Consider the following 144179-nt stretch of genomic DNA (forward strand, 5'->3'; position numbering starts at 1 on the left):
CTCTGCAAACGGGACAAGAGCATGGCATAAGCTAATTGACTAGGTACTGTCATGGAAAGACAACACTTTCCAACGTTATATGCTAATATGGTTTGTATCCGCAATTGGTGCATGCTTATAACCAAGATCGTGTTAGGTTCTAATGCTCGACACAAACATCTCGAATACAATCTTCAGGCCAGAGAGAATGAAACAATCTGGGAGAAGGTGACTGATCACTCATTGCTCAATCGTGCCCCATCCACCAACGTAACCCAAAAGGAGACGGTGCCAAAATTAGATTTAAAAAAGGCTGCAGGTTCCAAGCCCTGTCCAGATCTAAGCAGGGAATCTATGCAAGAATAACCAGTTTACTTTCAATCCGAGAGATTTACATATTATGTCGATCATTACAATGTAAAAACTATTTAATACTTACTCTTGCATCAAGGCTGTTCCAGCGCTTGCAGCACTGGTCTGATCCCCTGGTCTCGTGGGACACCAACGAGATGACATTGGCGATCTCGCCCTATATTTTAAGGTATGCCCAGGGAGGAGGTTTCCCACAACTACCCCGGGTTAATTGACCCCACCCTCGAGTGGACCTCGCTGACCAGTGCTTCGTTTGCTTCATCTGAGAATGGCTTGGCTCTCCTCCTCCCCTCCACATCATGGATACTGTGATCTGAGTCTATTTCAGACATCTTTGTAATATTGTATTATTATTGTAATATTAATCTTTTTCTCTCTCTCTCTCTCTCTCTTTCTTTCTCTCTCCTCTCTGACTCTCCTCTCCTCTCTCTCTCTTTCTCTCTCTCTCTCCCCCCCCCCTTACCTTCTGCACTTGCTCAGATGACCCCTGAACTCCCGAATCGCGGAAAACATTTTTTGCATGCACAGAAAGGCCGTTGCTAGGGACGCTTTGCCTTCCACATCGCTGGGGCCCATTTTGCATCGTTAAGGCCCAATCCACATCGTTGAGCTATCACCGGAAAAAAAAAATGCCGAAAGTTGCGATCGGAAAAATGGGCAATCTTCCGGCGATCCTGAGAGCTGAGGCTTGAACATCGCCCATTTTTTGGGCCCTAGTGATCTAAGTGGAAAGTCTAGCCCTATGACTCTTATACCCTTGAAAAGGCACAGAAATCCCCTAATAAGAAATCAGTGCAATTGTAAAAACTTTTAAAATCCTACAGAAACAAGTTTCTTCCCCAGCCCTACTCCCATCCCAAGCTCTCTACTCCCAGCTCACATGGGATTCGTGTCTAGTCTGCTGCATAATATGCAGATGAGCTGACACTGCAAATTCCGGCAAGGTCAGTGATGCACATCAAGGCAGCTGGAAGTCCTGCCCCTCTACTGGAGCCATGAAATCTACATAAAATAGACATGTTGTTACGTGAATTTTTCACTTCACAGACTTATTTTTAACTAAGGGTGAATTTTTGACGTTTAACAGCTGCTCCAAAGGCTGGGCAACTCAAGTCTACATCCTTGTCTCAACTGACATTTGCACTTTAGCTTTCCCTAGATGGTAATCTGTGAATCATCAGTCATAGCACCAACAGAGGTGCCTAGCCAACAGCAGGTAGGTCATCTTGGCAGAAGTTGCATCTGAGATATCACTTTAGGTGCACCACCTGGTAGCAAATATTTACAGTCATCTCCCCATCTTTGTAGTTGGAACAGGCTATTAAGAGAGTGGAGATAAAAATACTTGCACAATTTGTTTAGATTTGGCTGCTGTCCGGATGTTTTCTCTTGCACCCAACACAAAGGAACACATAATTAGGCAAGCCCATGCTTCCTATCAACCTGAAACATGATCTTAAGTACGAAGTAATCTGGGAGTTAGCATGCCTACTAAACTCTTCATGTTACTGATAACCTTATTAGAAATTAGCAAGAGATGCCTTGCCTCACTGGAAATTAGCAAGACTCTCTGTCTCTGGTCTCTGTGATTGATGGACTAATAACACTTTGGCAGACCACATACCCGAGACTATAAACTGCAAATCAGGTTTATTAAGAAGTAAAATTAAACAGAAGCAAAAGCAAACTGAACAGATTTCACTAGATCATAATACCTCACATAATCCCAGGTATCCCTTTTAAAACAATAAAAGTCAATAAAATTTTAGTAGTTCTCTGTATCTATTTAAACAACTTACAGTCTTGATGAAACACTTTTATGTGAGAAAGACAAATTTGTAAAGTCCGAAGTATGCTTCACACAAGCAAAAGTAGGGGAAAAAAGGGAACGAGTTTATATCTCTCTGACATGCCCTCTCTAATCTTATCTTATCCATGAGACCCATCTCCTGCTCTCTCAACCCTATTCCCACTAAACTGGTGACGACTCAATTTCCCTTCCTGGCCCCCATGCTAGCTGACATTGCAAACAGTTTCCTCTCCTCGGGTACTTTCCTTCATATCTTTCAAAACTGCCATTATCACCCCCTTCTCAAAAAACTCACCTGTTTGTATGAATAAAGAGTCTGACTGGATACTGTGAGCTCAAAGTAAAGTGTGACCTTAATCTTTTATTGGTGGTTTCCAGAGTGGCGCTCCAGCCTGTGAGGCCTCCTTAAGTACTTGTGCTCCCAAAGGATTGTGGGATCCCTTGGGACTCCAGGGGATGAGCTCTCTGGTGGCTGTACAAGGTATATACAAGTTTACATATATAATAACACTCCCCTTCAAAGTCAACAGTGTAACTATTTACAAGGTGAGTCAATCTGGGGCCTTTCTTACCCTGGTTGATCGTCTCGGTGCAAATGCTGGTTTTGGTGAATCGTTTGTTAGGCTCTTGCTGGGCTGCTGTGCAGCTGGACTTGCTGGGTTGCCTGATGTGGTGAGTCCGGCTGGGCTGCTGCGGGTGATGGGTTCTGCTTTGTGACCAACCGCGGTGTCGGTTACCACTGGTGTGTATGTTGGGGGGTCAAAGAAGATAGGGTCCAAAGTGGGTTGCTCTGGATAGCCCGTGAATCTGAGTTTGATTTGGTCCAAGTGTTTCCGGTGATTGAGTCCATTTGAAAGTTTGACCCAAAACACCCTGCTCCTCTCTTTGGCCACGACAGTGCCGGGAAGCCACTTGGGGCCTTGTCCATAATTCAATGCAAATACAGTATCATTGATTTCAATTTCGCGTGACACATTTACGCTATCATGATATGCACTTTGTTGAAGCCGCCTGATCTCTACCTGTTCATGTAGATCAGGGTGAACTAACAAGAGCCTTGTCTTAAGTGCCCTTTTCATGAGCAGTTCAGTAGGTGGAATCCCAGTGAGTGAGTGGGGTCTCGTGTGGTAGCTAAGCAGGACTCGGGACAGGCAAGTCTGCAGTGAACCTTCAGTTACCCTCTTCAAATCCTGCTTGACGGTTTGCACTGCTCTCTCTGCCTGACCATTGGATGCTGGTTTGAACGGGGCAGATGTAACATGTTTAATCCCATTGCAGGTCATGAACTCTTTGAACTCGATACTGGTAAAACATGGCCCGTTGTCGCTCACAAGGACATCAGGTAGTCCGTGCGAGGCAAACATCGCTTTCAGTGGTGGCAGCGGACATGCTTGCCGACATTATCTCACATTCAATTCATTTGGAGTACGCATTTACAACCACAGGAACATTTTACCCAAAAACGGGCCTGCATAGTCGACATGGACCCTGTACCATGGTTTGAAGGGCCAAGATCATAAACTTAGTGGCGCCTTCCTGGGTGCATTGCTTAACTGCGAGCATGTGTTACATATGTACATGCAGGACTCTACCGGGCCACCACATGTGGGATCTGGCTATCGCTTTCATCATTACGATGCCTGGGTGGGTACTGTGGTGGTCACTGATGAAACCACTACCCGATTGTCCCACAGAAGGCAGTCTGCCTATATAGACATTTCATCTTTGCGCCGCTGGTACAGCTTTATCTCTTCCTGCCTTTCCACTGGGACACTGGACCAGCTCCCGTGAAGCATACAATTTTTTATTGGGACAGTAAGGGGTCCTGGCTCATCCAGGTTTTAATATGTCGGGCTGTGACGGGTGATTGCTCACTCTCGAATGCTTCCATGACCATGACTAAATCTGCGGGCTACACCATTTCCACTCCCGTGGTGGGCAACAGTAGCCTACTGAGAGCATCGGCACAGTTTTCTGTGCCTGGTTTGTGGTGGATGGCGTAGTTGTATGTGGACAATGTGAGCGCCCATCTCTGGATGCGGGCCAATACATTCGTATTGATCCCCTTACTTTCGGAAAAGAGGGATATTAGTGGCTTATGGTCAGTTTCCAATTCAAATTTTAGCCCAAACAGATATTGATGCATTTTCTTTACCCCATAGACACACGCTAACGCTTCTTTTTCAATCATACTGTAGGCTCTTTCAGCCTTAGACAGACTTCTGGATGCATAAGCAACCAGTTGCAATTTCCCAGAATCATTAGCTTGTTGTAATACACACCCGACGCCATATGACGACACATCACATGTTGGTATCAAATGCTTATATGGATCATACAACACAAGCAATTTCTTTGAGCATAACAATTTTCGAGCTTGTACAAAGGCATTTTCTTGGCTTTTGCCCCATACCCATTCATCTCCTTTATGCAGTAAGGTGTGCAGTGGTTCTAACAGTGTGCTGAGACCCGGTAAGAAGTTACCAAAGTAGTTCAGGAGTCCTAGAAATGACCGGAGCTCCGTCATGTTCTGTAGCCTTGGTGCATTCTCAATTGCCTCCATCTTCGAATCGGTGGGCCTGATGCCAACCGCCGCGATTCTTCTCCCCAGGAGCTCCACTTCAGGCACCAGGAAAATGCACTTCGACCGTTTTAACCTGAGCCCCATGTGGTTGAGTCGACTAAGAACCTCCTCCAGGTTCTGCAGATGCTCGACTGTGTCCCGACCTGTAACCAAGATGTAGTCCTGGAAGACCACCGTGCGCGGGACCGACTTCAATAAGCTTTCCATGTTTCCCTGGAATATCGCCACGGCTGATCGATTTCCAAACAGGCATCTGTTATAAATGAAGAGACCTTTGTGCGTGTTGATGCAGGTGAGGCCCTTCGATGATTCCTCCAGCTCCTGTGTCATGTAGGCCATGGTCAAGTCTAGCTTCGCGAACGGCTTTCCTCCCGCCAGCGTAGCAAAAAGGTCGTCAGCCTTTGGTAGTGGGCATCGATCATGCAGGGAGAAATGATTGATAGTTACTTTGTAATCACCACAGATTCTGACAATGCTGTCTCCCTTGAAACATAGAAACATAGAAAATAGGTGCAGGAGGAGGCCATTCGGCCCTTCGAGCCTGCACCGCCATTCAATGAGTTCATGGCTGAACATGCAAATTCAGTACTTCGTTCCTGCTTTCTCGCCATACCCCTTGATCCCCCGAGTAGTAAGGACTACATCTAACTCCTTTTTGAATATATTTAGTGAATTGGCCTCAACTACTTTCTGTGGTAGAGAATTCCACAGGTTCACCACTCTCAGGGTGAAGAAGTTTCTCCTCATCTCGGTCCTAAATGGCTTACCCCTTATCCTTAGACTCTGACCCCTGGTTCTGGACTTTCCCCAACATTGGGAACATTCTTCCTGCACCTAAACCCATCAGAATTTTAAATGTTTCTATGAGATCCCCTCTCATTCTTCTGAACTCCAGTGAATACAAGCCCAGTCGATCCAGTCTTTCTTGATATGTCAGTCCCGCCGTCCCGGGAATCAGTCTGGTGAACCTTCGTTGCACTCCCTCAATAGCGAGAATGTTCTTCCTCAAGTTAGGAGACCAAAACTGTACACAATACTCCAGGTGTGGCCTCACCAAGGCCCTGTACAACTGTAGTAACACCTCCCTGTCCCTGTACTCAAATCCCCTCGCTATGAAGGCCAACATGCCATTTGCTTTCTTAACCGCCTGCTGTACCTGCTTGCCAACCTTCAATGACTGATGTACCATGACACCCAGGTCTCATTGCACCTCCCCTTTTCCTAATTTGTCACCATTCAGATAATAGTCTGTCTCTGTTTTTACCACCAAAGTGGATAACCTCACATTTATCCACGTTATACTTCATCTGCCATGCATTTGCCCACTCACCTAACCTATCCAAGTCACTCTGCAGCCTCATAGCATCCTCCTCGCAGCTCACACTGCCACCCAACTTAGTGTCATCCGCAAATTTGGAGATACTACATTTAATCCCATTGTCTAAATCATTAATGTACAATGTAAACAGCTGGGGCCCCAGCACAGAACCTTGCGGTACCCCACTAGTCACTGCCTGCCATTCTGAAAAGTATCCATTTACTCCTACTCTTTGCTTCCTGTCTGCCAACCAGTTCTCAAGCCACGTCAGCACACTACCCCCAATCCCATGTGCTTTAACTTTGCACGTTAATATCTTGTGTGGGACCTTGTCAAAAGCCTTCTCAAAGTCCAAATACACCACATCAACTGGTTCTCCCTTGTCCACTCTACTTGAAACATCCTCAAAAAATTCCAGAAGATTTGTCAAGCATGATTTTCCTTTCACAAATCCATGCTGACTTGGACCTATCATGTCATCTCTTTCCAAATGCGCTGCTATGACATCCTTAATAATTGATTCCATCATTTTACCCACTACCGAGGTCAGGCTGACCGGTCTATAATTCCCTGTTTTCTCTCTCACTCCTTTTAATAAAGTGGGGTTACATTGGCTACCCTCCACTCCATAGGAACTGATCCAGAGTCTATAGAATGTTGGAAAATAACTGTCAATGCATCCGCTATTTCCAAGGCCACCTCCTTAAGTACTCTGGGATGCAGTCCATCAGGCCCTGGGGATTTATCGGCCTTCAATCCCATCAATTTCCCCAACGCAATTTCCTGACTAATAAGGATTTCCCTCAGTTCCTCCTTCTTACTAGACCCTCTGACCCCTTTTATATCCAGAAGGTTGTTTGTGTCCTCCTTAGTGAATATCGAACCAAAGTACTTGTTCAATTGGTCTGCCATTTCTTTGTTCTCTGTTATGACTTCCCCTGATTCTGACTGCAGAGGACCTACGTTTGTCTTTACTAACCATTTTCTCTTTACATATCTATATAAACTTTTGCATGTCCGTCTTAATGTTCCCTGCAAGCTTCCTCTCGTACTCTATTTTCCCTGCCCTAATCAAACCCATTGTCCTCTTCTGCAGAGTTCTAAATTTCTCCCAGTCCTCGGGTTCACTGCTATTTCTGGCCAATTTGTATGCCACTTCCTTGGCTTTAATACTATCCCTGATTTCCCTTGATAGTCACGGTTGAGCCACCTTCCCTTTTTTACTGTCAACCCCTTAAGTATCATTCGCCAATCTATCCTAGCCAATTCACGCCTCATACCTTGAGGACTGGAAGAATCGGACTGGCCCACTTGTTGAATTCGATCAGCGAAATTATGCCCTCTCTTTGCAGCCAGTCCAGTTCGATCTCTACCCTTTCTCTCATCATGTACGGTACAGCTCTCGCCTTGTGATGGATGGGTCACGCCCTCGGAATTAGGTGGATCTGCACTTTTGCTCCTTGGAACTTCCCAATGCCTGGTTCAAACAGTGAAGAGAGCTTGTTTAAGACCTGGGCACACGAAGTGTCGTCACCGGATGAGAGCGCTCAGACATCGTCCCAGTTCCAGCATATCTTTCCCAGCCAGCTCCTGCCGAGCAGCGTGGGACCATCGCCCAGTACCACCCAGAGTGGTAGCTTGTGCACTGCTCCATCGTAAGAGACCTTTTCAGTAGCACTGCCGATGGGAGTCAAGACTGGCCTTGAGGCCTTGAGGCCTTGCTGCACTACAATTTTTCAAAAGTCTTTTTGCTCATAATGGACTGGCTCGTGCCCGTGTCCAGCTCCATTGACACCGGGAGTGTCATTTAGTTCAACCTTCAGCATTATCGGGGGACACTTTGAGGTAAATGTGTGCATCCCATATATTTCTGCTTCCTCGGTCTGAGGCTCTGGTTCGTTGTGATCCGCCGTGGATCTGTCCTCCTCTGTAACATGGTGGTTTGCAGGATTAACAGGGTTTGCAGCTCGCCTGCACATACGTTGGAGGTGTCCCATTGTTCCACAGCCCTTACAAACGTACCCTTTGAAATGGCATGAATGGAAACGATGATCACCCCCCGCAGCGCCAACAAGGTGTTAATGGCCTTGCAGACATCTGCGTACGTGCAGCTACAGGCATGTGGGGCCTGCCCCGTATGTTTTGATTTGAAAGCAACATCACTTGTAGCAGCACTCGTATGCTGAGAGATTTGCTTAGTATTGTCACTGGTGGCAATGAACACGTGGGCTATCGCTATGGCCTTACTCAAAGTTGGGGTCTTTACAGTCAAAGGTTTGTGAAGTATCACTTCACAAGTATGAAAAAGTCTCTGAGCATGTGCTCTAAATGTCCTTCAAATTCACAATGTCCTGCAAGGCACCTTAGCTCGGCGACATAACTCACCACTTCCTGGCCTTCAGACCTTTTGTAGGTGTAGAACCGGTACCTCGCCATCAGAACGCTTTCCTTCGGGTTCAGATGCTTCTGGACCAGTGTGCACAAATCATCGTATGAGTTCTTTGTGGGTTTCGCTGGAGCAAGCAGAGTTTTCATGAGGCCATACATTGGTTCCCCGCATACAGTGAGGAGAATCGCCCTTTGTTTGGCAGCGTTTGCTTCTCCTTCCAGCTCGTTGGCCACGAAGTATTAGTTGAGTCACTCCACGAAGGTTTCCCAATCATCTCCCTCCGCGAATTTCTCCAGGATGCCCACTGTTCTCTGCATCATTGGGGTCGTCATCTGTATCTCGTCGCCAATTGTTATGTATGACTAAAGAGTCTGACTGGATACTGTGAGCTCAAAGTAAAGTGTGACCTTAGGCTTTTATTGCAGGTCTCCAGAGCACCTCTCCAGCCTGTGAGGCCTCCTTAAGAACCTGTGCTGCCAAGGGATTGTGGGATCCCTCGGGCCTCCAGGGAATGAGCCCTCTGATGGCTGTACAAGGTATATACAAGTTTACATATATAACATCACCCTTGCGAACTACTGCCTCATCTCCAAACTCCCTTTCTTCTCCAAGGTTCTTGAATGTGCTATTGCCTCCCAAATCAGTTCCATTTTTCCCACAACTTCATGTTTGAAAGTCACTAACCAGGTTTCTACCCCTGCCACAGCACTGATACAGCCCCAATCAAAGTCACAAATGACATCCTCTGTGACTGTGACCATGGTGCACGATCCACCCTTGAATCATAGAATCATAGAAATTTACAGCACAGAAGGAAGCCATTTTGGCCCATCATGTCTGTGCCGGCTGACATCGAGCTATCCAGCCTCATCCCACTTTGCAGTTCTTGGTCCATAACATTGTAGGTTATGGCACTTCAAGTGCATATCCAAGTACTTTTTAAATACTATGAGGATTTCTGCCTCTACCACCCTTTCAGGCAGTGAGTTGCAGACCCCCACCATCCTCTGGGAGAAAAGATTGCTCTTCAAATCCCTTCTAAACCTCCTACCACTTACTTTAAATCTATGCTCCCTGGTTATTGATGCTTCTGCTAAGGGAAATAGGTCCTTCCTATCCACTCTATCTAGGCACCTCATCATTTTATACACCTCAATTAGGTCTCCCCTCAGCCTCCTCCATTCCAAAAAAAATAACTCAGCCTATCCAAACTTTGCTCATAGTTTAAATTCTCCACTCCATGCAACATCCATGTAAATCTCCTCTGCACCCGCTCTAGTGCAATCACATCCTTCCTGTAAAGTGATGACCAGAACCGCATGCAGAACTCTAGCTGTGGCCTAACTAGTGTTTTATACAATTCAAGCATAACCATCCTGCTCTTGGATTCTATGCTTCGGCTAATAAAAGTAAGTATCCCATATGCCTTCTTAACCACCTTATCTACATGTCCTGCTACCTTCAGGGATCTGTGGACATACACTTCTAGGTCCTTCTGTTCCTCCACACTTCTCAGTGTCCTGTCATTTATTCTGTATTCCCTTGCTTTGTTCGCCTTCCCCAAATGCATTACCTCACACTTCTCCAGACTGAATTTCATTTGCCACTGTTCTGCCCACCTGACCAGTCCATTGCTATCTTCCTGCAGTCTACAGCTTTCTTCTTCATTATCAACCACACGGCCAATTTTTGTATCATCTGCAAACTTCTTAATCATACCCCAGACATTCAAGTTCAAATCATTGATATGTACCACAAAAAGCAAGGGACCTAGTACTGAGCCCTGTGGATCCCCACTGCAAATAGCCTTCCAGTCACAAAAATACCCATAAACTATTCCCATTTGTTTCCTGCCTCGAGCCAATTTTGGGTCCAACTTGTCACTTTGCCTAGGATCCCATGGGCTTTTACTTTCGTGAACAATTTGCCATGCAGAATCTTATCAAAAGCCTTGCTAAAATCCATACACACTGCATTAAATTCAATATTCAGGAAAGATAGACTGAAAAGAAAAGGAGGTGGAGTTGCGTTGCTGGTTAAAGAGGAGATTAACGCAATAGTAAGAAAGGACATTAGTATGGATGAGGTGGAATCTCTATGGGTAGAGCTGCGGAACATCGCAGGGCAGAAAACACTAGTGGGAGTTGTGTACAGACCACCAAACAGTCATAGTGAAATTGGGGATGGCATCAAACAGGAAACTAGGGATGCGTGCAATAAAGGTACAGCTGTTATCATAGGTGACATTAATCTACGTATAGATTGGGCTAAACAAACTGGTAGCAATATGGTGGAGGAGGATTTCTTGGAGTGTATTAGGGATGGTTTTCCAGACCAATATGTCGAGGAACCAACTAGAAGGCTGGCCACCATAGACTCGATCTTGTATAATGAGAGAGGATTCATTAGCAATCTTGTTGTGCGAGGCCCCTTGGGGAAGAGTGACCATAATATGATAGAATTCTTCATTAAGATGGAGAATTCAGCGACTAGGGTCCTGAACTTAAAGAAAGGTAACTTCGATGGTATGAGACGTGAATTGGCTAGGATAGACTGGCGAATAATACTTCAAGGGTTGACGGTGGATAGGCAATGGCAGAAATTTAACGATCACATGAATGAACTTCAACAATTGTACATCCCTGTCTGGTGTAAAAATAAAACGGGGAAGGTGGCTCAACCGTGGCTTACAAGGGAAATTAGAGATGGTGTTAAATCCAAGGAAGAGGCATATAAAGTGGCCAAAAAAGCAGCAAACCTGAGGACTGGGAGAAATTTAGAATTCAGCAGAGGAAGACAAAGGGTTTAATTAGGAAGGGGAAAATAGGATATGAGAGTAAGCTTGCAGGGAACATAAAAATTGACTGCAAAAGCTTCTACAGGTATGTGAAGAGAAAAAGATTAGTGAAGACATTGTGGGTGCCTTACAGTTTGAATCAGGCAAATTTATAAGGGGGAACAAAGAAATGGCGGACCAATTGAACAAATACTTTGGTTCTGTCTTCACTGAGGTTAAATTTAAGCAAGAGAGAAATAGCTCATCCTTCTTGACTTCTCTGCAGCTTTTGATATGGTCAACCACACCATCCTCCTCCAATGCCTCTCCTTTATTGTTCAGCTGTGTGTGACTGACCCTGCTTGGTTTCAGTCTTGCTTAAGCAATTGTAGTCAGAAGTAACTGAAAGGATAGAAGAGGGTCGTGCGGTTGATGTTGTGTATATGGACTTTCTAAAGGCATTTGACAAACTACCAAATAATAGACTTGTAAGCAAAATTAAAACTGGTGGCATCGTGGATATGAAATTGGCTAAGGGACAGAAAGCAGAGGGTAGTGATTACTGGTTGTTTTTCAGACTGGACAGAAGTATACAGTGGTGTCCCCTATTAGGACCACTGCTTTTTTTGATATATCTTAATGACCTGGACTTGGATATACAGGACATAATTTCAAAGTTTGCAAATGACTCCAAATTTGGAAATGTGGTAAATAATAAGGATAGTAACAGATTTGTGGAATGGGCAGATACATGGCAGATGAAATTTAATGCAGAGAAGTGGTACATTTTAATTGCAAGAATGGGAGAGGCTATATAAGCTGAATGTTACAATTTTAAAGGGGGATACAGAACACGGAGACCTGTATATACACAAATCTTTGAAGGTGTCAGGATATGTTGAGAAAGTAGTTAAAGAAGCATATGGTATCCTTGGTTTTATTAATAGAGGCATAGAGTACAAAAGCAAATAAGTTATGCTGAACCTTTATAATGCACTGGTTAGGCCTTACTTGGAGTATAATGTGTAATTCTCGACACCACACTTTCGGAAGGATGTCATGGATTTAGAGAGTGTGTAGAAGAGATTTCCTAGAATGGTACCAGGGATGAAGGATTTTAGGTATGAGGAGAGACTGGAGAAGCTGGGCGCATTCTCCTTAGAACAGAAGGTTAAGAGAAGATTTGATAAAGGTGTTCAAAATCATGAAGGGTTTTAATAGAGTAAATAAGGAATAAGTGTTTCCAGTGGCAGAAGGGTCAGTAATCAAATGCCACATATTTAAGGTGATAGGCAAAAGAACCAGAGACAATATGAGGAATTTTTATTTTACATAGCGAGTTGTTGTGATCCGGAATGCACGGAATTAGATATTCACTTGAAGGGAACTTTTTTTTCACAGGGCTATGGGGAAAGCGCAGGGTAGTAGGATTAATTGGATAGCTCTTTCAAAGAGCCAGCACATGCATGATAGGCCAAATGGCCTCCTTCTGTGGTGTATCATTCTATGATTCTAACCTCCTATAATGGCTTCTCTTTCCACCACTGCATCGTTACCTCTGGAGTATCTCAAGTATCTACTGTTGGTCCCCTCCTATTGCTCATGTACATGCTGGCCCTCGGCAACATCATCCAAAGACATGTGAGGTTCCACATGTACACTGACAACACCTAGCTATATCTCAGCATTGCCTCTCTCAATCCCTCCACTACCTTTGTGTTGACAGCTTGCTTGTCCAACTTCTGGTCCTGGTTGAGCCGCAATTGTCCCCAATTAAAGATTGGGAAGACTGAAGGGATTGTCTTTGACCTCCCATCTAAAGTATCTATTTCCTAGCCACCATTTCCATCCCTCTCCCCATCACTGTCCCAGACTGAACCAGACTATTCACAACCCTGGCATCCTATTTGATCTCAAGCCGAGCTTCCGACCATATACTCTTCATCTCAAAGATCGCTTATTTCCACCACCGTAACTGTGCCTGTCTCTGCCCCTGCCTCAGCCCGTCTGTTACTGAAACCCTCATCCGTGCATTTTCTTACCGCTGAGCTTGACTATTCTAATGCTGTCCTGGCAGGCTTCCACCCTGCATAAAATTGAGCTCATCCAAAACTCTGCTGCCCATATCCTAACCAGCACCAAGTCCTGCTCACCTCATCCATCACCCCTGTGCTCGCTGACCTGCATCAGCTCTTCGTCCACCAATGCTTCAAATTTAAAATTCTCATTGACAAATCCCTCCATGGCCTCACCCCTCCTTACTTCTGTAACCTCCTACAGCTCTACAACCTTCCAAAAACTTTGCAATCCTCCAACTCTGGTCTCTTATCCATCCCCACTCCCTTCACTGCACCATTGTGGCTGTGCCTTCAGCCGTCTAGGATCTAAGTTCTGGAATTCCTTTCCTCAAACTATAGCCTCTCCACCTCTCTTTACGGCTATCAGTAAAACCAAGCTTTTGGTCACCCGCTCGGTATATTTCCTTCTTTAGCTTGATGTCACTCATTGCGTTTCTATGATGCACCATGGGATGTTTTCCTCCGTCAAAGGCACTATATAAATGCAAATTGTTGTTGTAGTTAGACCATGAGTAGGGAGCTGTCAATCAGCATCCTGGATGAAATGCCTGTTGTAATAAATTTAGAAGTTACTAATCTCAAGAAATATCAATATTTCCTTCTACTAGTTTGGTAATAAGTCTTTTAAACAATTACATCTTTATAGACAGAGAGACCATGGAAGGCTACGTGTTAATATTTTATCCCTTGACTAATTAATTACCAGATGAAACAGACCGTTTTAGCCAACCCTACTGTAATAATAACCGATGAAAGCATCCTTCTCCTATCTAAGCTACAGCCATGCATAGTTTCCACAAATTAAAGAGATCGGTGAAGAAAAAGAACTCAAAGTCATCCTAGTTACATAGGGGCCAAGTTTCGACAGGAGTTGCTCCTATTTTTTTGGAGCAACTAGTTTTTTTTGGAGTATCCTAAAAATGGCAATTCTCTACATTTATTTTGCTCCAGTTTCAGTCAGTTATTTCAGCTTCTTTATAGTTCCGTTTTCTTTTTCAAAAGGGGGCGTTACCAGCCACTTATGTCTATTTTGGCCATTTAAGCAAGTTTAGACAGTGAAAAGTTGCTCCAAACTAACTTAGGCAAGAGTAAGTATCCACTTGTGTATGCTCATAAAAACCTTGCGGACACTTTAGAGATAAGGCGCAGGTAGCCAGAGATGGCGGGGCGGAAGGGAAGTTAGAGGGAAGTTAGATGATTTTTCAAAGCATTAAACACCACTTTTAAAAATAAAGAACCATCATCAATAATAAATGATAAACAAATCAATAAATTAATAAATAAATCAGTAAAAAATATAAAAATTAAAATAAAAAATCAATCAATAAAAAATTAAAAGTTCCTACCTCACCTACTGCAGCTTACTTAGTCGTGTAAAATGCTGCTAATCCAAGAACAAAGGGTCCTGCCTCCTGAAAAGAGTGCTAGGTAAATATGTCATATATGAATGCTCAAAGTAATTAAGTTTATGTACTGGAGTATATTATATAGACTGCCAACATTATTTCCTTAGCACTGCAAACAAAGTAGCCTAAATCTTCCTGTGCACATGCTCCATACTGCCATGTTGCCATGGGAACTGTTCAGGGAGCACGGGAAGGCAGCGGCTGGCCTGTGTGGCAGGCCACTCGGCCTGGGATAGGGGAGATGAACATCGCATCATCCCTTCGGTCAGGGATAGGGTCGTCCGGAGAAAGGACGCGCTGGGAGGGCCAAGAGCTACTGCGCACGCGTGCAGACTCCACTGCGCATGCACGCAGCTGCCGGCACTTTTCAGTGCAGGGCTGTAGTTCCGTCCCCCGCTGCTTCTGCTGCGCTGCACCGAGTCCAAAGCAGGCCTGATCATCGTGGAGAATATCGAGGTAAATTTTAGTTCTAGAAAGTCGGCGGGCCTCTCGGAGTCGGTCAAAACTTGGGCCCATAGTTATGAGCCAGAGAATGTGTATAATCCTCCTGCCAAGCCTGTAAAGAAAGAAAGATTATATAGCACGACCACCGGATGTCTCAAAGAGCTTTACAACCAATGATGTACTTTTGGAGTGTAGTCACTGTTGTAATGTAGGAAACGCGGCAGCCAATTTGTGCACAAGCTCCCACAAACAGCAAAGTGATAATGACCAGATAATCTGAGTTTTTTTGTTATGTTGATTGAGGGATAAATATTGGCTAGGACACCAGTGATAATTTCCCTGCTCCATGGGATCTTTTATGTCCACTTGAGAGAGCAGACAGGGCCTCGGTTTAACGCCTCATCCGAAAAACGGCACCTCCGACAGTGCAATGCTCCCTCAACACTACATTAGAGTGTCAGCCTAGATTTTTTTGTGCTCAAGTCCCTGGAGTGGGAATTGAACCCACAACCATCTGACTCAGAGGCAAGAGTGCTACCATCAAAGCAGTAACAAAATTGATGTGATCACAGAGACCAGCTCTCATGAAGAAATATTAGGCTGGAAATTCATCAAAAACCGCTAACACTGTTTTTTCGGCGGTACGGATGTGACGTCCAAAATCTGGAGTTCCGGAATCCAGAATGATCCGTAATCCAGATACCGGGCCGATTCGTGGCGGGGTCATCCGGAAACTGGAAAATGTTCTACAATCTGAACTCCCCCACTTCGGCCCCTCTGCTAGGGCCGCCTGACCTTGACCCTACCTCCGGCCGCCCGACCTCCCCCGGCCTTGGCCCGACCTCCCTCGGCCTCGGCCTGACCTCCAAAAGCTTCTGGCCGCCCAACCTCCCCGCGCCTCAGCCCGACCTCTGGCTCCCCCGATCCAACCTCCGGCTGCCCGAACTCCCCCGGCCTTGACCCGCCTCCCCCCGGCCTCGGCCTGACCACACCCGGCCCAACCTCCCACCTGGCCTCAGCCCGACAGACTTCCAACCCCGCCAGCCCCGGCCTCAGCCTGACTGGTCACTTCCCCCGGCCTCGGCCTGACTGACCCCCCCCGAGTTCTGGCGGCCCGACCAGTTTCAACCCAACCGACCGACCCCACTAGCCTCGGCCCGTCCGACCTCCCTGCTGGCCTCGGCCCAAGCGACCGACCTCACCCCCGGCCTCGGCCTGACCAACCACCCACCCCACCCCCCCGCACCTCAGCCCGACCGACACCCCCCCCCCCGACCTCTGCCAGCCCGACCTCCGGCAGCCCGACCAATTTTCCGCCCCCAACCCCGGCCTCGGCCCGACCTCCCCTCCCGGCCTCGGCCCGCGCCCCCCGTCCCCCCCCCCCTCGGCCGCTGGCAGCACAACCAACCCCGCCTCCTGGCCTCAGCCCGACCAACTCCCACCAGCCTTGGTCCGACCGATTCCCCCAGCCTCGGTCCGACCGCACCCCTCCCGCTGCCACACTACCTACCTACCTCGGCCCAGGCAAAGACGTTACAAAATCCGGAAATATCCGGAACGGCCTCGGTCCCGAGGTTTCCGGATTTCGGATGTCACACCTGTATTTGCGGATTGAGTTTTTTTTTACCTCCGAAATACCGCTATGACTGAAGGCCGCTAGTTTGGCAAACGTTGACCGGCGGTAGCGGTAGTGTTTTTTTTAGCCTTACATGATTCGTTTTTTGTCACTGAAAACAAACAGACCTTCTGTGCTTGCGCAATTTTCTATTTCTGATTTACTTTTTCCCGCAATTCTGGTCAGGGTTAGAGTGCACCCGCGCATGCGCAGAAGGTCCGTTTATTTGTCATCCACTTTTGAAATAATTTTAAAAGGAGAAGATGCAGCAGGTAGAGCTCGCAGCGCAGAGGGCCAGCAAGTTAATTTGGATGCCCAAGCGGCACTTGTGGCAGCCATAGAAAAGTAGATGGAGGCAGTTTAGTAGGCGTGGTCAAGGTAAACCTCCCCCAGCCATTGCAAGAAGGTTATGGACTGCTGTTGCTGAGACGTTGTCCTCAGCAGGCGATATCCACAGGGACTTCCAGCAATGTAGGAAGAGGTGGAATGACTTTTGCACGTCTGCAAGAGTAAGTAATATTTTTATTCATGCACTCCTTGATTACTTGCATTGTAAATCTGACACATGTTGCTGTAGGTAGACTTAGTGTTGCACCTTATTTGCCATGAATGACCTTTACATGTTATTACGATGGTTTTCTGAGATCTTAAAAGATGTTTCTGCACTTAGATGTCTTCCTCATTAACCACGTGCAGCTTAATGGGGCATTAAACATATGACTGTATTAAATGCACACAGTATGTTATAACTGCTTTGATGGCTATCTGTGTGTCCCACAAGTGCAGAAGGGCAATTCGGTTAACTATTGCTATTGTCATTTTTGCAGAAAAAGCTGTCGAAAAGTACACAACTGACTGGTGGTGGTCCAGCTAACACGTTGCCGCTGACTGATGTGGAGGAACGCGTGGCAGCCATGGTTTTACCCACAGAAGATCAACTACCCGTGCGGGTGCTGATCCCATGACTGGAACTGAGGGTAAGTCCTGCAAAATCCCCGGGCTGGGTTGAGGTCATGTAGTGTCTGTGGACTCGGGTTCGGCTAATTTCATATAGTGTCGCTCAACGACATATAATGCATTAGTGGTGATCCATCAAATAAGCCTGCACTATGTAACCGAACTCATGTCACCCTGCCCCTCCCCTGCTACTAACCATTCATCTGTTGTTTTCTATTTTGCAGGTGAGGAGTCGCATATGCCTCATCGCCAGATGCAAGCCTCCACCTCATTCCAGCATACGTGGGTCCAAGAGGAAGATGAAGATGAGGATGATGGGTGCCTAGAGGACCCATTAGAGGGACAATATGGTCAAGCTGTTGCGGGGGGCGGGGGGGGGGGGTTGTTGTCAGTGGAGGGGGAGGTGGAGGTGGAGGAGGAGTTGGAGGTGGAGGAGGGGCTGGAGAGGATGGAGGAGTCAGCACCTGTTTTAGCTGCGGCCACAACTTCCTCAGAGGAAGCCACATTTCGAGGCTTCACTGCTTTCGAGGCAGCGGGACCAAGTGGTGTGCAGCAACTCACCCCCAGGGTAGAACCCCATATGCCATGTCTACAGAGGTTGAGTCGGCAATGCCAGTCTGCAGAAAGACAGGCAGACGCAAACCTGGACATGGTGGGACTGTCATTTGAGAGCATCGAACTAGGTTGAGAGCTCCTCCAAGCCCTGGGTGGCATTTCCGGCAACATCGCCACACAATCTGAGAGACAAGCTACGGACATGTCACAGATGGTTGCTGCGATCCGGGAGAACACCGAGGCTGTCAATGCCCTGTGTAATTGATGGTCTTGACTTTTGACACTGCAGCCCCCAGTGTCATACCACCCAGACCGACAGCATCTGTGAGTGGAGAGGCGGAACAAGAGCCTTCCAACTCAGAGGCCGGGCCTTCCATACCCCGAGCTTTTCCAGTGGACCACACATGGCATCTCCATCGTCTATCCCCCGACAACAGCAGCGCTCTGTACGCCTTGCTGCACAACATCATGGTTCCAATGCAGGTAGGGGGAGAGGGAAGAACCAAGGGGGTGAGGTTAAGACCAGTGGGGTGAGGGGGTGGGAGAGGTGGTTGCAATTCTAAAGAAATTTGATGCAGGGGGTGGGGGGGGGGGTTGTTGTTGTTTTGTTGTTTGTTATGGTTATTTGATAAAAAGTTAAACATTATTCGAAGAACAAAATTTATTTATTTCACTATCAAAAGTAAAGTTTCAACAATATTCAAATGTTTAAATGTTTCAAAAATGTAACGATGTTTTATAAATCCTTTTGTTCAACTTAACCATTCTTGTGCACTGACTCATTTTTAGAATAAGAGGGGTAATATTGAACATGGTGGGATAGAGTGGGCAGGTAAAGGTGAAACGTAACTTTCACTGTTCAAGCAAAGCATTGATTAATGAGCTGCTGATGTAAGACTTTTGCAGTGGCAAAAACTCCACGAGGCCTCCCCTGTCGTGGTGGGGGGGGTGGTGGCATGAGTTCATCGCCAGGCTCCTCGTCCTCCTTATCTCTCTCCTCAGGTGGTCCTGCAGTCCCCAGTGGTAATTCCTGTCCCCTCATGATGGCTAAGTTGTGTAGCATGCAGCACACCACAATGAACTTAGCGACCTGATGAGGGTGGTATTGCAGGCTGCCTCCAGAGTGGTCCAGGCATCGGAAGTGTTGCTTGGCACTCCAATTGTCTTTTTGATGATATTGCGTGTGGCTGTTATTGTAGCGATGTCCGAGGGTCATGAGCCAGGTGGTGAGGCCATAACATTTGTCCCCCAGTATCCAGCTGTGGTCTTGTGGCTGATGCTCAAACAGGTCAGAGACAGTGCTCTCACGCAAGATGACAGCATCATGGATGCTCCCTGGAAACTCTGCATTGACTGCCATGATGCACTGCGTATAGTTGCAGACGATCTGTACGTTGAGGGAGTGGAATCCCTTCCGGTTCGGTAAACCTCTGGCTCCTGTAAAGGTGCTCGCAGGGCGATGTGCGTACATCAATGGCACCCTGAACCTTGGGGTAGCCAGAATTCGTGTAAAACCCACAGCTATCTCATTCTGTGCCTCCTGGTCATTGGGAAGTTTATAAAGCCCATCCTGCGTGCGTACAGTGCAGTAGTTACCTGATGAATGCAGCGATGTGTAGCGTGCTGCGAGATGCAGCATATGTCCCGTGCTGATGCCTGAAAGGAGCCGGAGAAATAGAAGGCAAGTGCCACAGTCACCTTCACGTTGACGGGCAGTGCAGTCCTGTTGGTGGTGGGCTGTAGGTCTGGCATATCTCTGTGACCACCTCTTTTCAAAAGCACAGCCTTCTAATGCACTGTACCTCAGACGGGTGCAGGTATGAGCGCTGTTCCCTAAAAGCTCATTGGAGGCAAGGCCTCCTCCCCATAAGTCTACGAGCTCTTTGATTACGCTCACATAATGCTCTTGAATAAACCTTCTTCCAGCTCTATTCTGCAAAGAAAAAGTAGCCAGCATTATTGGCAGAGATATTATAGGTGTCATTCTTTTAAATGTCCTCAAATTTCCTCCAACATGCTCAAATAGCCTTTAAAACAAACTATAAACTCACATAAAGCTCAATGTGTAAAACTCAGCCCTCTCTCAAAATCCTTTAATGCACTGAACTTCTGCTCTGTTTTTTAAAATGGCGTTGTGGGTCCGAGCAGGTAAGACTTCAGTTTACACGCCGGTTTTTTAGGCTGGCGACGAAATTACCACCGGCAGTTATTTTTGGGCATTGCACATCTATTTACGTCATAAAAACGGTGAACAAAAAGGGCCGGCAGTATTTTGTACCGCTGGCAGATAACCAATGACGAATTTACCACCGGCAGTTTTTGGCGGTAAATTATTATATCCGCATTCCGGCAATTCCACGTTTCCTTGCTCCCAGCAGAAAAGTTGTGCTCGAATGGGAGCGTGGGTCGGAGATAATGTTACAACATTGTAGTCCTAATTCTCTGACCCAATGTTTTTTTTTAGAAGTTTGATTCTTCACTGGAACTCCGGGATTGCAGGTTTAGCCTATAGAGTTTTTTACAAAATGAAATAAAATAGATCTCTGATTCATCACAAAGATACCTTTAAAAAATATTAGATGAAATACTCTATCTGATAAAATATCTACAATATATACCAAAATAATTGCCTTATACAAAAGTAAATCATGATAATACATAGTATTTCAATAACCAGAGAATGCCTGTAAAATCTGCCTTTTAGTAAATACAATACCACCATCTCTTGGTCATTGTGTTGATTGCAGCTATTGCAGTTTAATAAAGAAAAGCTTACATTTATATAGCACCTCTCAAAATTGTCATAAAATGTTTCATATACAATGAATTATTTTGAAATCCAGTGTCTGTCATGTTATCAAAAACAGCACACATTTTGCATATAGTAAGACCATCATAAATAGCAATGAGATGAATGACCAGTTAATCTGTTGTGGTTGAGGGTGGAATGTTAGCCTCGTTACTGGGGGGGCAGTAATTTAGACTTTGATATAGTGTAAAATGGGCGACAACAAATTGGGCTGCCGATTTGCTATCACTCAATTTACCCTACCGCACAAAGTCAAAATTACTTCCTAGGAATTTTCTTTGAGTAGTGCTATGGAATCTTTAATATTTGAATAACTGGCACAGACAGAGGGTTAGTATCTAAAGGATAGCATCCCTGAATACTGCAATTGAATATCAGCCTAATCCATGTATTCAAGTACTGGAATTCACAATCTTCAGACTCAAAAGGTGACAGTTGTACCAGCTGAGCTAAGTTTATACTTTTCCAAACAAACACTATAATTAAAGCACCACTGACATATTGTGCTGTATTTATTACAGAAAAAAATACACAGGCATACTTTTTCTAAAAATAATTAATTTTAATTTGTGTGTTGGATCTGTCTCTGCAAATATGTTCCAGTATTTCCTCAATGGGGTCAAATGATTAGAGCATATGACTGCATAAAAGGTACCAAATGTAAAATTCCCAAGATTCCTTTGTTCAAATATGTACATCTATAAAGCAAGCATAATCAGCACTAGAAATTAGCAGATATGAATCAACTACTTTATGCAACATTTCTTCCCTTATATTTTTGTTCTATTTTCTATATAATTAAGTGTTCTATCGAGGGCGCATCAGAAAAATGGCACACTTCAAAAGTGTCACACATAATTAGGGCAACATGTCATGATTAGCTCAACTGGACAATATATGCTAAGTCACTCATGCTGATTAGCCTAAAAATTCCATTGACTAAATGTAAATCTAACCAAAGACAAGTTCAATTTGCTCCTTAGATAAGAAAAGCTATGATTCACAAATCAGCAAGTACCACAAAAATCAAACAACCAATTTCCTCAATCAGTTTTCTTTAAACAGTTTTTTTTCAAATACCAGGTACATTACATAAAAGTTAAATTTATACTACAATAAATGCAAATTACATAATTCAGAAAAGGGCATTATTCATTGTAATATTAGAAATGCTTCCAAGAAGTTTCTCCCATACAGGACTGTCTCTTTCTAGGGACTGAGTTCTACTCTCTCGTGAGACCTTCAATTCTTCAATTGGAACAAGGAGCTATAGCTACTGTTGAAAAATCTAGTGGGGCTATTTTTCAACTTTGGCAGAGGCGGAAAACAGTTGGTGGCCGATAAGCTATCAGTAATATTCGCTGCCCGATTTTGGGAAGTTACGCCTGATTTTACACCCATTTGTTTGCCAATTTACCAATGTCAATTTACGCCGATTGAGGTTGTTCGCCGAGCTTCAATGAAGCCACCTCTTGGCTGAACACCAAAACGACTTCCTTGCTTAATTACCCATGAGACAGAAAGACAGAGAGGGGAAAGGAAGAAAGAATGAGAGAGAGAGCGAGAGAGCTACGTTTGTGTACTCAAAAGAAAAAGTAATTAAACAGCTGCAGAACCACAATGCAGAATGTCAATGTGGAAATGCCCAGTTTTATAGAGGACAGTGTAAATGCCTTCTGCACCCCCTCCCCCATGATACCAATACAAAATCATTTAAGCATTTAAGAGAAATAGTAGATTTGGCATTACATGTCACAAACAAACCACATATAAAAAGAGAAAACATCATTACAAAATAAGCTGACAACGTTCACCATGGTTTGAATTAATAATAATTAATAATTAAAAATGAGATCACACATTTTGATCACATTATCGAATAAGACCTTTATGTTCTTATCTGTAAACAAGCACTGCAACATTTTGGGCCAATTTGCATACATACCAATCTACAAAACTCAGAAAAGCTGACAGATAGCTTCAAAAAGGTTGAGACAGACCCCAAAAAGCTGATAACTCGAAAATCAATATAAAACTGAAAGACAGCCCTGAACAAAGCCCTGTGACCAAACCACTGCTTCAAGGTAACCAAATAAGTTAAATTCCTTTTTTATTCCATTGGATTTCAAGATTTTTATTAATGTTTTATGATCACATTCCATAATTCAATTTGTTTCTGTGTGAAAATAAAAACCCAATGGCCTGAAGTATGAAACATCAAAACAAGTATGACAATGGGAGTGCAATAGGACTTGAATTTGTTGTGGATTACACTTCAGCGATGCCCAACATTTCATTAGCAGTATTCCATACAGAAAAAACTAGTACATAAAAGTGTAATTTTTACAGTAGTGAATTTAGAAATTTTTGAAGAGGAAATAATCTTTGCTGATGCAAAATCTATTTCTGGGAGGAAGGTGGAGCATACATATTGGCCAGAACACTAGGAAAGCACCATTGCTCTTCTTTGAAACATTTGCGTCTCTATGAGAATGAAGAGGTTGCATCTATTTTAATGCTTCATGTAAAAGGCAGCACTTTCAACATTGCAGCATCCTAGATTATGTGGTCGTCTCTGAAGTGGGGCTTGAACGCACTGCCTTCAGAGTGCTATTGTTGACCCAAGACTAATATGAGACATTCCAGCTCATTTCCCTGGCAACCCCAAGGATCAACTAATGCCCCCACAAAACATTGCACACTGTATATAGCTTGAAAACTTTTTAAACTCCAGAAAATCATGAACTGTGCAAAACTGCATATAACCCACGATAAATCAATATCCATTCAGAAAGTAGGTAGTTGGCTACTATGATTAAGCTTTGTACATTCCACAGCTGGATGATCAAAATATGTGACATTGCAAGTGGATGGCAATTTACATGGAATTTACAGGACAGAACAGCCCATTCGGTCCAACAGGTCTAAGCCAATGTTTATGTTCCACACCAGCCCCCAACCAACCATCCTACTTTATCGAACCCTATGAGCATATTCTTCAATTCCTTTCTCCCTCGTGTCCTTATCTAGCTGCTGCTCAAATGCTATTTACCTCGACTACTCCATTCAGTAGCAAGTTCGACATTCTAACAACTTTCTGGGTAAAGAAGTTTTTCCTGAATTCCTTACTGGATTTATCAGTGATTGTCTTATATTTGTGAATTGTGAAAGCAACAACAACAATAACTTGCATTCATATAGCGTCTTTAGGGGATTAAATTGGTTAGCTTCCCCCCCCCCTGAAAAACAAGCATGAGGATCCCACGCCAGTGTAATGCAAGCAGTTCACCAACTTCGTGCTCCCTGCGCATTATCATGATTGCTGCGTGCAGCCAGCACTCCTGTGCTGTTCATTGGCTGCATGCCTCAGCAGGGAACCCAATAGCATGAGCGCCTAACTGTACTTAAAGTTAGCCTGCAGTACTTAAAGCTAGCCTGTACCTCTTAAAGGGGGGTGGTGCATTGTGGCTGGAATAAGTGCTGGAAGTCAATGTACAAGTGAATCTGACCTGGGAAAGAGTGAAGAATGGCTGACCATGGGAGAGACCGGGAACCAAGGTTTTCAAACGTTGCACTGGAGGTCTTGGTTGAAGAGATGGAATGGAGGAGAAATATGTTGTATCCCCAGGAGGGGACAGGATGCCCTCTAGGCTCTTGCTCAGAAGGCAATGGTAAGGGATAACCGCGGGAGTCAATGCCATGAGTATAGCTCCAAGAACATGGATGCAGTGCAGGAAAAGTTTAAGATCTCACATGAGTGGTCAAGATCAGTGAATGCAGCTTCAAAAGTCATAACCTACCAATTACATCACTTGCCTCAGCCACTGCTCAATTCAATCATCATCATAGGCAGCCGTTTGAAATCGAGGAAGACTTGCTTCCACTCTAAAAGTGCATTCTCAGGTGGCTCTACAGTCCAATGCAGGAATTACAGTCTCTGTCACAAATGGGGCAGACAGTGGTTGAATGGAAGGGGTGGGTGGGGAGTCTGGTTTGCCGCATGCTCCTTCCGCTGTCTGTGCTTGATTTCTGCATGCTCTCGGCGACGAAACTCGAGGTGCTCAGTGTCCTCCCGGATGCTCTTCCTCCATTTTGGCCTGTCTTGGGCCAGGGATTTCCAATTTGCTGGTGGGGATTTTGCAATTTATCAAGGAGGCTTTGAGGGTGTCCTTCAAACATTTCCTCTGCACACCTGAGGCTCGCTTGCCGTGTAGGAGTCCCGAGTAGAGCGCTTGCTTTGGGAGTCTCGTGTCGGGCATGCAGACGATGTGGCCCGCCCAACGGAGCTGGTCAAGCGTGGTCAGTGCTTCGATGCTGGGGATTTTGACCTGAACGAGAACACTGACATTGGTGTGTCTATCCTCCAAGTGGATTTGCAGGATCTTGCAGAAGCAGCATTGGTGGTATTCTCCAGCGCTTTGCAATGTCTGCTGTACATGGTCCACGTCTCTGAGCCATATAGGAGGGCGGATATCACTATAAACTTGGTGCCAGATTTGAGATCCTGGTCTTCAAACACTCTCTTCCTCAGGCGACCAAAGGCACACTGGAGGCGATGTTGGACCTCGTCATCGATGTCTGCCCAACAATTCCTATCAATCAGGACTCATACCTAACATTCATAGGCTTCACCTCCCATTTCATACTTAGCACTGTTTCGAGCCTCAAAGCCACATCTCACAGCTTGCACACATTGGCAGCTATTGGATCTCCTGAATATTCTCATCAAACCAGTCCTGGTGTTTCCTGGTTGAGTGACCAAGCGTCTCTTCGCAGGCACAGGTTATGGAGGCCTGGAGGGCAGACCAAGCACTGTGGGCATTCTGCGTCTCGAGGTCATCAAGCGTCGCCAGGTTAGCAATGAGGCGCTGGCTGTATAGGGCTCTCCTAGCTGGGTCTTTGAGTGCCCCAGCACTGATTCTGCTGTCGTTGCTGCTTTGGGCTATATTGATGTTGATGATGGAATGGATTAGGCGGTGGTCCATCCAGCAGTCATCAGCTCCTGTCATGGTGCGGGTGATGCACACATCATTGCAAGCCCTGGCTCGAACAATAACATAGTCAAGCAGGTGCCAGTGTTTGGAGCGAGGGTCTTGCCACAATGCCTTGTACTCGTCCCTCTGGCAAAACAAGGTGCTAGTGATGACAAGGTCGTGTTCTAGGCATTTTGTCAGGAGCAAGGTACCGTTGGAGTTGTTTTTCCCTCCCTCCTCTCTGCCGATCACGCCTCCCCAGAAGTCTGTGTCCTTGCCGACCCTGGCATTGAAGTTGCCGAGAAGGATCAGATTGTCGTCCGTAGGGACGCGGGACAGGGATTGTTCGAGGCTGGAGTAAAAACCCTCTTTGGTCACATCTGTTGCATCGAGTGTTGGGGCGTACGCACTGATGACTGTGGCGTACTGGTTCCGGGATAGGGTGAGTCATGAGACTTTCGTTAATCACGCAGCGGGAGTCTCTGAGGCGGTCTATCAGCTCGTTCTTAGTAGCAAAACTGACTCTGTGGAGGCAGCGTTTTTCCTCTGGTTTGCCTTTGCAGAAGAAGGTGTAACCTCCACCTTGTTTCTTGAGCTGGCCTTCCCCTGCCTGCCTGGTCTTGCTTAAGGCGTCGATGTCGACATCGAAGCGTCTAAGTTCCCGGGCAACTATGGCAGAGGCAACTGTGGAGAAGATCCAAGAGCGAATAAATCGCAAGCGCAGGGCATTTCTGAACCTAAAACCCAACTGGGGCGCAGCAAAGCAGCATTACAGATGGCTTAAGGCCGAGGTCCAATAAAAAACCTATGACCTAAAGAATAGATTGTGGGTGGAGAAAGCACAGGCGATTCAGCAGCTGGCCGACAGCCATGATGTGTGAGGATTCTTCACCAGAGTCAAGGCCACCCACAGCCCAAACACCCAAGGTCCCACCCCACTGCTGGCCAAGAACGGGGAGACACTCATCAAGGACACCGAAGCAGTCAAGACCCGCTGGAAGGAGCACTTCGAAGATCTCCTTAACCGAGACTCTGCCTTTGACTTGAGTGTCCTCGACTCCATCCCGCAGCATGCTACCCGCCACCATCTCAGCAAAACCCCAGTCTTGCCCGAGGTAGTAAAGGTCATCAGCCAGCTCAAGAACAACAAGGCATCGGGAGCAGATGGAATCTCCGCTGAGGCACTAAAGTATGGCAGAGAGGCACTATTGGCACAAATGCATGACCTCATCTCTCTCATTTGGAAGGAGGAGAGCATGCCGGGAGATCTCAGAGATGCAGTGATCGTAACCATCTTTAAAAAAGGGGACAAGTCCGACTGCAGCAACTATAGAGGAATCTTCCTGTAATCAGTCACTGGGAAGATCATCGCTAGAGTCCTCCTCAACCGTCTTCTCCCTGTGGCGGAGGAGTTCCTCCCGGAGTCACAGTGTGAATTTCGTCCCTAACGGGGCACAACGGACATGATCTTTACGGCGCGACAACTGCAAGAAAAATGCAGGGAACAGCACCAACCCTTGTACATGGCCTTCTTTGACCTTACAAAGGCCTTTGACACTGTCAACTGCGAGGGACTATGGAGCGTCCTCCTCCGTTTCGGCTGCCCCCAAAGGTTTGTCACCATCCTCCGCCTGCTCCATGATGACATGCAAGCCGTGATCCTGACCAACGGATCCATCACAGACCCAATCCATGTCTGGACCGGGGCCAGGCAGGGATGCATCATCGCGCCAACCCTCTTCTCAATCTTCCTCGCTGCAATGTTCCACCTCACACTCAACAAACTCCCCGCTGGAGTGGAACTAAACTACAAAACCAGTGGAAACCTGATCAACCTTCGTCTTCTCCAGGCCAGGTCCAAGACCGTCCCAACCCCTATCATCGAACTACAGTACGCAGATGATGCTTGTGTCTGCGCACATTCAGAGGCTGATCTCCAAGTCATAGTCAACATCTTCACTGAGGCACACGAAAGCATGGTCCTTACACTAAACATCCGTAAGACAAAGGTCCTCCACCAACCTGACTCCGCCACACAGCACTGCCCCCCAGTCATCAAGATCCACGGCGTGGCCCTGGCCAACATGGACCACTTTCCATACCCCTGGAGCCTATTATCAGCAAGGGCAGACATCGATGACGAGGTTCAACACCGCCTCCAGTGCGCCAGCGCAGCCTTCGGCCGCCTGAGGCAGAGCATGTTCGAAGATCAGGCCCTCAAATCTGGCACTAAGCCCATGGTCTACAGGGCTGTAGTGATACGCGCCCTCCTGTATGGCTCAGAGACATGGACCATATACAGTAGACACGTCAAATCGCTGGAGAAATACTACTAATGATGTCTCCGCAAGATCCTGCAAATTCCCTGAGAGGACAGATGCACCAACGTTAGCGTCCTCGATCAGGTCAACATCCTCAGCATCGAAGCACTAGCCACACTCGACCAGCTCTGCTGGGTGGGCCACATTGTTCGCATGCCTGACACAAGACTCCCAAAGCAAGCGCTCTACTTGGAACTCCTACACGGCAAGCCCCCAAGCCCCAGGTGGGCAGAGGAAACTTTTCAAGGACACCCTCAAAGCCTCCTTGATAAAATCCACCGACACCTGGGAGTCCCTGGCCAAAGACTGCCCTAAGTGGAGGAAGAGCATCCAGGAGGGCGGATGAGAGCATGCAGAAAACAAGCGCAGGCAGCGGAAGGAGCATGCAGCAAATCAGTCCCATCCACCTTTTCCTTCAACGACTTTCTGTCCCACCTGTGACAAAGACTGTAATTCCCGTATTGGACTGTCCAGTCACCTAAGAACTCACTTTTAGAGTGGAAGCAAGTCTTCCTCAATCTCAAGGGACTGCCTATGATGATGATGACTGGCAGCTATTCACCCAGGACAGTCACATCACCTAAACAGGTGGCACAACACTCACTGACACACTTCCCTCTCTATTGCAGAAGTGATGCACAACCAGATGGAGTAGGAATGAACCAGAAGGGGAGAGACTCACCTGCATGTTCTAACCCCCATGAAGGAGACGGTGGTGGCCATTATGGGAAAGGGCATTGCTGAGGATGTGGCCACTGGTGGGGCTGAAGAGATTGAAGGTAAAGGTATTCCCAAACCTAATCCTCCTTCTCCCATCCCACTTTTTCCTCATTCCACAATCTCTTCTAAGAACTGATGATGATGTAAGCATGCACTTCTTACTTTCTTCTCTCCTCTCATCACAACCCTATCCTTGTCCCTTTTTCCTTTTAGATACCCACGTGATATCAAGAAATGGCTGAGCGTACTGAAAACAGCAAAGGCTATGGGACCTGACAACATCCTGCTGTAGAGCTGAAAACTTGTGCTCCAGAACTAGCCGCATTTCTAACCAAGCTGTTCCAGTACAGCTACAAGACTGACATATACCTGACAATGTGGAAAACTTCCCAGGTATGTCCTGTCCACAAAAAGCAGGCCAAATCCAATCCAACCAATTACCGCCCCATCAGTCTACTCTCAATCATTAGCAAAGTGATGGAAGGTGACATCAATAGTGCTATCAAGCAGCACTTACTCACGAATAACCTGGTCACCGATGCTTAGTTTGGGTTTCATCAGGACCACTCGGCTCCAGACCTCATTGGTCTTGGACAAACATGGACTAAAGAGCTGAATTCCAGAGGTGAGGTGAGAGTGACTGCCCTTGACATCAAGGCAGTGTTTGACTCCGTGTAGCATCAAGGAGCCCTAGTAAGACTGAAGTCAATGGGAATCAGGGGTAAACTCATTTCTGGCTGGAGTCATACATAGAAACATAGAAACATAGAAAATAGGTGCAGGAGCAGGCCATTCAGCCCTTCTAGCCTGCACCGCCATTCAATGAGTTCATGGCTGAACATGAAACTTCAGTACCCCCTTCCTGCTTTCTCGCCATAACCCTTGATCCCCCGAGTAGTAAGGACTTCATCTAACTCCCTTTTGAATATATTTAGTGAATTGGCCTTAACTACTTTCTGTGGTAGAGAATTCCACAGGTTCACCACTCTCTGGGTGAAGAAGTTTCTCCTCATCTCGGTCCTAAATGGCTTACCCCTTATCCTCAGACTGTGACCCCTGGTTCTGGACTTCCCCAACATTGGGAACATTCTTTCTGCATCTAACCTGTCTAAACCCGTCAGAATTTTAAACGTTTCTATGAGGTCCCCTCTCATTCTTCTGAACTCCAGTGAATACAAGCCCAGTTGATCCAATCTTTCTTGATAGGTCAGTCCCGCCATCCCGGGAATCAGTCTGGTGAACCTTCGCTGCACTCCCTCAATAGCAAGAATGTCCTTCCTCAAGTTAGGAGACCAAAACTGTACACAATACTCCAGGTGTGGCCTCACCAAGGCCCTGTACAACTGTAGCAACACCTCCCTGCCCCTGTATTCAAATCCCCTCGCTATGAAGGCCAACATGCCATTTGCTTTCTTAACCGCCTGCTGTACCTGCATGCTAACCTAGCACAAAGAAAGATGGTTGTGGTTGTTGGAAGTCAATCATCCCAGCTCTAGGTCATCATTGCAGGAGTACCTCAGGACAGTGTCCTTGGCCCAACCATCTTCAGTTGGATCATCAATGACCTTCCCTCCACCATAAGGTCAGAAGTGGGGATGTTTGCTGATGATCGCAATGTTCAGTTCCATTTGTAACTCCTCAGAAAATGAAGCAGTCCATGACCGCACGCAAGACCTGGACGACATCCAAGCTTGGGCTGAAATGTAGCAAGTAATATTCACACCACACAAGTACCAGGCAATGACCATCTCCAACAAGCGAGAGTCTAACCACCTCCCCTTGATATCTCGGAGGGTTGTAGGGCTGGAGATGACAGAGACAAGGAGTGGCGAGGCCATGGAGGGAAGATAATTTTAAAATTGAGGCGTTGCTGGACCGGGAGCCAATGGAGGTCAGTGAGCACAAGGGTGAACAGGACTTGGTGCGAGTTAGGATACGGGCAGCAAATATCAGATTAACTTAAGTTTATGTAGGGTGGAAGATGGGAGGCCGGCCAGAACTGCATTGGAATAGACAAGTCTAGAGGTAACAAAGGCATGAACGAGGATTTCAGCAGCAGATGAGCTGAGGCAGGAGTGGAGTCAGCCAATGTTACGGAGGTGTAAATAGACGGTCTTGGTGGTGGAGTGGGTATGTGGTTAGAAGCTCATCTCGGGGTCAAATACGACACCTAGGTTGCGAACAGTCAGGTTCAACTTTAGACAGTTGCCAGGGAGAGGGATGGAGTCGGTGGCTAGAGAATGGAGTTTGTGGCGGGGACCGAAGACAATGGCTTCGGTCTTCCCAAGATTTAGTTGGAGGAACTTTCTGCTCAACCAGTACAGGATGTTGGACAAGCAGTGTGACAAATTAGAGACAGTGGAGCAGTCGAGAGAGATGGTGGTGAGATAGAGCCAGGTGTTGTCAGCGTACATCTGGAACCTGATGACATGTTTTTGGATAATGTCGCCCAGGGGCAGTATGTAGATGAGAAATAGGAGGGGGCTAAGAAGAGATCCTTGGGGGACTCCAGAGGTAACAGTGAGGGAGCCGGAAGAAAAATCATTGCAGGTCTGTCTATGAAGAATGGAACCAGGCAAGGGTAGTCCCACCCAGTTCGAAGACGGACGAGAGGCATTGGAGGAGGATGATGTGGTCAACCGTGTCAAATCAGCAGACAGGTCGAGAAGGACAAGGAGGGATAGTTTACCAGTCACATAGGATGTCAAACAAAGCATAATTATTATGAGTCCTGTGGCCTCTTTCCTCTATTTAACAATTCATATTCCGCAGAGTGTTCACATGCAAAGTGCTTACGTTATAATTTGGGACCTTAAATTCTACAAAATAAAGCCAATTCATCCAATATTCGTGAAAAGCATAAAAGATAGCTAAAGACCTGTCAGAAGCAGACAGGCTAAGTGAGTGGGAAAAAATTGGCAGATGGAGTATAATGTTGGAAAGTGTGAGGTCATGCACTTTGACAGAAAAAAAATCAAAGAGCAAGTTATTATTTAAATGGAGAAAGATTGCAAAGTGCTGCAATACAGCAGGACCTGGGGGTACTTGTGCATGAAACATAAAATGTTAGTATGCAGGTACAGCAAGTGATCAGGAAGGCCAATGGAATCTTGGCCTTTATTGCAAAGGGGATGGAATATAAAAGCAGGGAAGTCTTGCTATAGTTGTACAGGGTATTGGTGAGGCCACACCTGGAATACGGCATGCAGTTTTTGTTATGCTGATAATAAAGTGATAAAACTAAGTACTGTGTGCAATGAGTAAGTGTGACCTTAGCTCCTTTAATTAAACTCCAGAGTGTTCGTACAGCATAGGATGCCTGCTTATATACAGTGCTCCCAAGGGATGCTGGGATCCTTTGGGATTCCAACAGGTGGGCCCTCTGGTGGTGGTATGATACAGGTTGCCAAGGATTACATACATAACATCACTCCCTCCCAAAGTCAATAGTACACTTATTTACAGGTTGTGCCGATCTGGGGCTTTTCGCTCCCTTGTCAATCGTCTCGGTACAAATGCAGGTGTGGGTGAGTTGGTTGGTTCTTCACTGGGCTGCTGGGCGGCTGGCCTTGCTGGGGATGGTGAGTTCAGCTTCGTGGTCAACCGTGATGTCGATTGCCACTTGTGTGTGTGTTGGAGGGTCGAAGTTGGTGGTGTTCTCTTCAGGTTGCTCGTGGCTGTTTGTGAATTGCAATTTGATTTGGTCCAAATGCTTTCTGTACGTTAGTCCATTGGCCAGTTTAACCTGAAACACCTTACTCCCTTCTTTGGCTATGCCAGCAAGCCATTTGGGACCATGTCCATAGTTGAGTACAAATAAAGGGTCATTGACTTTAATATCGCGTGACAAATTTGCACGATCATGGTACATGCTTTGTTGATGCCGCCTGCCCTCGACATGATCATAGAGATCAGGGTGGACAAGAGAGAGCCTTGTTTTGAGCGCCTTTTTCGTGAGCAGCTCGGCTGGGGGATCCCCAGTGAGCGAGTGGGGTTTGGTGCGGTAGCTGAGCAGGACTCGGGACAGGCGGGTCTGCAGGGAGCCTTCCGACACGTTTCAAGCTTTGCTTGATGGTTTCGACTGCTCGTTCTACCTGGCCGTTGGATGCGGGCTTGAACGGGGCAGTTGTGACGTGCTTGATCCCATTGCGGGTCATGAATTCCTTGAATTCAGCACTGGTAAAACATGACCCATTGTCGCTGACAAGAACATCAGGCAGGCCATGTGTGGCAAACATGGCTCTTAGGCTTTCGATGGTGGCAGTGGACGTGCTTCCCGACATTATTACAAATTCAATCCATTTTGAATAAGCATCCACAACAATAACATTTTTCCTAGGAATGGGCCCGCAAAGTCAACGTGGATCCTAGACCACGGTTTGGAGGGTCATGACCACAAACTTAGCGGTGCCTGTCTGGGTACATTGCTCAGTTAAGAGCAAGTCTTGCATTGACGCACGCATGACTCTAAGTCTGAGTCGATGCCGGGCCACCACACATGGGATCTGGCTATAGCTTTCATCATTACTAAGCCTGGGTGGGTACTGTGTAGGTCGCGTATGAACATTTCTCTGCCTTTCTTAGGCAAAACCACGCGATTACCCCACAAAAGACAGTCCGTCTGTATGGACATTTCGTCTCTGTGCCACTGGAACCGCTTGATCTCTTCATGCATCTCCGCTGGGACACTGGACCAGCTCCCATGGAGGACAGTTTTTTACCAGGGACAGCAAAGGATCCTTGCTGGCCCAGGTCCTGATCTGGCGGGCCATAGCGAGTGACTTTTCATTTTCGAATGCATCTATCACTAAGAGCAAGTCTGCAGGCTGTGCCATTTCCACCCCGACTGAGAGCATCAGCACAGTTCTCTGTGCCTGGTCTGTGGCGGATTACATAGTTGTATGCAGACAGCGTGAGCGCCCATCTTTGGATGTGGGCAGAAGCATTAGTATTAATCCCTTTGCTCTCTGAGAATAGCGATATGAGCGGCTTATGGTCAGTTTCTAGCTCAAACTTGAGACCAAACAGATACTGGTGCATTTTTTTCACCCCGTAAATGCATGCCGGAGCTTCTTTTTCAATCATGCTGTAAGCCCTTTTGGCCTTGGACAAACTCCTGGACGCATAGGCGATCGGTTGCAATGTTCCCGATTCGTTCGCCTGTTGTAACACACACCCGACCCCGTATGATGATGCATCGCCAGCTAGCACTAATCATTTACATGGGTTATACAGAACAAGCAGTTTGTTGGAACATAATAGATTTCTGGCTTTTTCAAAAGCAGCCTCTTGTGATTTCCCCCATACCCAATCATCCCCCTTGTGCAGTAGCACATGTAGGGGTTCTAGCAAGGTGCTTAACCCAGATAGGAAATTACCAAAATAGTTGAGGACTGCAGCTCCATCATGTTCTGTGGTCTTGGCGCGTTCTTGATGGCCTACATCTTGGCGTCGGTGGTCGAGTTCTTCCTAAGAACTTCGAGCATTTCAACCTGAGTCCCACACGATCTAGCCGACTTAGAAACTCTTCCAGGTTATTCAAGTGTTCGAAGGTGTCCCCACCTGTGACCAGTATGTCGTCCTGGAAGACCAAGGTGCACAGAACTGACTTTAGCAGACTCTCCACGTTGCGTTGGAAAATTGCTGCGGCCGAACAAATCCCAAACGGGCATCTGTTGTGGATGAACAGACCTTTGTGCGTGTTGATGCGGGTGAGGCCTTTCGAAGATTCCTCCAGCTCCTGCATCATGTAGGCTGAGGTCAGGTCCGCCTTGGTGAACGTCTTTCCTCCAGCCAGGGTCGCAAATAGGTCATCTGCCTTTGGTAGCGGGTACTGGTCCTGTAGCGAAAAACGGTTAATCGTTACTTTATAGTCCCCACAAATTCTGACCGTGCCGTCGCCTTTGAGAACCGGAACAATCGGACTGGTCCACTCGTTAAACTCCACCGGCGCAACTATGCCTTCTCACTGCAGCCTGTTCAGCTCAATTTCCACTTTCTCTCGCATCATATATGGCACCGCCCATCCCTTGTGGTGGATGGGCCATGTACCGGAAACCAAGTGGATCTGCACCTTTGCCCCCAAGAAACTTCCAATGCCTGGCTCACACAACGACTCAGAACCTGGGCACATGAGGCGTCGTCAATGGACGAAAGCGCTCGGATGTCGTCCCAGTTCCAGCAGATTTTTCCCAGCCAGGTTCTGCCGAACAGTGTGGGACCATCTCCTGGCACAATCCATAGTGGGATTTCGTGCACTGTTCCATCATAGGAGACTTTTACTTCTGCGCTGCCCATAACAGAGATCAGCTCTTTGGTGTAAGTTCTTAGCTTGGTGTGAATGGGGCTAAGCTTGGGCCTATGTGCCTTGTTGCACCACAGCCTGTCGAAGGTCTTTTTGCTCATGATAGACTGACTCACACCCGTGGCCAGTTCCATGGATACTGTAATTCCGTTCAGTTCAACTTTTAACATGATCGGTGGACATTTCGTGGTGAAGGTGTGTACCCCGTACACTTCTGCCTCCTCGGTTCGAGTCTCTAGTTCAGCCTGATCCACCATGGATCGATCTTCCTCTGCAACGTGGTGGTTTGCAGCTCGTCTGCGCATTCGCTGGAGGTGTCCCATTGTTCCACAGCCTTTGCACGCATAGTGTTTGAAGTGGCATTGATGGGCTCGATGATTACCTCCACCAGCGCCAACAAGGTGTTAATTACCTCGCATTAATGATTGATGGCGGACTCTGGGTCATCTGAGGTCGTGCAGCTGCCAGTGTGTACGTTCTGCCATATGCATTCCTGCCTGAAAATGACGTTACTTTGTGTACAGTTCTCGCCAAAACCTCTTTATGCTGCGAAATTTGTTTGTTGTTATTGCTGGTGGACATAAATGCCTGAGCTATCTGGGCTGTGCTCAGATTCGGTGTTTCAACAGTCAATAATTTGCGAAGGATGACCTCATGGCCAATGCCAAGCACAAAAATGTCTCTTAGCATTTGCTCAAGGAATCCATCGAATTCGCAATGTCCTGCAAGGCGCCTTAGTTCAGCGACGTAGCTCGCCACTTCCTGGCCTTCAGACCATTGACACGTGTAGAACTGATACCTTGCCATCAAAACGCTTTCCTTCGGATTTAGGTGCTCCCGGACAAACGTACACAGTTCTTCATAGGATTTGGTTGTTGGTTTCACCAGAGCTAGAAGATTCTTCATGAGGCCATAGGTTGTTGTCCCGCAGATGGTAAGGAGGATCGCCCTTCATTTGGCAGCATTCTCATCCCCTTCCAGCTCGTTGACCACGAAGTATTGGTCGAGTCACTCCACGAAGGCCTCCCAATCGTCCCCTTCTGAGAATTTCTCCAGGATACCAACAGTTCTTTGCATTTTCACGTGGTTGTTAATTTTCTCATCGCCAATTTTGCGCTCATAATAAAGTGATACAACTAAGTACTATGTGCAATGAGTAAGTGTGACCTTAGCTTCTTTAATTAAACTCCAGAGTGTTCATACAGCATGGGAGGCCTGCTTATATACAGTGCTCCCAAGGGATGCTGGGATCCCTTGGGACTCCAACAGGTCGGCCCTCTGGTGATGGTATGATACATAACAGTTTTGGTTTCCATATTTACGAAAGGATATATTTGCTTTGGAGGCAGTTCAGAGAAGGTTCACGAGGTTGATTCCGGAGATGAGGGGGTTGACTTCTGAGGAAAAGTTGAGTAGGTTGGACCTCTACTCATTGGAGTTCAGAAGAATGAGAGGTGATCTTATCGAAACGTATAAGATTATGAAGGGGCTTGACAAGGTGGCTGCAGAGAGGATGTTTCCATTGATGGAGAGACTAGAACTAGAGGGCACGATCTTAGAATAAGGGGCCGCCCATTTAAAATTGAGATGAGGAGAAATTTCTTCTCTCAGAGAGTTGTGGATCTGTGGAATTCACTACCTCAGAGAGCTGTGGAAGCTAGGACATTGAATAAATTTAAGATAGAAATAGACAGTTTCTTAAATGATAAGGGAATAAGGGGTTATGGTGAGCGGGCAGGGAAGTGGACCTGAGTCCATGATCAGATCAGCCATGATCGTATTAAATGCGGAGCAGGTTCATGGGGCCATATGGCCTACTCCTGCTCCTATTTCTTATGTTAAGCATTGGCCAGTCTGATTGAGAGCTATAACCTATTTTGCGGTATTTCACCACTGCAGTTGTTGATAAGGAGATTACAGTGAAAGATTGCATTCTTCTTGATCATGCCATACCAGCTATCACCCGCCCCTCTCCCCGGTCCCCCGCACGTGCTGGTGCGGTGGGCGCGCGCTTCAGTTGGCGGGGCCTGGGGTGTGGCGCGAGGCGGGTGCTATGGTAACGGGGCGACTGCTCACTGGCTGAGCGGGCGATCCATGGCGCAGGCTCGTCCCGGCTCCGACTGATCGGACAGGCTCCGGCCTCCGCTCCTCTCGCACCTTCTCCAGGGGCAGCCGTCATGTTCCAGGCCCGTGACCAGGAAACGCGAGCCAGGTAAAGACTGCCCTCACTGTGCCGCGGACCGGTCTCCGTCTACAGGAAAGTGCGAGGTTCCATGAAAAGGCCTTGAATCCCTCCTCCTGCTGCTGCTGCAGAGTAGGTCCGGGGGTTCGGGAACCTGCAAAAATAAATAAGCGCAATCGTTTGTTTACAAAAGGGGCGCAGTAATAGTGCCTAATATGGCAATAATTTGAAATCCCTACCCGGTTCCGGGGGTAATTTAGTGTCTCTGTTTCCGGCGCGGAGCCTCGCTCCTGAGGGCGCAAGTAAGAAATTTGGAAATGCAGTGCCCAGAATTTTCTGCCCGTTCATTTTAATAGCCAGAAATCGTGGGTGCAGGACTCCTCGATTTCCGATAATGGGCTTCCAATAAGCGAGGCGTCCCACTGGAAGCAGGGTCTGATGCTCGTGTAGTTATATCGTGAGACCATTCCTCCGTGAAGGGGGGCTAATATAGTTATAGTCTAGAGCAAGATCCAACAAATCCCCTGGGAGGACAGACTATTGGAATGTCCAGCCACCTAAACACTCATTTTAAGAGTGGAAGTAAGTCTTCCTCGATTCCTGAGGGACTGCCTATGATGATGAGTCTAAGACCTCTTCCTGAATGGGTCTGGTATAGTTATTGTCATCTCTTCCCCTGATTGTAATTATGACAGACATATATAATGTTGTTGTGAACCTTGAAAGGTGCAAGATGTTGCTATTATGGCCCGAATTTTGCAGTCACTATGGTAGTTGTACTTTCACCTCCTTTGAAATCATCATTTTCCAATCCTCCCAGGCTACAGGAGTGGTGCCAGAGGATTAGAGAACGTTGTACAATTGTTTAAAAAGAGAGGAAGGGATAAACTGAGTAATTACAGGCCGGTTAGTTTAACCTTGGTGGTGAGCAAATTATTGGAATCAATTCTGAGGGACAGTATAAATCTTCATTTAGAAAGACACAAGTGTCTGACTAACTTGATTGAATATTTTGAGGTAACAAGGAGGTTCGACGAAGGCAATGCATTTGATGTAGTCTACATGGATTTTAGAAAGGCTTTTGACAATGTCCCACGTAGCAGGCTGATCAAAAAAGTAAAAGCCCATGGGATCCAAATTGGATCCAAAATTGGCTCAGTGGCAGGAAGCAAAGGGTAATGGTTGACAGGTGTTTTTGTGACTGGAAGGCTGTTGCCAGTGGGGTTCCACAGGGCTCAGTATTCGGTCCCTTGCGTTTTGTAGTATATATTAATGATTTAGACTTAAATGTAGGGGGTATGATAAAGAAATTTGCAGATGATACAAAAATTGGCTGTGTGGTTGCGTGAGGAGAGGAGCTTTAGACTAGGAAAATATCGATGAACTGGTCAGTTGGGCAGAAAAGTGGAAAATAGAATTCAATCTGGAAAAGTGTGAGTTAATGCATTTGGGGAGGGGCAACAAGGCAAGGAAATACACAATAAATGGGAGGATTCTGAGAGGTGTGGAGGAACAAAGTGACCTTGGAGTGCATGTCCACAGATCCTTAAAGGTAGCAGGAGAGATCGATTTAAGATAGTTAAAAAGGCATACGGAATGCTTTCCTTTATTAGCCGAGGCATAGAATATAAGAGCAGGGAAGTTATGCTAGAACTGTATACAGCAGTAGTTAGGCCACAACTTGAGTACTGCGTGCAGTTCTGTCACCACATTACAGGAAGCGTGTGATTGCACTTGAACGGGTGCAGAGGAGATTTCCGAGGATGTGGCCTGGACTGGAAAATTTTAGCGATGAGAAAAGATTGCATAGGCTAGGGTTGTTTTCTTTGGAACAGAGGAGGCTGAGGGGAAATTTAATTGAAGTGTATAAAATGATGAGGGGCCTAGATAGTGGATTGGAAGGACCTGTTTCTTTTAGCAGAGAGGTCAATAACCAGGGGGCATAGATTTAAAGTAGTTGGTCGAAGGATTGGAGGGGAGATGAGGGAAAGAAATTTCACCCAGAAGGTGTTTCTGGGGAGCAGGGGGGTCTGGAACTCGCTGCCTGAAACGGTGGTAGAGGCAGAAACCATCATCACACTTAAAAAATATTTGAATGTGCACTTAAAGGGCTCAATTTTGGCCACTAGAGATTTCTGGTGTACTTACCAGAGGTGCGGCAGTTTTCCACATGTGGAAGTGCGCCAAAAAATCTTTAGGCCGATTTTGGCCACTGTCCTGGGTCTTCCAGCTGCTGGCGTGGCGTGGCGACTGGGTCTGTAGGCGGAGCCAGTGTCCTGCGCTGGAAACAGTGCCAGGACGCTGGACATGCACAGTAGGATTGGGATTGCCGTGATCGCGTATGCACAGTAGAATCGGGTCAGTGGGTGAGTGAGAGAGCTGCAGTTTCAACTGACCGGGCATGCGCAGTAGAATCGGGCTGCCGGTAGTAGAGAAGTTAGGAAAATTAATAAGCACAACACAATCGCTGCCACCCTGACCCCTGCCAGACAGAATCAAAAAGCAACATTGCAGCTTATTGTTTATCAGATCTAGCGGGTCTTCTGTTTTGTATCAGAGAATTGAGTCGTCCCCTTTCAGCCTCCCGATACTTTGCCGCGTTTCTGTCGAGCCCAGCCAGCCCAGCCTCTCCCTCCGCCCCCCACTCTTCTCTTCAACCTCCCGATAATTTGCCGAGCCCAGCCAAGCCTCTTTTTCCTCCCCCCTCCCCCCCAACCTGAACTAAAGTAAATCGTACATAACTGAGTTACTCTGGAGCAAGTTGATTGGGGAAAATGGCATTTTTTAACTTGCGCCAGAAAAACCAACTTACTCTTTAAAAAAAAAATTGGAGCAAGTCATGGCCAAAATTGGGCCCAAAGAGCTGTGACCTACAAGGCGACGGACCTAGTGCTGGAAGGTAGGATTAGGCTGGGGTAGCCCTATTTCGTCAGATACGATGGGCCACTGTTGTAATATTCTATGATTCTATGAAATCCACTGCAAGTTCGGGATTTCTAAATTCTTGAAATACGTAACTTGCGGTCTGTCAACGTAAGCGTTGACAGGCCATCGTGTGGGCCACGAAAAAGCAATTGCTGGCGCAGAATTACTGACTGGCAAACAATTTCGCACAGAAAGTTACGGTTGCTTGTTGCGACAGCGCAAGGGGATTTTTCAGGCATGGTTGGAACATTTTCATATCGGAAATAATACACACACACTATCAAATGAGTTTTCGCAAATATTCTGTATTAGAATTTTAATGATGTAGAAATTTATCAAAAAATTTAATTTTGTGAGGTTGGTGGAATAAAGCTAATTACAATTTAAATTCCAATTCTGTAAATTGTAATTAGATCAGATTTCGGGATTCCATTATATCTCATTACGGGATTCCCTTCGTAAATTATTAAGATTGAATTCTGCTTTGTGATTGGAGGACCAGGCCCACCTGATCTCGGGTACACTACTGTACCACCTGCATCCCTGGGATCCATGGGCCGTTGCACTGCCCTCCACCTCGTATCCTCAGACTGCAAGTTTTTGCAGCCTCACCACCATCAGGTGGGTGTGCAATTCGTTTGAGGGTCGGAGGTGTACTCCGGAGGTACGCCTCCGACTGCAATTCATGAACACTTTCCCCCAATGGTGTGTAGCGTAGCTTTAGGCCGAATGAATTTCTAGTGTCATTTTTAAAACTGCAAATAAGGCCAATTTTCTGATCTAAGGTGATGCAGTCAATGCATCTAATGTTGTACAAGATAAAAATGAAACCCTGGAATTTCTGTGGTGGTGCTCTAGTGGGAGATTGTGACATCCCTGGAGAAACAGTTATATCAACCATTTTTGCCATTTCTCTAGTTCTTCCAAAGTTAGAGCAAGAGATCGGGAGAACCCTGTGGAAATTCAGGCCAAAATGTCTTGGGCTGGCTTCCCTGATGACTCAATGCTAAATGGTGTGGTACAGAAAGTTGATCCCTGCTAAACTGACCATGGACGGAGTTGTGGAGGAGGGGGGAAAAATTAGCATGATTTGCTTTCTTCTAAATTTCCCCTCCCCCACTTCACTAATTTATAAGACTACAATTACATGGATTTGCACAGTAAGTACTGCAAGCAGTGACACAAAGTTGACAGATAGACATTACGGCTGGAATTTTGACAGCGCTCATAGGATGGGATCTGCGATGTGTCAGCTGTTAAATTTAAAATGATTGACAGTGTGTCGGCATCCCGCTGCCACACTACTTTCCCAGATGTCGGGTCTGTCAACGCTAACAGACTCAACGCGCAGTGGCGGGGGAGGCTATTTAGGTCATTATGACCTTGTTAAGAGCCCATTAAAAAGAATTTTGAGCTGAACTTACCATTTTACCAGGTTTTCCAAGAGGTTCCCGCTGCTCGGGGATCACTTTGGGTAAGGACATCGGGAGTTGTGTAACCGTGAATTCATTTCTTTACCTGACAGCTGCAATTGTGCTATAAAAGCTCCCATCTCACAGCTGTTCACTTTCCAAGATCAAAAGCTGTTGCTTACTGCCTTTGGAAGGCACATTGAGCTTTATGCAGGTTGCAAGTCTTTGGAGCAATCTATATCCAGTGTCACCTCATTGGAACAACCTCGCTCACCAATGACAGATTGCTTTTGTCATTTCAAGCATCATTGCACTTGAAACTAACTCACCTTGGTCCTCAGGATCCCACCATGATCAGCCCCAACACCAGGCACACCAGCATCGCCAACAACAACACCAACCTTCTCCGCAATCAACTGATGCTGCACAGTACAGCGGGCATCAGTATCCGGGACACCAGCAATGTCCTCACTATGGCCAGATTTACTTCACTTGATGCTGTACAACCTGGCTGCCACATGATGTGTCAGGTTGGCATCACCCCACACCAAAACCATAAAGCACCCCTACAACACCCAAGCCATTCCTTTCACACTCATCGCCATTTTAGGGGTACCATTATGTCTCATCATTCACTGCAACTCACTAAGTCACTTCCAAAGGTACTCACGAAGCCACTTCCAAAAGTGCACACAAATCTGTCCAACAATGTAAAGTGTTGAAAATAAAGATTTCAGTGTTTGATAGCACATTAACAAACTTTGCATGAACATTGGCTAAAACACGCAAGTGCCTACCCTTGTGTGTTGTTAGTTGGTATGATTGGACTAGGGTGAGTGTGAGGGGTGGCTAGTGAGATGGGGAAATGAAATTTTTTTTTTTAAATAGGTGCAGGAGCAGGCCATTCAGCCCTTCTAGCCTGCACCGCCATTCAATGAGTTCATGGCTGAACATGAAACTTCAGTACCCCCTTCCTGCTTTCTCGCCATACCCCTTGATCCCCCGAGTAGTAAGGACTTCATCTAACTCTCTTTTGAATATATTTAGTGAATTGGCCTCAACTACTTTCTGTGGTAGAGAATTCCACAGGTTCACCACTCTCTGGGTGAAGAAGTTTCTCCTCATCTCGGTCCTAAATGGCTTACCCCTTATCCTTAGACTCTGACCCCTGGTTCTGGACTTCCCCAACATTGGGAACATTCTTCCTGCATCTAACCTGTCTAAACCCGTCAGAATTTTAAACGTTTCTATGAGGTCTCCTCTCATTCTTCTGAACTCCAGTGAATACAAGCCCAGTTGATCCAGTCTTTCTTGATCGGTCAGTCCCACCATCCCGGGAATCAGTCTGGTGAATCTTCGCTGCACTCCCTCAATAGCAAGAATGTCCTTCCTCAAGTTAAGAGACCAAAACTGTACACAATACTCCAGGTGTGGCCTCACCAAGGCCCTGTACAACTGTAGCAACACCTCCCTGCCCCTGTACTCAAATCCCCTCGCTATGAAGGCCAACATGCCATTTGCTTTCTTAACCGCCTGCTGTACCTGCATGCCAACCTTCAATGACTGATGTACCATGACACCCAGGTCTCGTTGCACCTTCCCTTTTCCTAATCTGTCACCATTCAGATAATAGTCTGTCTCTCTGTTTTTAACCACCAAAGTGGATAACCTCACATTTATCCACATTATACTTCATCTGCCATTCATTTGCCCACTCACCTAACCTATCCAAGTCACTCTGCAGCCTCATAGCATCCTCCTTGCAGCTCACACTGCCACCCAACTTAGTGTCATCCGCAAATTTGGAGATACTACATTTAATCCCCTCGTCTAAATCATTAATGTACAATGTAAACAGCTGGGGCCCCAGCACAGAACCTTGCGGTACCCCACTAGTCACTGCCTGCCATTCTGAAAAGTACCCATTTACTCCTACTCTTTGCTTCCTGTCTGACAACCAGTTCTCAATCCACGTCAGCACACTACCCCCAATCCCATGTGCTTTAACTTTGCACATTAATCTCTTGTGTGGGACCTTGTCGAAAGCCTTCTGAAAGTCCAAATATACCACATCAACTGGTTCTCCTTTGTCCACTTTACTGGAAACATCCTCAAATTATAGATCGAGAGAGATGGGTGGAGGTGAAAGGTAATTGGGTGTGAGTAAGAATGTGCAGGATTAGGGTAGGAAAGGCAGAGTGATGGGGATGTGATGAGTGGCACAGCAGGATGAGTTTGAGTGTGGCTTTGCAGTGACGTTTTGTAATCCACTGAGATCATTGAAAGGTTTGTGCTGCTGCAGCCTGGTCCTCCTGACGACATCCCTACTAGTGTCCTCCTGTGCAATGTGCTGCGTTGATCTCCTGGGGAGGTCTCTTCCGCCTATTAGAAGGGAAGAGATCTCCCTGCGTGTTGTGACTCCCTCCATAAGCATCTGGGAGAACCTGAGTGCAGCCGAGCACCTTTGTGCAGTGCTTGTCAATGTTTGCAGAACCTCTGCTGTAGAACACTGATAGCACAATTGTGAAAATCAATTTAACATGGTTCCTTTAAGGAAACCGGCTGATGACGCGTCATCAAATGACGTCATCAGACTCGCTTCCTTCAGTTGGCCCGGGAAATGTGCTAGGCGGGCTTACCAAGCCCAATCAATGGAAAATCATTTCTATAGAATGGGCTGGAGCCAGCGGTGTGTCCAGCACCCGCCACCTACCCCGCCCGCACCGAACCCGCCGACATAGGCGAAATCGTGGCCTACAAGTGCGTATCACTCCACACCACACTGCAAACTACATTTTATTATTGTCATGAGATCCTCTATGACAAATTAATTCTCTAATTGCTTCATAATTTTCTTTGAATTCAAAATAAAATCACAATTTTTTTTTCAGGGACAGTCAAACCAAGTATATTCAGAACACTGTTGCAAATGTGGAAAAACACTTTGGTGTATTGTGCTGTTTATTTGCAGCCTATGCACGAAAAACCGCAAGACTACGCGATAAGTCTGACATCCTGGTTAAAGAACTCCGAGAGTATGCCAATACAGAAACTCCTAATTTAAAATATGGTCTGAATAGCTTTGCAGATCACTATGCTTTAGTTCAAGATTATCGACACGCAGAGGTGAGCAGCTGAAATTATTTGTTTAAATGCATTCTCAACATTGTTACATTTAGCAGTATATCATGTTACAACACTGTATTTTCACTTCTGAGATTTGAATTTGAATGAAGTCCACTATAATGGAATTAAAATTCTTAGTGGATGTAACTCTAAAGCAACAAACTGTTCGTGATTCAGCACCAACTGGCAGCCTCGCTCAGAGAAGCATAAGGATTGCAAAAGTGGGAACTGAAAATGGGACACTGGAGAGTGCTCTTCTGAAGTGGGAATGGTTAAGGCACTTTGGGCCAGTGTTGAGAGAATATTGTTCATCAGAATACCTATGCCATACCTCACCTAGAGTGATTAGGTGAAAAAAGTAGACTGTGTTCCATTTCTAGCCCTGATATTGCTAATCTTAAAGGCTTGAATGACCAGATGGCTTGTCTCTGAAAAATGTAATACCAATAATTGAAATATTCACAATTTAAATGTTCATATCTAGAGATGACTTAAGGATTCTAAATTTGAAGTACATACATAGAATTTGCAGCACAGAAACCGGCCATATAGCCCAACTGGTTTATGCTGGGCTTTATGCTCCACATGAGCCTCCTCCCACCCCTCTTCATCTCACCCTATCACCTATAGTGCAGTGAACCTCCAGAACTAGCTAGCCAAGGGGACCCTGGGTGCACATCCGCTTCTTTACATTGTTGTTAGTGTGATTGAATATCAGTTTAAACGGTAATTTTTTATCTATATATATATTATATATATATATAATTTTATTTATATAGTAATTAAACAAACCAATCACATTACATCAATGTTAGAAAGTAGACATGCTTCCCTCATCATCAGTTTCGAAAGTTGACTAGAAAAATGGTGATATGTTAAAGTATATTGAAAAGAAGTACCTAGGACGCAGAGAATGAGCCATCAGTTCCATGAACTTTAAAAAAAATTTTATTTTCATTTGCTATACTGAGTAGTGCATTGCGTTTAATTAACTTGTTAGTAGGTAGCAATGTGAATTTTGGAATGGTTATTGGTTCTGGACAGACTCAGCTTTGTTGACCTGTGAGTACAGTTAACTTAGTCAAATGAATCTCCAGGATGTATAGCCGAAAGTAATGAGTGATTGTTTTGTTTAATGATTAATTGGAGGTGAACTGCCCAAACTAATGATTTTGGGGGTTTAGAATAAAAATATATAATGGCTGTTTACAATTCATTACTACTTTCATGGAAAAATACTAGCAATATTCTGTAAATTACTTTTGCTAGTTGCTAATCTCTTATTTGTGAAATTGCCTACTGCCTCTAATAACTGCCATTTCACTTACTGTTTCTAGCAATTTACTATTTACTGTTTGGTTGTGTAGGTTGAAAGGCTAGAAGCTAAAATTGTAGAACCTTTGAAGAAATATGGTTCAATTACCAAGCTGAAAAAGGTAAGTCTAGCATGCATTGTAGCAAGAACAATCGGGAGTTAATTTTAAAATATGTACACACAAAATATTATAGTAACAGTATATTTCTAATATTGATTTTGTTTTCAACATGTAATACAAAGGTGGTTGTGTTGGAGCATAACAAGTTCTAATTACATATTCTGTAAGAAAACTTGATTAAATTCAGTTCCCTGCATTTAAGATTTTTTAACTCTCTTTGAAACTATCTGTTTGTATGAACAATAATGTCAACTTAGTAACTTGTAAGGACTAAATCAGATTCTTACCAGACTTCATAAGCATGCTCAGACAGTGTTTTATAGATATATATCACTAATCTTGGATTGCTTCGTGGCTCCTTCACATATCTGATGAAATGTCATTTCAATACTTTCAGAAACATGATTAAATGGCTTCGACCCCATCCTCTATGTTCCCTTTTCTAGCATATATGGAAAAAGTGTGCTAGTGATATCAAGTAGTAAATCCCTTTCATCATATCTGCTGCAGGTCTCTTTTAATGCGCAGATTTTTACAATCTTGAAAAAAAAAAGAAAGCCTATTAGTTCCACTGCGTCTTGCATCACAAATAATATTGGCTGAAGATATGCAGAAGAGGATTCGGCTATCTGTTATGGATACTTACGGGATTTCACAAACAAAAATGATTCAAAAAATAATGGTGATTAGTACTGCCAGAGAGCCACTTTACATAGGATTACATAGAATGTACAGCACAGAAACAGGATGTCCGTTCCAAGTAGTCCATGCCAGCTTTTATGCTTCACTCGAGCCGCCTCCCGTCTTTCCTCATCTAACTCTATCCGCATAATCCCCTAATCCTTTCTCCCTCATATGCTTATCTAGCCTCCCCTTAAATGTATCTAAACTATTTGTTTCAACCATTCCATGTGATAGCGAGTTCTACATTCTCACCACTCTCTAGGTAAAGAAGTTTCTTCTGAATTCCCTATTGGATATCTTATATTGATGGCCTCTTGTTATACTCTTCCCCACAAGTAAAAGCACTCTCTGTATCTATTCTATCAAACCTTTCATAATTTTAAAGACCTCTATTGGGTCACCCATCAGCATTTTTTTTTCAAGGGAAAAGAGACCCAGCCTGTTCATCCTTTCCTGATGGTTATACCCTTGCTTTTCTGGTATCATCCTTGTAAATCTTTTTTGCACTCTTTCCAGAGCCCCTCTATCCTTTTTTATAATATGGCAACCAGAATTGTATGCAGTACACCAAGTGTGGTCTAACCAAGGTTCGATACAAGTTTAGCATAACTTCCCTACTTTTCAATTTAATCCCTTGAGAAATAAACCCTAGTGCTTGGTTTGCTTTTTTTATGGCCTTAATAACCTGTTGTCACTACTTTTAGTGATTTAGATTCATATTTTCCAAATAATATGTGACTTCCCTATTTTTCTTGCCAAAATGTAATACCTCACATTTATCTGTGTTCAAATTCATTTTCCAATTATATGAAAATTTTGTAAGTTCATTAATGTCTTCTAATTTGACTATTCCACCGCCCCCACCCCCCACCCCCCCAATTTGGTGTCATCCGCAAATTTAGAAATTGTGTTTGATTCCAAAGTCTAAACCATTAATATAAATCGTTAACTTTCCACTAAAGTAAAAATGCATTAGGCACATTTTTCTGCAATTACCATGGTAACTTTGCATTTATGCGCAATTACTGACATTTTGTCATTGTAAAACTGAGCGCTAATATATCTCATATTTTAAAAATGGATTTTAGGAACTAAAATAGATATGCACCATTCAAATCTATTTGAGTTTGTACTACATTTTTTTTTAATTGGTATTTTTACTTCATAATTGCACAAGAGCTACAAATTACTTTGGTCCAATGTTGACAAGGTAATTCTTTTAGTCTTTGACCTGTAGAGAAAACTCTAATTCATACTGGACTGAACAACTGATCTTATTTACATGACAAATGAGTAAAAGCTGAACAGCTTCTAAAATGCTGACACAGCCCCAGAAATGCTGACATCGCAAAATTAGCTCTAAATATGACCGGCAAGTACAAGTTCGACCTCCCAAATCCGGAAACGTCGGGACCGAGGCCATTCCGGATTTCAGAATGTATTTCCGACGTCCCGAATCTGGAAACGGCTGGGCCAAGGTTCGGATGATGTTCCGAAATCCGGAAGCGCCTGGGCCTAGGTTCAGGTATTTTCTGAATAGTCCCATTATCTTACTGAGTACCACTCCTTAGTGATTGTGATTGTGTTAAGTTCCTCCCCCATTGACAAAGCGGTTGGCCTAGGATACTGCCCTGAGGAACTTCTGCAGCATGTCCTGGGGCTGGGATGATAGACCTCCAATCACCACAACCATCTTCCTTTGTGCGAAGTATGATTCCAGCCAGTGGAGAGTTTCCCCCTGACTCCCATTGACTTCAATTTTACTAGGCCTCCTTGATACCACACTCGGTCAAATGATAGCACTGATGTCAAGAGAAGTCACTCTCACCTCACCTCTGGAATTCAGCTCTTTTGTCAATGTTTCTACCAAGACCGTAATGAGGTCTGGTGCTGAGTGGTCCTGGCGGAACCCAAACTGGGCATCGGTGAGCAGGTTATTGGTGAGTAAGTGCCGTTTGATAGCACTGTCGACGACACCTTCCATTACTTTGCTGCTGATTGAGAATAGACTGATGGGGCGGTAATTGGCCAGATTTGGATTTGTCCTGCTTTTTGTGGACAGGACATACCTGGGCAGTTTCCCATATTGTTGGATAGATGCCAGTGCTGCAACTGTACTGGAACAGCTTGACTAGAGGTGCGGCTAGTTCTGGGGCATAAGTTTTCAGCACAACAGCTGGGATGTTGTCGGGGGCCATAGTCTTTGCTGTATCCAGTATGCTCAGCTGTTTCTTGATATTATGTGGAGTGAATTGAATTGGCTGAAGACTGGCTTCTGTGATGGTGGGGACCTCTGGAGGAGGGATCATGCACTCGGTACTTCTAGCTGAAAGTGGTTGCAAATGCTTCAGCCTCGTGTTTTTTTTGTGAAGTTTCTCCGCATAATTGACGCCCCTCGCATGACAAATTTTCATTTACTACAATAACTTTTTTTCACTGCGTTACATGTTAGTGAATTTATTACTACATTAAAATTTTGCGTCTTTAATTGCATTATAGCAAAATATATTTTAATCATCTATTATTGTTAGCAAGGGTGATAATGGCTCACAGTGACTAGCTATAGAAACATAGAAAATAGGTGCAGGGGTAGGCCATTCGGCCCTTCGAGCCTGCACCTCCATTCAATAAGATCATGGCTGAGCATTCCTTCAGTACCCCTTTCCTGCTTTCTCTCCATACCCCTTGATCCCTTTAGCCGTAAGGGCCATATCTAACTCCCTCTTGAATATATCCAATGAACTGGCCTCCACAACTCTCTGCGGTAGGGAATTCCACAGGTTAACAACTCTGAGTGAAGAAGTTTCTCCTCATCTCAGTCCTAAATCGTCTACCACTTATCCTAAGACTATGTCCCTTGGTTCTGGACTTCCCCAACATCGGGAACATTCTTCCCGCATCTAACCTGTCCAGTCCCGTCAGAATCTTATATGTTTCTATGAGATCCCCTCTCATCCTTCTAAACTCCAGTGAATAAAGGCCCAATTGATCCAGTCTCTCCTCATGACAGCCCAGCCATCCCTGGAATCAGTCTGGTGAACCTTCGCTGCACTCCCTCAATAGCAAGAATGTCCTTCCTCAGACTAGGAGACCAAAACTGAACACAATTTTCCAGGTGAGGCCTCACTAAGGCCCTGTACAACTGTATTAAGACCTCCCTGCTCCTATACTCCACTCCCCTAGCTATGAAGGCCAACATACCATTTGCCTTCTTTACCGCCTGCTGTATCTGTGTGCCCACTTTCAGTGACTGATGAGCCATGACACCCAGGTCTCGTTACACCTCCCCTTTTCCTAATCTGCTGCCATTCAGATAATCTGTCTTTGTGTTTTTGCCCCCAAAATGGGTAACCTCACATTTATCCACATTATACTGCATCTGCCATGCATTTGCCCACTCACCTAACCTGTCCAAGTCACCCTGCAGCCTCTTAGCGTCCTCCTCACAACTCACACCGCCACCCAGTTTAGTGTCATCCACAAACTTGGAGATATTACACTCTATTCCTTTATCTAAATCGTTAATGTATATTGTAAAGAGCTGGGGTCCCAGCACTGAGTCCTGCGGCACTCCACTAGTCACTGCCTGCCATTCTGAAAAGGACCCGTTTATCCCGAACCTCTGCTTCCTGTCTGCCAACCAGTTCTCTATCCACGCCAGCACATTACCCCCGATACCATGCACTTTGATTTTACACACCAATCTCTTGTGCGGGACCTTGTCAAAAGCCTTTTGAAAGTCCAAATATACCACATCCACTTGTTCTCCCTTGTCCATTCTGCTAGTTACATCCTCAAAAAAATTACAGAAGATTCGTCAAGCATGATTTCCCTTTCATAAATCCATGCTGACTTGGACCGATCCTGTCACTGCTTTCCGAATGCGCTGCTATTTCATCCTTAATGATTGATTCCAACATTTTCCCCACTACTGATGTCAGACTAACCGGTCTATAATTACCTGTTTTCTCTCTCCCTCCTTTTTTGAAAAGTGGTGTTACATTAGCTACCCTCCAATCCATAGGAACTGATCCAGAGTCGATAGACTGTTGGAAAATGATCACCAATGCATCCACTATTTCTAGGGCCACTTCCTTGAGTACTCTGGGATGCAGACTATCAGGCCCTGGGGATTTATCGGCCTTCAATCCCACCAATTTCCTTAACACAATTTCCCGCCTAATAAGGATATCCTTCAGTTCCTCCTTCTGACTAGACCCACTGTCCCCTAGTACCTTCGGAAGGTTATTTGTATCTTCCTTCGTGAAGATAGAACCGAAGTATTGGTTCAGTTGGTCTGCCATCTCTTTGTTCGCCATTATAAATTCACCTGAATCTGACTGCAAGGGACCTATGATTGTCTTTACTAATCTTTTTCTCTTCAATATTAATGGAAGCTTTTGCAGTCAGTGTTTATATTCCCTGCAAGCTTCCTCTTGTACTCTATTTTCCCCCTCCTAATTAAACCCTTAGTCCTCCTCTGTTGAATTCTAAATTTCTCCCAGTCCTCAGGTTTGTTGCTTTTTCTAGCCAATTTATATGCCTCTTCCTTGGCTTTAACACTAGCCTTAATTTCCTTTGCTGCTTGTTCCGCAGTGTGTGCCTCCTTTTTCATTCTCAAGAATGTTGCATGCGATGTCAGTGTTTAATGGATTATTGAAAATGTGGGTCTGATACTGGCTGCTGTCAGGTGTCAGTGTTTCCCCTGCCCTGGTGAGTGCACCAGTAGCAGAAAGGCAGTTTCAAGCCTGTGAATATGAAAGTGCAAACAAACTTAGGGAGTGGGGGGCTGGAGTGAGCTGGGAATGAGGTTTCTTAACTGGTAATTAAAGTATGTCCTGTGATACTTTTAACAACTCAATGCTTTTATCTCCCAGAAGCTTTGGTTGGAGCCCAGCAAAACTCCTGGAACTCTTTCTCTATAATAATCTTTTCTACTGAGGCCAATAGGGCATGCACAGAAGAACTGAACAATGTTGGCTCATGAACAACCATGAAAGAGCATGGGAAGTTTGTCAACTACAGACAAGTGGACACCGCGTTCGAAACATTGGCTGGAAAGTTCAGTGCAAAGCTGCTGCACGGAGTGCTGCTTTGGCATCTACAAGTGGAGAGCAGTTGACAGTCTGTGATCTCTGTATTTGAAATGAGCACCAGTGAAGCAGATTTTTAGAAATACTGTGAATATCTAATTTATCAAACACGTTGGGCTGGATTTTCCGTTGTCTATAGCCTCAATTAGCGGCCGGGGGGGGGGGGGTTTAATATGAGCGTTGGAGCTTAGTAACCGGGCACGCAGCTTTTAGCGCCCCGACGGAAAATTCATTGGAGGGTCACTGGGAGCGCAAACCATTAGCGTCTGGCTGCTGGCGATCACTCTGATCATGACATATTCCTGGTGCAACACGCACGCTTGTGCCCTGGTCAGTAAATTCGGTGCGTACACTTGATTGAGTGCCCGCCAATAACAATGTCTGGAAAAACAGTCGGTACAGGCTTGCAGAGTCGTTAACTGGTGGCCACTTAGAAAGGATGAGGAAGCGCTTCCCTCGGAGGTCAGTCAGTGTAACGTTTATACAGAGCACAGTGCGTGAGCCTCCGAGTTGCAGTGGCAGACAGACATATCAATACAGGTTGAAAACAAGCGATTTTGAAAACCTTAATGGGTGCATTACTATGCCGCGCCTTTTAAGACTTGGCTTATCCTGGGATCTGATTCGGAGTTCCGCGCATGTGCAGTAGGTCTGCAAAATGTACCGACCAAACTTTTGTTAACGTGTTTTCTTCCCCCCCCCCCCCACAGCCCAATTTATTGTCCCTGTCAGCTCTTCAACTGATTCTGATGAATTTCTGGGTGGGAGGCGCAAACTTTTTCAAGTCGCTAAAAGTACCGCTCCGCCTGGATTAACGCCGCAACCGAATTTCTCCCCCTTAGTACTTCAGTAATGGCATCCCATGAACAGGAGCTTTTACTGATTTAAGGACGGCGCAATGTTATTTTCAAATGCAGTGCCCCAACTAAGAAGGCATTCATAACTTGTAAGAATGGAAGACCCAACTGAAAACATTTTCATTTCGAACTGCTTTGCGGGAAATATCCTTTTTTGTATTTACAACATCATTAGGGGTATTGACACCTCTCTGACCTTACCACCTTGCGTGGCTGCTGGGGGCTAATTTTTCCTATCTCCTTTCCGTACCACTCGCCCCTCCCAATGCTGACCCTGTGGACATCTCCTTCCAACCCTACTTTTGTGTCTGTCCCTAGAAAAAAAAACTCTCCCAATTCACTTACAACTGCATTTTCAAAATCCCAAGTGTCTAGCTTTGGCCCTCCATTCACCACAACATTTCTACAACTACCAATCTGCTCAACAACACCCTAACCTCCACCTTTGATGTACTACCAATCTGCTCAACAACAACCTAACCTCCACCTTTGATGTCCTCTTCCCCATTAAAACCTTTACTCTCAATCTGGTCGTTCCTCCGATATGTCCCTCATCTTTGGTCCCTTAAGTCCAGGGGACCCAGAGTTGAACGTATATAGCAGGCAAATGGTTTAGCCATTCATCGCCAATCTAGATTGACCATATAAAGCACTATCTGGTCCTGCTGTTGTCTGCCAAAGCTGTTCACTTTTCTAGGATATTCCTAGAATACAAAGATAACCCCCAGCTTCTTTTTCCTACTGCAAACCATCTTCTTAAACCCCTCTCCCCGGCCTCCTACACACTCGCCTCCAACAAGTGTGAGGATCTCATGGACTTCTTTGCCATGAAGATTGAGATCATCCGCTCAGCTGCCTCTGCTGGTTCCCTTTCCCTGAGCTTCATGCTTGAATCCCTCCAATCAGATTTCTGCCCTGCCACAGTACCGAAATGCTCTTATCAAAATCACAATAGGGTGACTGTAACCGTGTTAAACTATCCCTTCTCAACCTATCTGCACCCTTTGACACGGGTGATCATCCCATGCTCCTCTATCACCTCTGCTCAGTCGTCTAGCTGGATGGGGCTACACTCGCCTGGTTCCATTATCTATCTAGTCATAGCCAGAGAATCACCTTCAATGGCTTCTCTTCCTGCTCCCGCATCGTTACCTCTGGTGTCCCCCCAATGATCTGTTCTTGGTTTCCCCTTCTATTTGTTATTTACATACTACATCTGGGTGACACCATCTGAAAACATGTCAGGTTTCACATATACACTGATGACATGCAGCTCTACCTCACCACCATCTCTCTCGACCCCTCCCCTACCTCTAAATTGGCATGCTGCTTGTCCGACATCTAGTACTGGATGAGCAGAAATTTCCTCCGACTAGATATTCGGAAGACCAAAGCCATTGTCTTTGGTCCCCCGCACAAAATTCGTTCCCTAGTCACTGACTCCATCCCTCTCCCTAGCAACAGTCTGGGGCTGAACCACACTGTTCAGGGTTTGATTAGGGCAGGGAAAATGGAGTACGAGAAGAAGCTTGCAGGGAACATTAAGACGGATTGCAAAAGTTTCCATAGATATGTAAAGAGCAAAAGGTTAGTAAAGACAAACGTAGGTCCCCTGCAGTCAGAATCAGGGGAAGTCATAACGGGGAACAAAGAAATGGCAGACCAATTGAACAAGTACTTTGGTTCGGTATTCACTGAGGAGGACACAAACAACCTTCCGGGTATAAAAGGGGTCGGAGGGTCTAGTAAGGAGGAGGAACTGAGGAAAATCCTTTTTAGTCGAGAAACTGATGGGATTGAAGGCCGATAAATCCCCAGGGCCTGATGGACTGCATCCCAGAGTACTTAAGGAAGTGGCCTTGGAAATAGTGGATGCATTGACAGTCATTTTCCAACATTCCATTGACTCTGGATCAGTTCCTATGGAGTGGAGGGTAGCCAATGTAACCCCACTTTTTAAAAAAGGAGGGAGAGAGAAAACGGAATTATAGACCGGTCAGCCTGACCGGTAGTGGGTAAAATGATGGAATCAATTATTAAGGATGTCATAGCAGTGCATTTGGAAAGAGGTGATATGATAGGTCCAAGTCAGCATGGATTTGAGAAAAGGAAATCATGCTTGACAAATCTTCTGGAATTTTTTGAGGATGTTTCCAGTAGAGTGGACAAGGGAGAACCAGTTGATGTGGTATATTTGGACTTTCAGAAGGCTTTCGACAAGGTCCCACACAAGAGATTAATGTGCAAAGTTAAAGCACATGGGATTGGGGGTAATGTGCTGACATGGATTGAGAACTGGTTGTCAGACAGGAAGCAAAGAGTAGGAGTAAATGGGGACTTTTCAGAATGGCAGGCAGTGACTAGTGGGGTACCGCAAGGTTCTGTGCTGGGGCCCCAGCTGTTTACTCTGTACATTAATGATTTAGACGAGGGGACTAAATGTAGTATCTCCAAATTTGCGGATGACACTAAGTTGGGTGGCAGTGTGAGCTGCGAGGCGGATGCTATGAGGCTGCAGAGCGACTTGGATAGGTTAGGTGTGTGGGCAAATGCATGGCAGATGAAGTATAATGTGGATAAATGTGAGGTTATCCACTTTGGTCGTAAAAACAGAGAAACAGACTATTATCTGAATGGTGACAGATTAGGAAAAGGGGAGATGCAAAGAGACCTGGGTGTCATGGTACATCAGTCATTGAAGGTTGGCATGCAGGTACAGCAGGCGGTTAAGAAAGCAAATGGCATGTTGACCTTCATAGCGAGGGGATTTGATTACAGGGGCAGGGAGGTGTTGCTACAGTTGTGCAGGGCCTTGGTGAGGCCACACCTGGAGTATTGTGTACAGTTTTGGTCTCCTAACCTGAGGAAGGACATTCTTGCTATTGAGGGAGTGCAGCGAAGGTTCACCAGACTGATTCCCGGGATGGCGGGACTGACCTATCAAGAAAGACTGGATCAACTGGGCTTGTATTCACTGGAGTTCAGAAGAATGAGAGGAGACCTCATAGAAACGTTTAAAATTCTGATGGGGTTAGACAGGTTAGATGCAGGAAGAATGTTCCCAATGTTGGGGAAGTCCAGAACCAGGGGACACAGTCTAAGGATAAGGGGTAAGCCATTTAGGACCGAGATGAGGAGGAATTTCTTCACCCAGAGAGTGGTGAACCTGTGGAATTCTCTGCCACAGAAAGTTGTTGAGGCCAGTTCACTGAATATATTCAAAAAGGAGTTAGATGAAGTCCTTACTAATAGGGGAATCAAGGGGTATGGTGAGAAAGCAGGAATGGGGTACTGAAGTTGCATGTTCAGCCATGAACTCATTGAATGGCGGTGCAGGCTAGAAGGGCCGAATGGCCTACTCCTGCACCTATTTTCTATGTTTCTATGTTCGCAACCTTGGTGTTGAACTTGACCCCAAGATGTGCTTCCGACCACATATCCATGCCATCACTAAGGCCGCCTATTTCTACCTCTCTAACATTGCCTGACATCGCCTCAGCTTATCTGCTGCTGAAATCTTCATCTATGCGTTTGTTACATATACATTAGACACCTCAAGTCGTTGGAGAAATACCACCAACGATGTTGCCGCAAGATCCTACAAATCCCCTGGGAGGACAGACACACCAACATTAGCATCCTTGACCAGGCCAACATCCCCAGCATTGAAGCACTGGCCACACTTGATCAGCTCCGCTGGGCAGGCCACATGTCCACATGCCAGACACGAGACTCCCAAAGCAAGCGTTCTACTCGGAACTCCTTCACGGCAAAGGTGGGCAGAGGAAACGTTACAAGGACACCCTCAAAGCCTCTCTGATAAAGTGCAACATCCCCACTGACACCTGGGAGTCCCTGGCCAAAGACCGCCCTAAGTGGAGGAAGTGCATCCGGGAGGGCGCTGAGCACCTCGAATCTCATCGCCGAGAGCATGCAGAAATCAAGCGCAGGCAGCGGAAAGAGCGTGCAGCAAACCTGTCCCACCCATCCTTCCGCTCAATGACTATCTGTCCCACCTGTGACAGCGACTGTGATTCTCGTATTGGACTGGTTAGCCATCTAAGGACTCATATTAAAAATGGAAGCAAGTCTTCCTCGATTCCAAGGGACTGGCTATGATCTCTAGACCTGTCCAGCCCAATGCACACCTGGCCGGCCTCCCATCTTCCACCCTCTATACTTAAGCTCATCCGAAACTCTGCTGCCCGTATCCTTACTTGCAATAAATCCTGTTCACCCATCACCCCTGTGCTCGCTGGCCTACATTTGCGCCTGGTTAAGCAACACCTTGATTTTAAAATTCTCATCCTTGTTTTCAAATCCCTCCATGGCCTTGCCCCTCCGAATTTCTGTAACCTCCTCCAGCCCTACAACCGTTCGGGATATCTGCACTCCGCCAATTTTGGCCTCTTGCGCATCCCCGCTTTTAATCGCTCCACCAATGACGCCGTGCCTTAAGCTGCGCAGGCCATAAGCTCTGGAATTCCCGCCCTAAACTTATCTGCCTCTCTACCTCTTTTTTTTTTTCCCCCTTTTAAGATGCTCCTTAAAACCTAACTCATCTGCCCTAGAATTCCCTACATGGCTCTGTGCTAAATTTTGTTTGATAACGCTCCTGTGAAGCACCTTGGCATGTTTTACTACTTTAAAAGTGCTATATGCATGCAAGTTGTTGTTGATGTTTGTGAGGAAACACTGAAGAGCAGACGTAAGTGGGAAATGCTGACGGTTGGCATGTATGCTAATCTTTTGAAAAAATGAGCATTGATTTGAAAACATTCAAAAATGGTTTAACTGGACTCATCAAATACCGCAGCGGCATTCTTATTTGAGATTTTTGCCCATCAGTTGTTGAAGTATATTAACTTTGTATATTGGTTTGTCTTTAGCTGCGATTTAATAGATTATAGGAATAATTTTGGTTTTCCACTTTCTCCTTATAGAAAGCTAAGGAATGAACAGTCGTGGCCTCAGTAGTTCTCATCTTTGATACTTTTTGTCCTCGTATATGATTATGTAAATTATATTATTTCATTACTTGATGCTGCTACTAGATGGAGCCCTAATATTACATAGTTGACCGTATGTTTCCATCTTTTCAACATAGTGTGTTAAATTTGAGAAAATTAGATCTTCTGACACGATTGTTTAGGTTTGCACAAAGAAGGTTACTAATGGAGGTGACCAGGTGATGGAAAGTGCCTGTGCTGTCTCAGTGTTTCAGGCACTAAACCTATATATTATCACGCTTGGAGATCTGACACCAACAAATCAATTGGGAAGCATTTTGACTGATGGGAGCATGCACACAAATTGTGAACAAGGTTCATTTAAGGAGCAACAAATTATTATTTCTCAATGTGATCTGGAAGCTTGAACAGTTCCTGTATCAAATAGGCCTTTCAAGAGAGGCCTACACCCCTCAATTAGGTATGTTACTATTAAAGCTGTATATCGCAGCAGCTCTCCATCATTTTAGGCTTGTTCAACAAAGGAAATTGGGGACATTTCTTGGAACCTTCCTGACAACCACTTAAAATTATACTGCATCTTTTATCAATGTTTGTGTCCTTATTTGTGCCCAGATATAAGTATTCATATGGTCATAAATGCAGGTTTGGAAGAGGATGCATGCCAGACAGGTGCTTGTAACAACTTGGATGCTCCATTTGATCATGTCCTTGTGCCACTAATTACGGACAGTCTCTGTTCCTTCAACTCCGGCCTCTTGTAGTATTGTAATATAGAAAACTGGTTTTACAGGTTATTTATATGATCGCTACCAGAGGCCAGACATGTGTGTGAGGTTGGGGGGGGAAACAAAAAACATAGCTTCTATGTTCATTTCAAAACTGATTGTAGATGTACAATGTAACTTTAATTTTGAACCTCTCATTTGAAGTCAAGCAAATGGTTCTGTGCTAGATATAACTCCTTGTCAACTTGTTTAATATTTTAAAATCTCTCTTTCACAGGAAGACCTCAAGGTTGCTTTAGGTGCTATAAAACGTGAATCAAAGCAAATTGCCCACGTGGAGAAAATGCGCCTGAGAAATCCTTCTGATCGACAGATTGTTGTATCCTTAATATACAGTGGTTGTATATATGTATCTGTACAAAGCACTGTTACACTATAAGTGGTGAGCAGGGTGACTATGGCCTGCTGGATAATTTCAGGAACCTTTTATGATTTGTGCTTTTAAATCATAATTTCCTCTTTCACCAGTGCATTCTGAGTGGCCTTTCCCCCCATAAACAAGGCGGCACATTTTGGTCTCACAGAATTGCAGTGTAGGTGTAGCAAAAAAAATCAATTGTGATAAATTGCACATTGAACTTGCATAGGATCTCATACCTTGTTTTTCAACATTTCTAGGCTAAAATTGCTACGATATTTATTCATAATTTTAATGCACAAAATATCAGGATTAAGATTAGACAATATTCTTATACACACATCCATTAAAGTCACAAATGGCCTTTAATCATTCTTTTCACCAGCAGAAATCATTTGTTATTTTAGTTACATTGATCTTTGATTCCTTGAAAACTGTCCTCTTCCAGAACTTAATGATGACTGAAGGCATGTTTACACTGCAGCTACCAGATTGACATTGATCACTGCAGTTAGGGTTTCAGCCAATTAGAACCTTGTTTATATTTATATTGCTGCTGTCTATGTCTAGTTGTGCAACCAAGAAGAAAACTTAGTGTTTGTATACACACATGCACAGTGTTTTCTCTGAACAGTTAGAAATGTAAGGCGTGAAATTCGGCACATAAGTGCCAACTGCGATTTCAGCAAAAAACTGGCAGCCGCCTCCTTCTACCCACCTCTATACTACCCTTTAACGTACATGCAGTGCCATTTTCTGCACTGTCTCTTCACTCACCACCTCTACTAGGTCGGGGACAGGCTGGGCTGCTGGCAGTTCTAGGGTATCTGAAAGGAGAAAGGCACAAGGGTTGGGTTGTGATGAGGGGAGGGAAGGGGGTGGGGAAGCAAGATGTGCATGGTTATGCCATCAACAGCTTGTGAGAAGAGATTGTGCCATAAGGGGGATGTGGATGTGAGAAGAAGGATTAGCTATGAGTATACTGTCATCAGCAATGCTCACCTTGCCACTTACCATGGCCTCAGTGACTGCCCTTAAATTATCTCCAGCACCATCTCCTCCAGTGAGGTTTTGAAGACGTGCTTTCCTTCTGCCTGTCTATTGCTGCTCACGTTATATGCCACTTAGCCTGCAAGAAAAAGGAAAGTGTGTCAGTGAGTGGTGCATCATGTTTGAGTAATGTGTTATGGTTGAATAGCTGACAGTGTGTGCAAGGTGTGAGGCTTGCAGCAGTGGGAAGTGTGTGAGGGTGAGGTGAAGCTATGACTGAGGTATGAGTCGTGTTTGCTAGAGATTGTTGGTAGGTGAGTGGTGGGGTTATGGTGTATTGAGCAGTGAGTGAGGCTAGTGATGCAGCTAGTGGAATATGGCCTTTGAAGATGCATTCACTCACCTTGACCACTCGTGTGAGGCCATTAAACTTCTTGTGGCACTGGATCCAGGTCCTGGGGGCAACACTGATGGCACTGTCAGCTCTGCTATCTACTCTCACTGCCTTCTGGTATTCTGTGTGGAAGGCCTCCTGCCCCCTTGCAGGTAGAGGACCTGACTTCTGTGCACCCCCAGGACCAAAGCCTCCAGTGCTGCATCAGAAAATCTGCTTAATCTTTTTTTTTCCCTGTTGAGCCAAAATCCTGACAGTACTGCAGCGAGGATGCCATTGCAAAATCAGAAGAGGTGGCAAGGAAGTTTAAAGGGGCAGAAATGCATCAAAGATTGCATCAAGACACCCACCGAAGGCCTTGGCATCCCCGATTTTAATCGCTCAACCATTGGCGACCATGCCTTCAGCTGCCGAGGCCCTAATCTCTGGAATTCCCTTTCTAAATCTTTCCACCTCTGCCTCTCTTTCCTCCTTTTAAGAACTGCTTAAAACCTACCTCTTTGTTCAAGCTTTTTGTTATTTGCCCTAATATCTCCTTTTGTGGCTCTTGTGTCAAATTTTGTATGATAATGCTACTATGTTAAAGGTGCTGTATAAATACAGCTTGTTATTGATATAACAGCCTTGGAGGAAGTGCAGCGCAGATTCATTAGAATTATAAGAGGGCTTCGGAGGGGCCTCCTCTCCCTCCAAATCAGGCCTAAAACTAGGTCTAGGCCAAAGCCTTCGGTGGGCATCTTGATGCAATCTTTGAGGCACTTCTGCCCTGTCAAGCTTCCTTGCCACCTCTTAATCCTCGCTGCAGCACTGTCAGGATTTTGTGTTCTTTGCACTGACAGGTTTCCTCTTGGCAGCAGGAATCCCACCAGAAACACCCCATGCATATGAAATTACGTCGACCCAGGAAAATGGGTTGGAAGGGGCTGAGGTCGGAAGTCCCACTCCACTGGAACTCTGCTCCAAAGAGGAGAATTCTGACATTGATGTCTTGAAATATTGTTGATAAGAACTTTGAGAAAATTAGTTCCTTGACAATCAGACAGACACAGGTTTGTGACTGAATATCAACTGCAATTTGTGTGGAATTTCAATTATACAGCAGAGAAATTATAGCCTCTTTAAAATTTAGGAATTACAGCATTATACGGTCACCAGCAAATATGGTGAATCCTCACATAAAGGATGAAATCCATTTTGTAAAGAAATGAGGAATCGAACAGCACAATGAATTAGAATATTGTCCTTTCACCTGTGGGTCCAAGGTTTGATTCCAGGCCAGTCTGAAGATATGAGGTGAAAGAGTCCTAAGTGTCATTGGTTTCAGTCCATCATTTTGCCATACATAACTCAAATGTATTTTCAGGAGGCCATAAAAATGTCTGGTGTAGGATTATAAATAAATCACACCAGCATGCTGTTTGGTGTTAACTAGATTTGGATCAAGGTATTGTTTTAGCTGTTTAGAGGAAGCTTTACTCTGCCTCTAATTTATAGTGGGTATAACCAGGGAAAGAATATTCTGTTCCTCAGTACTGCCATTTCATTCTTTTGATAATTTCACAAACAGAGGAACAGAAATTACTGTGTAAATCGAGAATTAAACTTCCTCAATTACAAAAATAGACATACTCATCTTCCTGTGCACATTTTTACTGTGTTGTGAGCTAGATGAAATGAATAGAATCAGGCATCCAGTGGAGTCGGCCAGAATTGGAGCTCGTGCGTCATTTACAGAATTAATGAGCCAACAATTCCAGCCTCCCCGGGTCCGTACGGAGTTCCTACAGACCCGGGAAGGCATCGGAAATGCCGGTTACCAGTGCGCAATGCGCATGCGCTGGAAACCGGCATTTCTGATTTGTCAAGTTTCTGGCTTGGCAGATGGCCGCATCTCGAGAGCGAGGACATTTGTAAGTGGAAATATCCTCAAAAATCTTGCGCCTGAAAAAGCAGGCGCATAGCCTACTTTTACAGGAGCAAGTGTTTTATTAAAACAGGTTTGTGTTTTTTTACTTTATTTTTATTATTTTATCATTAAAAATCCTCCCCACAACGGTAAGTTTATTTTAAAAATCGGGTAATTATTTTTTTTAAGACATTAATAACTTTAATTTAAATTAATGTAGTGTAAATATTTTCTATTTTTTTATTAGTGTTTTGGGTGTTTGGGGCTGTGTTTTGGGCTCTATCACAATCATAGTAATAGGAGTTTAGGACCCTGTGGAATTCCTATTACTATGATACTTTACCTGATTGGCTGCCAGGGCCATGTGACTCCAACTGTAGGCCTGCGCATGCGTCGACGTGCACGTGCTGCGGCTGGCAGTCAGGGCAGGCCTCTGACATGGAAGTCCCAATGAGCGCAGCAACAGCAGGTAAATGCGTATCTTTTTTTCTGTTTTTAGGTTGTTTGCTTGTGGGAAGAGGTCGAATGGAATTTCTGGGCCAATAAAGCAATCGTGCCAAAATCCTAATTTAATGAAGTCCGGCATCTATAAAAGAACTTATTTTATGTTGCCCATTATCTAAGATTAGGTACTTGGTGTTAATAAATATCTGAGGATTAGAATGTGGTTTTGGGACCTTTTGTGGAAAGATTTGAATGGCATTTGTTTCTTGCACTATCTTAAGAGTTTGTTTATTTACTTTAAATACATCTTCTCATCCCATCCAAAGGATCCAGCACTTGCATCTTAATGCTTTCTGGGTACATACAAGTTTAAATTGTAAGTCTGCTAGTAGTGTTCTCGGATAATTGTTAGAAATTTCCATGCTAGAATCTATTATGCAAAACAAGTTATTGATTTACTAAAATATTTCAGTTTATAAATTTGCTCTTCTCTGACAGGCCGAGACTGAATTACAGAGGGTCACAATGGATGCCACTCGAATTTCGCGACAGCTGGAAGAAACCATTGATGATTTTCAAGAAGATAAAATTAAGGACCTTAAGGTAAATGTAGCATATAAAAAAAATTCCTCATTTGTTCATCCTCCACAAACAATAAGGATGTAGATCATCATCATAAATTGGAAATCCTGGGGTATTGTCAAGAAAATCATATCCTGATTGATAACTGATCCTCTTCTCTACTGCTTCTCGGTAAGTAATTTCAGTCAATGCCAGAATAACTGCAATAAATGTTAAGCATATTATAACTCTTAATTATATAGCGTCTTTAACGTAGTAAAACATCCCAAGGCGCTTCACAACAGTGTTGCAGACAAACAGATAAATTTGACACCGAGCCACAGAAGAAATTAAGGCAGATGAACAAAAGCTTGTTTAAAGAGGTACGTTTTAACGAGCATCTTAAAGGAGGAAAGAGAGGTAGAGAGGCATAGAGATTTAGGGAGGGAGTTCCAGAGCTTGGGGCCCAGGCAGCTTAAGGCACGTCCACCGATGATTGAACAGTTATAATGAGGGATGCTCAAGAGGGCAGAATTTGAGGAGCGCAGACATCTTATGGGATTGTGAGGCTGAAAAAGATTACAGAGCTAGGGAGGGGCAAGTCCATGGAATGATTTGTAAACAAGGATGAGAATTTTGAAATCGAGGCATTGTTTAACTGGGAGCCAATGTAGGTCAGAAAGCACATGGGTGATGGGTGACCTTGACTTGGTGCGGGTTAGTACACGGGCTGTTGAGTTTTGGATGACCAAGTTTATGTAGTGTGGAATATGGAAGGCCGGCCAGGAGTGAGTTGGAGTCGTCCAGTCTAGAGGTAACAAAGGCATGAATGAGGGTTTCAGCAGCAGAAGAGCGGAGGCGGGCAATGTTACGGAGGTTGAACAAGGCGGTTTTAGTTATGCTGCAGATATGTGGCTGGAAACTCATTTTATGACACCTAGGTTGCGAACAGTCTTGTTCACCCTCCGATTGATGCTAGGGAGAGGGATGGAATCAGTGGTTAGGGAACTTAATTTGTGGCGGGGATCAAAGATAATGGCTTTGATCTTCCCAATATTTAATTGGAGAAAATTTCTGTTCATCCAGTACTGGATGTTGGACATGCAAGCTGACAATTTAGATACCAAGCAGGGGTCGACAGAAGTGGTGGAGAGGTAGTCATCATCATAGGCAGTCCCTCAAAGTGAGGATGACTTGTTTCCACGCCAGAAATGGATGAATTCACAGGTGTTTCAATGAAGGACCTAATATTCCAGATCGCAAATTACATCGTGAAGGGTGGAAGATGCCTGTGCTTGGATTTTTTTAACGAGTGGTGGCCGTTGCACACCAGCCACCACACGGGCTTGACAGAGTTAGGTCTTGGTCCAGTGGCAAGGATTACCCAAGACTAACTGGAGACCAGCTCTGCTGCACAGACCGAATGCACATACATATCGCAGTGTGGGCTGGTCTGTGCTGCCCCTGGGCCCTCAACTCTTCTGGGCCCCAGATTCACGCCTCTCCTGGGCCCCGGTCATTTCCCTCTATGGACTCTTGCCTCTCCTTCGCCCCTCTTGCTGTGTCTGCCCGCACTGCAATCAGTGACCTGGCTTCGTAGCCGTCTCCCTCCTGCAGCAGCATGCACTGCTCCCTGCAGTGGTATGCTGCCGCACACTGCTCCCTCCAATGGCTCCACCATGCTGAAGATCTTGCAGGCCGGGACTGCGCCGATTTCCGGACCAGGCCGCTGCACGCTGCTCCCTCCAATGGCCCCGGCCTGCTGATGGTCCTGCAGGGTGGGACCGTGCCGATTTCTTGGCCGGGCCACCGCATACTGCTTTTATAAGGACTGAGCAGCCCCAGGGGGAGTGAGTTGGAGCTTCAGATCCTGCTTCTCGGCACCACGTGCCTGGAATAATTCTGGCGGGGTGGGGGGGGGTGGGCGTGTCGCATGTCTGTCAAAACAGTGCGGGGGTGGGGCTTCACAAATGCCTGTCTGTCAAAAAAAAAGTGCAGTACAAATAATTGTCAATGAAATGAATGTTGATAAATCATTCATGTGCGTCTCCCATGGCATTAAAAAGGACTTTGAACCAACAAATGAATTCTCAGTCAGAAATGTTGGGCCCATCAATCGCTCATTCCCTTTATACTCTGCTCTTAACATCCGTTTATATGCGGCTCACAGAACGTGTTCCATGATGGCCTGTCTCGCGTTTAGGTTCTGTCTATTTTGTATTTCTTTGAAGTCAGTCTCTCTCTCTATTGAATCATTGATCTGAATATCCGCTAACAGCAAACCTGCGGCAGTGTTTGTCGATCTAGATTTCTACATGTTCGACAGACAGTGACTGGTTTATAACCGAGATCAGGAAACGCCCAGCTTAATTGCCGAGATTCAGTATATTAAACGAGATCTGGGATAATTATGATCCAGAGATTCACGGACACATGAGATCCATCGAACATTAAGGAGCCCTTTCAGACACTGTGGGTGGCTCTTAAAAGAGCCTTTGGCTTATTAGATTAAATCCTGTCCGCTTTACTTGCTCTTGGACGCACTGGTGGTTAAGGAGAGGTAGAGCTGGATGTCGTCTGCGTACATGTGGAAACTGACTGTGTTTTCGGATGATATTGCCAAGGGGCAGCATATAAATGAGAAATAGGAGGGGACCAAGGACAGATCCTTGGGGGGGGGGGACACCAGAGGTAATGATGCAGGAGTGGGAAGAGAAGCCATTGCTGGAGATTTTCTGACTACAATTAGATAGATAAGAATGAAACCAGGCGAGTGCAGTCCCACCTAGCTGGACATTGGTGGAGAGGCGTTGGAGGAGAATGATGGAGTGGTCACCTGTGTCAAAGGCTGCAGACAGGTCCAGAGGAGGGATAGTTTACCTTTGTCACAGTCACAAATGATGTCATTGAGCTCTACTGAACCTCACTCTCTTGCTAAAACCGCACTTTTCCAGGATAATCCTGGAGGGTAAAGATAAGAGCAAATTCCTTTTCTCCATTACCAGTTGCCTCTTTAAACCCTATCCTTTATCTCCTCAACTCTCATCACTAACAAGTGGGAGGAGCTCGTGGTTATTTTTTGGTCACTAAAGTAGAGACCATCCGTTCAACTGCCTCTCCCTTGCGCGCCAAACCAAACATTAATATTGCCAATTTCCTCCTACACTAGCCCTGAACCGCGACTCTGTAGTTTCCCAACCATCTCTGCTTTCACCCATCCAAACTCCTCTCGTCCATGAGACTTGCACCTTCCACCCTTAATCTCATTCACATTAAATATCTGACCACTCAACTTCCCTTTCTGTCCCCTGTAGGGTGTTTGTTTTTCACTCTACCTTGATTCGTAGACCTGGGAATTACAGGGAAAGGACAACACGTGGCACAAAAATTAGCCTTAACCCAGTTGTCAGGTTTATTAAATAAAAACTAACTAAAAACTACAGAACTAGACTTCTGAGAGAATTGACTGAAGACATACAACCATCCTTCCAGTATGTAGCTGTAATCGTGGATTGTAGGTTCGTAGTCGTTGGTTCCTTGACCAATTGTTTCCTCTTCTGGTTGTTCCTTCCGTATTCTTTCCGTTTGCTTCCGTACTTCCTCTGAGCTACTCCTAGCTCGTATATTTATATCCATTTTATGAATAATACCCCTGTTGAGCTACGGTTCCCGATAATGTGTTTGGATCGATACGTTGTTTGTGGTGATTTGTTTGACTGACTGCGATGATGGACCTGGATGTCCCCAATTTGCACACGGATTCTACAAGGCAAAATATAGGGCAGGGGGATGGGAACCTATGCAGGGAGACAGAGTGAAGTAAAATGGGGTCAGAAGCAAAAGGTATAAAGGAGAAAAGTAAAAGTGGAGGGCAGAAAAATCAAAGACAAAAATCAAAAAGGGCCACACTACAACATAATTCTAAAAGGACAAAAAGTGTTTTTAAAAAAAAAACAAGCCTGAAGGCTCTGTGTCTCCATGCAAGGAGCATTCGGAATAAGGTGGATGAATTAACTGCGCAGATAGCTGTTAATGGATATGATGTAATTGCGATCATAGAAACAAAGATATTTACAGCGCAGAAGGAGGCCATTTCGGCCCATCGTGTTTGCGCCGGCCGACAAAGAGCCGCACGGCTCTTCGTCAGCAGTCCGAAAGGTTACACACAAACCCATGAACAATAACAGAAAGACAAAGAGCATCCAGCCCAACCAGACCACCCACACCACTGCAACACCCTTTATACTAAAAACATCTACACTCCACCCCAACTGGAGCCATGTGATCTCCTGGGAGAGGCAAAAAAAGAAATAAAAACCCAGGTCAATTTAGGGAGAAAAAATCTGGGAAAATTCCTCTCCGACCCATCCAGGCGATCAAAACTAGTCCAGGAGATCACCCTGGCCGTATTCTGTTCCCTGCAGTACTTACCATTATATCTGCACCGACCAACAAAAGGTCATCTAGGTCCGTAACCCTGCAGGGTTACGTTAAGTGCCCATCCAACCGTCTCTTAAAAGTGATGAGGGTTTCTGCATCCACACTCTTCCAGGCAGCGAGTTCCAGATCCCCACAACCCTCTGTGCAAAGAAGCCCCCCTCAAATCCCCTCTAAACCTTCCACCAACCACTTAAAACTGTGCCCCCTCGTAATAGCCCCTTCCACCAATGGAAATAGACACCTACTATCTACTATGTCCAGGCCCCTCAATATTTTGTATACCTCGATGAGGTCTCCTCTCAACCTCCTCTGTTCCAGTGGGAACAAACCCAGCCTATCCAATCTGTCCTCACAACTAAGATTCTCCATTCCAGGCCGCATCCTAGTAAATCTTCTCTGGTGACATGACTCCAGGGTGACCAAGGCTGAGAACTCAACATCCAAGGGTATTCAATATTCAGAAAAGATAGACTGAAAGCAAAAGGAGGTGGGGTAGTGTTGCTGGTTAAAGAGGAGATTAACGCAATAGTAAGGAAGGACATTAGCATAGATGAGGTGGAATCGATATGGGTAAAGCTGCGGAACACCAAAGGGCAGAAAATGCTAGTGGGAGTTGTGTACAGACCACCAAACAGTCATAGTGAGGTTGGGGATGGCATCAAATTGGAAATTAGGGATGCGTGCAATAAAGGTACAGCAGTTATCATGGGTGACTTTCATCTACATATAGATTGGGCTAAACAAACTGGTAGCAATATGGTGGAGGAGGATTTCCTGGAGTGCATAAGGGATGGTTTTCGAGACCAATATGTCGAGGATCCAACTAGAGAGCAGGTCATCCTAGACTGGATCTTGTGTAACGAGAGACGATTAATTAGCAATTTTGTTGTGCGAGGCCACTTGGGGAAGAGTGACCATAATATGGTAGAATTCTTCATTAAGATGGAGAGAGACACAGTTAATTCAGAGACTAGGATCCTGAACTTAAAGAAATGTAACTACGATGGTATGAGGCGTGAATTGGCTAGGAAATACTGGCGTGTGATAATTAAAGGGTTGACAGTGGATAGGCAATGGCAGACATTTAAAGATCACATGGATGAACTTCAACAAGGCGTAAAAATAAAACTCGGAAGGTGGCTCAACCGTGGCTAACAAGGGAAATTAAGGATATTGTTAAATCCAAGGAAGAGGCATATCAATTAGCCAAAAAAAGCAACAAACCTGAGGACTGGGACAAATTTAGAATTCAGCAAAAGAGGTCAAAGGGTTTAATTAGGAGGGGGAAAATAGAATATGAAAGTAAGCTTGCAGGGAACATAAAAACTGACTGCAAAAGCTTCTACAGATACGTGAATAGAAAAAGATTAGTGAAGATAAATGTAGGTCCCTTACAGTCCGAATCAGGTGAATTTATAATGGGGAACAAAGAAATGGCAGACCCATTGAACAAATATTTTGGTTCTGTCTTCACCAAGGAAGACACCAATAACCTTCCGGAAATACTAGGGGACCGAGGGTCGAGTGAGAAGGAGGAACTAAAGGAAATCCTTATTAGTCAGCAAATTGTGTTAGGGAAATTGATGGCATTGAAGGCCGATAAATCCCCAGGGCCCGATAGTCTGCATCCCAGAGTACTTAAGGAAGTGGCCCTAGAAATAGTGGTGCATTGGTGTCATTTTCCAACATTCTATAGATTCTGGATCAGTTCCTTTGGACTGGAGGGTAGCTAATGTAACCCCACTTTTTAAAAAAGGAGGGAGAAAGAAAACTGAATTATAGACAAGTCAGCCTGACATCGGTGGTGGGGAAAATGTGGAATCAATTATAGAAACAGACATAGAAACATAGAAAATAGGTGCAGGAGTAGGCCATTCGGCCCTTCGAGCCTGCACCGCCATATAATGAGTTCATGGCTGAACATGCGACTTCAGTACCCCATTCCTGCTTTCTCGCCATACCCCTTGATCCCCCTAATAGTAAGGACTACATCGAACTCCTTTTTGAATATATTTAGTGAATTGGCTTAAACAACTTTCTGTGGTAGAGAATTCTACAGATTCACCACTCTCTGGGTGAAGATGTTTCTCCTCATCTCGGTCCTAAATGGCTTACCTCTTATCCTTCGACTGTGACCCCTGGTTCTGGACTTCCCCAACATTGGGAACATTCTTCCTGCATCTAACCTGTCGAAACCCGTCAGAATTTTAAACGTTTCTATGAGATCCCCTCTCATTCTTCTGAACTCCCAGTGAATACAAGCCCAGTTGATCCAGTCTTTCTTGATATGTCAGTCCCGCCATCCCGGGAATCAGTCTGGTGAACCTTCACTGCACTCCCTCAATAGCAAGAATGTCCTTCCTCAAGTTAGGAGACTAAAACTGTACACAATACTCCAGGTGTGGCCTCACCAAGGCCCTGTACAACTGTAGCAACACCTCCCTGCCCCTGTACTCTAATCCCCTCGTTATGAAGGCCAACATGCCATTTGCCTTCTTAATCGCCTGCTGTACCTGCATGCCAACCTTCAATGACGGATGTACCATGACATCCAGGTCTTGTGCACCTCCCCTTTTCCTAATCTGTCACCATTCAGATAATAGTCTGTCTCTCTGTTTTTACAACCAAAGTGGATAACCTCACATTTATCCACATTATACTTCATCTGCCATGCATTTGCCCACTCACCTAACCTATCCAAGTCACTCTGCAGCCTCATAGCATCCTCCTCGCAGCTCACACTGCCAGCTAACTTAGTGTCATCCGCAAATTTGGAGATACTACATTTAATCCCCTCATCTAAATCATTAATGTACAATGTAAACAGCTGGGGTCCCAGCACAAAACCTTGCGATACCCCACGAGTCACTGCCTGCCATTCTGAAAAGTACCCATTTACTCCTACTCTTTGCTTCCTGTCTGCCAACCAATTCTCAATCCACGTCAGCACACTACCCCCAATCCCATGTGCTTTAACTTTGCACTTTAATCTCTTGTGTGGGACCTTGTCGAACGCCTTCTCAAAGTCCAAATACACCACATCAACTGGTTCTCCCTTGTCCACTCTACTGGAAACATCCTCAAAAAATTCCAGAAGATTTGTCGAGCATGATTTCCCTTTCACAAATCCATGCTGACTTGGACCTATCATGTCACCTCTTTCCAAATGCGCTGCTATGACATCCTTAATAATTGATTCCATCATTTTACTCACTACCGATGACAGGCTGACCGGTCTATAATTCCGTGTTTTCTCTCTCCCTTCTTTTTTAAAAAGTGGAGTTACATTGGCTACCCTCCACTCCATAGGAACTGATCCAGAGTCCATGGAATGTTGGAAAATGACTGTCAATGCATCCGCTATTTCCAAGGCCACCTCCTTAAGTACTCTGGGATGCAGACCATCAGGACCTGGGGATTTATCGGCCTTCAATCCCATCAATTTCCCCAACACAATTTCCGGACTAATAAGGACTTCCCTCAGTTCCTCCTTCTTACTAGACCCTCTGACCCCTTTTATATCCGGAAGGTTGTTTGTGTCCTCCTTTAGTGAATATCGAACCAAAGTATTTGTTCAAAAGGTCTGCCATTTCTTTGTTCCCAGTTATGACTTCCCCTGATTCTGACTGCAGGGGACCTATGTTTGTCTTTACTAACCTTTTTCTCTTTACATATCTATAGAAGCTTTTGCAGTCCATTTTAATGTTCCCTGCAAGCTTCCTCTCGTACTCTATTTTCTCTGCCCTAATCAAACCCATTGTCCTCCTCTGCTGAGTTCTAAATTTCTCCCAGTCCCCAGGTTCGCTGCTATTTCTGGCCAATTTGTATGCAACTTCCTTGGCTTTAATACTATCCCTGATTTCCCTTGATACCCGCGGTTGAGCCACCTTCCCTTTTTTATTTTTACGCCAGACAGGGATGTACAATTGTTGTAGTTCATCCATGCGGTCTCTAAATGTCTGCCACTGCCCATCCACTGTCAACCCCTCAAGTATCATTCGCCAATCTATCCTAGCCAATTCACGCTTCATACCTTCAAAGTTACCCTTCTTTAAGTTCAGGACCATGGTCTCTGAATTAATTGTTTCCTTCTCCATCCTAATGTAGAATTCCACCATATTATGGTCACTCTTCCCCAAAGGGCCTCGCACAACGAGTTTGCTAATAAATCCTCTCTCATTACACAACACCCAGTCTAAGATGGCCTCCCCCCTAGTTCGTTCCTTGACATATTGGTCTGGAAAACCATCCTTTATGCACTCCAGGAAATCCTCCTCCACCGTATTGTTTCTAGTTTGGTTAGCCCAATCTATATACATATTAAAGTCACCCATGATAACTGCTGCACTTTTATTGCATGCACCCCTAATTTCCTGTTTGATGCCCTCCCCAACATCACTACTACTGTTTGGAGGTCTGTACACAACTCCCACTCGCGTTTTCTGCACTTTGGTATTCCGTAGCTCCACCCATACCGATTTCACATCATCCAAGCTAATGTCCTTTCTTACAATTGCATTAATTTCCTCTTTAACCAGCAACGCCACCCCGCCTCCTTTTCCTTTCTGTATATCTTTCCTAAATGTTGAATACCCTAGATGTTGAATTCCCAGCCTTGGTCACCCTGGAGCCATGCCTCCGTGATGCCAACCACATCGTATCAGTTAACTGCTATCTGCACAGTTAATTCTTCCACCTTATTCCGAATACTCCTCGCATTGAGGCACAGAACTTTCAGGCTTGCCTTTTTATTTCACTTTGACCCTTTAGAATTTTGCTGTAAAGTGGTCCTTTTTGTTTTTTGCCGTGGGTTTCTCTGCCCTCCCCTTTTACTCATCTCCTTTCTGTCTTTTGCTTCTGTCTCCATTTTGCTTCCCTCTGACTCCCTGCATTGTTTCCCATCCCCCTGCCATATTAGTTTAACTCCTCCCCAACAGCATTAGCAAACACTCCCCCTAGGACATTGGTTCCGGTCCTGCCTCGGTGCAGACCGTCCGGTTTGTACTGGTCCCACCTCCCCCAGAACCGGTTCCAATGCCCCAGGAATTTGAATCCCTCCCTGCTGCTCAAGCCTCGTATTTATCGGAGCTATCCTGCGATTCCTACTCTTGACTAGCACGTGGCACTGGTAGCTTTCCCGGGATTACTACTTTTGAGGTCCTACTTTTTAATTTAGCTCTTAGCTCCTTAAATCCGTCTCGGAGGACCTCATCCCGTTTTTTTTACCTATATCGTTGGTACCAATGTGCACCACGACAACTGGCTGTTCACCCTCCCTTTTCAGAATGCCCTGCACCTGCTCCGAGACATCCTTGACCCTTGCACCAGGGAGGCAACATACTATCCTGGAGTCTCGGTTGCGGCCGCAGAAACGCCTATCTATTCCCCTTACAATTGAATCCCCTATCACTATCGCTCTCCCACTCTTTTTCCTGCCCTCCTGTGCAGCAGAGCCAGCCACGGTGCCTTGAACTTGGCTGCTGCTGCCCTCCCCTGATGAGTCATCCCCCCCCCCAACCGTACTCAAAGCGGTGTATCTGTTTTGCAGGGGGATGACCACAGGGGACCCCTGCATTACCTTCCTTGCACTGCTCTTACTGTTGGTCTTCCATTCCCTATCTGGCTGTGGACCCTTTACCTGCGGTAAGACCAGCTCACTAAATGTGCTATTCACGTCATTCTCAGCATTGTAGATGCTCCAGAGTGAATCCACCCTCGGCTCCAATTCCACAGCGCGGTCCGTCAGGAGCTGGAGGCGGATATACTTCCCGCACACGTTATCGTCAGGGACACCGGAAGTGTCCCTGACTTCCCACATAGTACAGGAGGAGCATATCACGTGTCCGAGCTCTCCTGCCATGACTTAACCCTGAGATACACTTAATTTGGCGACAACAATGTTAACAGGTTACTTACTGATATAAAAAAGAAAAAGAAAAGCTACTCACCAATCACCAGCCATTAAAGATATAATAGCAGTGCATTTGGAAAGCAGTGACAGGATCGATCCAAGTCAGCATGGATTTATGAAAAGGAAATCATGCTTGACAAATCTTCTAGAATTTTTTGAAGATGTAACTAGTAGAGTGGACAAGGGAGAGCCAGTGGATGTGGTGTATTTAGAATTTCAAAATGTTTTTGACAAGGTCCCACACGAGATTAGTGTGCAAGATTAAAGCACATGGGATTGGGGGTAATGTACTGACATGGATAGAGAACTGGTTGGCAGACAGGAAGCAAAGAGTAGGAATAAATGGGTCCTTTTCAGAATGGCAGGCAGTGACTAGTGGGGTACCGCAAGGTTCAGTGCTGGGAACCCAGCTATTTACATTAATGAATTAGACTAAGTAATTGAATGTAATATCTCCAAGTTTGCAGATGACACTAAGCTGGGTGGCAGTGTGAGCTTTGAGGAGGATGCTCAGAGGCTCGAGGGTGACTTGGACAGGTTAGGTGAGTGGGCAAATATATGGCAGATGCGGTATAATGTAGATAAATGTGAGGTTAAAACCGGAAGGCAGATTATCTGAATGGTGACAGATTAGTGAAAGGGGAGGTGCAACGAGACCTGGGTGTCATGGTACATCAGTCATTGAAAGTTGGCATACAGGTACAGCAGGCGGTGAAGAAGGCAAATGGCATGTTTGCCTTCATAGCGAGAGGATTTGAGTATAGGAGCAGGGAGGTCTTACTGCAGTTGTACAGGGCCTTGGTGAGGCCACACCTTGAATATTGTGTACAGTTTTGGTCTCCTAATCTGAGGAAGGACATTCTTGCTATTGAGGGAGTGCAGCGAAGGTTCACCAGACTGATTTCCGGGAGGGCAGGACTGACATGAAGAAAAACTGGATCAACTAGGCTTCTATTCACTGGAATTTAGAAGAATGAGAGGGGATCTCATAGAAACATATAAAATTTTGATGGGATTGGACAGGTTAGATGCAGGAAGAATGTTCCCGCTGTTGGGGGAACCAGGGGTCAGAGTCTAAGGATAAGGGGTAAGCCATTTAGGACCAAGATGAGGAGAAACTTCTTCACTCAGAGTTGTGGGCATGTGGAATTCCCTACCTGTTGTGGCCAGTTCGTTAAATATATTCAAAAGGAAGTTAGATGTGGTCCTTACGGCTAAAGGGATCAAGGGGTATGGAGAGAAAGCAGGAATGGGGTACTCAAGTGCATGATCAGCCATGATATTGAATGGTGGTGCAGGCTCGAAGTGCCGAATGGGCTACTTCTGCAACAATTTTCTATGTTTCTATAACTCCTTATCTTAAGTACCTTGTATTCCAAAAATGTACACCTTGTGGGGTCCTTTTTGTTCTGTTTTCTTCCCAGAGAATTGTTTTTCCCCCTCTGGCCAATCAGTTCAGGGCCTCTTCAGCAGGTTTATATCAAATGTAACAACCTCATTGTTGTTATGCATAAACCCAGCCTGGTTCTTGACCGCAGAGATTGTCCTTAATTGGTGATGAGTCACCACCTGCCCAGGGCTGGTGCCCTTTTTCTCCGTTTGTCCAGTTAATTCCAAAAGCTTATATTAAATCAATTTAATCAATATTTAGTTTGCGGCCTCTTTTTCTCTGCCTTCTGGAAAAGTGTGTAACCTTACATGCTCGTTGACATTGTAAATTATTCCTTTTCATCCTTTTATTTAAAAAAAACATTCTTGACCCCTCTGTCAAAGTAAAATACTTTCCTACCTCCCTTTCCTAATTGAAGTCCTTTAATACGCTGTTTTCTCACTGATTTGTGCCCCTCTACTCTAACTCCATTTAAATCCCTCCAATCAGATTTCACCCCCTCTCATAGGTAAAGGTTACACAGACAGATAGGGAATGGATGACCAACAGGAAGAGCAGTGGAAGGAAGGTAGTGCAGAGGTCCCCTGCGGTCATTTCCTCCCCCAAAACAGATACACTGTTTTGGCGATGACTCATCAGGGGAGGGCAGCAGCAGCTAAGTCCATGGCACTGTGGGTGGCTCTGCTGCACAGGAGGGCAGGAAAAAGAGTGAGAGAGCTATAGTGGTAGGGGATTCTATTGTAAGGGGAATAGATAGACATTTCTGCGGCCACAATCGAGACTCCAGGATGGTATGTTCCCTCCCTGGTGCAAAGGTCAAGGATGTCTCGGAGCATTTGCAGGACATTTTGGAGCGAGAGGGTGAACAGCCAGTTGTAGTGGTGCATATAGGTACCAACGATATAGGTAAAAAAACAGGATGAGGTCCTACAAAATGAATTTAGGGAGCTTAGGAGTTAAATTAAAAAGTAGGACCTCAAAGGTAGTGATCTCAGGATTTCTACCCGTGCCACGTGTTAGTCAGAGTAGGAATCGCAGGATAGCTCAGATGAATACGTGGCTTGAGAAGTCATGCAGAAGGGAGGGATTCAAATTCCTGGGACATTGGAACCGGTTCTGGAGGAGGTGGAACCAGTACAAACCAGACGGTCTGCACCTGGGCAAGACCGGAACCAATGTCCTCGGAGGAGTGTTTGTAGTGCTGTTGGGGAGGAGTTAAAGTAATATGGCAGGGGGATGGGAACGTATGCAGGGAAACAGAGGGAAGTAGAATGGGGGCAGAAGCAAAAGATAGAAAGAAGAAAAGTAAAAGTGGAGGGCAGAATCAAAAAGTGGCACATTACAGCAAAATTCCAAAAGGGCAAAGTGTGTTAAAAAGACAAGCCTGAAGGCTCTGTGCATCAATGCGAGGAGTATTCGTAATAAGGTGGACGAATTAACTGCACAGGCAGCAATTAATGAATATGATATAATTGGCATCACGGAGACGTGGTTCCAGGATGACCAAGGCTGGAAACTCAACATCCAGGGGTATTCAACATTCAGGAAGAACAGACAGAAAGGAAAAGGAGGTGGGGTAGCGTTGCTGGTTAAAGAGGAAATTAACGCAATAGTAAGGAAGGACATTAGCTTGGATGATGTGGAATCTGTATGGGTGGAGCTGCGGAATACCAAAGGGCAGAAAACGCTAGTGGGAGTTGTGTACAGACCACCAAGCAGTAGTAGTGAGGTTGGGGACAGCATCAAACAAGACATTAGGGATGCGTGCAATAAAGATACAGCAGTTATCATGGGCGACTTTAATCTACATATAGATTGGGCTAACCAAACTGGTAGCAATACGGTGAAGGAGGATTTCCTGTGTATTCGGGATGGTTTTCTTGACCAATATGTTGAGGAACCAACTAGAGGGCTGGCCATCCTAGACTGGGTGATGTGTAATGAGAAAGGACTAATTAGCAATCTTGTTGTGTGAGGCCTCTTGGGGAAGAGTGACCATAATATGGTAGAATTCTTTATTAAGATGGAGAGTGACACAGTTAATTCAGAGACTAGGGTCCTGAACTTAAGGAAAGGTAACTTCGATGGTATGAGGCGTGAATTGGCTAGAATAGACTGGCAAATTATACTTAAAGGGTTGACGGTGGATAGGCAATGGCAAACATTTAAAGATCACATGGATGAACTTCAACAATTGTACATCCCTGTCTGGAGTAAAAATAAAACGGGGAAGGTGGCTCAACCGTGGCTAACAAGGGAAATTAAGGATAGTGTTAAATTCAAGGAAGAGGCATATAACTTGGTCAGAAAAAGCAGCAAATCTGAGGACTGGGAGAAACTTAGAATTCAGCAGAAGAGGACAAAGGATTTAATTTGGAGAGGGAAAATAGAGTCTGAGAACTGAAGGATATCCTTATTAGGCGGGAAATTGTGTTTGGGAAATTGATGGGATTAAAGGCCGATAAATCCCCGGGGCCTGAGTCTGCATCCCAGAGTACTCAAGGAAGTGGCCCTAGAAATAGTGGATGCAATGGTGATCATTTTCCAACAGTCTATCGGCTCTGGATCAGTTCCTATGGACTGGAGGGTAGGAAATGTAACGCCACTTATTAAAAAAGGAGGGAGAGAGAAAACGGGTAATTATAGGTTAGTCTGACATCAGTAGTGGGGAAAATGTTGGAATCAATTATTAAAGATGAAATAGCAGCACATTTGGAAAGCAGTGATAGGATCGGTCCAAATCAGCATGGATTAATGAAAGGGAAATCCTGCTTAACAAATCTTCTGGAATTTTTTGAGGATGTAACTAGTAGAATGGACAAGGGAGAACCAGTGGTTGTGCTGTATTTGGACTTTCAAAGGGCTTTTGACAAGGTCCCACACAAGAGATTGGTGTGCAAAATCAAAGCACATGATATTGGCGGTAATGTATTGACGTGGATAGAGAACTGGTTGGCAGAGAGTCGGGATAAACAGGTCCTTTTCAGAATGGCAGGCAGTGACTAGTGGGGTGCCGCAGGGCTCAATGTTGGGACCCCAGCTCTTTATAATATACATTAATGATTTAGATGAAGGAATTGAGTGTAATGTCTCCAAGTTTGCAGATGACACTAAACTGGTTGGCGGTGTGAGCTGTGAGGAGGACGCTAAGAGGCTGCAGGGTGACTTGGACAGGTTAGGTGAATGGGCAAATACATGGCAGATGCAGTATAATGTGGATAAATGTGAGGTTATCCACTTTGGGGCAAAAACATGAATGCAGAATATTATTTGAATGGCAGCAGATTTGGAAAAGGGGAGGTGCAACAAGACCTGGGTGTCATGCTTCATCAGTGATTGAAAGTTGGCATGCAGGTACAGCAGGCAGTGAAGAAGGCAAATGGTATGTTGGCATTCATAGCTAGGGAATTTGAGTATAGGAGCAGGGAGGTCTTATTGCAGTTTGTACAGGGCCCTGGTGAGGTCTCACCTGGAATATTGTGTCCAGTTTTGGTCTCCTAATCTAAGGAAGGACATTCTTGCTATTGAGGGAGTGACTGATTCCCGGGATGACTGGACTGACATAGGAGGAGAGACTTCATCAACTGGGCCTTTATACACTGGAGTTTAGAAGGATGAGAGGGAATCTCATAGAAACATATAAGATTCTAACGGGACTGGACAGGTTAGATGTCGGAAGAATGTTCCCGATGTTGGGGAAGTCCAGAACCAGGGGACATAATCTAAGGATAAGGGGTAAGCCATTTAGGACTGAGATGAGGAGAAACTTCTTCACTCAGAGAGTTGTTAAACAGTGGAATTCCCTACCGCAGAGAGTTGTTGATGCCAGTTCATTGGATATATTTAAGAGGGAGTTGGATATGGCTCTTACGGCTAAAGGGATCAAGGGGTATGGAGAGAAAGCGGGAAAGGGGTACTGAGGGAATGATCATCCATGATATTATTGAATGGTGATGCAAGCTCGTAGGGCCGAATGGCCTACTCCTGCATCGATTTTCTATAGCCCCAAAACAGCCCTACACAATGTCATGAACGGCATTCTCAATGACTGACCATAGTGCATTATCGCTCCTTGTCCTGCTCGATCTCTCTCTAGTCTTTGACAAGGTTTACCATGCTGTTCCCCATAGCACCCACGACAAACTCTATATCGTGGCCACCAACTTCATTCTCCTCCCAGGTCAAACCTTCAAACTCAATTACTCCAATAACCTCCTGAGCAATCTCTGTAAACTTCAGCTCATCCAAAACCCTGACCCTCGCCAAGTTCTCAGTTACTGATGTTGGATTTGGTCTTCCATCCCAACAAAAACAACCACTTTCATTTATGTAGCGCCTTTAATGCAGTAAAGCATCCCAAGTTTTGCGTGAAATTTTCAAAATCTCACCTTTCCCTTAAAAGTGGTGACATTTTTGCCTGGCATTTCATCCCTGAAAGACTGACTAATTTTACATTCTAAAGTTATTGAAAATACTGTTTGTAGGATCAAGATTTACTATAAAGTGAAGTAAATAATTTCTAACCATGCTAATAAGTCAACTAATGTATATCTTTATCAGTTGACTGATGAAGAACTGCTGAGTAAAGTCAAAGTTGTTTCACCTCCACTTTTACCACTTTGAGCCAATAGCAAAATAGTTGCCTGAGCATATGACAGTTATGTAAAGCAATTTCTACTCTCTTTCTTAGATTTATCTAAATACAGATTGTGCAATGAGCTTTAAAAGCAACTCTTATTTTGTTTTGATGCCATTATGGCAAAATTTAATTGAATGTGAAAGATCAACAGATGGTCAGTTTTTGATTTTGGCATAGTGCAGAGTAGTGTTTAGTACTTCCATGCTTGGATGCAGTTCTTATTGATCTATTCAGAATGACATCAGTTTGTTTAGTTGAACAAGACGTAAATGAATGAAGTGATTATTGTGATGTGGTCTTGGAAGGATTATTTGTTTCTACTTTTTATTGGAAGACTTTCAGTGGCTCATTTGGGTAGTTTGAGTGAGTAATCATTTTTGCATTGTTCTTGCAGAATGCTTGGGAGCATTTGTGGCTACAGAATTATTATTGTTAAAAATTTCTGAAATATTTAATAAGCATTACATTTTTGATTCCTCTTTGAACTGCCACTGGTTTGTGGAAAAGTAATTAGTGTTAGGTTAATTTTATAGACCTTGCTCTGAAACAAAAACAATGTTTGGCAGTCCCAAATCCAGATAGTGTCTCATTGCATGCAATAATTAATACCGATAATGGGAATGCAAATGATCCAGGTTTCACTGTTTATGACTATACAGAAATGTATCCTATGCTGTTCAGGGCCACATACATTGTATTAAGTTATATAATTGGGAATGTCTCAAACACACCATGCATAAATTTTATTTAATTTAAACTTAGCCTTGTTTTCAGCCATATATGTTGATTTGTGAGACAAATGCCAAAATGTTAAAATAGTTTTTATGTATGAATGTCTATTGCACATTTTATGGGACAACTTGAATTAGACAACATTTTATTGTTTTAATACAGGAATATTGTTTTGACATCATATAGCAGATCTGTTTTATACATCAAACTATGCTTCTCTTTGGTGAATTGATTTTTCAAGTTATTTTTTATTCACTTAAAATAGAAGATTTTTGGAGACTTCATTACAGTTGAACTGGCCTTCCATGCAAAAGCTTTGGAAGTTTATAGCAAAGCATATCAGCATATACAGAATATTGATGAAGATGCAGATATGGAGGTAAGCTGTATTTTTGAGGTTTTTAAGGCTATAATGATTACATAAGAACATAAGAATTAGGAGCTATAGGCTAATAATGTAGGTCTAATTCTGTAGGCTGTACGGCTCCTTGAGCCTGCTCCGCTGTTCAATAAGAATGGCTAATGTTTGACCTCAACTCCATATCCCATGATTCCCCTAAAGTCCAAAAATTTATATCTCCGCCTTCAATATACTCAATGCCTCAGCATCCACAGCCCTTTGGGGTAGAGAATTCTATAAATTCACAACCATCTGAGTGAAAAGGTTCCTCCTCATCTCAGTCTTAAATGATCGACCCCTTAACTTGAGACAATGCCCCCTAGTTCTAGACTCTCCAACCAGGGGAAACAAACTTTCAGCATCTATCCTGTCAATCCCCCTCATTATCTCTTGTACATTTCATGAGATCACACCTCATTCTTCTAAACCTCAGAGTGTAAGATGAATCTACTCAATCTCTCCTCATAAAACAACCCTCTCATCCCAGGGATCAATCTAGTGAACCTTTGTTGCACTGCCTCTAAGGCAAGTATATCCTTCCTCAGATAAGGAGACCAATACTGTGCACAGTACTCCAGGTGTGCCCTGTGCAATTGTAGTAAGACTTCCTTACTCTTGCACTCCAATCCCCTTGTAATAAAAGCCAGCATGCCATTTGCCTTCCTAATTGCTTGCTGTACCTGCATGCTAACTTTCTGTGTTTCCTGTACGAGGACACCTAAATCTCTCTGAACACCATTTAATAGTTTCTCACCATTTAAAAATATATTCAGCTGCCTAGACCTCTCGCTCTGGAATTCCTCCCAAAATCTTTCTGCCTTTCTACCTCCTTCTCTTCCTTTTAAGACCCTGTTTAAACTACCTCTTTGACCAAGCTTTTGGCCACCTTTCCTTTTTTGGCTTGGTGAACTTTTTCTTCTAATTACATCTCTGTGAAAACACCTTGGACATTCTTCTACGTTAAAGAAATTTTATAAATCCAAGTTATTATTATTCTCTCTCCCGATTCTCCATTCCTCTCCCACTATCCTTTCCTCTCCTCTCCTCTTGCAATTTCTCATCAGTCCCCCTCCTCTGCCAGTCCTCTTCCTCCATAGAAACATAGAAAATAGGTGCAGGAGTAGGCCATTCGGCCCTTCGAGCCTGCACCGCCATTCAATGAATTCATGGCTGAACATTAAACTTCAGTACCCCATTCCTGCTTTCTCGCCATACCCCTTGATCCCCCTCGTAGTAAGGACTACATCTAACTCCTTTTTGAATATATTTAGTGAATTGGCCTCAATAACTTTCTGTGGTAGAGAATTCCACAGGTTCACCACTCTCTGGGTGAAGAAGTTTCTCCTCATCTCGGTCCTAAATGGCTTACCCCTTATCCTTAGACTGTGACCCCTGGTTCTGGACTTCCCCAACATTGTAAACATTCTTCCTGCATCTAACCTGTCTAAACCCGTCAAAATTTTAAACGTTTCTATGAGATCCCATCTCATTCTTCTGAACTCCAGTGAATACAAGCCCAGTTGATCCAGTCTTTCTTGATGTGTCAGTCCCGCCATCCCGGGAATCAGTCAGGTGGTCCAGCACCCTCTACTGCTTAAACCCCCATCTCTATCCTTTTTGGAGGCCTCGATTATTATCTCAGTGATCAGGATAGTTGAGAAGGTAACACTGTTTCAGATACTTGCCACAATTTCTACACCATGGGCCAGGTAGGAATTGTACTAGCAGATGGAGTTGCTAACAATTTCATGAACAATAGAAGAACAGGCATGGAACAGCAGACTTCACCTGAGCACTGAGATACCACTGAGTAGGTCTGCCATAGAAGATATTCCTTTATGCGGAGAGCGGGAGGGCATGATCATTCATCTTTCGCATATGAGAATGATCGTATGTGCAATGATCATTATTTCTAGGTGCAGGGATTTAAAATATTTGGTCAAAATATTGGACCCGAGTACTGGGAGTCCATAGAGGAGAGTGGGAATCTGATCTCAGCAAGCCATGGAACAATAATTCTCTGCTTTAATACCTCAAATAGGAAAGTGTGTCAGCTCAATAAGCTGCCTGTTTTTCTATTCTTCCTACCAAATTGAATAACCTCACATTTTCCCACATTATACTTCACCTGTCACCTTATTGCTCGCTCACTTAACCTGTCTATCCCTTTGCGGGCTCTTTGTGTCATCTTCACAGCTTGCTTTCCCACCAAGTTTTGTATTGTTAGCAAACTTGGATACATTGCACTCAGTCCCTTGATCTAAGTCATCAATGTAGATTATAAATAGTTGAGGCCCCAGCACTGATCTTTGCAGCACCCACTAGTTACAGCCTGCCAACTGGAAAATGACCCATTTATCCCTACTCTCTGTTTTCTGTCCGTTAACCAATGCTCTATCCATGTTAATATATTACCCCCAACCCCACGAGCCCTTATCTTGTGTAGCAACTTTTTATGTGGCACCTTATCGAATGCCTTTTGGAAATCCAAATATATATGGATATCCAAATTGACCATGAAGGCAATCCACCACATAATTTTGATTTTAAAAATATTACTGCTTTGTTCTTTTTTCTGGCTTCTTGTTCAGGTGCATGGTACGGCTTCTACAATTGTATAATATGATGCTAAGTCTTACTATAAAGCAACATTTTAGTATTATTTGATATATTAAAAAAGTAAATCACAGAAATATTAATATGAAAAAAATTAATTTAGAATTGTTAAAAATGTTTCCTGTATGTTCTTTACACCTTAAAGGATTATTATTTATTTCTTCTGACTAGAAGTAAGATTTGCATGCGTGGAATCTTTTCTACAAATTCCTCAGGTTCCTATAAATACAGTCCACTGTTCCAGGAATAAACATTATAGATGTAGAACTGTAACATTACAAATATATTATAAATCTCACCTTCAGACTTATTTGTACATCTGAGCTTGCATTGTATGAAAACCCAACCTGTGGCTCAACACCATCTCGTCTCAGGAACACAGTGGCTAGGAAGGACATGTTTCCCTTGGCAGAGGGGTCAACAACCAGGGGTTATAGATTTAAAGTAATTGAGGGGGAGGTTCAGAGGAAATATATGGGGAATTTTCTTCACCAGAGGGTGGTGGGGTCTGGAACTCACTGCCTGAAAGGGTGGTAGTGGCAGGAATCCTCACCACATTTAAAAGATACGTGGATGTGCACTTAAAGGGCCCAAGTTTCGGGCCGCGCCTAGAACGGCGCAGCCCCGACCTGGACGCCCGTTTTACGCGCCTCAAAGTGCGCCTAAAAAAAACTTAGATTCTCCGGCTCCCTGCTGGTCCTCTGGAGCCGGGCGCGGCACAGCATGAGCTGTAGGGGGCGGAGCTAGGTCCCTGCGCTGAAAACAGTGCCGGGACCTCCGCACATGCGCGCTACAGTGGACGCGCATGTGCAGTAGCTCCAGGCGCCCAAAACTGTGTGGGAGGGGCCCGAAGCACGCAGCCCCTAGCCCTGGCCGAATGGCCTCACTGGGGCTGCGTGCATAAGGCTGCCTCCCACACCCAGCTCCTGCTTCCTCCCAACCTGACTCGACTCTCCCCCACCCGACCTGACCTCCCTCTCCCTCCCTCCCTCCCTCTTCCCCCCCGACCCGAACCTCCTTCCCTCCCTCCCACCAGCCCCCCCGACCCGACCCAACGCCACCAACCTGTAAATCTGGTGCTGGGGACGGGCCCTTCCCGAAGTCTTGGGGACGGGCCCTTCCCGAAGTCTTGGGCCCGGCCCGTTCAGCCCCCTTCTCCTTCCCCCAGCCCCTTCTCCTTCCCCCCCCCCGGCTCCTTCTCCTTTCTCCCCCCCCCCCCCCGGCCCCTTCTCCTTTCTTCCCCCCCCCCCCGGCCCCTTCTCCTTTCCCCCTCCCCGCCCCTTCTCCTGTTGAGAAGGGAAGTAAAGAGGAAAATAAGACTGGCAAACTGAACCCAAAAATCTTCTACAGGTATGTAAATAGTAAGTAGGGCCTATTGGGGACAAAGAAAGTGATAGATGTTTAGAGGTGCAGGGCAAGGCTAGAATATATAATGAGTATTTTGTATCGGTGTTTACTAAGGAAGAGGAAGTTGACAAAATATCGGTAGAAGTGGAGATGGGAGAGATAATGGATGAGGTCAAAATTGATAGGCAGGATGTACTGGAAAGGCTGGATATGCTTAGAGTGGATAAGTTGCCTGGTACAGATGGCTTGCATCCCAGGTTGCTAAGGGAAGTGGGGGTGGAGATAGCGGAAGGGCTTGCCATAATTATCCAATCTTCCCTAAATGCGGGGGCTGGTGGGGAGGTGCCAAAAGATTGGAAAGTGGAGAATGTTCAAGAAAGAGTGTAAGGACAATCCTAGTAACTACAGGCCGGTGATCAGTTTAACATCAGTGGTGGGTACAGTTTTACAAACAATAATCAGGGAAAAGATTAACGGGCACTTAGAGAGGTATAAGTTAATTAAGGAGAGCCAGCATGGATTTGTAAAATGCAGATTAACCTAATTGAATTTTTTGATGAAGTAATCATTGGTTTATACGCAACCTTCAGGGCTGCTGACCGAGGGCCGTGAGGCTCTTTGTCGGCCGGCGCAGACACGATGGGCCGAAATGGCTTCCTTCTGCGCTGTAAGTAATGGAGAAGGTTGAAGGAGGGAATGCAGTAGATGTTGTTTATATGGATTTTAAGAAAGCATTTGACAAAGTACCACATAAAAGGCTGGTTAATAAAATTGAGACTCATGGAATAAGAGGGTCAGTGTCAGCTTGGATAAGAAATTGACAAGGACAGAAAACAGCGAGTCATGGTAAATAGTTGTTTTTCAGACTGGAGGATGGTAGACAGTGGTGTTCCCGAAGGATTAGTGCTAGGACCACTGCTTTTTTTGATATATATAAATGACTTGGATATTGGAATAAAGAGTAAAATTTCAAAATTTACCAATGATATCAAACTTGGAGGTGTGGCGTACAGTGAGGATGATACCAATCGACTACAGCAGGATATAGGCTAGCAGAATGGGTAGACAAGTGACAGATGGAATTTAATACAAAAGTGTGAGGTGGTGCACTTTGGCAGAAGGAATAAGGAGAGACAACACGGGGGTCAGAGTACTTAAGGAGGTGGCCTTGGAAATAGTGGATGTGTTGACAGTCATTTTCCAACATTCCATTGACTCTGGATCAGTTCCTATGGAGTGGAGGGTAGCCAATGTAACCCCACTTTTTAAAAAAGGAGGGAGAGAGAAAACAGGGAATTATAGACCGGTCAGCCTGACATCAGTAGTGGGTAAAATGATGGAATCAATTATTAAGGATGTCATAGCAGTGCATTTGGAAAGAGGTGACATGATAGGTCCAAGTCAGCATGGATTTGTGAAAGGGAAATCATGCTTGACAAATCTTCTGGAATTTTTTGAGGATGTTTCCAGTAGAGTGGATAAGGGAGAACCAGTTGATGTGGTATATTTGGACTTTCAGAAGGCGTTCGACAAGGTCCCACACAAGAGATTGATGTGCAAAGTTAGAGCACATGGGATTGGGGGTAGTGTACTGACATGGATTGAGAACTGGTTGTCAGACAGGAAGCAAAGAGTAGGAGTAAATGGGTACTTTTCAGAATGGCAGGCAGTGACTAGTGGGGTACCGCAAGGTTCTGTGCTGGGGCCCCAGCTGTTTACACTGTACATTAATGATTTAGATGAGGGGATTAAATGTAGTATCTCCAAATTTGCGGATGACACTAAGTTGGGTGGCAGTGTGAGCTGCGAGGAGGATGCTGTGAGGCTGCAGAGCGACTTGGATAGGTTAGGTGAGTGGGCAAATGCATGGCAGATGAAGTATAATGTGGATAAATGTGAGGTTATCCACTTTGGTGGTAAAAACAGAGAGACAGACTATTATCTGAATGGTGACAGATTAGGAAAAGGGGAGGTGCAAAGAGACCTGGGTGTCATGGTACATCAGTCATTGAAGGTTGGCATGCAGGTGCAGCAGGCGGTTAAGAAAGTTAAGAAAGCAAATGGCATGTTGGCCTTCATAGCAAGGGGATTTGAGTACAGGGGCAGGGAGGTGTTGCTACAGTTGTACAGGGCATTGGTGAGGCCACACCTGGAGTATTGTGTACAGTTTTGGTCTCCTAACCTGAGGAAGGACATTCTTGCTATTGAGGGAGTGCAGCGAAGGTTCACCAGACTGATTCCCGGGATGGCGGGACTGACCTATCAAGAAAGACTGGATCAACTGGGCTTGTATTCACTGGAGTTCAGAAGAATGAGAGGGGACCTCATAGAAACATATAAAATTCTGACGGGGTTAGACAGGTTAGATGCAGGAAGAATGTTCCCAATGTTGGGGAAGTCCAGAACCAGGGGTCACAGTCTAAGGATAAGGGGTAAGCCATTTAGGACCGAGATGCGGAGGAACTTCTTCACCCAGAGAGTGGTGAACCTGTGGAATTCTCTACCACAGAAAGTTGTTGAGGCCAATTCACTAAATATATTCAAAAAGGAGTTAGATGAGGTCCTTACTGCTAGGGGGATCAAGGGGTATGGCGAGAAAGCAGGAATGGGGTACTGAAGTTGAATGTTCAGCCATGAACTCATTGAATGGCGGTGCAGGCTAGAAGGGCCGAATGGCCTACTCCTGCATCTATTTTCTATGTTTCTATGACTCAATGGTACAGTTCTAAAGAATGTGCAGGGATAGAGGGATCTGGGGGTTCATGTGCATAGATCTTTGAAGGTGGTAGGACATATTGAGAGAGAGTAGTTAGCAAAGCTTTTGAGATCTTGGGCTTCATAAATAGAGGTATTGAGTATAAAAGCAGGGAAGTTATGCTGCACCTTTATAAAACTCTGGTTAGGCCACAACTAGAGTATTGTGTCCAGTTCTGATCACCATCATTTAGGAAGAATGTGAAGGTCCTTGAGAGGGTGCAGAGGTGATTTACCAGAATGGTTCCAGGGATAAGGGATTTTGGCTACAAGGTTAGGTTTGAGAAGCTGATGATACAAGGACTAAGGGACACAGATTTAAGGATTTGGACAAGAGATACAGGGGGCATGTGTGAGAGAACTTTTTTAAGCAGCAAGTGGGAATGACCTGGAACTCGCTGCCGACGAGGGTGGTAGAAGCGGAGACCGATCATTGATTTCAAAAGGAAATTGGATAGCGCTTGAGTGAAATAAACTTCCAGGTCTACGGGGATAGAGTGGGGGAATGGGACTGACTGGATTGCTCTACAGAGAGCCGGCATGAACTTGGTGGGCCGAATGGCCTCTTTCTGTGCCTTTGACTCTGTAACCTTACTACCTAGAGCCATCATTCACAATATCTGATTGAAAATGTTTGATAAAATATTTTTGGAGCCTGAATCTGTGTATTAATACTTTTCCACTGTTAATGCAGTACTGACATTGTTTCCTTTGTTTGAATTATGTCCATAATCACAAGCTAAAGTTTTTTTTTTAACATTTGGAAAATAACTAAGAATGTACCATCAGTGTGATCTATTTTCTATACAGCAGTAATGGACTAATGTAGCAGTTCATGTTGTTTTGGTAGATTTTCAGGAACACACTTCATTTACAAGACAACCAGCCTCGCCTAAGCATAGTATCTGCAAATTCTATAAACACTATGAATGGAACTGATTCAGCTCTACGTATGTCAGGATCTTCTAAGGTAAGAGGGATAACTGACTTTTACAGTGCATCATAAATTGTTTTAAATGTATGTCCAAGCTGAACCAAGATTATCCTTGAATATATTTAAATCTTCTGTTTTTAATTTTTTTCCTGACTGCATATATATTTGAAAAATGGTTGTGAGCAATTACATACTTTATTGGGTAAAAAAGAACTGAGTATTTGTATTAAAAAAAGAAAGTAAACTTGTCAACTTGTCAATCCTCCTCCATGGTACAACCATATTTTGGGAAGCAGAGAAGTGGAGTTAGTTGTGGCATAGGGGTTTCTCTCCAATATCAGCTGAGGAGCCAGAGATAGAAATCTGAGGTGTATGGTGCCATCGCTGACGGGAGGGTGTAATGACAGCATCAAAAATTTACATAGAGGTAAGATTTTTAATATATTATAGCATTTAGAATTGTCTCAAAGTATACAGGCCTGAAATTCTTGAGATTCTCTCTGCTGCTAGAAGTGATGTGTTGTGGAACATCCCGCCACCAATCTATCCCAATGTTGATCCTGACCTGAATTCCGGTGTTGGGGTCAACTTCATAAATGAGGTGCCATTTATGAGGGAGGAAGACTAGACTGATGGCTGCTCCATGACCAAGGATCATTGTAGCAAATTGCACAACTTTGTCATAGAATAAATATCATGGTACAGGTTTGTGATTGATAGAACTTGTGTTGCATTAAAGGTCTAGTGTAAGAATCCTCTTTATTTTATCAACAGAAATAGATGTTGTTCTATTAATGTGTAGCTAGAGTATGATGTCAACCACATGATCTTGCACGTGAATGCTTGTTACTCAAGAAGTTGCATTGATGCATGTGTACTTAAGGAAGTGGCCCGAGAAATAGTGGATGCATTGGTGGTCATTTTCCAACATTCTATAAACTCTGGATCAGTTCCTATGGATTGGAGGGTAGCTAATGTAACCCCACTTTTTAAAAAAGGTAGGAGAGAAAATGGGGAATTGTAGCCTGACATCGGTAGTGGGGAAAATGTTGGAATCAATTATCAAAGATGTAATAGCAGCACATTTGGAAAGCAGTGACAGGATCGGTCCAAGTCAGCATGGATTTATGAAAGGCAAATGGGATGTTTGCCTTCATAGCGAGAGGATTTGAGTATAGGAGCAGAGAGGTCTTACTACAGTTGGGGCGGAAATGGGGGGAGCAGGGCGGATATGGTCACCGCTGGAAAAATCCTTGAGAATTTTGCGAGTGGCGTCCATTTGACGAAAAATTGGCAGCCATTCAACATTGCCGTGAGGCCGCCACTTTCTGACGGCTAGGGGCCTTATTGGGTGGCTGATTTTTGCCCCCCTATGGTCTACAAGATGCCATGTTGTCTACACACACACTCGGGCCTATAAACTGTTGTGGTCTTGTTCGAAGTTTACAAGATATATTTATATCAAAGGGATAATTAAACTGCTAGTGAGATCAGCTACAATTGAAAAGCTCCTGGACGCAGCTAATTTAAATATTTTAAAGGAAATCAATAGCAGTGCCATCTGATTAACCCTTTCTAACACATCTAACCTCCGCTGCAGAGAACAGATATAATGTGGCCCTTGCATCCATCTGAATTGTTATAGAGTAAGCAGTCAGCATATTGGAAATCCAGCTTCAGGCACCTCAGAAATCTGGAAGATCCTTGCAATACAACATGATTGCCAGAATAATTGTCACCTTCATATAGAACAATTATGCAACTCAGAAGGGGTTAAGCCTCCCAGGTGATGGTGAGAAGAACGAGGAGGTGAGTGAAGGAGGAGGACCGCCATTATTAGATCACGCAAACTTTCCTCAATGAGATTTCCATCCTCGAAAGACCAGCTTCCAGCTGAACCTTCCTTGCGTTTGCCGAGCCATAGCCTAAAGCTCTTTTGTGCTGGCATCCGAACAGGCTGGAATGAAAGTACAGTAGTGTCACTATCCTGAGAGACAGAGATATTGTTACCGTTCCTTGTAGCCACTGCTACTGGCCACAGACTCATTTGGGCTAACAGATTGAATAGTCCTAATAGTCTTGAAAACCTTGACCCATGGTGCTATAAAGAATCTATTAAAGTAGTTGTATCTACAACACAGATCCTCCTCCTGACGCATTCCTATTGCAGACATGTCCTAGATTGCCACATTTTCCAATGTGTTCTTCATAGACTGGCAAGCTTCCTGCATTGTGTTGTAGATGTGGGTAGTGGACTTCTCCACTTATCCACTCTATCCTGGCAGAAAGGATAAATAGGACTGCAGGAAAGGTGTAAATATAAATAAACTAAAGATAAGAAATAGATGGGATAAGAGAAAAGATTAGCGTAGCAAAAGAGATAAAGATAATGAGCCAGAATTTGAGATTGATATGACAGCGTATTCGTATCACCTTTTGAAATGGACCGCAAGTTCGAGATTTCCGCTTGCATATGTACTGAATCCCGAACTTACGATCTGTCAACGTATGCGCTGACAGATCATCCGCACGACTCAAGAAAAAACAATTGCTGCCAAGCAATTGTGTACAGAAACTTTACAGTTGTTTAATTGTATCAAATGAGTTTTTCTTTTTTCAACAAAGATTGGAGTTTTAATGATGTCGATAATTATCAGCAAAATTAAATTTTTACTAACCGCACTAAGATGTAATAAACTTAAATTCCAGTTGTGTAAAGCAATTGTAATTAAATCGGATTACGGGATTCCCTTCTAAAATTATTTAAAATCTTAATTCTGTTTACTGATTGGAGAACCAGGCCCACATGATCCCAGGTACGCTTCCGCATGGGCTGCGTCCTTGGGATCCGTGTGCCTTTACACTGCTTTCTAGTACGCAGCGTCAGAGAGCAAGTTTATAAAGGAGGGTCTCCATCAGGTAGGTGCCTATTCTTTCCGCAGTCTGCGGCGTACTCTGGAGCTATGCCGCAGACTGCAATGTTTGGGCCAGTATAAATACGCAGAACAGAAAAGTTTATAGGAAGTAATTAAAAAAAAAAAAAATCTGTTTAAAATAAAGCAGGAATGATTTTTAAAAATTCATTCATGCAATGTGAGCGCCGCTGGAAATGCTACCATTTATTATCCATCCCTTAAGAATGTGGCAGTAAGCTGCTGCCTTGAACCGGTGAAGTCTCAGAGGTGAAGGTACTCCCAGGATTTTGACCCAACGACTGAGGGAACGGTGATATATTTCCAAGTCAGGATGGTGTGTAACTTGAAGGGAAACTTGCAGGTGATGGTATTCCTATACGCCTGCTGCCCTTGTCCTTCTCAGTTATAGAGGTTGCAGGTTTGGGAGGTGCTGCCGAAGAAGCCTAGGCGAGTTGCTGCAGTGCATCTTGTAGATGGTGCAAACTGTAGCACGGTGTGACCGTGGTGGAGGGAGCTACTGTTTGAGGTGGTGGATGAGGTGCCAATCAAGTGGGCTGCTTTGTCCTGGATGGTGTCGAGCTTCTTCAGTGTTGTTGCCGCTATATTCATCCAATCAAGTGGACGGTATTCCATCACACTCCTGACTTGTGCCTTGAAAATGGTGGAAAGGCTTTGGGGAGTTACTGCAGGAGTCACTCGCCGCAGAATAATCAGCCTCTGAACTGCTCTTGTTGCGTTGGTCCAGTTAAGTGTCTAGCCAATGGTTACCCCCAGGATGTTGATGGTGGGGGATTCGGCGATGGTAATCGCGTTAAATGGTGGTTCGTCTCTCGCTTGTTGGAGATAATCATTGCTTGGCACTTGTGTGGCACAAATGTTGCTTGCCACTTACAAGCTGAAGCCTGAATGTTGTCCAGGTCTTGCTGCATGCGGGTATGGACTGCTTCATTATCTGAGGAGTTGCGAATGGAACTGAACGCTGTGCAATCATCAGCACTTCTGACCTTCTGATGGAGGGAAGGTCATTGATAAAGCAGCTGAAGATGGTTGGGCCTAGGACACTGTCCTGAGGAACTCCTGCAGCAATGTCCTGGGACTGAGATGATTGACCTCCAACATCCACAACCATCTTCCTTTGTGCTAGGTATGACTCCACCATTGACTTTGGTGAGCAGGTTATTGGTGAGCAAGTACCGCTTCATAGCACTGTTGATGACACCTTCCATCGCTTTGCTGATGATTGAGCGTAGACTGATGGGGCGGTAATTGGCCGGATTGGATTTGTCCAGCTTTTTGTGGATAGGACATACCTGGGCAGTTTTCCCCATTGTCGGGTAGATGCCAGCGTTGTAGCTATACTGGAACAGCTTGGCTAGAGGCATGGCTAGTTCTGGAGCACATCTTCAGCACTACCGCCGGAATGTTGCTATATCCAATGTGTTCAGCCGCTTCTTGATATCACTTGGGAGTGAATAGAATTGGCTAAAGACTGGCTTCTGTGATGGGGACCTCAGGAGGTAGGTGATAAGGATAATTTTTAGGTTTGCCTGGTGCTGCTCCTGGCATGTTCTTCTGCACTCCTCGTTGAACCAGGGATGGTCCCCGTGGCTTGATGGTAATGGTAGGGTGAGGGATGTGCCGGGCCATAAGGTTACAGATTGTGGTGGAATAAATTCTGCTGCTGCTGATGGCCCACAGTGCCTCATGGATTGCCACTTTTGAGCTACTAGATCTGTTCTGAATCTGCCATTTAGCAAGATGGTAGTGCCACTCAGCACGATGGAGGGGTCCTCAGTGCGAAGACGGGACGTCGTCTCCACAAGGACTGTGCGGTGGTCTCTGCGACCAATGCTGTCATGGACAGATGCATCTGCGATGGGTAGATTGGTGAGGACGAGTTCAAGTAGGTTTTTCCCTCGTGTTGGTTCTCTCACCACCTGCCGCAGGCCCAATCTGGCAGCTATGTTCTTCAGGACTCTACCAGCTCGGTCAGTAGTGGTGCTACTGAGCACTCTTGGTGATGGGAGATTGAAGTCCCCCACTCAGAGTACATTCTGTGCCCTTGCTATCCTCAATGCTTCTTCCAAGTGGTGTTCAACATGGAAGAGTACTGATTCATCAGCTGAGGAAGGGTGGTAAAGAAAGAAAGGCTTGCATTTATATAACGGCTTTCACGACCACCAGATGTCTCAAAATGCTTTACAACCAATAAAGTACTTTTGGAATGTAAACACTGTTGTAATGAGGGAAGCGTGGCAGCCAATTTGCACACAACAATCTCCCACATACAGCAATGTGATAATGACCAGATAATCTCTCTTTGTTATGTTGATTGAGGGATAAATATTGGCCAGGACACCAGGGATAACTCCCCTGCTCTTCTTCGAAATAGTGCCATGGGATTTTTTATGTCCACCTGAGAGCAGACGGAGCCTCAGTTTAACGTCTCATCTGAAAGACGGCACCTCTGACAATGCAGCACTCCCTCAGCACTGGAGTGTCAGTCTAGAAATTTGCTGGTGCTGTGCCCATTTATCAAGTGCAAAACGATCACTTAAGCATGTTGCCGTACATATGTTTGTTACATGCCGGAAGTGTGTCCACCATATTGGTAAAGGCAGAAAAAGGAGAATCCGGGGCTATGTTCCCCCTCATTGTTTTTCCCGTGCAGGCCCTTTAAATTTGCAGCATGGCTGCGCATGCGCAGTATCTCTTCCAGCAGCAGCAGCAGCAGCTGGTGAGCGACCTGCACGAGACCTCGCAATTAATGGGAGGAACATAGGTCCAGGGCACGTGCCTGAAACAGTTGATAGGCCCCTTGCATGTGAAAATAGAGGGCCTTATGCCTCTTTGAGGCCCATTTGCAAAATCGGACCAGCTACGTTCAGGCAAACATAGCCCATGTGGAGGTTATCACCAAGAAGATACGTTTATAAAAAAAATACTTAACTGAATGTAGAACTGGAGTAGTAGGAGCACTCCTCCCAAGTCAGTGCCAAAGACGCGTGCCAGCCAGCCATCCATTGCCCCTTCCCTGCTGGTTGCTTCCATCCTCTGTGAGCTGAGGGTTGACCTAATAGTTCTTAATAAAATTATGAGGGGTTTTGATAGATGACATAGAGCCTGTTTCCACTTGGGGGGGGGAAAAGATCAATACAAGATAGTCACCAAGAAATCAAATAGGGAATTTAGAAGAAACTTCTTTACCCAGAGTGGTGAGAATATGGAACTCTCTACAACAGGGAGTGGTTGAAATGAATGGTATCGATGCATTTAAGGGGAGGCTAGGTAAGCATAAGATGGAGAAGGGAATAGAGGGTTATGCTGAGAGTTAGATGAGGAAGGATTGGAGAAGGCTCTAGTGGAGCACAACGTTGGCATGGACTGGTTGGGTTGAATGGCTTGTTTCTGTGCTGTATATTCTATGTACTGTGTGATCTCTTTCCTTCCCCCCCCCCATCTCTCTTCCCCCCCCCCCCCCCCATCCCCTTCCAATTGGACTCTCCCTCTCGATCCTCCCCTTCCTCCTGATCGCTTCCATCAGCACCCCGCCCTTCCCCTCCCACCTCCCCCCAGGTCCGACCTGAGGACTGCTGCCGGCATCTCAGCGACCCAAGATTAAAATCCTCTTTGCTGGCGAGCTGCTCGCTGGCCTCATGTAAATGAGGCTTGAAGCCCAGTATCAGGTGCGTCTTGGACCTACCGTTCCGGCGTAGGTATCATTCCCTGTGCCCAGCTTTTTGGTACAATACAAAACCAGTACATGTCCATAAAAGACAAAAACTTTGCTTGTTCAGTTAAGTGATCAGGGTCAACAAATGAAATTAGAGACAGAATCAAGTGAAAAGAAATAAAGACTTGTGTTTATATAGCGCCTTTCATGTCTCAAAACACTTTACAGCCAATTAAGTACTTTGAGTGTAGTTCCTGTGGGAAACGCGGCAGCCAATTTGCGCACAGCAAGCTCCCACAAACGGCAATGTGATAATGACCAGATAATCTGTTTTTGTTATGTTGATTGAGATAAATATTGGCTAAGACACCAGGAACTCCCTTGCTCTTCTTTGAAATAGTGCCATGGGATCTTTTACGTCTACCCAAGAGAGCAGACAGGGCCTCTGTTTAATGTCTCATCCAAAAGACGGCACCTCCGACAGTCCAGCATTCCCTCATCACTGCACTGGAGTATCAGCCTAGATTTTATGTGCTCTAGTCCCTAGAGTGGACTTGAACCCACAACCTTATGACTCAATAATTGCCTTGGATGAACAAATATTTTCTTCACGGTGGAAGACACTAAAATCATCCCAATAGTGGATAATCAAGGGGCCGTGCTAATGGGAGAAGCATCAACAGCGGAGGTAACTTACCTGTTAAAAGCCAATGAAGTGTGTATTGCACTCACTGGCCCCGTATATACTTTGCCAACCACCCTGGCAAAGCAAAACTGCCAGGAACAAAGTCATGAATCACAGTGTAGAAATACGATGTGTATATTTGTAGTGTAGAAATAGGATGTGCTTATTTGTACTGCAAAAATGGCCACCATGCTCCACCCTTTGTCGATGATTGGTTCCCTTGGAGGATAAGCCACACCGTGAAGTTTCACAGGAATGTGCAACTTGAACCGCCCATCAAGGTCTCTCTGACTTTGCAAATTGTAACTCGATCCACTTTGACTTCCTGAAGTGACAAGAGGACAGGGCACCCCAGAAACTAGCAAGGGCCAGACAAAGTGCTCTACCACAGCCGAAGTGCCTTAACACAGTCCAAGCTCATCCCTCCCCAGCCAAAGTGCTTTACCCCAGTACGTGAATTCCTCTCTCTTCCCTCCCTTTCCCTCTCTTTCCCCCGCCCCAACCACCCCACCCCATCATAGATGGGGAAGGTATTGTGTACGGATTGTTAACCGGTTTATGCTGACAGTGTCGTGACTTCTGGATATCATCCACTCCAACAACGCTACTTGTACGTAGTTGGATGAATGTAATCCATCTTCCCTGAGTTCCCCCTCTCCCCATCGATTTCCCCACCCCCATGCCCCCGTGTTTCTACCATCACCCCTCCCCCCCCCCCCCCCCCACGCCCCTGTCTTTCTTCTGGTCCCTCCCCCCCCTGGTGTACCCTCCATCTGTCCCCTTCCCCCAACACCCACCCTGCCCGTTTCTCCCGTACTCACTCTTCCCCACCCCGCCCGTCTCTCCCGTACTCACTCTTCCCCCCCCCCTCTCTCTCACCCCCCCTCCCCTCTCTCTCACCCCCCCCTCTCCTCTCTCTCTCACCCCCCCTCCCCTCTCTCTCTCACCCCCCTCCCCTCTCTCTCTCACCCCCCCCTCCCCTCTCTCTCTCACCCCCCCTCCCCTCTCTCTCTCACCCCCCCCCCCTCTCTCTCTCACCCCCCCCCCTCTCTTCTCACCCCCCCTCCCCTCTCTCTCTCACCCCCCCTCCCCTCTCTCTCTCACCCCCCCTCCCCTCTCTCTCTCACCCCCCCTCCCCTCTCTCTCTCACCCCCCCCTCCCCTCTCTCTCTCACCCCCCCTCCCCTCTCTCTCTCACCCCCCCTCCCCTCTCTCTCTCACCCCCCCCTCCCCTCTCTCTCTCACCCCCCCTCCCCTCTCTCTCTCACCCCCCCTCCCCTCTTCTCTCACCCCCCCCTCCCCTCTCTCTCTCACCCCCCCCTCCCCTCTCTCTCTCACCCCCCCCTCCCCTCTCTCTCTCACCCCCCCCTCCCCTCTCTCTCTCACCCCCCCCTCCCCTCTCTCTCTCTCACCCCCCCCTCCCCTCTCTCTCTCACTCCCCCCTCCCCTCTCTCTCTCACCCCCCCCTCCCCCCTCCCCTCTCTCTCTCACCCCCCTCCCCTCTCTCTCTCACCCCCCTCCCCTCTCTCTCACCCCCCTCCCCTCTCTCTCACCCCCCCCTCCCCTCTCTCTCTCTCACCCCCCCCTCCCCTCTCTCTCTCTCACCCCCCCCTCCCCTCTCTCTCTCTCACCCCCCCTCCCCTCTCTCTCACCCCCCCTCCCCTCTCTCTCTCACCCCCCCCTCCCCTCTCCTCTCTCTCTCACCCCCCCCTCCCCTCTCTCTCTCACCCCCCCCCTCCCCCCCTCTCTCACCCCCCCCTCCCCTCTCTCTCACCCCCCCCCTCCCCTCTCTCTCTCACCCCCCCCCCTCCCCTCTCTCTCTCTCTCACCCCCCCCCTCTCTCTCTCACCCCCCCTCCCCTCTCTCTCTCTCACCCCCCCCTCCCCTCTCTCTCTCTCACCCCCCCCTCCCCTCTCTCTCTCTCACCCCCCCTCCCCTCTCTCTCTCACCCCCCCTCCCCTCTCTCTCTCACCCCCCCTCCCCTCTCTCTCTCACCCTCCCCCTCCACCCTCTCTCACCCTCCCCCTCCACCCTCTCTCACCCCCCCCTCCCCCCTCTCTCTCACCCCCCCTCCCCCCTCTCTCTCACCCCCCCCTCCCCTCTCTCGCTCACCCCCCCCTCCCCTCTCTCTCTCACCCCCCCCCCCCTCTCTCTCTCACCCCCCCCTCCCCTCTCTCTCTCTCTCTCTCTCACCCCCCCCCTCTCTCTCTCACCCCCCCCCTCTCTCTCTCACCCCCCCCTCCCCCCTCTCTCTCTCACCCCCCCCTCCCCTCTCTCTCTCTCACCCCCCCCTCCCCTCTCTCTCTCTCACCCCCCCTCCCCTCTCTCTCTCACCCCCCCTCCCCTCTCTCTCTCACCCCCCCTCCCCTCTCTCTCTCACCCTCCCCCTCCCCTCTCTCTCTCACCCCCCTCCCCTCTCTCTCTCACCCCCCTCCCCTCTCTCTCACCCCCCCCTCCCCTCTCTCTCTCTCACACCCCCTCCCCTCTCTCTCTCTCACCCCCCCCTCCCCTCTCTCACCCCCCCCCCTCCTCTCTCTCTCTCACCCCCCCCTCCCCTCTCTCTCACCCCCCCCCTCCCCTCTCTCTCTCACCCCCCCCTCCCCTCTCCTCTCTCTCTCACCCCCCCCTCCCCTCTCTCTCTCACCCCCCCCCCCTCTCTCTCTCTCACCCCCCCCTCCCCTCTCTCTCTCACCCCCCCCTCCCCTCTCTCTCTCACCCCCCCCTCCCCTCTCTCTCTCTCTCACCCCCCCCTCCCCTCTCTCTCTCACCCCCCCCTCCCCTCTCTCTCTCTCACCCCCCCCTCCCCTCTCTCTCTCTCACCCCCCCCTCCCCTCTCTCTCTCACCCCCCCTCCCCTCTCTCTCTCACCCCCCCTCCCCTCTCTCTCTCACCCTCCCTCCCCTCTCTCTCTCACCCTCCCCCTCCACCCTCTCTCACCCCCCCTCCCCCCTCTCTCTCACCCCCCCCTCCCCTCTCTCTCTCTCTCACCCCCCCCTCCCCTCTCTCTCTCACCCCCCCCTCCCCTCTCTCTCTCTCACCCCCCCTCCCCTCTCTCTCTCACCCCCCCCCTCCCCTCTCTCTCTCACCCCCCCTCCCCTCTCTCTCTCACCCCCCCTCCCCTCTCTCTCTCACCCCCCTCCCCTCTCTCTCTCACCCTCCCTCCCCTCTCTCTCTCACCCTCCCCCTCCACCCTCTCTCACCCCCCCCTCCCCCCTCTCTCTCACCCCCCCCTCCCCTCTCTCTCTCACCCCCCCCTCCCCTCTCTCTCTCACCCCCCCCTCCCCTCTCTCGCTCACCCCCCCCTCCCCCCCTCGCTCACCCCCCCCCTCCCCTCTCTCGCTCACCCCCCCCCTCCCCTCTCTCGCTCACCCCCCCCCCTCCCCTCTCTCGCTCACCCCCCCCTCCCCTCTCTCGCTCACCCCCCCCCTCCCCTCTCTCGCTCACCCCCCCCCCTCCCCTCTCTCGCTCACCCCCCCCCTCCCCTCTCTCGCTCACCCCCCCCCTCCCCTCTCTCGCTCACCCCCCCCCCTCCCCTCTCTCGCTCACCCCCAGCCTCTCCCCTTCGCTCCCCCCACATGTCTATCAAAAAAGTGCAGTACAAATAGTTACACTGGTAGAAATAACTCCCTGTAGAGATTTTCAGCTGCAGAGTTACAAAATACATCGCGCAATATATTGTGGTTGTTTTCCAGATTAGCAGGACACTGAGTTATCATTGGAGCACAACACCTCGAGGTGGACGTGTCGTTAAAATGCATCGTAACGTTGTTAGTTTCTGTACTTTTTTTGAACTTGTATAACAATGTGCAAGGGAGCACTTAAAATAATTAGTGACTGATCTGGAAACTAAGCTAGATGGAGGCCATTTGGCTTTTCTTGGCTGCACTGAATTTAGGACTTCTGGGCTAATTTGCATAGCACTATTTTTCTGTGTTTTCCCTAAGCTAATCCTATTTTTCTTTCTCCTCATCTATATACTTTTAAATTATCTAGTACCTCTTTGAATGCTGTAATCGATTCAGCTACTTGTGGCAATGATTTCTACATTCAACTAACTGCATGAAAAAGTTGCTTCTAATCTCTTTGCTTTGTGATCATGGGTTCATCTGTTCAATTACCTTCCAATCAAAATAATGTATCTGAATTTAGCATCCTATACCAGAGCTGGGTTTTATGTAAAGTACAAATATCAACTGTTGGGAAGAAGCAAAATGACATTTCACAACTGCACTTTCTTTAGCACCTAAGACCAGTCTGATAGTCCATCATTATTGCCAATCTGAGCATCTTGCATTTCCCAAGCAGTACAGAATTTTTTCTATTATGGAATGTTTTTTCTGCACTGTTCTCTTTCTGGGCTGCTATGACGATATGTGGCAATCTGCTTCGAGGCAGTTACTTGAGCTGTTCTAACCGACAGTGCCCAAAGAACAGCTTCAGGAAGTGTTCCTCTCCTGTAGAAGGGTGCTGTCTTCACTTGGCTCCACCCAAGAGAACTGCAACTGACACTTAGTACTTTAATGTGTGGAGTTTTTCAAAAACCCAACATAATCCCCACGCTGGTGCCCATCCTATGGCCCCAAGTTTCGACATGATTTGCTCCTGATTTTTAGGAGCCACTGGTGTAGAACGGAGTATCTTAGAAATCGGAATTCTCGCCATTTAGTTTGCTCCAGTTCTAGTCAGTTCGAACAGTTTCACTTTGGAACAGAATTTTTTTTTCAAAAGGGGGCATGTCCGGCCACTTACGCCTGTTTTCAAAGTTTCGTCAGTGAAAACTTACTCCAAACTAACTTAGAATGGAGTAAGTGAAGATTTTTGTACGCTCAAACACCTTGTCTACACTTTAGAAAATCAGGCGTAGGTTACAAATTAGGCGTAGGGAACGAGGTGGGGGTGGGGGGGGGGAAGGCAAGTCATTAAATTCTAATCAATCCTTAGTTATACTTATACAAATATACAAATAAATCCAACCTGAATAAAAATTTATAAGCAAAGAAAAGATTAAATAAACCATGTTCCTACCTGTGTGAAATAGCATCAGCCTTCGAGCTGCTGTGCTTCAGGCAGGCCTTTCATGTTGGAGACAGGCAGGGGTGTGGTATCAGTGTCTCGACGGCAGCGGCAGCAAGCTTCGAGCTGAGCTGCAGTGCTTGAGGCAGGCCTTCATTCTCTTCGTGGCTGGCCATGAAGAAGCAGCACCGGACAGACCCGAGGCCATTCGGCCATAGGATGTCAGTGGCTGGCCGGCAGCCAAAGAATCAGCAGCGGACGGACGTGAGGCCATTCGGCCATAGGATATCAGCGGCATCAGTGGTTGGCCGGCAGCCGAAGAATCAACACCTGACGCACGCAGCTCTTTATGGTGCTTGAGGCCATTCGGCCACGCTTTAGGGGCGGCGTCAGTGGCTCGACGGCAGCCGAAGATACAGCAGCAGCCTTCAAGTTGTGAGGGGGACTGTGGCCATTTGGACAGGGAGAGGCAGCCACATCGACAGTTTTATATTTAAATTTGCAGAATGGGTGCTGCATTGTTTAGCAGTGAAAAGTTGAACTCACTGATTTCAGCAGGTGATTTATTCAGCAGTGCTGCTAAAAGCACTCCCTCACACACAGAAATATCAAAAAAATTAAATTACAAGCCTTTGCAGGGGTCCAAGAAACAAACCTTCACTTTTTCTGCAATCCTTTTAAAAATGACCGAGTGCCAATGTTTGTGTGAGACTACGCATGCGCGTACGCTCCAACGCGCACGTGCAGGGTTGCCGGCACCACGAAGGCTAATTTAAATTGTACCCGCCCCCTGCTACTTAGAAAATCGGCGCGAGTGTTAGGCTCCGCCCCCTGCTGCGAAGAGCGCGCCGCGCCAAGCAGACATCGAGCTCTAAGGAGCTCGAGAATATGGGAGTTTTTTTTTAAGCGCAGTTTTCGGCGCGAAAAACAGGCGCCCAGCTCGGAGGTGCGCCGTTTTCGCCGCGGGACGAAACTTGGGGCCAATATGTCTGAATTGGCAGTCAAATTGCTCGTAGTGTCACCAACAACCATTAAGATTAAATTATGAAAATGAAACTGCATGCCATTAATTCTGCAAAACTACACTGCAGCTGTGTACTCCTGTTCTCTTGCAGTCTTAAATTCATTCCTCAGGCAGTATTCAGACTTAATAGGCTCACTCTTGTTTCAGTGCAGTTGACCAAGAGGTAGGTAACATGATGCTGTGCCAGACGTACCTTGGCTGTCCACGTTTGTATTATTACTTGAGAGAATTGGAAGTAGTTGTTTTCCTGACTTTTTTTTTAGTGCTGCCAGTGTATAATAAGTTGGGGAAAGTTTTGATGATCAAACTCTTAACAACTTTCATTTATATAGCACCTCTTAATGTTAAAAAAATTCCCAGGGCATGTCACAGAGACATAATTTAAAATAAAAATGGATACTGTGTTGAAGGAAATATTTGTAGAGTTGACTAAAAGCTTGATCTTTTAAAGGAGAGGGAGGTGGAGTGGCAGAAGGATTTATGGAGAGAATTGCAGAGCTTGGGGCCTAAGCAGTTGAAGGCAAAGGTGGAGCAAAGATGATTTGGTGGTGGGGGGGGAGGGGGGAATGGGAGAGGGGAATGGGGGAATGGGAGAGATGCACAAGAGTTCAGAATCTGAGGAATAGAGTTTTGAGGGAGGGGAGGAATTCTCGGGCCGGAGGAAGTTAGAGATGAGATGGAACACAGCCATGTAGGGATTTAAGCACAAAGATGAGAATTTAAAATTTGTGCCGTTGGGAGCCAATTTAGGTCAGCAAGGACAGAGTTCAGATCTAATGCAAATTTAAATTTCTGGTATTTGCCACAAAAGTAGCATAAATTTTGCAACATATCCTTTATGCTAATAATTTCTGGTTTATAGTATTGTTCAGGATAAACTAAAGTCGAGATCTGTTCGAGTCTCGTTGCCCTTTCATCCTCTGTCTAACTTCATTTAGTGAACATTTTAATAGCAGTGTTGTTGCAGAAAAATTAAGAGCTGGCTAAAGTGGACTGGGAAAATAGATTAAAGTGTGGAATGGTTGATGAGCAGTGGCAGACATTTAAGGAGATATTTCATAACTCGCAATAAAAATATATCCCAATAAGAAGGAAAGACTAAGAGAAGGGATTACCATCCGTGGCTATCTAAGGAAATAAGGGATGGCATCAAATTGAAAACAAGGGCATACAATGTGGCCAAGACCAGTGGGAGGCCAGAGGATTGGGAAACTTTTAAAAGCCAGCAAAGAACGACTTTAAAAAAAAATAATGAGAGGGATTATGAAATGAAACTAGCATGAAATATAAAAATAGATCGTAAGAGTTTCTACAGGTACATAAAAAGTAAAAGAGTGGCTAAAGTAAATGTTGGTCCCCTAGAGGATGAGACTGAGGAATTAATAATGGAGAGCAGGGAAATGGCAGAGACATTGAACAAATATTTTGTATCTTTCTTCACGGTAGAAGACACTAAAAACATTCCAATCGTGGATAATCAAGGGGCTATAAGGGGAGAGGAACTTACAATCACTATCACTAAAAAAAGTAGTACTCGGTAAAATAATGAGACTAAAGGCGGACAAGTCCCCTGGAACTGATGGCGTGCGTCCTAGGGTCTTAAAAGAAGTGGCTACAGAGATGGTGGATGCATTGGTTGTAATCTACCAAAATTCCCTGGATTCTGGGGAGGTCTCAGCGGATTGGAAAATCGCAAAAGTAACGCCCCTATTTAAAAAAAGGAGGCAGACAGAAAGCAGGAAACTATAGACCAGTTAGCCTAACATCGGTCGTTGGAAAAATGCTGGAATCCATTATTAAGGAAGCAGTAGCAGGACATTTGGAAAAGCATAATTCAATCAACCAGAGCCAGCATGGATTTATGAAAGGGAAATCATGTTTGACAAATTTGCTGGAGTTCTTTGAGGATGTAACAAGCAAGGTGGATGAGGGGGAACCAGTGGATGTGGTGTATTTGGGTTTCCAGAAGGCATTCGATAAGATGCCACATAAAGGGTTACTGCACAAGATAAAAGTTCACTGGGTTGAGGGTAATATATTAGCATGGATAGAGGATTGGCTAACTAACTGAAAACAGAGAGTCGGGATAAATGGGTCATTTTCCAGTTGGCAAACAGTAACTAGTGGGGTGTCGCAGGGATCGGTGCTGGGTCCTCAGCTATTTACAATCTATATTAATGACTTGGATGAAGGGACCGAGTGTAATGTAGCCAAGTTTGCTGATGATACAAAGATGGGTGGGAAAGCAAAATGTGAGGAGGACACAAAAAATCTGCAAAGGGATATAGACCGGCTAAGTGAGTGGGCAAAAATTTGGCAAATGGAGTATAATGTAGGAAAATTTGAGGTAATCTACTTTGGCAGAAAAAATAGAAAAGCAAATTATAATTTAAATGGAGAAAAATGGCAAAGAACTGCAGTACAGTGGGACCTGGGGGTCCTTGCACATGAAACACAAAAAGTTAGTATACAGGTACAGCAAGTAATCAGGAAGGCAAATGGAATGTTGGCCTTTATTGCAAGGGGGATAGAGTATAAAAGCAAGGAAGTCCTGCTACAACTGTACAGGGTATTGGTGAGGCCACACCTAGAGTACTGTGTACAGTTTTGGTCTCTATTTAAGGAAGGATATACTTGCATTGGAGGCTGTTCAGAGAACATAAGAACATAAGAAATAGGAGCAGGAGTAGGCCATTTGGACCCTCAAACCTACTCTGCCATTCAATAAAATCATGAGTGATCTGATCATGGATTCGGCTCCACTTCCCTGCCCTCTCCCCATAACCCTTATCGCTCTCAAATCCGTCTATCTCCGCCTGAAATATATTCAATGACCCAGTCTCCACAGCTCTCTGGGGCAGAGAATTTCATAGATTTCCAACCCTCTGAGAGAAGAAATTCCTCCTCATCTCAGTTTTAAATGGGCAGCCTCTTATTCTGAGACTATGTCCCCCAGTTTTAGTTTCCCCTATGAGTGGAAATATCCTCTGCATCCACCTTGTCGAGCCTCCTCATTATCTTTTCGATAAGATCACCTCTCATTCGTCTGAACTCCAATGTGAATAGGCCCAACCTACTCAACCTATCTTCATGTGAATCTTCTATGAACAGTCTCCAATGCAAGTATATCCTTCCTTAAATACGGAGACCAAAACTATACACAGTACTCCAGTTGTGGCCTTACCAATACCCTGTACAGTTGTAGCAGGACTTCTCTGCTTTTATACTCTATCCCCCTTACAATAAAGTCCAACATTCAATTTGTCTTCCTGATTACTTGCTGTACCTGCATTGTAACTTTTTGTGTTTCATGCACAAGGACCCCCGGGTGTCTCTCTACTGCAGCACTTTGCAATTTTTCTCCATTTAAATTATAATTTGCTTTTCTATTATTTCTGCCAAAGTGAATAATCCCACATTATACTCCATCTGCCAAATTTTTGCCCACCCACTTAGCCTGTCTATATCCCTTTGCAGTTTTTTTGTGTCATCTAGAAACACAGAAATTTAGAACGCAGAAGGAGGCCATTTCGGCCCATCGTGTCTACGCCGCAGACCCTTGGTCAGCATCGCTGAAAGTTACATATAAACCTATGAACAATGACGGAAAGACAAAGAGCACCCAGCCCAACCAGTCCGCCTCACACAACTGCGACTCCCCTTATACTGAAACATTCTACACTCCACCCCAATCGGAGCCATGTGATCTCCTGGGAGAGGCAAAAAATCAAATAAAAACCCAGGCAAATTTAGGGAGAAAAAATCTCGGAAAATTCCTCTCCGACCCATCCAAGCGATCGAAACTAGTCCAGGAGATTACCCTGACCGTATTCAATTCCCTGTAGTACTTACCATTATATCTCTGCCGCCCAACAAAAGGTCATCCAGTCTAATCCCAATTACCAGCTCTAGGTACGTAACCATGCAGATTACGGCAATTTAATTGCCCATCCAACCATCTCTTAAAAGTGGTGAGGGTTTCTGCATCCACCACTCTTCCAGGCAGTGAGTTCCAGATCCCCACAACCCTCCTCACAATTTCCTTTCCCACCCATCTTTGTATCATCATCAAACTTGGCTATGGTACACTCGGTCCCTTCATCCAGCCATTAATATAGATTGTAAATAGTTAAAGACCCAGCACCGATCCCTGCAGTACCCCACTAGTCACAGTTTGCCAACCAGAAAATGACCCGTTTATCCCGACTATTTGTTCGCTAGGTTGATTCTCAAATGTGAATTCAGCTACAATGTAGTGTTGGTGAGAAAGAAGTTAAGGTGAAGGAGAGTCTTGCAAATGTAATGTGAGGAGTTAGGAGAACATGTACTCACTTTCATCAGTCAAATAAGGTTGGTGAGCCTTTTCCTGCATTGGGTTGTGGTGCGCTGGTGAATGGAGATCTCTGAAACCTCCTCTGCCATCTCCATCTAGGCATTTAGGAAGTCGCTCCTAATTGGTCACCCACCAGTCTCGGAAGAGTAGCCGCCTCCTTCCCTCCACAGCTTGCATCAGGCTTTTCAGCTCAGCGTTGTTGAAGTGGCAGCCATTTCCTCTGAAGCAACTCAGACTGAAGTCAAGCCACAGCTGCAAAATCTGCCTTTTAAGAAGGTCAGCGAGCAACTGCATCGTTAGGATCAATTGGTTAGGGGTGGAATTTCACGATCTAAATACCACTCCGCTGCCACACCACTGAAACCAGCGCATTACCCCAGTCATTACCACTCCGCTCCGTTTAGCCGCCAAAAAAGCAGATTTTCGCTCTTAACATTGCTGCATCCATATCAGCGGTAAGGTACGCTAAATTGTGATAGGTGCGCCCCATTTCTGGGGGAGGGCAATTTCGACCCTCTTACTATAGTTATATAGGGCATTGATGAGGCCATACCTGGAGTACTCTGTACAGTTCTGGTCTCCTTACCTTAGAGGAAGTGCACGAAGGTTCACTAGACTGGTTGATAGGATTGCCCTATGATGGGAGATTGAGTAGACTATGCCTATATTCCCTAGCTAGAAGAATGAGAGATGAGCTAATTGAAACATATAGGGGCTGAAATTCTGTGGTTTGCGCCACCGTTCGCGCCAGAGAGGGCCGCTAATGGGCTGCTAAACACCCTAGCGGCACGCTGTCCTCGCCTCCGGAAAACTTCAATGAAGCAATGGGGGCAGCGCTAAGAGGTAGCGCTGTGCTCTCTAGCGCCACCCACATGGTGACATCATCGGGCGTGCAACCCTTGGCGCCGCAGTGGAAAAATTGAATTGGATCACCTGCTTTATCTGCAGGCGCTGTTCCTGACAGGGAAAGCAGTCGGTACATCGGTAATCCTGGGGTGGTATCAACGGAGAGCAAGATAATTTGTTAAAGTTAATTTATTTAACTTCTATTTATTTATGGCAGCATTGGGGAAGTGTAGGTGTAAGTCGTTGAAATTTCCAATAAAAAATTTTTTCTCATCCGAGTGGCAAAAAATTGAGTAGGCCTTCTGCGCTACCACTCCATTGCCGCCCGAGGACGAGTGTGAAATGCTTCTCTTAGCGCTCCACTCTCCTCTTTGGGGAAAACTACTGAATTTCGTACTTTGAGGCGGTAGACACCGCCCGGCACTAAAGTTTGCTGCCAGGTGGTGTCACTGCCTTAATGCGGGCGGCACCAAAATTCTTAAGGGGCTTGACGGGCTGAGAAAATGCTTCCCCTGGTTGAGGAATCGAGAACATGGATTCGCAGTTTCAGAATAAGGGGTCAGCCATTTGGGACTGTGATGAGGAGAAATTTCTTCACTTAAGGCTTTGTGTCTTAATGCAAGGAATATCCGTAATAAGATGGATGAATTAACTGTGCTAATAGGTGTTAACAGATATGATGTGATTGGGATTGCAGAGACGTGGCTCCAGGATGATCAGGACTGGGAACTCAACATCCAAGGGTATTCAACATTCAGGAAGGATAGAATAAAAGGAAAAGGAGGTGGGGTAGCATTGCTGGTTAAAGAGGAGATTAATGCAATAGTTAGGAAGGACATTAGCTTGGATGATGTGGAATCTATATGGGTAGAGCTGCAGAACACCAAAGGGCAAAAAACGTTAGTGGGAGTTGTGTACAGACCTCCAAACAGTCGCAGTGATGTTGGGGAGGGCATCAAACAGGAAATTAGGGGTGCATGCAATAAAGGTGCAGCAGTTATCATGGGTGACTTCAATATGCATATAGATTGGGCTAACCAAACTGGAAGCAATACGGTGGAGGAGGATTTCCTGGAGTGCATAAGGGATGGTTTTCCAGACCAATATGTCGAGGAACCAACTAGGGGGGAGGCCATCTTAGACTGGGTGTTGTGTAATGAGAGAGGATTAATTAGCAATCTCGTTGTGCGAGGCCCCTTGGGAAAGAGTGACCATAATATGGTGGAATTCTACATTAGGATGGAGAATGAAACAGTTAATTCAGAGACCATGGTCCAGAACTTAAAGAAGGGTAACTTTGAAGGTATGAAGCGTAAATTGGCTAGGATAGATTGGCGAATGATACTTAAGGGGTTGACAGTGGATGGGCAATGGCAGACATTTAGAGACCACATGGATGAACTACAACAATTGTACATCCCTGTCTGGCGTAAAAATAAAAAAGAGAAGGTGGCTCAACTGTGGCTATCAAGGGAAATCAGGGATAGTATTAAAGCAAAGGAAGTGGCATACAAATTGACCAGAAATAGCAGCGAACCCGGGGACTGGGAGAAATTTAGAACTCAGCAGAGGAGGACAAAGGGTTTGATTAGGGCAGGGAAAATAGAGTACGAGAGGAAGCTTGCAGGGAACATTAAGATGGACTGCAAAAGCTTCTATAGATATGTAAAGAGAAAAAGGTTAGTAAAGACAAACGTCGGGCCCCTGCAGTCAGAATCAGTGGAAGTCATAACAGGGAACAAAGAAATGGCAGACCAATTGAACAAGTACTTTGGTTCGGTATTCACTAAGGACAACACAAACAACCTTCTGGATATAAAAGGGGTCAGAGGGTCTAGTAAGAAGGAGGAACTGAGGGAAATCCTTATTAGTCGGGAAATTGTGTTGGGGAAATTGATGGGATTGAAGGCCGATAAATCCCCAGGGCCTGATGGTCTGCATCTCAGAGTACTTAAAGAGGTGGCCTTGGAAATAGCAGATGCATTGACAGTCATTTTCCAACATTCCATAGACTCTGGATCAGTTCCTATGGAGTGGAGGGTAGCCAATGTAACCCCACTTTTTTTTAAAAAAAAAAAGGAGGGAAAGAGAAAACAGGGAATTATAGACCGGTCAGCCTGACATCGGTAGTGGGTAAAATGATGGAATCAATTATTAAGGATGTCATAGCAGCGCATTTGGAAAGAGGTGATATGATAGGTCCAAGTCAGCATGGATTTGTGAAAGGGAAATCATGCTTGACAAATCTTCTGAAATTTTTTGAGGAGGTTTCCAGCAGAGTGGAGAAGGGAGAACCAGTTGATGTGGTGTATTTGGACTTTCAGAAGGTTTTCGACAAGGTCCCACACAAGAGATTAATGTGCAAAGTTAAAGCACATGGGATTGGGGGTAGTATGCTGACGTGGATTTGAATTGGTTGTCAGACAGGAAGCAAAGAGTAGGAGTAAATGGGTACTTGTCAGAATGGCAGGCAGTGACTAGTGGGGTACCGAAGGTTCTGTGCTGGGGCCCCAGCTGTTTACATTGTACATTAATGATTTAGACGAGGGGATTAAAGGTAGTATCTCCAAATTTGCGGATGACACTAAGTTGGGTGGCAGTGTGAGCTGCGAGCAGGATACTATGAGGGTGCAGAGTGACTTGGATAGGTTAGGTGAGTGTGCAAATGCATGGCAGATGAAGTATAATGTGGATAAATGTGAGGTTATCCACTTTGGTGGTAAAACAGAGAGACAGACTATTATCTGAATGGTGACAGATAAGGAAAAGGGGAGGTGCAACGAGACCTGGGTGTCATGATACATCAGTCATTGAAGGTTGGCATGCAGGTACAGCAGGCGGTTAAGAAAGCAAATGTCATGTTGGCCTTCATAGCGAGGGGATTTGAGTACAGGGGCAGGGAGTTGTACAGGGCCTTGGGGAGGCCACACCTGGAGTATTGTGTACAGTTTTGGTCTCCTAACTTGAGGAAGGACATTCTTGCTATTGAGGGAGTGCAGCGAAGGTTCACCAGACTGATTCCTGGGATGGCGGGACTGACATATCAAGAAAGACTGGATCAACTGGGCTTGTGTTCACTGGAGTTCAGAAGAATGAGAGGGGACCTCATAGAAACGTTTAAAATTCTGATGGGTTTAGACAGGTTAGATGCAGGAAGAATGTTCCCAATGTTGGGGAAGTCGTCCAGAACCAGGGGTCACAGTCTAAGGATAAGGGGTAAGCCATTTAGGACCGAGATGAGGAGAAACTTCTTCACCCAGAGAGTGGTGAACCTGTGGAATTCTCTACCACAGAAAGTTGTTGAGGCCAATTCACTAAATATATTCAAAAAGGAGTTAGATATAGTCCTTACTACTAGGGGGATCAAGTGGTATGGCGAGAAAGCAGGAATGGGGTACTGAAGTTGCATGTTCAGCCATGAACTCATTGAATGGCGGTGCAGGCTCGCAGTGCCAAATGGCCTACTCCTGCACCTATTTTCTATGTTTCTATGTTTTATTCCGGAGATGAGGGGGTTGACTTATGAAAGGTTGAGTAGGTTGGGCCTCTACTCCATTGGAGTTCAGAAGAATGAGGGGTGATCTTATCAAAACATATAAAATAATGAGGCGGGGGGGTTGCTCGACAAGATAGATGCAGAGAGGATATTTCCACTCATAGGGGAAACTAAAATTAGGGGATATAGTCTCAGAATAAGGGTCCGCCCATTTAAAACTGAGATGAGGTGGAATTTCTTCTCTCAGGCTTTTAAATCTATGGAATTCTCTGCCCCAGAGAGCTGTTGAGGCTGGTTCATTGAATATATTTAAGGCGGAGATAGACAGATTTTTGAGCGATAAGGGAATAAAGGGTTATGGGGAGCGGGCAGGGACATGGAGCTGAGTCCATGATCAGATTAGCCATGATCTTATTAAATGGCAGAGCAGGCTCGAGGGGCCAAATGGCCTATTCCAGCTTCTATTTCTTATGTTCTTATGAAGGAGGGGGCGGAGGAGGCAAGAGAAAATATCGAAGATATATTCATTTAATTCTTTGTCGTCTCAGAAAAATTCTATTTTGCCATTAGCATTCCATACTTGCTATTTAAAGTCAGTGCTGTAAGTGACTGCTGCAATCACATCGACCTGTATTGCTGGGTGTTTACTGAAATGTGTAGGTTTTGATTTTTGTCACCCATCCTTTCCACCTATGATGGAGACTGTAATTCCTGTATTGGTCTGTTCAGTCACCGAAGAACTAATTTTTTTAAGAGTGGAAGCAAGTCGTTTTCGATTTCGAGGGACTGCCTATGATGATGATGGTGATTGCTAAGTACGTGCAGAGACTAAGTTCGACTATCTGTTGCCTAAAGACAAAATGAGATATAAAGTGTATTTTCTGAATTCTGAACCACTCTTTACCAAAGAGTTATTTAACACTCTAAAAACATGGTGACACTTTTTGCAAATGTGGTATTCAATTTTTGTTTCACTGCTGCATAACTAGGTTGACACCATGGAGCCAGTAATACCTGCCTTTCTCTTGGGGTAGGAACTCTATAAACTCTAATAATACTTGGGCACCTCGGTCATGATGGTTTGTAAAATTGTGATGCAGTATCAGTGATGTTTAGCTTTGTTCTCAAATCCAATTGTTTTTTTGATCTAGCACCACACACCACTATGTAGGAAAGCAGAGGTAGAAGATGACGAGGAGGAGGATGAGGACGACGAGGAGGAGGATGAGGACAACGAGGAGGAGGATGAGGACAACGAGGAGGAGGATGATGACTGAGGAAGATGACAATGCTACACAACCTTTTTTTTTGGACAATTAAATAGTTATTTTTGTTTGTGGTACATTTATTTTATAATTTTCATTGATGTAAACTTGTCCGGCCTTGCAAGAAATTTCAGAATTGCTTTGAAACTTTTGACATTGCCAAACACTCTTCATTTTCTACTGTTATGTATGCCAAAATTTTATATGTAAACAGTTGAGTAGTTTTAACTCATTAAAGATTTAAGGGGACATGTTACTTTATACACAGCAGGTGTGTGAAAGTTCATTTGATTGTGCAACATAATTAATGTTTATAGTGCACAATGTGCAATTGTTTACATTCTAAAGTTGATATGCATTTTGAATCACAAAGGTACTGGCGATCTGCCAGTCAGCTATCCAAAAATTGCATGTACATGTAGTACACGTAAACTTGTTTTCTAAGTCTACATTGATGATGAAAGCGAGCACATTACTTGCCTTTTTATTAATCAATGGATGGAAAATCATGACCATCATTTATTTTTTTATTAATTCTGGACGTAAGCATCAATGGCAAGCCCAGCATTTATTGCACATCCATAATTGTCCTGCGAAGGTGATAATCATCGTAGCGGTTTGATACAACTGAGTGGCTTGCTTCAGAGGGAAGTTAAGAATCAACCACTTTGGTGTGGTGTGTTGGTATGTAGGCCAGACTGGGTAAAGATGACAAGTTTCCTTCCCTAAAGGGGATTGATGACCCAATTGTGTTTTTACAACAATCCGATTAGCTTCATTGACACTTAAGGAACTAAAAAGCCAATATAAGTTTTTTTCAATTATTAAACAACTGAATTCAAATTATCAAATGGCCGTGAACTCACATTCTCTGGATTATTAGTCCAGGCCTCTGGATTACTACTTCAGTAACATAACCACTAAGCTACCATACCCTCCTGTTTGAATGATAGTGTACAAAATGGATTAATTGAAACTTCAGAGAATTACAATCTAAACTTTTCTGCTTTCCTAACTTCATTGGGAGTTGTTAGCTGAGCTGTGTAACAGTTTTCCATCAAGATCACTATCCAATACTTCAGCTGACTATGGAAATCTATATGTGACTTTACTTGTATCACAATTTCTCCTTCCTCTATTATGCATCTTAAATGCTTGGTGTTTACGATAGACATTCATAAGCTCGTTTAGATTTCCAAAAGGCATTCAATAAGGTGCCACACAAAAGGTTACTGCAGAAGACAAAGGTATGCGGAGTCAGAGGAAATATATTAGCATGGATCGAGAATTGGCTGGCTAACAGAAAGCAGAGAGTCGGGATAAATCGGTCCTTTTCGGGTTGGAAAACGGTGGTTAGTGGTGTGCCACAGGGATCGGTGCTGGGTCCACAACTGTTTACAATATACATAGATGACCTGGAAGAGGGGACAGAGTGTAGTGTAACAAAATTTGCAGATGACCCAAAGATTAGTGGGAAAGCGGGTTGTGCAGAGGACACGGAGAGGCTGCAAAGAGATTTAGATAGGTTAAGCGAATGGGCTAAGGTTTGGCAGATGGAATACAATGTCGGAAAATGTGAGGTCATCCACCTTGGGTGAAAAAAAACAGTAAAAGGGAATATTATTTGAATGGGGAGAAATTACAACATGCTGCGGTGCAGAGGGACCTGGGGGTCCTTGTGCATGAATCCCAAAAAGTTAGTTTGCAGGTACAGCAGGTAATCAGGAAGGTGAATGGAATGTTGGCCTTTATTGCAAGAGGGATGGAGTACAAAAGCAGAGAGGTTCTGCTGCAACTGTACAGGGTATTGGTGAGGCAGCACCTTGAGTACTGCATGCAGTTTTGGTCACCTTATTTAAAGAAGGATATACTGGCTTTGGAGGGGGTACAGAGACGATTCACTAGGCTGATTCCGGAGATGAGGGGGTTACCTTATGATGATAGATTGAGTAGACTGGGTCTTTACTCGTTGGAGTTCAGAAGGATGAGGGGTGATCTTATAGAAACATTTAAAATAATGAAAGGGATAGACAAGATAGAGGCAGTGAGGTTGTTTCCTCTGGTCTGGGAGACTAGAACTAGCGGGCACAGCCTCAAAATAGCGGGGAGCCAATTTAAAACCGAGTTGAGAAGGAATTTCTTCTCCTTGAGGGTTGTGAATCTGGAATTCTCTGCCCAAGGAAGCAGTTGAGCATAGCTCTAAAACACGATGCTTCCGCTGTTTAGCATGCTCGTTCTGTGTTGCAACTTCCCCAGGTTGGCACCTCATTTTTAGCTATGCCTTGTGCTGCTCTTATGCACTCTTCATTGAACCTGGGTTAGTCTCCTGGCTTCATGGTAATGGTAGAGTGAGGGATATAAGAACATAAGAAATAGGAGCAGGAGTAGACCATACGGCCCCTCCAGCCTGCTCCACCATTTAATAAGATCATGGCTGATCTGATCATGGATTCAGCTCCGTTTCCCCACCCGCTCCCTACAACCCCTTATCGTTTAAGAAACTGTCTATTTCTGTCTTAAATTTATTCAATGTCCTGGCTTCCACAGCTCTCTGAGGCAGCGAATTCCACAGATTTATAACCCTCTGAGAGAAGAAGTTTTAAATGGGCGACCCCTTATTCTAAGATCATGCCCTCTAGTTCAAGTCTCCCCCATCAGTGGAAACATCCTCTCTGCATCCATCCTGTCAAGTCCCCTCATAATCTTATACATTTCGATAAGATCACCTCTCATTCTTCTGAATTGCAATGAATAGAGGCCCAACCTACTCAACCTTTCCTCATAAATCAATCCCCGAAACAACCTCGTGAACCTTCTCTGAACTGCCTCCAAAGCAAGTGTATCCTTTCGTAAATATGGAAACCAAAACTGCACGCAGTTGGCCAGCGGGGAGTCAGGAGGCAGAGTGGGACGTCGGAGAGGCCGAGAAGAGGCCCAACAGGAGCATCGGCAGTTCGAGAGGCCAGCGGGGAGTCAGGAGGCGGAGTGGGACGTTGACGAGGCCCAACAGGAGCGTCGGCAGTTCGAGAGGCCAGCGGGGAGTCAGGAGGCGGAGTGGGACGTTGAAGAGGCCCAGCCGGCATAGCTGCAGCAGGGTGAGAAGACAAAAAAGAAGTAGAAAGAAATCAAAAGGTGACATCACAGCCAAGGGGATAAGTGATTGGTCAGTAGTTTTTCTTTTCTATATTTAGCATTGTTGTTGCCAATTTAAGTTTATCTAAGGGTTAAGTAATGGCAGGACAGCTCAGACACGTGTTATGCTCCTCCTGTACTATGTGGGAAGTCAGGGACGCTTCCGGTGTCCCTGACGACTTTGTGTGCAGGAAGTGTATCCGCCTGCAGCTCCTGACGGACCGCATTGCGGCACTGGAGCTGCGGGTGGATTCACTCTGTAACATCCACGATGCTGAGAATGACGTGAATAGCACGTTTAGTGAGTTGGTCTTACCGCAGGTAAAGGGTGCATAGCCAGATAGGGAATGGATGACCAACAGGAAGAGCAGTGGAAGGAAGGTAGTGCAGGGGTCCCTTGCGGTCATCCCCCTCCAAAACAGATACACCGCTTTGGGTACTGTTGGGGGGGGGGGGGGGAATGACTAATCAGGGGAGGGCAGCAGCAGCCAAGTTCATGACACCGTGGGTGGCTCTGCTGCACATGAGGGCAGGAAAAAGAGTGCGAGAGCTATAGTGATAGGGGATTCAATTGTAAGGGAATAGACGTTTCTGCAGCTGCAACCGAGACTCCAGGATGGTATATTGCCTCCCTGGTGCAAGGGTCAAGGATGTCTCGAAGCGGGTGCAGGGCATTCTGAAAAGGTAGGGTGAACAGCCAGTTGTCGTGGTGCATATAGGTAACAACGATATAGATAAAAAACGGGATGAGGTCCTACAAGATGAGTTTAGGGAGCTAGGAGCTAAATTAAAAAGTAGGACCTCAAAAGTAGTAATCTCAAGATTGCTAGTCAGAGTAGGAATCGTAGGATAGCTCAGATGAATACGTGGCTTGAGGAGTGGTGCATAAGGGAGGGATTCAATTCCTGGGACATTGGAACCGGTTCTGGGGGAGATGGGACCAGTACAAACCGGACGGTCTGCACCTGGGCAGGACTGGAACCAATGTCCGAGGGGTAATGTTTGCTAGTGCTGTTGGGGAGGAGTTAAACTAAAATGGCAGGGGGATGGGAACCTATGCAGGGAGACAGAGGGAAGTAGAATGGGGTCAGAAGCAAAAGATAGAAAGAAAGAAAGTAAAAGTGGAGGGCAACAAACCCAAGGCAAAAAGCAAAAAGGGCCACATTACAGCAAAATTCTAAAGGGGCAAAGTGTGTTAGAAAAACAAGCCTGAAGGCTCTGTGCCTCAATGCGAGGAGTATTCGGAGTAAGGTGGACGAATTAGCTGTGCAGATAGCAGTTAATGGGTAAGATGTAACTGGCATCACGGAGACATGGCTCCAGGATGACCAAGGCTGGGAACTCAATATCCAGGGGTATTCAACATTTAGGAAGGATAGACAGGAAAAGGAGGCGGGGTGGCATTGCTGGTTAAAGAGGAAATTAATGTAATAATAAGAAAGGACATTAGCTTGGATGATGTGGAATCGGTATGGGTGGAGTTACGGAATACCAAGGGGCAGAAAACGCCAGTTGGAGTTGTGTACAGACCACCAAACAGTAGTAGTAAGGCTGGGGACAGCATCAAACAAAAAATTAGGGATGCATGCAATAAAGGTACAGCAGTTATCATGGGTGACTTTAATCTACATATTGATTGGGCTAACCAAACTGGTAGCAATGTGGTGGAGGAGGATTTCCTGGAGTGTATTGGGGATGGTTTTCTAGACCAATATGTCGAGGAACCAGCTAGGGAGCTGGCCAACCGAGACTGGGTGTTGTGTAATGAGAAAGAACTAATTAGCAATCTTGTTGTGCGAGGCCCCTTGGGGAAGAGTGACCATAACTTGGTAGAATTCTTTATTAAGATGGAGAGTGACACAGTTAATTCAGAAACTAGGGTCCTGCACTTAAAGAAAGGTAACTTCGATGGTTTGAGTCATGAATTGCTAGAATAGACTGGCAAATGATACTTAAAGAGTTGACGGTGGATAGGCAATGGAAAACATTTAAAGATCACATGGATGAACTTCAGCAATTGTACATCCCTGTCTGGAGTAAAAATAAACCGTGGCTAACAAGAGAAATTAAGGATAGTGTTAAATCCAAGGAAGAGGCATATAAATTGGCCAGAAAAAGCAACAAATCTGAGGACTGGGAGAAATTTAGAATTCAGCAGAAGAGGACAAAGGGTTTAATTAAGAGTGGGAAAATAGAGTACGAGAAGAAGCTTGCCGGGAACATAAAAACTAACTGCAAAAGCTTCTATAGATATGTGAAGAGAAAAAGATTAGTGAAGACAAACATAGGTCCCTTGCCGTCCGATTCAGGTGAATTTATAATGGGGAACAAAGAAATGGCAGACCAATTGAACAAATACTTCACTTCTATCTTTACGAAGGAAGACACAAATAACCTTCCGGAAGTACTAGGGGACCGAGGGTCTAGTGAGAAGGAGGAACTGAAGAATATCCTTATTAGGCGGGAAATTGTGGTAGGGAAATTGATGGGATTGAAGGCCGATAAATCCCCGGGGCCTTATAGTCAGCATCCCAGAGTACTTAAGGAAGTGGCCCTAGAAATAGTAGATGCATTGGTGATCATTTTCCAAAAGTCTATCGACTCTGGATCAGTTCCTCTGGACTGGAGGGTAGCTAATGTAACACCACTTTTTAAAAAGGGTGGGAGAGAGAAAGTGGGTAATTATAGATAGGTTAGCCTGACATCAGTAGTGGGGAAAATGTTGGAATCAATTATTAAGGATGAAATAGGAGCGCATTTGGAAAGCAGTGACAAGATCGGTCCAAACCAGCATGGATTTATGAAAGGGAAATCATGCTTGACAAATCTTCTGGAATTTTTTGAGGCTGTAACTAGTAGAGTGGACAAGGGAGAACCAGTGAATGTGGTGTATTTGGACTTTCAAAAGGCTTTTGACAAGGTCCCACACAAGAGATTGGTGTGCAAAATCAAAGCACATAGTATTGGGGGTAATGTACTGACGTGAATAGAGAACAGGTTGGCAGACAGGAAGCAGAGAGTCGGGACAAATGGTTCCTTTTCAGAATGGCAGGCAGTGACTAGTGGGGTGCCGCAGGGCTCAGTGCTGGGACCCCAGCTATTTACAATATGCATCAATGATTTGGATGAAGGAATTGAGTGTAATATCTCCAGGTTTGCAGGTGGCGCTGTGAGCTGTGTAGAGGACGCTAGGAGGCTGCAGGGTGACTTGGACAGGTTAGGTGAGTGGCAAGTGCATGGCAGATGCAGTATAATGTGGATAAATGTGAGGCTACCCACTTTGGGGGCAAAAATGCGAAGACAATATTATTTGAATGGCGGCAGATTAGCAAAAGGGGAGGTGAAACGAGACCTGCGAGTCATGCTTCATCAGTCATTGAAAGTTGGCATACAGGTACAGCAGGCAGTGAAGAAGGCAAATGTTATGTTGGCCTTCATAGCTAGGGGATTTGAGTATAGGAGCAGGGAAGTCTTACTGCAGTTGTACAGGGCCTTGGTGAGGCCTCACCTGGAATATTGTGTTCAGTTTTGGTCTCCTAATCTGAGGAAGGTTGTTCTTGCTATTGATGGAATGCAGCGAAGGTTCACCTGACTGATTCCTGGGAATGCAGGACTGACATATGAGGAGAGACTGGATCAACTGGGCCTTTATTCATTGGAGTTTAGAAAGATGAGAGGGGATCTCATAGAAACACATAAGATTCTGATGGGACGGGACAGGTTAGATGCGGGTAGAATGTTCCCGATATTGGGAAAGTCCAGAACCAGGGGACACAGTCTTAGGATAAGGGGTAGGCCATTTAGGACTGAGATGAGGAGAAACTTCTTCACTCAGAGAGTTGTTAACCTGTGGAATTTCCTGCCGCAGAGAATTGTTGATGCCAGTTCATTGGATATATTCAAGAGGGAGTTAGATATGGCCCTTACGGCTAAGCGAATCAAGGGGTATGGAGAGAAAGCAGGAATGGGGTACTGAGGGAATGATCAGCCATGATCTTATTGAATGGTGGTGCAGGCTCGAAGGGCCTACTCCTGCATCTATTTTCTATGTTTTTATGTATTCCAGGTGTGGCCTCACCAATACCTTTATATAGCTGTAGCAAGACTTCGCTGCTTTTATACTCCATCCCCTTTGCAATAAAGGCTAAAATACCATTGGTCTTCCTGATCACTTGCTGTACCTGCATACTATCCTTTTGAGTTTCATGCACAAGTATCCCCAGGTCCCGCTGTACTGCGGCACTTTGCAATTTTTCTCCATTTAAATAATAACTTGCTCTTCGATTTTTTTTCTGCCAAAGTGCATGACCTCATACTTTCCAACATTATACTCCATCTGCCAAATTTTGGCCCACTCACTTTGTCCTTTTGCAGATTTTTTGTGTCCTCGCACATTGCTTTTCCTCCCACCTTTGTATCGTCAGCAAACTTGGCTACGTTGCACTCAGTCCTTTCTTCCAAATCGTTTATATAGATTGTAAATAGTTGGGGTCCCAGCACCGATCCTTGCAGCACCCCACTAGTTACTGATTGCCAACCAGAGAATGAACTATTTATCCCGACTCTGTTTTCTGTTAGTTAGCGAATCCTCTATCCATGCTAATATATTACCCCCAACCCTGTGAACTTTTATCTTGTGCAGTTAGCTTTTATGTAGCACCTTGTCAAATGCCTTCTGGAAGTCCAAATACACCACATCCACTGGTTCCCCTTTAGCCACCCTGTTCGTTACATCTTCAAAGAATTCCAGCAGATTTGTCAAACATGACTTTCCCTTCATAAATTCATGCTGACTCTACCTGACTGAATTTTGCTATTCCAAATGTCCTGCTACTGCTTCTTTAATAATGGACTCCAACATTTTCCCAACTACAGCTGTTAGGCTAACTGGCCTATAGTTTCCTGCTTTTTGTCTGCCTCCTTTTTTAAAATAGGGGCGTTACATTTGCAGTTTTCCAATCTGCTGGGACCTCCCCAGAATCCAGAGAATTTTGGTAAATTACAACCAATGCATCCACAATTCTGCCGCTACTTCTCTTAAATCCCTGGGATGCAAGACATCAGGTCCAGGGGATGTACTATTCCCCCCCCTTGACTATCCACTGTCGGAATATTGTTAGTGTCCTCTACCGTAAAGACTGATACAAAATATTTGTTCAGAATTTCTGCCATGTCCATGTTCCCCATTAACTAATTCCCCGGCATCGTCCTCTAAGGGACCAACATTTACTTTAGCCACCCTTTTCCTTTTTATATACCTGTAGAAACTTTTGCTATCTGTTTTTATATTTTGTGCTAGTTTACTTTCATATCTTCCCTTTCTTAATTATTTTTTAGTCATTCTTTGCTGGCTTTTAAAAACTTCCCAGACTTCTGTCCTCCCACTAGTTTTGGCCACTTTGTATGCCCTTGTTTTTAATTGGATACCGTCCTTTATTTCTTTAGTTAGTCACGGATGGCTATCTTTTCTCTTGCATCTCCTCACTGAAATATATTTTTCTTGAGAGTTGTGAAATATCTCCTTAAATGTACACCACTGTTCATCAAACATCCTACACTTTAATCTATTTTCCTAGTCCACTTTACCCAACTCTGCCCTCATACCTTAATGGTACGCTGGTTAGAGATCCAACTTTCTCACCCTCCATCTGAATTTGAAATTCAATCATGCTATGATCACTCATTACAAGGGGATCCTTTACTAGGAGATTCTTTATTAATCCTGCCTCATTACACAGGACCAGATCTAAGATAGCCTGCCCCCTGTTTGGTTCTGTTACATACTGCTCAAGGAACCCATCCCTTATGCACTCTCTGAACACCTCCTCAAGGCTACCCTGACCAATTTGATTTGTCCAATCAATATGGAGGTTAAAATCACCCGTGATTATCGCTGTTCCCTTTTTACAAGCCCCCACTATTTCCTGGTTTATGCTCCGACCAACAGAGTTGCTACTGTTAGGGGGCCTATAGACTACGCCCACCAGTGACTTTTTTTCTTATTGTTCCTTATCTCCACTGTTTCAACGCCCTTATCATTTGAGCCAATATTGTTTCTTACTATTGCAGTGATTCCATCCTTTATCAATAGAGCTACCCTACCTCCTTTTCCTTTCTGTCTGTCCTTCTGGATTGTCAAGTACCCCTGAATATTTAATTCCCAGTCCTGGTCACCTTGCAACCACATTTCTGTAATGGCTATGTAATATGCCAGGCCATGAGGTCAATTTTTTTGTCTCATAATACTCTTATGAAGCGCTTTGGGATGTTTCATTACCTTAAAGGCGCTATATAATTAAAGGTTGATGTTACAGATTGTAGTGGAATATAATTCTGCTGCTGCTGATGGCTCACAGCGCCTCACGGATGTCCAATTTTGAGCTGCTAGATCTGTTCTGAATCTATCCCATTTAGCATGTTAGTGCCACACAACACAATGTAAAGACAGAACTTTGTCTCCACTAGGAACATACAATTGCCATTTAGCCCCTCATGCCTGTTCCGCCATTCAATGAGATCATGGCTGATATATGACCTTATTCCATATACTTGCCTTTGGCCCATATCCCTCAATACCTTTAGCAAAAATCTATCAATCTCAGATTTAAAATTAACAATTGATCTAGCATCAATTGCCATTTGCAGAAGAGAGTTCCAAACATCTACCACCCTTTGTGTGTAGAAGTGTTTCCTAATTTCACTCCTGAATGGTCTGGCTCTAATTTTTAGTCTATGCTCCCTAGTCCTAGAATCCCCAACCAGCAGAAATAGTTTCTGTCTACCCTATCTGTTCCATTTAATATCTTGAAAACTTCAATCAAATCACCATTAACCTTCTAAATTCTAGGGAATACAACCCTAGTTTGTGTAATCTCTCATAATTTAATCCCTGGAGTCCAGGTATCATTCTGGTAAACCTACAATGCAATCCCTCCAAGGCCAATATATCCTTCCCAAGGTGTGATGCCCAAAACTGCTCACAGTACTCCAGGTGTGGTCTAACCAGGGTATTGTAAAGCTGCAGCATAACTTCTACCCTTAGTCTTCAAGATATAAAGGCTTGCTTTCCATTAGACTTTTTGATTATTTTCTGTACCCGTTCATGACATTTTAATGTATGTACTGGACACATCAAGTCTCTTTGGACTTCCACTGCTTTTAGCTTTTCATCATTTAGAAAGTACCCTGTTCTATCCTTTTAAGGTCCAAAGTGGATCACTTCATATTTTCCAGTTTTGCCCATTTATCTATCAATATCCCTTTGTAATTTTATGACAACCTTTGTGTCAGTCAAATTTGAATATATGGCTTTCTATGCCATCATCTAAGTCGTTAATAAATACGGTGAATTGTTGATGCCTCAACACAGATCCCTGTAGGACACCACTAGTCACCTCCTGCCAATTTGAGTACCTACCCATTATCCCTACTGCCTGTCTCGCTCAGCCAATTTCCTCACCAGTTCAATAATTTGCCTTCAATTCCATGGGCTTCGACCTTAGTTAAGTCACTTTTGTGAGACTTAATGAAATACCTTCTGGAAGTCCACATAAATAACATCCATAGGCATTGCCCTGTCCACTACTATAGTTACCTCTTCAAAAAATGCAATCAGGTTTGTCAGACATGATCTACCTTTCACAAATCTATGTTGACTCTCTGATCAGCTGAAAAGTCATCCTATCCTTAATTATAGATTTTAGTAATTTCCGACAACAAATGTTAGACTAACTGGTCTATAATTTCCTGGTTTCCCTCTCACCATTCTTTTATAGCAGAGTGACATGCGCAATTTTCCAATCTGAATCGCGAGAACTTTGGAAGATTATAGTTGGGGCATCAGCAATGTGCTCACCTACTTCCTTTAAAACCCCTGGGATGGAAACCATCGGGTCCTGGGGATTTGTCACTCTTTAGTGCCATTATTTCTTCATTGTTGCTATTTTGCTTACTTTAGTTTTATTGTATCCCTTATTTAATATTAGTTTCCTTGGGGATTCCAACATTGCTCCTGACCACCCTCTTTTTCCCAATATAATTGTAAAAATTCTTTGTGCTGATATTGATACCCCTTGCAAGTTACTTTTCAAACTCGCCTTTTGTAGATCTTACGATCTGTTTTGTCACCCTTTTCTGTTCATTGTATATTTCCCATTCATCAGGATCTGTGCTATTTTTTGCATTTTTGTATACTTTTTCTTTTAATTTTATGCTGTCTCTTACCTCTTTAGTCATCCATGGCTGTTTTTTTTTGGGCAAGTAGAGCTCTTGCCCCTCAGGAGTATAAACTGGTCTGTATCACATTAAATTATTTTTTGAACACCTCCCATTGATCTGTCATTTTACCCATTAACAGATTTGCCCAGTTTACTGTGGACAGTCTCTATCTCATCCTGTTGAAGTCGACTTTACCTAAATCTGCAATCTTAGTAGCCGTTTCGCATTACTTTCTGTCAAACACTACTCTGAACTCGATCATGTTATGATCGCTATTAGATAAATGTTCATGCACCATTAGGCTGTTAACTAAATCTGGCTCATTACTCATTACTAAATCTAATATTGCAGCTCCCTGTTGGTCCTAGGACATATTGTTATCGAAAACTATCCCAGACACACTCAAGAAATTCACTAACTTCTGCTAGTCTGCTTATCCCAATCTATATCAAAGTTAGAATTCCCTATTAAAACCACTCTGTCTTTGCTACACGCTTGTCTAATCTCTGCATTTATACAATCTAGCACTTCACAACTGCTACCAGGGGGCCTATACACAACTCCCGTGAGTTAGCAACCTGTTGGATGGTGCCACCCCGACCTGCGAGAGGACACCACCGCAGGTCGGGAGTATAAGAGCTGGAGCGCCAGGCCCCTGCAACATTGTGGGATACTCTGACCTCTGAGAGGACACCACTGCAGGTCGGGAGTATAAGAGCTGCAACATCGTGGGCCACCCAGACCTGCGAGAGGACACCTCCGAAGGTCGAGAGTTTAAGAACTGGAGAATGCCACTGCAGCTTCCAGCGTGAGCAGACACAAATGTGCGGAGGGCGACTGGGTGACGTCAGTAGGACCCAGGTCGGCGTTTGGAGCGTGGGCAGAAGCATCGGCGGGGCTCTGATACAGCGGAGGAGCAGGAAGGTCATGGCAGACTTGTGACAAGTGATCGAGGTGGAGGAGTGATGAAGGATCGTGGCTGAGATTTGGTGAGTGATCATAGCGGAGGTGCGGCGAATGAGGGCACGTGGCCCAGAAGAGCCGAGGGTCCAGGGGCAGCACGGGCCAGTCCACACTGCGATAATGTGTGTGCACTAGGTCCGTGCAGCACAGCAGGTCTCTAGTCGTCCTGGTTAACCCTTGCCACTAATAAAGGCCTAGCTCTGTCAAGCCTGTGTGGTGGCTGATGTGCAATGGTCACCACACGTTAAGAAAAATCAATGCACAGACATCTTCCACCCTTCAATTGGAGTTCAGGACTGGAACATCGGGTCCTTCATCGAAACATTTGTGAACTCATGTAGAAGCAAGTCATCCTCGTTCGAGGGACCGCCTATGAAGATGATGATGACACAACTCCCACTAGTCTTAAATCCTTTCCTATTAATTCTACCCATAAAGTCTCCACTGCCTGCTTATCTCAGTATATCCTCTTATTATTGAAGTGATTTCATCCTTAATCACTAAAGCTACTCCTTCCCTCCACTATTTTCTCTATCTTTCCTGAAGACCTTATTACCTGGTATATTTAGTTCCCAGTCCTGACCGTCTTGCAGCCATATCTCAGTAATGGCTACAATGTCATACCTCCAAGTTGAATTTGCGCCTGCAGTTCATTCAATTTATTCCTTATACTCCATGTAAATAAAGAATGCTTATTTGGGCCACACATCCTAGCCTGTCCTTCAGCTGTAATGTTTTACTCATCTGTTTCTTATTTCTGTCTCTTGGTTTAATCACTTTACATCTTTTACTTTTCCCTTTGCCTGTCAGTGCCTAAAACACAATTTCTGACTGTAATTCCAGTTTCTTCCTTTTTGTTTGTGAACTATTATTTGTACTACAATTTCCACTTGAGCCCTCTTCTCCCATGTACTAGTTTAAAGTCCTTGTGACTGCCATATTTATCCTTTCCGCTCGGACCCTGGTCCCAGACTAGTTCAGGTGGAGCCTGTCCCAACGGTATAGTTCCTTCCTGTTCCAGTACTGGTGCCAGTACCCCAGAAATGGAACCCCTCTTTGCCTCATCACTCCTTCAGCCACATGTTCACCTCCCTAATCAGCTTACCCCTCTGCCAATTTGCATGAGGCTCAGGTAATAATCCAGAGATTAAAACTTTTGAGGTCCTGTTTTTTAATTTAGCTCTTAGTTCCTGATACTCCCCAAACAGGACTTCTTGCCTACTCTTCGCTACTCTACCCTATGTTGTTGGTCTCAACATGGGCCATAACAATTGGATCCCCCCATTCTTCTCCATTATCCTATCAAGCCAGTTCGAGATGTCCCTCATCCTGGCACCAGGTAGATAACATACCATGTGGGACCCTCGCTCTTGCTTACAAAGGATGATATCCCCCTGATTATTGAATACCCTACAACTACCACATTATGTGGACAAAGGTGGACCAGGAAAAAAAGATCTCAACTGGGGTAAAGCCAAGTTTGCTGAGCTGAGGTGGGATTTGGCCAAGGTGGACTGGAAACGGCTACTTGATGGTAAATCAGTGTCAGAGCAGTGGGAAGCATTCAAGGAGGAGATCCTGAGGGTACAGAGCAAGTATGTTCCCTTAAAAAAAAGGGGTGGGGCTAACAAATCTAGAGCCCCCTGGATGTCAAGGGACATAAAGAAAAAAGAGAAGCTTATGACAGACTCCAAGAACTCAATACTGCAAAGACTCTAGAAAAGTATAAGAAGTGCAGGGGTGCAATTAAAAAATGTATCAGGAAAGCAAAGAGAGAGCATGAAAGAATATTGGCAAGTAAAATCAGGAAAAACCCAAAGATGTTGTACAAATACATTAAGAACAAGAGGATAACTAGAGAAAGAGTGGCCAATATAGAGACCACAAAGGAAATGTATGTGTGGAGGCAGAAGATGTAGATATGATTCTTAATGAATACTTTGCATCTGTTTTCACAAAAGAGAGGGGTGTTGCAGACTTTGCAATGAGGATGGGGGAAGTGTAAAATATTAGATGAGATAAACAGTGAGAGAGAAAGTATTAAGGGGCTTAGCAACTTTGAAAGTGGATAAATCCCCACGCCCGAATGAAATGTATCCCAGGCGGTTAAGAGAAGCAAAAGAGGAAATAGCAGAGGCTCTGATCATCATTTTTCAGTCCTCCCTGGCTACAGGTGTGATGCCAGAGAACTGAAGGACTGCTAATGTTATATGTTTGTTTCAAAAGGGAGAAAGGGATAGACTGAGTAATTCATCATCATCATCATAGGCAGTCCCTCGGAATTGAGGAAGACTTGCTCCCACTCTAAAAATGAGTCCTTAGTTAGCTGAACAGTCCAATATGAGAGCCACAGTCCCTGTCACAGGTGGGACAGATAGTTGTTGTGGGAAAGGGTGGGTGGGACTGGTTTGCCACATGCTCTTTCCGCTGCCTGCGCTTGATTTCTGCATGCTCTCGGCGATGAGACGCGAGGTGCTCAGCGCCCTCCCGGATGCACTTCCTCCACTTAGGATGGTCTTTGGCCAGGGACTCCCAGCTATCAGTGGGATGTTGCACTTTGTTAGGGAGGCTTTGAGGGTGTCCTTGTAATGTTTCCTCTGCCCACCTTTGGCTCATTTGCCGTGAAGGAGATCGGAATAGAGTGCTTACTTTGGGAGTCTTGTCTCTGGCATGTGAATTATATGGCCTGCGCAACGGAGCTGATCGAGTGTGGTCAGTGCTTCAATGCTGGGGATGTTGGCCTGGTCAAGGACACTGTAAGGGGAAAATGGGAAGGCTTCTCCTCCCACAAGCGGGCCCCCTAATATAGAGGGTCGACGCTCGCCCCAACCCGCGTAACTGCCCCTGGAGTTAGCAGACAGAGACGAATGGCAAGGTATAACGATCTTTTATTACGAACGTCCGGGAACATCACTCATCACAACCGCCTGTGAGTGGAGATGCTCCTGGACGTTAGTAATAAAAGATCGTTATACCTTGCCATTCGTCTCTGTCTGCCAACTCCGGGGGCTGTTACGCGGGTTGGGGCGAGCGTCGACCCTCTATATCAGGGGGCCCGCTCGTGGGAGGAGAAGCCTTCCCATTTTCGCCTTACATTTGGCGCTGCGAGCAGAGTACGGACTTCCCGAACGGAACAATGACCCAGCTGTTGGGGTGAGTATGTTTTAATTTACCACCTTCAAGTTAGAGATGTGGCATTGTAAACTGCAAGGGAAGGACATCTGTACAAAGAACCATTTGTAGCAGGTCCAGGAGGGACGGAGATGCAGGACAGGGACGATCTAGGGGTAGAAGGGGGTCAAAAGGTGCATCCTAAAACGTGCGCATGGAGGTAGCACGGCAGTGCGAGGGTAGGACGCAAGGGAAGATATAGAGGAAGGTCTATTGACCCGAAGCGCTACAAGCCCACGCTGCAGGGACGAGACATATTGACCCAAAGCGTGGCATAAGAACATAAGAACATAAGAATTAGGAACAGGAGTAGGCCATCTAGCCCCTCGAGCCTGCTCTGCCATTCAACAAGATCATGGCTGATCTGGCCGTGGACTCAGCTCCACTTACCCGCCCGTTCCCCGTAACCCTTAATTCCCTTATTGGTTAAAAATCTATCCATCTGTGACTTGAATACATTCAATGAGCTACCCTCAACTGCTTCCTTGGGCAGAGAATTCCACAGATTCACAACCCTTTGGGAGAAGAAATTCCTTCTCAACTCAGTTTTAAATTGGCTCCCCCGTATTTTGAGGCTGTGCCCCCTAATTCTAGTTTCCCCGACCAGTGGAAACAACCTCTCTACCTCTATCTTGTCTATCCCTTTCATTATTTTAAATGTTTCTATAAGATCACCTCTCATCCTTCTGAACTCCAACGAGTAAAGACCCAGTCTACTCAATCTATCATCATAAGGTAACCCCCTCATCTCCGGAATCAGCCTAGTGCATCATCTCTGTACCCCCTCCAAAGCTAGTATATCCTTCCTTAAGTAAGGTGACCAAAACTGCATGCAGTACTCCAGGTGCGGCCTCACCAATACCCTATACAGTTGCAGCAGGACCTCCCTGCTTTTGTACTCCATCCCTCTCGCAATGAAGGCCAACATTCCATTCGCCTTCCTGATTACCTGCTGCACCTGCAAACTAACTTTTTGGGATTCATGCACAAGGACCCCCAGGTCCCTCTGCACCGCAGCATGTTGTAATTTCTCTCCATTCAAATAATATTCCCTTTTACTGTTTTTTTTCCCCCAAGGTGGATGACCTCACACTTTCCGACATTGTATTCCATCTGCCAAACCTTAGCCCATTCGCTTAACCTATCTAAATCTCTTTGCAGCCTCTCTGTGTTCTCTACACAACCTGCTTTCCCACTAATCTTTGTGTCATCTGCAAATTTTGTTACACTACACTCTGTCCCCTCTTCCAGGTCATCTATGTATATTGTAAACAGTTGTGGTCCCAGCACCGATCCCTGTGGCACACCACTAACCACCGATTTCCAACCCGAAAATGACCCATTTATCCCGACTCTCTGCTTTCTGCTAGCCAGCCAATTCTCGATCCATGCTAATACATTTTCTCTGACTCCGTGTACCTTTATCTTCTGCAGTAACCTTTTGTGTGGCACCTTATCGAATGCCTTTTGGAAATCTAAATACACCACATCCATCGGTACACCTCTATCCACCATGCTCGTTATATCCTCAAAGAATTCCAGTAAATTAGTTAAACATGATTTCCCCTTCATGAATCCATGTTCCATCTGCTTGATTGCACTATCTAGATGTCCTGCTATTCCTTAATGATAACTTCAAGCATTTTCCCCACTACAGATGTGAAACTAACCGGCCTATAGTTACCTGCCTTTTGTCTGCCCCCTTTTTTAAACAGAGGCGTTACATTAGCTGCTTTCCAATCCGCTGGTACCTCCCCAGAGTCCAGAGAATTTTGGTAGATTATAACGAATGCATCTGCTATAACTTCCGCCATCTCTTTTAATACCCTGGGATATATTTCATCAGGACCAGGGGACTTGTCTACCTTGGGTCCCATTGGCCTGTCCAGCACTACCCGCCTAGTGATAGTGATTGTCTCAAGGTCTTCCCTTCCCACACTCCTGTGACCAGCAATTTTTGGCATGGTTTTTGTGTCTTCCACTGTGAAGACCGAAGCAAAATAATTGTTTAAGGTCTCAGCCATTTCCATATTTCCCATTATTAAATCCCCCTTCTCATCTTCTAAGGGACCAACATTTACTTTAGTCACTCTTTTCCGTTTTATATATCTGTAAAAGCTTTTACTATCTGTTTTTATGTTTTGCGCAAGTTTACTTTCGTAATCTATCTTTACTTTCTTTATTGCTTTCTCAGTCATTCTTTGCTGTCGTTTAAAATTTTCCCAATCTTCTCGTTTCCCACTAACCTTGGCCACCTTATACGCATTGGTTTTGAAATTGACACTCTCTTTTATTTCCTTGGTTATCCACGGCTGGTTATCCCTTCTCTTACCGCCCTTCTTTTTCACTGGAATATATTTTTGTTGAGCACTATGAAAGAGCTCCTTAAAAGTCCTCCACTGTTCTTCAATTGTGCCACCGTTTAGTCTGTGTTTCCAGTCTACTTTAGCCAACTCTGCCCTCATCCCACTGTAGTCCCCTTTGTTTAAGCATAGTACGCTCGTTTGAGACACTACTTCCTCACCCTCAATCTGTATTACAAATTCAACCATACTGTAATCACTCATTCCGAGAGGATTTTTACTAGGAGATCGTTTATTATTCTTGTCTCATTACACAGGACCAGATCTAAGATCGCTTGCTCCCTTGTAGGTTCTGTAACATACTGTTCTCAGAAACAATCCCATATGCATTCTATGAATTCCTCCTCAAGGCTACCCCATGCGATTTGATCAATTGATATGTAGGTTAAAATCCCCCATGATTACTGCCGTTCCTTTTTCACATGCCTCCATTATTCCCTTGATTATTGCCCTCCCCACCATGAAGTTATTATTTGGGGGCCTATAAACTATGCCCACCAGTGACTTTTTCCCCTTACTATCTCTGATCTCCACCCACAACGATTCAACATTTTGTACAAGTGTACGGCGCCAAGGGAAGACTATAGATAACGTCCTGCATACCTAACACGAATTAAAGGGAGTGCCCAAGATAGCCCTGAAGAAGATGGGTAACACGGCTATTAAAAAGGCGAATAACACCAATCATTAATTGTAACTTGCGTAACTACGTAATGCCATAAAAAAGCTGATAGTGACTATCTTAAGTGACATATAGATCCAAAAATAGAGCCGGCCAAACAATTAATAAGCTTTGTTGAATGAAGAGAGACTTTTGTGAATATCTGTCATTGAGTGAGAGTCTGTTTGTGATTTTTTTTGACTGCGGAATGAATTTTTCATGTTTCTGAAAGCTTGTTTGGAAAAATAGTGCAGCTCCACCCACTTTTCCAAACAGGGTGAAAGTTTTTTTTAAACCCTTTATAGTGTTGTCCTGTATGTGGGAAGTTTTAAGATATTTTAAGTTAGAAACGCAGGTGTGGATTTATTTGGATGATAAGTTACGGAGCTAGGAAATGCACAAAGGATAGGTTTGTTGAGCAAAAGATAAAAAAATACATGGTCCCGGTGGTTAAAAAAAAGAATTTATTTGACACGCTCACTTACTGGTCGACAGAAAACACGCAATCATTGATTACATTGGATTGAAAGACATAAATTTAGTCTAGGAATGAGATAAAGAATGCCTTTTAAAAAAGGTCTGTGAGGGTCTCTCGAGGCTGCGGGCTGCGGAAGTACGCTCCCATTTTCCTTTGTGTAAAACCTTGACGCGAAAGCTTCTAGCTCAGTAAAAAGAGTTTTAAATAAAGATTTGCATTACAAAATTTGAAGTGGGATTTTGAGATATTCAGAGAAGGCACAGCAAAATACTGAGATGGATTCAAACTAAAAAAAATATTAAATTAAATCTGATCTCTAAAAGAAAAAAGGAGGAAATAAAACTAAAAGGTTTGGAAACAATCTAGAAATACCTTCATGGATCAGGTCAAACTCCTGGGCGAGTGGTGAGCTATCTGCGAAGGTGTAAAAGGGAGTTTTGAAAAATGTTAAAATGGCAAGCTTTAGCAGTTTAGAAAAAAGTCATTGTAACGACCTTGAAACTGGAATTTGAGATCATGAAAAGCAGCCCTCAAAGCCTACGTGCTAGACTCCGTTCTAGTTATGGAGAAAAGAAAAAAGATAAAGACGCAACTTTGAAAGAAAACAAATTGAATGAATTTGAAAGAAAAAGTGTCTTCGATTGTCTGATGATTTTAAATTAACAAATTTACAGAGACACGAGCCCTCAGTGTAAAATACAAAATCTAATTTGAAGAAAGGAGATCTGGACAAAAAAAGATGTAATGTACTAAATAGGTGCTGACAAAAAAGGGTGTTTGCGATGGAAAAAGACATAACTTACTAAATACTAGTTGATATCGGCTGTGAAAAGATTTTGATTAATGATTTTAAATTACGAGAAAGTTTCACTGCAGTTTGAAAGATTTCCAAAATGAACGTTGTTTATCAAGAAAAGTCCCGAACAGTCTAAACAAGCAGGAGGGTTTTGAAAATAATGAGGAGAAAAGTTCTAAGCTATGCGAACTCAGCACAGAAAGAAAAAACTGGGAATTAGAGAACCTTACTGAATTTTAAAATTCTTATAGAAAATGGAACTGGCATGGAAGTTTAGATTTTGTGCTGAGAGAAATAAAACACAAGGTGTGCCCAGTGAATGGAACTGTAAAAAAATTGGAGTTTAATCTAAAATGCCATCTTTCCTGATGAGAAGACATTTATTATGACGGCTTTACTAATGATTTCTGCTGTTTTAACAGATTCCTAATTTCTAAGCAAGTTTTGAAGGCACAAAGACTTAAAAAAGAATTTTTTGGATGATTACGCGAAGTCACGTAATGACATCAGGCCTTCTTACAAACCTGTAAAGGAGTTAACCCTTTCCATTGACAGCTGTTTTATACTGGACATTATTAATTTGGATTTCTAAATAGAATAAAAAAAAGACTCATCTGACAGATAGAGGAAATGGTGCGATAGTCAGAATAAAAATAAAACAGAACTAGCCTATGTAATAATACTCGCCTGATACAAATAAAAGAAAGATACTCAAACAAAACAAATTCAAGAGTTAAAGGATAAGATAAATAAGCTGGAAGAGATTTTTTAAAAACGGGACCAGACGGATAGTGCAGTGCGCAGCCATAGCACCATCACCTGTGGCAATAGAGCCAATGTACCTCATGGTGGGTAAGTGTAGCCCACAAACCCAACCTAACCCTTACCTCCGATTTCACAGAGTGACCTCGACATGTATGGATAAAAGATGAGTAGACCAGAACCTAACACCTGGTGACGACCAGGCTATCTGTTTAAAATTTGCAGGTAAAACACTCACCGAGATGGGACTGCAGCGGCTACTTCGACTCTGGAGACTCAGGATACTGGGAACCTTGAGGCCCACGCAAGCACTGGATAATACAGATGGACACGAGATATAGCACACGCAGGAAAGACACAACTTCATGAACTAGCTTTGTTTAATTTAACTGCCGAAATATGTATCCCAGCAGCCAAGGACTGGAGCAAGGACAGAACTTATTTTAACGCATGGCTATGTATAGTGTATAAAGTAAGGTTGTAATGCAGCAGGCTGCCGATGCCATGGGCGCAGTAGATTCCGAGGACAGGAGCAAGTTCATAGAACCGAAAGGGGAAGGGTGCAGAAATACAACTGGATGAAATTTCAGTTCCAGAAGCTCATGCCTGGGCGGACGAAGCTGCAAATCAAGCAGCCAAATCCACCCCGCAAGAGAAACAGAAGGGTGGGAACAGAACGGAGCAAAAAGGGGGGTGGGACCCCAGGATGTTTAGGAAAACTGGCCAGTGGGATAAAATGAAGACCAAGGGAGATCTCTGGAATATAAGGTGTATGTCCTGAAGCGTGACACGGTTATAACACGGAGAAGCCGGTATTGATCATGCGCAGCGCAAACAAGAAGGAATACAACCTAAAAAGGGGGGCGGATGGAATGTGGAAGAAAGATGACAATAAAGGTCCGGCTGGGACACCAAACACGCCCAAAGGGACCCTGGGAAGCCCTACCACTGCCCCGACAACCACCCTGGGGACAACAACTTTTCCCAGCACAACCATGCAAGCCCCCCATAAAGACTGGAGCCAAAGGGGGACTAGTAATAAAAGAATCTAAAGAAAGGATATAATTTGGGGTGCGTCAGCAACTACTTAACCTAAATCTAATGGATTCTTCCTAGCTTCTGTGGGAATGAAAATACCAGAACCTGACACAATGGATCCTCGATGGCCTGGAATCCATTACCCTGAGATTTAATGTCAGAAAGGGAACAGGGCAAGGTCGAACAAAAAGGGGAATACTGGAAACACTAGGCACGGGTTATGCGGCAGGGGTTACGACGATGAATTCCATAGACCTGTATGCAATAGACGACCGGGTTAACAACTTAACGTAAATCTTGAGGGGTTTACTGGGAAGGGACATGGATAACCAAGCCCAACAAGCGCGGTTGGGAGATGGCGCGGAAGGGGAACTGTTACAGGTGGCCCATACATTACAGAAGTATGCCAAGACAATAAATTTGATCCACGCAATGGGGAATGACATAAGTAAACGATTACAAGCTGAGATAGTTTGCTCTGGGTATGGGGCCTGGACTAAGTAAAGTACAACATAACTTGGAGCAACTCCAGAATGGGGACATACCAAACTGGATCCCAAACAGCATACTTAACAATTGGACTCTAGATAAAAAAATGAATAACACATGTGAGGTACGAAGGAATAGTTACGCATGGGTGCCAAATTTCAGATGTATTACTGGGCGGGTGAATATGATTGGATTTGTGTTATCCATACCACAGTATGATGTAACAAAGGGAGACCCTTTATATCAGATTGGTAATATCGGTGAAGTAAGAAACCAAACTCGGTTGCGTTACCATCAGCCTGCCAGACGGGTGATTAAAATTAATAATAGTACCAAAGGCATTGACATAACCGACTGCTATAAAATTAATAAAGTGGTTTTATGTCGAGGTACGCCACGAATGACGAATGATGATTGCAGATTCCACCAAACAAACGGATGCATGCTGAGTATCACTCCTCTTGAACACGATTCCGAAACAATCGCTGCTCCAGGGAATGGAGATTTGGTGCATGAGCACAGGAGCAGCCAACCCGACGATTAAGACCAGGGGAGGAGTCACCCCTGTGTCATCACCAACCCCAACTTCTGTTTCAGGCCCATAGGAAAAATAGACATAAATGGATACCACATACATCCCAAGACAACGGAAATCATCCACGGAACGGTCACGGATACCCTCCGAGAGGGGTACAAGGAGGCGGTATGGGAACCGCAAGGCACCGGAATTAAATGAGGAACAATTACGTTTGGTGTAAGGAATCCAGAATCAAAGACGACAATATATCCAGCTGATGGAAGAAGTAGACAACCTACAGAGAGACAATAACGTGATGCTGGCTGATCAGCTCTGGTACTCAAAGCTGTGGGACATTGGACTTGATATTCAAATTCACCCATGGATAAGAACAATATCACATGTACTTATAGTAATACAGGGCCTGGTTCTGATGGTCATGATGGGATTAACATGTGCACAAATTAAACAGGCCAAACGATACGTCAGGGCACGCACTATGATCAAGGCCAAAAGGATTTTCGAAATTTAAGCAGTCCTACAGGAAGGACTTGACTTATATAACTCTGCTGGAAAGGTCTCAGGAGGTCCCGAAGCTTGGGAGATGGCCACCCAGGTGAACGGACCTATCTGGAACTTGCCTACAGGGAGATAGTTATTGGGAAAAAGGCCAGCTTGGCGTATAGCCAAGGGCCAAAAGGGGGGAATTGTAAGAGAAATTTGGCATTAGGGGTGCCAGCGGGACAAGAGTTAAAGTGCTGGTTCCTGCACCGACCCATAAGGAGGTAAAAGGCCTCTCTTCGGCCTTGTATCAAAGGCTCCAGAAGTTATCAATTCAATAATATACTGACAGGGTACGATGTGAGAACCTAAACAGACATTGATAAGACCTTGTGAAGAGGCTCAAGGCGGACTCACTGGCACTGAGGAGAATCAACAAATTCTGACCTAATGAAGTCATTCTAGTCACGGCCTAAGGTGGTCATGAGGGTCTTGGCCTGTCAATCCAAAGTAGCACTAATAAGAGAGTCCAATTAGAGAAGTAGCACTGATAAGGTAGTCCAATTAGAGATCTAGGGAAGTCTTACCAGGGAACGGAGGGATTTTTGAAATGTATAAAAGTTATATGATTGTGCTGTTCGGGGAGCATCTCCACTCACAGGCAGTTGTGATGAGAGGTGTTCCCGGACGTTCGTAATAAAAGATCGTTATATCTTGCAATCTGTCTCTGCCTGCTAACTCCGGGGGCTGTTACGTGGGATGGGGCGAGCGTCGACCCTCTATATCAGGGGGCCCGCTCGTGGGAGGAGAAGCCTTCCCATTTTCCCTTACAGACACTAACGTTGGTGCGTCTGTCCTGGCAGGGGATTTCTCCAGCGACTTGAGGTGTCTACTGTACATGGTCCATGTCTTGGAGCCATGCAGGAGGGCAGGTATTACTACGGCCCTGTAGACCATGAGCTTGGTGGCAGATTTGAGGGCCTGGTCTTCAAACACTTTTTTCCTCAGGTGGCCGAAGGTTGCACTGGCACACTAGAGGCAGTGTTGAATCTCGTCGTCAATGTCTGCTCTTGTTGATGGGAGGCTCCCGAGGTATGGGATATGATCCACCTTGTCCAGGGCCGCGCCATGGATCTTGATGACTGGGGGCAGTGTTGTACGGCAGGGACAGTTTGGTGGAGGACCTTTGTCTTATGGATGTTTAGCATAAGGCCTATGCTTTCGTATGCCTCAGTAAATACGTTGACTATGATTTGGAGTTCAGCCTCTGTATGCACTCAGATGCAGGTGTCGTCCGCGTACTGTAGCTCGACGACAGAGGTTGGGGTGGTCTTGGACTTGGCCTGAAGACGACGAAGGTTGAATAGGTTCCCACTCGTTCTGTAGTTTAGTTCCACTCCAGCGGGGAGCTTGTTGACTGTGAGGTAGAGCATGGCAGCAAGGAAGATTGAGAAGAGGATTGGGGCATTGACGCAGCCCTATTTGACCCCTGTCCGGACGTGGATTGGGTCTGTAATGGATCCTTTGGTAAGGATCACGGATTGCATGTCGTCTTGGAGCAGGCGGAGGATGTTGATGAACTTTTGGGGGCATCCGAAATGGAGGACGACGATCCATAGATCCTCGCGGTTGACAGTGTCAAAGGCCTTTGTAAGGACGAAGGCGGCCATGTATAAGGGCTGGTGCTGTTCCCTGCATTTTTCAGCTGAGTAATTATAGGCCAGTCAGCCTAACTTCAGTGATGGGAAAATTATTGGAAAAAATCCTGAGGGACAAGATAAATCTTCATTTGGAAAGACATGGATTAATCAAGGAGTCAGCATGGATTTGTTAAGGGAAGGTCGTGTCTGACTAACTTGATTGAATTTTGAGGAAGTAACCAGGAGGGTTGATGAGGGCAGTGCATGTGATGTAGTGTATATGGATTTTAGCAAAGCTTTTGATAAGATCCCACATGGCAAACTGGTCATGAAAATAAAAATGCTTAGGATCCAGGGCAAAGTGGCAAGTTAGATGCAAAATTAGCTCAGAGGCAGGAAGCAAAGGGTAATGGCTGATGGGTGTTTTTGTGATTGGAAAGCTGTATCAGGTGGGGTTCCACAGGGCTCAGTGCTAGGTCCCTTGCTTTTTGTGGTATATATCAATGACTTGGACTTGAATATTGGGGTATTATTAAGAAGTTTTCAGATGACACTAAAATAGGCTGTGTGGATGATAATGAAGAAGAAAGCTGCGAATTGCAGGAAGGTATCAATGCACTGGTCAGGTGGGCGGAATAGTGACAAATGGAATTCAATCTGGATAAGCATGAGATAATGCATTTGGGGAGGTCTAACAAGGCAAGGGAAGGCACATTAAATGGTACGACACTGAAAAGTGTAGAGGAACAAAGGGACCTTGGAGTGCAGGTCCACAGATCCCTAAAGGTAGCAGGCCAGGTAAATAAGGTGGTTAAGGCATATGGAACACTTGCCTTTATTAGTCGAGGCATGGAATACAAGAGCAAGGACGTTATGCTTGAACTGTATAAAACACTGGTTAGGTCGCAGTTGAAGTACTGTGCAGTTCTGGTCACCACATTACAGGAAAGATGTGATTGCACTGGAAAGGGTGCAGAGGAGATTTACAAGAATGTTGCCTAGACTGGAAAATTTTGGCTATGAGGAAAGATTGGAGATGCTGGGTCTGTTTTCTTTGGAACAGAGGAGGCTGAGGGGAGACCTGATTGAGGTGAATAACATTATGAGGGACCTGGATAGAGTGGATAGGAAGGACCTGTTTCTCTTGGCAGAGGTGTCAACAACCAGGGGACATAGATTTAAAGTAATTGGGGGGGGGGGGGCGGGGTTTAGAGGAGATATGAGGGGAAATGTCTTCCCCCAGAGGGTAGTGGTGGTCTGGAACTCGCTGCCTGAAAGGGTGGTAGAAGCAGAAACCCTTACCACATTTTAAAAATACTTGGATGTGCACAGAAAGTGGTGTAACCAACAGAGCTACAGACCAAGAGCTGGAAAGTGGGATGAGGCTGGATAGCTCTTGGTCAGCCGACGCGGCACACGATGGGCCGAAATGGCTTCCTTCTGTGTTGTAAATTTCTATGATTCTATGATTCTGCTTCCCATCTACCCCCACCCCCAGGGCAGCCTTTTGCTCCAAAGTGCCATGGTCCGCATTATGGCTGTCCTTCCAACAGTTTTTATCCTTATCCTCACAGGTAGCAAGTACATTGTACCTGTTGAATAGGATCAGTTTCAGTGGATCCTTGTTCTCTATCTCACCTGGGATCCCTTACTCTGCACATTATCAGTCACACCAACACCATTCTGAACCTGCACCTCTCTACGAATCTGGAGCAAACAGTCCAGATACTCCTCCTCCACTCATGCGTTGGGAGTGTCTCCAACTCGCACTCCAGCCAAATGACTCTGAGACAGAGAGATTTGAGATAGTGAGACCTACTGCAAATGTGTTCGCTTGAGACAGTCTTGCTGTCCACAAGCCCCCACATACTGCAGTCCAGACACACAACCTGCTCTGCCATGTCTTAGTCTAGATTATTTATATTATCTACTTTCTAATTTTTTTCTTTTTCTACACTCAGCACTGGGAAAAAAAGTTAAATGGCTCTTTAAAAAACACCTACCAGTGACTCACCAATCTGCCACTTCCCTTGTGCTGACATCACTTTCAGTGTTTTTTACTCTGATGTCACCCTTTCAATTTCTGCCTGTGTTTGAGTTGGTCTCAGCTCCTGCTGCTTCTGGTCTCAGTCCTACTCTGCCGCCATGCTCTTTGTTGCTCCGCTGTCGCTCAGCTCCCGCTGCTTCTTGTCTTGGGCCTCCTCTGCTGCCGCACTCTTTATTTTTCTCTACTCTCACTCAGCTACTGGTCTGCAAGGACTGTGCAATAGTCGCTACTACCAATACTGTCATGGACAGATGCATCTGCAACAGGTAGATTGGCGAGGACGAGGTCAACTAGGTTTTTCCCCTCATGTTGGTTCTCTCACCACCTACTGCAGGCCCAGTCTGGCAGCTATGTCCTTCAGGAATTGGCTAGCTCAGTCATGAGTGGCGCTACCGAGCTACTCTTCATGATGGCCATTGAAGTCCCCCATTTTGTGCCCTTGCTCCCCTCAGTGCTTCTTCCATGTGTTCAACATCAAGGAGTACTGAATCATCAGCTGAGCGAGGGAGGTAACAGCAGGTTTCCTTGTCCAAGCTTGACCTGAAGCCATAGGTCTTCATGGGGTCTGGAGTCAATGTTGAGAACTCCTAAGACGGTACAGTGGTATACAGTCAGGAGCTCCCTCCTGACAGTATACCACTGTACAGCCACCTCTGGTGGGTCTGTCCTGCCAGCGGGACAGGAAATACCCAGTGATTGTGACGGAGATGTCTGGGACATTGGCTGAGAGGTATGATTCTGTGAGTATGTCAGGCTGTTGCTTGCCTAATCTGTGGGACAGCTCTCCCAATTTTGGCACAAGTTTCCAGATAAGGAGGACTTTGCAGGGTCGACTGGGCTGGGTGCTCTATTGTCATGTCCAAAGCTGGTGCCTAGGTCAATACAGGGCGTTCTGTCCAGTTTTATTGATATTGTTTTAGTAGCAGTTTTGTACAACTCAGTGGCTTGCTAGGCAATTTCAGAGAGCAGTTAAGAATCAACCACATTGCTGGGGGTTTGGAGTCACATATAGGCCAGACTAGGTAAATATGGCAGATTTCCTTCCCGAAAGGACATTAGTGAACCAGATGGGGTTTTAACCACAATCCGATCGTTTCATGGGCACCATTACTGATACTAATTTTTTATTCCAGATTTATTATAATTAACTGAATTTAAATTCCCCAGCTACCATGGTGGGATTTGAACTCACGACTCTGGATCATTTGTTCACTAACATAATCACTATGCTATCATAACAAAATAGCTGAATGTAAAATTCCATGAACCAGCGCAAACGGGCAATGTTTCAGAACTTAATTTGTGTTTGCATTAAAAAATATTCTGATATATTTGACTGGTAATCTGATGCAGTTTTATTAATACAGCTGAAAAGTGTTTACCATAAAAAACGCATTTTTAATAAACATCTAGTCCACTACCTGTGAATAAACAGATTTTAAATGATTATGAAAGTAATTTTCACAGTAGTCAGTTTCTTAGTAAATTAAATATTTAAAAAGATGCCTATTAGTAGCTAATCAAACAAGATTCATTTTACAAGCCTCCTCGAATGCTTGCAAACAGGCGCAAATTAGTGGAAACTCGCCATGATGACTAATTTGATCTGGGGGCATGACCAGTTATGTGGGTGGGGCCAGCTTCAGCGTGTTTTTGTAAACTAGCGCAAAAGATCACAGAAACTCAATTTTAGTTGGATGTAATTTGCATTTGAAATTCCTCTATCTTTTGCAGTAGTTTGGCTGATTTGGTGTGAACTGCGTTGAAAAAACAACAGCACAACCTAGCAGAAACCCCTTATCTATAAAACCCAATTTCAACCAACAGGTTACACTGGTCAAACAACTGCTATATCCGCTTTATCCCATTTGGAGATGTGACAGATGATTGGGGCGGATAAGCGGTGAGACATCGAGGCAGAAATGCAGCGGATGATCGGGGCGGAGAGAGATCGTGGCAGAGGTGCGGCGAATGTTTGGTACAGTGAGATATCGTGGCGGAGGTGTGACAAATGGGGATACAGGGCCCAGAAGAGCCGAGAACCCAGGGGCAGCATGGGCCAGCCCACACTGCGATATGTGCGCGCACTAGGTCAGTGCAGCAGAGCAGGTCTCCAGTCATCCTGGTTAACCCTTGCCACTGGATAAAGGCCTAGCTCTGTCAAGCCCGTGTGGTGGCTGATGTGCATCGGTCACCACGCGTTAAAAAAATTCACGCACAGGCATCTTCCATCCCTGGAGTTCAGGACTGGAATATTTGGGTCCTTCATTGAAACATCTGCAAACTCATGCCTTTTGGTGTGGAAGCAAGTCATCCTCATTCAAGGGACCGCCTATGATGATCCCATTCTGAAAACGCATTACATTATTCATTATTGTAAATCACAGATGCTTCAAACTTTGGGACTCATCCTTTAAACTTCCCTTCTTCCTTCAATCCTGAGGTTTTCAAAACATTGGTGTCCCCTAATCTATACTTCCCACTTTACCTCATCTCTTCTATTCTTTTCAACGTTAGTGATGCTCTACATGATTGAGAAACCTCAGAGGCAAAGTCTATCTAAAAAAAACACTTGGGGGCTCAGATTTAGAATAGTTGCAGGAGTCATAAAATGCATTTATTTTGAGAGTTAATAGTTATTACAGGTACAAGTTACAATCGGACATCAAACTCCAGCTTATTCCTCCCTGAAAAATGAGGCACTTGTAGTATCTCAGTCGAGATCAACCAACTCAGCACTGATCAGAAATTGATGAACAAGGTTATTTTTTGGAGTCTGGAGAGATGGCTATACAGATTTGGTATCTGGCACAACATGCAGCAAGGAGCTATCTGCAGAGCTTGGGAAAACTGGTAGGTTATGCTCATCATCATAGGCAGTCCCTCGGAATCGAGGAAGACTTGCTTTCACTCCTGAAGCGAGTTCTCTGGTGGCTGAACAATCCAATACGAGAGCCACAAACTCTGTCACAGGTGGGACAAATATTAGCTGAGGGAAGGGGTGTGTGGGATTGGTTTGCCGCACGCTTCTTCTGCTGCCTGCGCTTGACCTCTTCACGCTCACGGCGTTGAGATTCGAAGAGCTCAACGTACCCCCGGATGCACTTTCTCCACCTAGAACAGTCTTCGGCCAAGGACTCCCATGTGTCAGTGGTGATGTCGCACTTTATCAACGAGGCTTTGAGGGTGTCTTTGACGTTTCCGCTGCCCACATTTGGCTCGTTTGCCGTGATGGAGCTCTAATTAGAGCATTTGCTTAGGTGGTCTCATGTCTCTCGCATGCGAACTATGTGGCCTCCCCAGCGAAGCTGATTGAGTGTGGTCAGTGCTTCAATGCTGGGGATGTTGGCCTGGATGAGGACACTGATCCTAGTATGCTTGTCCTCCCAGGGGATTTGCAGGATCTTGCGGAGACATCGTTGGTGATATATCTCCAGTGACTTTGTGTCTTCTATACATCGTCCATGTCTCTGATCCATACAGGAGGACGGGTATTACTACAGCCCTGTAGACCATGAGCTTGGTGGTAGATTTGGGGGCCTGGTCTTCAAACACTCTTTTCCTCAGGCAGCCAAAGGCTGCACTGGAGGTGGTGTTGAACCTCCGCATCAATGTCTGCTCTTGTTGATAAGAGGCTCCCGAGCTATGGGAAATGGTCCATGTTGTCGAGGGCTGCACCGTGGATCTTGATGACTGGGGGACAGTATTGTGCGGCGAGGACAGGCTGGTAGAAGATCTTTGTCTTACAGATGTTAAGTGCAAGGCCTATGCTTTCATATGCCTTGGTGAATGCATCGACTATATCCTGGAGTTCAGCCTCAGAATGTGTGCAGACACAAGCGCCGTCTGTGTATTGTAACTCAACGACAGAGGTTGGGGTGATCTTGGACCTGGCCTGGAGGCGACGTAGGTTAAACAGCTTCCCACTGGTCCTATAATTTAGTTCCACTTAAGCGCGGAGCTTGTTGACTGCGAGGTGGAGCATGACTGAGGAAAATTAAGAGGGTTGGAATGATGATACAGCCCTGTTAGACCCAAGTCTGAATGTGAATTGGGTCTGTAATGGATCCGTTGGCAAGGATCACAGCTTGCATGTCGTCGTGGAGCAGGTGAAGGATGTTAACAAACATTTAGGGGCTGCACCAATGCTACACAGAGAACATCAAATGGACCAGATCAATAGGAAGAAATGGATTCTGCTGCAGCAAAAAGTAAGGCAACTACCATATACGGTATTCATTCCAAATTTCTAAAAGTTGCTCTAAGTGAAAGAATGATAATGATTTTGGGAGAACAGTGTCAGTTACTACCAGCCTTAGTGCAGCCATATTGAAGCCAATGATCAGTATTCTGGTTGAGGCACATCCACCCGTAGTGGTTTCTAAAAGACTGGATTTTGCTCTTGAGAATCATGGTGTTGTTTTGAGATCAAAGTCTTACTTGGCTCTGGCAAAACTCAACTTTCATCAATTTTAGAAGTGCAAGGCCAAATCTTGGATTTTATTGAGCTGCAATACATTTGTAAGAATAGATGACGGGCTCACTGAACACAACTCTCTTGCTCGAGCGAAGTGAAACGTCGTCGATTGTCACCCATCCTTTTTATTGCCTTTATCATGTATTGATAGCATCATGTGAAGGTCTTACTTATTTCAGGCACTTCTTCGCTTGTATGGAGATACTATTTTGTTATTGGCATGTCTCTAGGGATCTCATCTAGTGTGTATGCATCCTGTTATCTTAAACAATGGGCAATCCAGCAAGATACGAGGTGGGTACCAGCAGGTGTAGCATTATAGCTTTGTATGCCTCAAGTGGGGAACTTAAAAGCATTCAATGCTGGCTACATGTTGCATCTACTCCAATTGCTGATTCATCTCAGTATCTGGGGACAGTCCTTCAGGACAATGGTGAGAAGCAGAAAGTAACACTGGTATATTTCTCTTTAATGACACCCAAAGTGCCAATGCAAGTTAATCCTATGCAGGACATGTGCACACTGGAGGGGGAAGTCAGCCACACAGTAGGTATGCATCTTTGCCAAAACCCTTCATATTCTGAACTTGAATGTTTAGAACAATAAGATGGCTGCACAATGCAAACCACTTTATATAGGTCCTTCTACTACACTGAAGACAAAACTCAAGACTTCAACCAACATTGACTAGGAAGCATTTTGCAGGTTTAAAGAATAAAAACCTGTATGTAGGCCATATATCTTGGATTCAGTACCTACCATGTTTTGGAAGCAGAGTTGTGCATCTCCAACAGGTGGAACCAGTTTGATCATGCAATTTGAAGGATGGTGGCAATAAACTGACATTTTAGTGAATTATGCTGCTCACTATGCTGCACATAGGAGATTATAGTACCAACTGTCCACCTAGGGAAGACTCATACCATGTGTTAACATTCTAACAAATGATTAGTGACTGTGCTCTGTGCACAGTGGGCAAG

The 144179-nt window shown here is 45.2% G+C and overlaps 1 protein-coding gene across 1 annotated transcript; it reads left to right on the top strand.

The window, feature by feature from the left end:
- Window positions 1-37416: 37416 nt before the first annotated feature.
- On the top strand, window positions 37417-112208 carry cibar1 (CBY1 interacting BAR domain containing 1). Its single transcript, XM_070893920.1, has 9 exons — window positions 37417-37622; window positions 44821-45055; window positions 46423-46491; window positions 59101-59202; window positions 61669-61674; window positions 63474-63578; window positions 80914-81027; window positions 88616-88735; window positions 111834-112208. Exons 1-9 carry the CDS (start codon window positions 37588-37590, stop codon window positions 111957-111959), a joined length of 912 nt encoding a protein of 303 aa, XP_070750021.1. The 5' UTR covers window positions 37417-37587; the 3' UTR covers window positions 111960-112208.
- The last annotated feature ends 31971 nt before the right edge of the window (window positions 112209-144179 follow it).

Source organism: Pristiophorus japonicus, chromosome 1 (assembly GCF_044704955.1).
Source record: "Pristiophorus japonicus isolate sPriJap1 chromosome 1, sPriJap1.hap1, whole genome shotgun sequence".
NCBI classification, from domain to species: Eukaryota; Metazoa; Chordata; class Chondrichthyes; family Pristiophoridae; genus Pristiophorus; species Pristiophorus japonicus.

Coding starts and splice junctions, on each gene's coding strand:
- cibar1 (XM_070893920.1), top strand. CDS start 37,588: ATGTTCCAGGCCCGTGACCAGGAAACGCGAGCCAG. Junction 63,579..80,913: donor ATAAAATTAAGGACCTTAAG/GTAAATGTAGCA, acceptor CACTTAAAATAG/AAGATTTTTGGAGACTTCAT. Junction 88,736..111,833: donor GTATGTCAGGATCTTCTAAG/GTAAGAGGGATA, acceptor TTTTTGATCTAG/CACCACACACCACTATGTAG.